General features: G+C 47.5%; 3 protein-coding genes across 17 annotated transcripts; all 3 read left to right on the top strand.

The window, feature by feature from the left end:
- The first annotated feature begins 15,804 nt into the window (after positions 1 to 15,804).
- Positions 15,805 to 46,962, top strand: PEG3 (paternally expressed 3). Of its 13 annotated transcripts, none has more exons than XM_082367868.1 (11): positions 15,807 to 15,997; positions 19,469 to 19,539; positions 29,878 to 29,956; positions 30,566 to 30,628; positions 32,374 to 32,853; positions 33,379 to 33,462; positions 34,145 to 34,273; positions 34,356 to 34,465; positions 38,207 to 38,309; positions 39,029 to 39,121; positions 39,327 to 46,962. In XM_082367868.1, the coding sequence occupies exons 5-11, from the start codon at positions 32,460 to 32,462 to the stop codon at positions 43,736 to 43,738; spliced, it is 5,325 nt and encodes a 1,774-aa protein (XP_082223994.1). In that variant the 5' UTR covers positions 15,807 to 15,997; positions 19,469 to 19,539; positions 29,878 to 29,956; positions 30,566 to 30,628; positions 32,374 to 32,459; the 3' UTR covers positions 43,739 to 46,962. The 13 variants fall into 13 exon arrangements, with proteins under 13 accessions (XP_082223995.1, XP_082223996.1, XP_082223997.1 ...); XM_082367874.1 differs by having other exon boundaries at positions 30,509 to 30,628; XM_082367876.1 differs by lacking the exon at positions 15,807 to 15,997 and adding an exon at positions 16,592 to 16,914.
- A 16,190-nt stretch (positions 46,963 to 63,152) lies between these two features.
- On the top strand, positions 63,153 to 68,909 carry LOC309616944 (uncharacterized protein). Its single transcript, XM_082368358.1, has 4 exons — positions 63,153 to 63,209; positions 65,481 to 65,570; positions 66,204 to 66,295; positions 68,623 to 68,909. Exons 2-4 carry the CDS (start codon positions 65,501 to 65,503, stop codon positions 68,803 to 68,805), a joined length of 345 nt encoding a protein of 114 aa, XP_082224484.1. The 5' UTR covers positions 63,153 to 63,209; positions 65,481 to 65,500; the 3' UTR covers positions 68,806 to 68,909.
- Positions 68,910 to 80,023: 11,114 nt separating this feature from the next.
- On the top strand, positions 80,024 to 140,967 carry LOC309616884 (uncharacterized protein). Of its 3 annotated transcripts, none has more exons than XM_082368216.1 (14): positions 80,024 to 80,431; positions 82,549 to 82,653; positions 85,196 to 85,285; positions 97,006 to 97,097; positions 100,110 to 100,215; positions 102,572 to 102,661; positions 114,962 to 115,053; positions 117,519 to 117,624; positions 119,983 to 120,072; positions 132,374 to 132,465; positions 134,931 to 135,036; positions 137,395 to 137,484; positions 139,453 to 139,544; positions 140,662 to 140,967. In XM_082368216.1, the coding sequence occupies exons 3-14, from the start codon at positions 85,216 to 85,218 to the stop codon at positions 140,842 to 140,844; spliced, it is 1,209 nt and encodes a 402-aa protein (XP_082224342.1). In that variant the 5' UTR covers positions 80,024 to 80,431; positions 82,549 to 82,653; positions 85,196 to 85,215; the 3' UTR covers positions 140,845 to 140,967. The 3 variants fall into 3 exon arrangements, with proteins under 3 accessions (XP_082224342.1, XP_082224341.1, XP_082224340.1); XM_082368215.1 differs by lacking the exon at positions 80,024 to 80,431 and adding an exon at positions 80,509 to 80,772; XM_082368214.1 differs by lacking the exon at positions 80,024 to 80,431 and adding an exon at positions 80,509 to 80,817.
- Positions 140,968 to 142,545: the final 1,578 nt, after the last annotated feature.

Here is a 142,545-nt window from a genome sequence, read left to right as displayed (position 1 = left end):
TTCCTGGGTCCTAGCACGGTCCTCATCCGTGAGCAGGGCTCGACTTAAGAGACCTGCGACTCTAAGACAGTAGTGGCTGGCGGTCATAGTTCTACTGACCGTTCTCTACCGAGGGACTGGGCAACTAGTCCACAGCCATAGGAGAACCCCGGAAACTCCGACGCTCTGGCGTGGGCCCAACAGAAAGGCCGGCCCAGGGCGCAGGCGCAGAGGGCCTCGGGCCCTCGGCACCATCTCGAGCCGCCGTGGGAAGTGATAGGGCCCCGTCCTGGGCGTTCGGGCCTGCGAAGTCGGTGAGCTCGCGTCGTGGGGCCTCTCGGGACGTGGGCTTCCCCTCTTTTGCGGCAACTTTCCTGGCGTCCCCGTCAGGCCTCGTGCTGGACTCAGGCCGTCGGAAATGCGCTCCCCGGTGACCGCACGACCTCGGTTCCGTCAACCCTCTCCGTTCTGCGGGGCTGCTTCTCGGCTGGGCCCAACGAAGACCTCCAGCCTCGCCCCCGGGTCTTTTAAACAGCGAGAAACCGTACACGAGCAGCTGCTGAAGTCCGGGGCCCGCCTCCCTAAGTCTGTTACACCGCAGTATTTTCTCTGAATTTGGGATTTCCAGTGATTACCATTGACTTGAATAAGAGGAAGCTTGTGAGACGCGTAGCACTGAGTCTAGGAAATGGCCTTCGATAAGAATCGGTTGTTACATAATATTGAGCATAGTTTCCTGTGGTATACAGTAGGTCCTTGTTGGTGATCCATTTTAAATACAGTAGTGTGTATATGTTAATCCCAAACTCCGTAACAATTCTTCCCTCTCCACCGTAAATTCGTTCTCTAAGTCGGTGAGTCTGTTTCTGTTTTGTAGATCAGTTTGTATCTTTTTTTTTTTAAGATTCCATTATACATATTTGTCTTTCTCTGACTTACTTCACTCAGTATGACAATCTCTAGGTTCATCCATGTTGCTGCAAATGGCATTTTATTTTTTAATGGCTGAGTAATATTCTGTTGTATATATGTACCACATCTTCTTTATCCATTCCTCTGTTGATGGACACTCAGGTTGCTTCCATGTCCTGGCTATTGTAAGTAGCGCTGCAGTGAACATTGGGGAGCATGTATACTTTCAGGCCATGTTTTTCTCCTGATATATGCCCAGAAGTGGGGTTGTAGGATCATACGGTAGCTCTATTTTTAGTTTTTTAAGGAACCTCCATACGTTCTCCACAGCGGCTGTACCAATTTACATTCCCACCAACAGTGTAAGAGGGCTCCCTTCTCTCCACACCCTCAGATCAATTTGTGGCACATAATTATTTGCTCCCTGGGAGTTGGTAGGAAGTTTATATATACCCCCCCAATGGTATTTTGATAGTTTTGGTACTTTATATTTTCTCAGGAAATTGTGCATTTCCTCAATATTTGCAGATTTATTAGGTTAAAATTAAGTGGTGTCTTGTTAAGAGTGTAGTCTCTGAAGGCAGAAGCCAGGGTTAGAGGCCTGAGCTCTTATCAGCTTTAGTTCCTTGGGCAATGTGCTTAACCTCCTGAGGCTCCAGTTCATCCACAGAATTGGATAACAATGGCACCCTACCTTCCCTGGTTGTTGGAGGATTAAATGGAAATCTTTTATTTAGTACAGCACCTGGAATCGTAGGGATAGTTCTATAACTATCAGCTGTTGTTATTTTCATTATGCAAAGTTCTTTCCAATTAAAACAGCTTAGGGATTGTAAACCTCTGTGAACCAGTTAATTCAAAGGAACTGGGAAGCCCTCCACTGTTTTTTAGGCCTTGGAACACGTTATGGAACAGAGAAATTTGTTCCTTGAAAGTTGGAAGTTTCCAATCCTACTCCAGTCACCCTTTAAAGCCATGCTTTTTCTTCCTTTTGGGGAGTACTTTTTACATACTCCCCCTCCATTTCACTAAGAGTTTTAAATTTAATACTAAAGAATGGGTGTCCGTAAACCTTTTCTGTAAAGGGCCAAACAGTAAATACTTAGGCTTTGTGAGATATGTGGTATTTTTCAGAATTACTTAGCGGAGCCACTGTAGCGTGAAAGCAGCTGTAGACAGTATATAAACACGGATGTGGCTGTGTCCAATAAAACTGTATTTATGGACGTTGAAATTTGGATTTCATATAATTTTCATGTGTCACAAAGTATTATTTTGATTTTTTTCCCATCACTTAACCGCTTTTTAATTCAACTATTTTGTGTGTGGACTGTACAGAAACAGCGGGGCCAGATCTGGCCTGAAGGCTGTAGTCTGCTGGCCCCACAGAATTTCATGACACAGTGACTAGTGGTATGATACGGAGTGAGAAAGACTTGGTTCTGATATGTATTAATTGGTTGTGTTTGGGCAAGTTAACCGGCATTCTAAGCCTCGTGTTCCTCATCTTGCAGACAGGTATTATGCTAACATACCTACCTCCTCAGGTTGTTAAGTTGATACAATACATGTGAAAGGCCTTGCATAATGTTGGGTGTCTAGTGAATCAAATATTAGCTATCTCACATTCGTTTTTGAGAATCAGTCAAATAGAATAAGTGCTAGAGGGTGGAGCTAGATGACTTGGGTTTAAATCCTGGCCATTTATTAGCCATGTGACTTTGGGCTGGTCACCCAACCTCTATGCCTCCCTTAACTCATCCCTAAAATAGGGATTATAATAGTACCTACTTCACACAATTGTCTTGAAGATTAAGTAAGCTAACACTTCATAAACTGCTTAGAAAAATTTCTGGCACATATAAATTTTCAATTAATATTAGCTGTCACTATTTCACAATAAGACATATTTGGGGTTAAAACTCCTGTGCTATGTTGTTAAAATGAAAGACTTTTGTCTCTCTTCCCTGGAGTGGTACAACTTATAAAGCATAGGATTTGTTTCTTGGAAATGAAAAGAAAGTTGCCGGTAAATGGCAAGGGCTTAGAGCACTTTTTAAAGAAAGCACTCCCTTGATATTTGCCAAGTTTTTATTATCTGCCTTTCTCTCAAGAATGATCCATTTCATTATGGCTTTCAAATTTAATAGCCTAGAAATGTATCCAGTGGTAGTGAGAGCTCAGGCGTCTAACAGATTTGGGTTTGATTCCTGACTCTACCAACTACTAGCATGTAACCTGGGACAAGATACTAACCTCCCAATGCTCACTTCTGATCTATGAGACTTGGATAATAATAGTATCTACCTCATAGAGTTGTTACAAAGATTAAACATACTAACGCACATAAAGTGCCTGGTGCCAGGCCTTGCCCATTGTAAAAGTTTAATAAATGATAGCTATTACTTTTACTGTCCTCCAGGGCACTCTTAAAGTAAAATCCATTTGAGATGGAAAACCATTTGCCAGGTTTTTAAATGGGCAGCCTTCTCTCTTACTGTAGGTTTGGAATGCTTAATAATATAGGAATTTTTTTTGTTCTTAGGAGATTGCCCTTGTGAACCTGTTAGCCATCAGTTTATGTCTTCACAAAAAAGGGGGCCATTTTTTGAAGATTTTCACTGTATTTGCATTAGGATTGTGTTGGGAATAGTAGGCATTGTAGACAGAAAGACCTAGGTGTGAATCTTGGCTTTCTCAACCAGTTAGATTACGACCTTGAGTAAATGACATCCTCTCCGAGATGCAGATTTCTCATCCATAAAACAAGTATATTAGTTCTAGTTTCATTAAGATTATTGGGAGAATTTACCCAGATGCATAATTTTAAATAACAATTTTATCTAGGTGTAATTAATTCACATACCATACAATTCACCCTTTTGAAGTGTATAATTCAGTGGTGTTTAATATATTCACAGAGTTGTGCAACCATAACCACAATCAATTTTTAAACATTTTCATTACCCTAAAAAGAAACCCTCACTCTCCATTCCCTTCTGCCCCAGTCCTAGGCAACTATTAATCTACTTTGTCATTGCCTATTCTGGACATTTCACATAAATGGAATCACACAATATTGTGGGCTTTTATTACTGGCTCCTTTCACTTAGCGTAATGTTTTCAAAGTTCATCAGTGCTGTAGCATGTATCAGTACTTCATTCTTTTTTATTGCCAAATTATCTGTTGTATGGATATACTACATTTTATTTATCCATTTATCAAACAATGGGTCCATCAAATGATGGGCATTTGAGTTGTTTCCACTTTTTGGCTCTTATGATAATGCTGCTGTGAACATTCACGTACAAGTTGTTATGTGGACATACGTTTTCATTTCACCCAGAAAAGGAATTTCTGGGTCTTGTGGTAACTGTTTAACCTTTTAAGGAACCGCCAGACTGTTTTCCAGGCAGCACCCGGATCATTTTTAAAGAACTTAACCCAAAGCCTGACATAGAGCAAATGCCTCATACAAGAGAGCTATTTCATTGTAAGAACTTTGTTCTTGAAGGCCACTCCTAATTTAGTTGAATAAACTGGCAAGCCTTCTGTCTTTTTAAATGCTCTGGAACAATCTGTACAGACTAAGAATAATTTGCTCCTTGGGCATCTGAAGGACATTTCCAGTCAAACTGAGATTTCAAGTAATTTCTGCTTCCCTAGAAAGTGATACGTTTCTTTAAGGTTTTTCCAATTTGTTGGCATAAAATTATGTTAGCACAGTGGTTGAAGAGCCTGACTCTGGAGTCGTTTGCTAGGTATGCAGGTTTGAGTGAGACTCCAGGACCTTCAGTTTCCTTACATGTAAAACAGGTCATGAGGTCACGTATCTCAGAGGTATTTTATGAGGAGCTGCAAATACATATAATGCTTGATGCTGTATCTTGCATACAGGAAGTGCTCAGTAAATATTAGTTTTTACTCTCATAGAGCCTGTGGGGTTGAAAATCCCTGTGCTAGGCTATTAAAATGTTCTAGAGAGTCTTAGTACATAGGAATTCTTTGTAAGGTTTTTCCTACTTTTTTTTTTCCTATTCCTTTGCTAGTCGGTTTTGGTAATTTTTATTTTCCTTGGCAGTGTTCATTTTCATTAAAATCTTCATATGCGTTAGTCTAGAACCTTGACTAATATTAATCAAGTTAATATTAATGTGTTTGCTTTAACTTTTAATAGGTAATTTATTTGTGTGGCTCAAAATTCAAAAAGGAGAAAAGGGTATACACTGAAAATTTGCTTCCCATATCCCTTCTCTCAGCCACCAGTTTCCCTCCCTGCAGATAACCAGCATCACTAATTTTGTGAATTATCTTTCCAAAGGTATTTCACGCATATGGAAGCAAATATGTATATATTGCGTTTGCCTTTTTGTTTAACAAATGAAGCATACTGTGTTCAAGGTTCAGCACCTTGGCTTTCACTTAACAATGTATCTTGGAAATCATTCCATAAGATATTTCTCATTCTTTTTTATGGCTATTGAATATATATGTATTCTACATATATGTATATATATGTATAATTTATAAAATATGTATCTCTTATCTCCAGCTCTTTTTCTGCTTTCTGATTCATGTTTTACTTTAATCTCAATGATTGTCTTTTTTCCTGTTCTCCTTAGATTTATATTTGAGGGGCCTTTGGCAAAACGAACCAGAGAAGAGTTCATGTTCTCTCCTGGCCTGATGATCTGCATTGTGGAAGCCAGATCACCTCTCCATAACATTCTAATCACGTTCTGAGGTGTTGACATGTGAGTATGTGTGGAAATCATGCCACTTTTCAGGAGACATGTGTGAGATTTGAGTGCTGGCTGGTCACCCCTGCGGGGAATTCCTGTGGCATGCCAAAGGTTGTGATTGTCAGGGATCTCCAGTCCTTAAATGGCCTACAGGGCTTTGCAAGGTCGGACTTCTTGCTCCATCCTTTGTCTTAAGCCAGTCTGTATTCTAGCTGCATGGTTCTCCATACTCCTCTCTGCCTCCTAACCTTTGTACGTACTGTTAATGAGGCGTGGAATGTCCTTCTTCAGCACCTGGTCCAGATCAGATTCCCTCATTATACATGCTTCTAGCACAGTGTATCTTCATCACATTTACTGCTTGTCACTCATTTGTGTGGCTATTTATAATTGTTTGGTGTCATCCATGAACTATATACCCCATGAAAGCAGCGACTGCATCTCCTTTATCATTTTATCCCTAGTGTCTGGATGTATTTGATAATACCTGTTTATTGAATGGTTGAATAAATGAGTGTCTGCCATTTTGCCAGTTCAGGATTAGAGCTTTCTGGTTGGCAAACCAATGTGAGAAAAAAGTGTGTGAATAACCCTGTATTTTTTAAATAAGTATTTTGATTAGCATGTGATAACTTGACTTCTGAGTGATTTTGCTTCCTGTGAGAGAAGGTGCCTAGTGTCCTCTTGGACAGGGACATGTGAGCAGAATTTTGTGTAGATGAGCCTTCCTGGCATACAGGAACTCTTGTAGTTCTGCACCTTAACCCCATCTGCCAGACTTGACATAGCATTTTTCTTTTCTAACATCAGACTTGTGACAGGGTTCTCCTTTGCCTATCTTTAGTCTTATGTGTAATTAACTGTTCGTTTAATATTTGAATTTAGAAGCAGTTTTTGTGAAATAATTGGTTGCCTTTAATGTGAATGTTTGGTTTTCTGTTATCTTGAAATTCCTTGAGAGGGTTAACAAATAAAAGTAAGTTTACTCTTAAAAAAATTGGTTAGATTTGCATTACTGAGGAACTGTACAAATTTGTATACTAAGATAATTACCTATCCAGCACTGAATGTGTACGCGAGAGTACTAAATACTGAAGAACTGATTTTTTAATTTATTTTGTAAAGTAGCGTTTATCTTAACCTGACTATTCATGCAACAAAGCAGCTCTGTGCGGAAAACTTCCGGAGTTAGAGCTCTAGCAGACCTCTCCCGAATACCCACTCAACATCTTCACTTGCTTGAACATAAGCATTTCAAATATAACATATCCAAAAGAGAGCTCTGGGTTTTCTGCTCTTCCCCTGCCCAAACCTGAGACTCAGAGACTCACTAAATAACACTTGCATCTACCCAGTCACTCAACCAGAAATGTAGGAATCATTTGTGATACTTTTTTCCTTTGCCACACATACGCAAGTTATCAGCAGTTTTTGTCTCTCTTGTGTCTTGTATTTGTTCACTTCTCCTTGTCTCCACTGCCACCGTGCTAGCTCAGAGCACTGCCATCCTGCCTGGACAGCTGCCTCCTGACTGGTCCTCCTGCTTCCTCTCTTTCCTATCTCTAGTCCTCTAGTTTTCCACACAGCTACGTGAATCATCTCTCAGTGGATTATGTCAGACCTTATTTAAAAGTCTTTAATGGCTCCTTATCACATTTAGGATTAAATTCAAGATCTTTATCTTGGCCTACAGTTCCTAAAGAACTGGTTTTTGCATACCTGTAAAACCTCATTTTATGCCCTTCTACCCCATTCTTGCTATCCTCCAGCCATTCTGGTGTCTTTTCCATTTTTTTCCTTTATGGTCTTTGTATATTGCTATTTTATCTGTCTAGAATGTTCTTCCCCTTGCTCTTCCCAGGGCTGGCTCTTTCTCACAATTTAGTTTTAGCTTCTTGTCCTCAGAGAAGCCTTCCCTGACTGCTCTATCTAACCACCATATATCACCCTCCCCCTCCCCACCTCATTTCAGCATCCTGGTTTTTTCTTCAAAGTCCACACCGCAATTTTTAAAGGTGTATTTTGTCAACTTAATGTATGTATCTTCCCAGCTAGACTGAAGCCCAAAGACATATATATCAAATAAATGAATTAGGGCAAGGGCTATTTCAATTTTATTTGCAATGAGCCAAGAACCTGGCCTAGCACTGGTCCTTATATGTAGTAGGTAGTCAAATATTTGTTGAAAGAATGGATGAATAAGCATTCACTGAGAGACTTACATGTATTAAGCTCTGTGCTAATCCATGGGATCATACCACCCAGATAGTAGCCCAATCTATTACAGATTTATTGTAGACCAGAGGTTCTCAAACTTTTTTGTCTCAAGACCCATTTACACTCTTGAAAATGATTGAGGACTCCAAAGAACTTTTGTTTATGTGGATTATACCTATCAATATACATAGTTTTAGAAATTAAAACAATTTAAAATGTATATTAATTAATTTAAATGTAGGTAGTCCATTACATGTTAATAGAAGCAACATTTTTTAAATTAAAAAAAGACATAATTCCCCAAACAAAAGATTACTGAGAAGAGTGGCATTGTTTTACATCTTTGCAAATCTCTTTAACATCTGGCTTAAATGAAAACAGCTAGATTCTCAACTGCTTCAGCATTCACTCTGTCATGATACCACATGTCATATAGCCCCAGGAAAACTCCATTGTACACTTGGGAAAGAAGCGAGAACTACTGCTATAGACAATTTAGAAGATAATATTTTTGATTGAGATGGTGCTGTGAGTTCTGCATTCACACTTCAAACCACCCTCTTTTAAATATAAACTTGTAATGATCTAGATATATCCAACATTTGTATGGATCAAAAACTGAACAGAAAAACAAGGATTTGTAGGGTTAAAGACATGAACCTGCTGGACTTCTGATCTTTAAATAGGCAGAGGTAGTTAACAGTTTGACTGCTGTGGATTAATGAGGTCCAGAAGCACCCTGTGCATATTGAGGTCCCAGGCTCATTGTGTCAAACGGGCTGGGGTGATATTCTCCTGACATGAAATGAGACTGCAAAAAGCCAGTAATAGTTACTCAGGGCTCCAGCTTATATTATGAGCAGTGGCAGGAGATAAAAACATGGCCATGCAGAGTGGACCCAGTCTAAGCTTAAATTTTGCTCAGTGACTAATATTACCCCTTTATCACATGGCACAGAGCCCCCAGTTGATGATATAAGACTTGTCTCACGACTAAGTTTCTCAGGGGCAAAGCAGACACTACCAAAAAAAAAAAAAAAAAAAGGCTAGATATGGAGGGAAGAGATGGGTGGGGTGGGAGGGAGATATCCCATAGGAGAAACACTTAGAAATTAAAATTGCAAAGCACTCAGTTAAACATAGGAAAACTTATAATAAATAAGACAACAAAGTCAGTCAGGATATGAATTCATTCCTGACAAAATGCCATTCTAACAGTTTTAGTTTGACTTTAAGATTCTTGAAAGATAAAGAACAGTATTCATAAAATGTTCATCCATTTGAGAAAGGTGGATATAAAAAAGTACTGATTAAAAATCTTAGACATGAAAAAAAAAATAGCCATTGTAAAACACATCAAGGGAAACAGTACATTGGATGCAGTTAGAAAGAGGAGTTACTCAGAAAACAACCCAGAAAAGAATATGAAAAATAGAGAAGATAAATGGAGGATAGATTAAGAAGGGCCAATATACTCTAATAGGTTGAGAAGAATAGAATGGAATTGGAATGACAGAATATATTGGCCAAGAATTCTCCAGAATGGAAGAAAGACCTTCATTGGTCACACAACTCCTGAGCAGGATAAACAAAAATAAATCCATATGTAACACCTTTTGAAAAGCTACAGAGGGAATAACCAATGTTAGGAACATTTAGATTATAGCACACCTCATCAGCAATGTTAAATGTTGAAGACAATAGAATAATATCTTCAAAATAAGGAGAGAAGATAAGGGTCACTTTAGAATTCCATACCTAGGTAAACCATCATTCAAAAAATATCTTTTAAAGCCATCGTTAGAAATACAAATAGACTGCCTGAAAGGCTTATTTAAGGATTTATTACAATGAGAAAAAAAAGAACCTAGAGGGAAGGAGTAAAATTCAAGAAACAAGAATAAATTATCAAAATATCAATAAATATAATTAATCATTGACTGTAAAAATTGTGCTTTTAGTTGTTTTAAAAATGTATAGCTAAAATTCTAGACAATAACCAGGAAAGTGGGAATAGGAAATTCAATGAATTGCTAAGATAGGCCAGGATCCTTTATTATTTTATACTCTGTTAAAAAATATGTACTTGTATATACATTAGGAATTTAAAGATAGACAATAAAACAACTGAAATATAATTCAAAGCTTGCAAATTAGCAAAGGGAAAAAAGAGAAGTAAAGAAAACTTGATCAACTTAGTAGAAGGCAGGAAAGGAGAAAATAAGAAGCAAAGGAAAAGGCACATTTAACAAGCAAATATATCAGAAATTTTAAATGTGATCGATTAACTCCCCTATTAAAGGCAGACTTCTAGATTAATTTCTTTGATATCTGATTTAGAGGAAATCATGGACTTGTTCCTACCTAAAAACATGGCCTTGAAATATATAAAGCAAAAGCTAAAAGAATTACCAGGAGCAATGGATGAAACCATAGGCATAAAGGGAGATTTTATTATAATTATTTAGAACTGATACATCAAGTAGACAGAAGATTAATAAGAATACTGAAAATGTAAACACAAAGAAAGCTTGCTCCTATGAACATAAATAGAAATTGGTACCTGATAGTTAGAGAATGCTTATTCTTTTCTAATACACTGAATAATTAAAAATTGATTACATCCTAAGATCACAAAGGAAATTTTAACAAATATCCAGTAATAACATATAGGCCATATCATTTGGCTATAATGCAGTTAAGTTAGAAATCTATAATCAAAAGATTTTTAAAGAACTTGAAAACCTAAACATATTCCTTAATGTGACTAAGAGGAGATCTAATTGAAACAATGGAATATAGTACCAAACAACAATGAAATACATGGAATGCAGTTCAAGTGGTACTTGAAGGGAATGTTACAGCCTTAAATGTACCTGTTAAAAATTAAGAAAGGTTAAAGGTAAATGAGTTAAATATGCAACTTAAGTTGCTAGGAAAAGAAACTCAAATAGGTAGAAGGGAGGAAATAATAAAATAACAGAAATTAATTAAATGGAAAAGAAGAAAGAATATGGTCAAAAGACCAAAAGCACTTTAAAAGACATAAAATTGTCAAATCTTTAGTGAAACTGATGATAAAAACAAGAATAGATTAAATGATATTAGTAACAGAAAAGAGGACAAATTATTAATTACCAATGAGGACTAGATTAAAAATCAAAAGAATACTGTGAATAATTATGTGCTAGTAAGTTTAAGTGAGGTGGACAATTTTCTTGGAAAATATAAGTGACTAAAATTGACTCAAGACAAAGCAGAAATATAAGTACAAAGCTAAGGAAACTAAGTCAAAAACATTCCATGCAAAAAGACAACTTTATAGTGAGTTATATTAAACTTTCAAAAATCAGAGAATCTCTATTTTTTATGAACTGTTGTAGAGAATATAAGCAGCAAGGTAATAATCCAAATAATTTTATAAGGCTAGTGTAACCTTGATACCAAAACGAAACAAGTATAATAAAGTAAGAACTTAGGTGCAAAAACAAAAGTAAAATATAACCCAGTAGTATCCTCCTGTATGTGTATATAAATCAGACCCTCATAATCATGATTAAGTAGGGATTAGGAACGCAACATGTTTCAACATCAGAAAATTTACCTTAATTCTCCACATTAACAGATTATATAAAATAAAGTATAATCTTCCCAATAGATAATAAAGTCATTCTATAAAAATTAAACTTATTCATGATAAAATTTTTAGAAAACTAGAACTAAAGGGAATTTCCTTAACCCCCAACAAAGAGGCTCTACAAAAAAGCTTATTGTGAACATTTTTACTTGATACTGAAAGAAAAGTATCCCCTTTCAAGTCTAGAACAAGACTTATTCCATATCACCCCAGAATGCATTATGATAGAAATGAGATATAATTGTCAATAAAAATTAAAAATTGTCATTAATAAACAGTGTTAAACTGTTTATTATTTTATTTATTTAACATTTATTTATTTAACATTTGTTTATTTATTTAACATTTATTTAAATGTTAAATTTTAAAAAATCCAGGAAAGTCTGAGAGAAACTATTAGAACTAACAAGGAGAGGTCAGCAAATTCACTGGATTAAAAAAATCAGCATATAAAAGGCAAGAGCAGATAATTCTTCTCAGAAACTCATAACCCAAGACAAATCATGAGAAAATATTAGACAAACTCAAATTGAGAGATTTCGTACAAAAACCTGACTAGTACTCCTCAAAACTGCTAAAGTTGTGAAAAACAAGGAAATACTGAGGAGCTGTCACAGCCTGGAGTTGTCTAAGGAGACATAACAACTAAATGTAATGTGGCGTTCTAGATGGGATCCTGGACAGAAGGAAGACATTTATGGAAAGTTTGTAGTTTAATTACTAGCTTTGTACTAATGGTAATTTCTTCATTTTGACAACGTACCAAAGTTAGGTAAGATGTTAACATCAGGAGAAATTGGGTAAGGAATGTTGACACTATCTTTGCACCTTTTCTGTAAATAAGTTATTTTTAAAAAGCTATACTACTGTTGTAACCCCAAAATAACCAGTTAGGTAAGTAATAGGAAGAAAGACCTCCTAAAGTCAAATAAGATCTTAAAGGGAAAAAAATTACAATGTACTGTTGATGGCTGTAGATGACATGAATAAATGGGTAGCACAGACCATAGGCAAAGATGGGAGGTCTTGATAAAACGTTTTCGGTTCTCTTTAAATTTCTCTATGGATTTAGTAAAATGTCAGTCGAGGGCTAAGAATAGCCAAAGACACTTTTGAAAAACAAGCTAGGGCAATTGTCCTTCCAGATATCAAGATACTGTAAAGCTCCAATAATTAATATGATGTGTAAATGCATACAGATAAACAGATGGGCCAGTGGGACAGACTGGAGAGTTTAGGAACAGGTCCACTTATACAGAAACATGACATTATGTCAGGAGAAAAATTAGATCCATACCACAGAACATACCTAAAACTAAACCTAAAAACTAAAACTTAAGGCTATTATAATATCTTTATGACTTCAATGTGGAGAGGGATTTCTTAAGGTATAAAAAGCAGAAATCTGAAGGAAAAGATTATTAAATTTTACAGCACAAATATTTAACATTCTTCCATGACAAAAGATATTGACGCCTTTTAACCTTATATGGATTTTAGACTTATATTGAAGTGTGACTGGGGTAGGGAACAGGAGGTAATTCAAGCTGCAACACGATGTCTTATTCTCAGTTAAAGAAGATCACCCTGGATGCTGTCTAGAGAATATTGGAGGGAAGGGTTTGGAATGGAAGCAGGTAGTCAAATGAGTGGGCTAATATCTAGGGGAAATCATGGTAATTAGGACTATGATGCAGAGGAAAAACGGGACAAATTTGGGATGTATCTTGGATGTAGAGTCAGCAGGACTTGCTGACGAATTGGATGTTGATGGTAAGGGAAAGGGGAATCGAGAACAATTGCGAGATTTTTGGCTACTGCAACTGGTGCTGTTTATGGAAACGGGGAAAAGGGAAATTACTATTTGTTTTCAATGTTTTGAGTTGCCTATTAGGCATCCTGGTAGAACAGTCGGCTGTTAAGCAGATAGTTGGATATATGAGACTGGGCTTCTGTGGAGAGTTCCGGGGCAGAGGGAGCTGTTGGCATGCAGGTGCTATTTAAACCATACGGCTAGGTGAGACTGCTACCTAGGGAGTAGACGTTGATGGAGAAGGCTAGTGACTGAGTTCTGAGCCTTGGGAGGTTGAACAAAGCAGAAGCCAGCTAAGAGGACATGGGGGGAAAACCAGGGCAGTATAGTGTCTCTGAAAATAAGATAGTTTTTGTTATCATTGTTTGTTTTAATGAGGATGTTGAGTGTTACTGAAAGATCAAGTGAGATTAAGAACAAGTTTCCTAGCCACATGGAGAACTGCTGAAATTGCCAAGCAGTTTCAGGGGTGTGGAAAGGATGGAAGCCCGTGTGGCATGCCAGGGGGAGAGAATGTGCGGTAAGGCTGTTGAGTCGGTGACAGAAGACCACTCTGTCAAGAGGGCTTTTTTGGTGGGCAGAGGGAGGGAGTGCTGAGAAAAGGGGTAGTAGCTGGAGAAGCTCTGAGAGCATGTGGTATCTGATGGGAATGAACGACCTGGGATCCAGAGAAAAATCTGTGTTGCAGATAGAGGTCTTTGAGAAGGAGAGAGGGGATGGGGTCCCTAGATTGCATTAAAATCACCTCCTAAACCATAACCAGACTTTAGGATCCCCTGAGGAGCTCCAAAACAAACACCTCTCTGGGACCCTGGGCACCTGCAATGTTTGACAGCTCCCCCAGGGGATCCTAATGTGTGGCCAGATTTGAAAACCTCTGACCTAAGGGTAGTACCACATTCACTTCTAGTGGTGCCTCTAGAATTTCTATAGACGCTCCTGGGGAATACTTTTCAAAGGTACAGAGCAAACACAATGTTTTCATTCAGATTTTATGTTTATGTGGCACTGCTGGGTGAGAAGAGGCTGCTGAAGACTTGGGGAGTTTCAAACATCCCCCACCCCAAAAGCCAGTAGTTCTTAATGTACCCAGCAACCACTGATTTATAAATATTTATACTTAATAAGTATAAAATTTTAATTTGGGTATCATGTTCTTTGTGCTTAGGTAACCTGCTTTTTGTAAATAACTGTATCTTATGAATCTTTTCCTTTAAAATTAAAATCTTACATTTTAATTGGCCACATAAAATTGCAGTGTATGGCTTTGCCAGAATACAATTTAATTCTTCCACAGAGTACATTTTTCTAATAAAAAATGATGCTACGTGAATATGCCTGCATATAATCTTTCGTACCTCTTAGCTTAGTTCGTTTCCCTTAGCTCCTGGAGAGTGGAATGGTTGGATCAAAGGGTGCATCAGTGAGCTTTTTGTAATTCATTGATTCTACTACTGGGAAAGAAATGCATATTTCTGGCCAGGAGATTCCAACAGCATGGACTGGAGACGGGAAAAATCCCTCCTCCATCTTCCTTCCCCTCATCCCTTTTCCCTAGAGGTAACCGGCTAACAGTGTCTTGTACGCTTTCCCAGAGGTTTTACCTGCGTGTGTGTTCATCCTTAACGAACAAATGAAAACACTTACCGGGTCGTGTCTACAAACTTCGGCCACTTGAGTGCTTGACTAACTCTGTTGAGTCCTCGGCCCTCGTTCGTCCCGAGCGGCGCTACCTCGTCGTTTCCCGCCGCACACGGGTTTCCTCACGCGTCTGTGTGCCCCGCACGGCCGACGGTCTGGGTGGACCACGGGGGGAACTGACCCAGCCTGTCCCAGGCGGCGGCGCGCGAGGCCGCCTCAGGAGAGCGTCCGCTAAACTGTGCTGGTCCGGGCTCTCGCTTTTACGTTTCTTTGGGAGTCAGGTCGTGAGTTTTGTCCCGTAGGTCTGTCAGCCATTTGTATTTTCCTGTGAATTGCCAGTTTCCTCCCTTTTTGCCCATTTTTCTGGCTTGGTTTGGTCTTTACCGTATTGGTTTCCAAGAGGTCTTCGTTTATTAGGGAGTTAGCCCCGTGTCTTTCATGTGTCCCAGGCGGAAAAGTCTCGTCTCCCACTTTCTCGTTTGTCTTTAACTTCAACATACATATTTTTGTCTGCCGGATTTTCATTTTCTTAGACAAATGTATGGGTTTTTTTTTTTCTTTTTCTTCAGAGGTTTTGCGTTTGGGAGTCGTTAGCGGGCCTTTCTCCGCGTCACCCCCCTTCTTTGTTTGGGGGTCGCACACCCACTCCCCCTCCCCCTTTTCCAGACCCTTCCTCAGGGCCCCTAGCGTTGGCTCCGTTGACGTCAGCCTCCTGCCTTCGCGCCAAGCCGTCGCCACGGCAACCGCGGCCTGATTGGCAGGGCTTGGGGGCGTGGCGAGGGGGCCCAGGGCGCGTAGCGCTGCTGCTGATTTGCCCGCGCCGGGGCCCCGCCTCTGCGGAGAGCCTGACAAGGAGTCGCGGGCCGGGGCTCGGTGCAGACGCCGGGAGCCACGGGAGGACGAGGCCGGAGCGGAAGAGTGGACATGTCCACCGTGGGCTGGTGGCGCCGCCGGGTGCCCGGGGCCGTGTGGGGGCACTAGACTGTGCGCGGGCTGCGCCGTGGCCGACCTGTTGGCCTGGGGCGGGGCGGTGCCTTGAGGTGCGGTGTGGCGAGGTGAGTCCGGCCGCCTCAGCCCGCACCTCCGCATCTGGACGGTGCGCGGGGATGGGACGCCGCAGGTTCGGGACCCTGATCAGCGGGCGGGGGCTGCCGCGCTTGCCGCAGCAGCGCCATTTTGCGCTGCCGGCCGGAGTCTGCGGTGGGGGCTCCCGTGCCACCTTTCCTGGGCGTAGTGGGGGACAGGGATGGCTGGCCGTCCTGGGCAGGGGGCGGGAAGGCCGCGGGCTCCTGTCAGCGCAGTCCGCTGGGGTGGGTGCCGGAGAAGTGGCAGGCTATCCCTAACGAGCGAGGGAAGGCTCAGCGCGCCGCCCCCCCCCCCGCGCCCCGCCCTCCCGTTTCCTCGGCTTGGTCGGGGGGCTGCAGAGGACACCCCATCCTACAGGGTCCCAGATTGGCCAGGTCCCCTCCGGCCGTCCTGCATCCTTGCCGGTCTTTGGGGGCGGGGCTTGCTTGCCGCAGTGGCGGTGGGAGGAGCTGAGGGGCGGGGCCGAGGGCCGTCGTGCTTGCGGGATGTTTTTCTCTGGGCGGTGACAGACTGCGGGCCCGCCCACCCTGGCGTCACGTTTCATTGTCGGATAAGAGTGGCTGCGCAGGCGTTGTTCTGATTGGTTGGTGCGGGCTGGGGTGGGGCCAAGGGCTGTCTTGACTGCAGGTCTCAGAAGAGATCGACTGGTTGAGCCCCGCCTACCTCGGCGCCATCTTTGATGGGGGCGGCTGAGGCTCGCTGCGCATGCGCGGCCGGGTGTCGGCTGGCTGGCCGCAGGGGCGGGACTGAGGGCAGCGGTGCCTCTGTTCTTTGCCGTGATTGAAGGCTGCGGGGGTCAAGCTACCTCACACTTTCTTTGCTGGTCACGGGCCTGGCTGCCGACGCTTGCCGCGGACGCTTGCCGCGACGTGCCACCCTGACTAGCGTAGGTTTTGAGGTCTGACGAGATTGGGCGACGGCTGGTGACTGGGGGGCTGTTTCATCGGCTGGGTCCATGTGGCCCAGAGTTTGCCGACACTGTTGTTGCTGGAGAGCTGTCTGTCCTGAGGGACAGGGCTACGGGCTGTCATTGTGCCCGCTGTTTCTCTTTGGTTGGTTTGGGGGTTGCAGAGCATCACCCCTTCCCCTGTCGTTGCCTTCCTGGAGTGCTTTCACCTTGGGATGTTTCTGGCTGCATCTTTTGGCTGGGGGGGTGGGCTGGAGCGGGGGGTGCCGCGCAGCCGTGTTTCGCAGGTGCCCTGTCAACTGGGCTGAGGGGGTGGGGCCGCGGGCCGTCTTTGAGGACCGACAGCGCTGCAGAGTCCTGCCCACTCTGATCCTGTGCTTGTTGGCCGACAGGTGGCGCCGAGGCTTATTGTGCAGGCGCTGTAATGAATGAGGGCGGAGCTGCAGGGGGCGGGCCGGGGGAGGGGCTGCAGAGCCCTGCCCACTCTAGCGCTGTTTGTTGGCCGTCAGGTGGCACCAAGGCTTACTGCGCAGGCGCCATCTTGAACGACTGTGGGGCTGCAGGGGGCGGGCCGAGGGTGGGCTGCAGAGCCGTGTCCGCTCTAGTGCTGTTTGTTGACTGACAGGTGGCGAGCGAGGCTTACTGTGGAGGCGCCGTCTTGAATGACAGCGGGGCTGTCTGCTGGGGTGGGCCCAAGGGAGGGGCTTTTATGCTTTGTGTGACTAACGGGGGACTGCAGACCATTTCCCATGTAGCGCTGTGTACTTTGGCCTAGGGGTGGTAGCTGAAGCTTACTGTGCAGGCGCCATCTTGAATAACGGTGGTACTACAGGGGCAGCCCGAGGGAGGGGCTGCAGACCCTTGCCCACCTAGTGCTCTGCCTGCCGACAGGTGGTGGCCGAGGCCTACTGCGCAGGCGCCATCTTGACTGACACTGGGCCGGCTACAGGGGGCGGGCCTGAGGCCGGGGCTGCGGAGCCCTGTGTCCTTTGCTTGCTGCGCATGCACCCTGTTGAGTGCCAGTAGGACTGCGGGGCAGGCTGCGTATGGCATCCTGGGAGACGGAACCCACCCCGCCGTCTCTGCTGCACAGGCTCCAGGTGGACCGCTGCTTGCCGCTGCGGCACATCTTGGCGGCCGCGCGACGGCACCGTGTTCCTTGGAGGGCGTGCAGAGCCTTGTCCCTGGAACTGTGGGATGGGTTTTAACTGCGCATGGCCGGGGGTCACATAGGAAAGTGGGAATTTTAATAGATTTGGGGAAGGGGGGGATCTAAGTGAGAAGGCGGAGGAGAGGGTGGCAGGCTGTGAGGGCGGTGGGAGGTGACGTGAAGGAAAAGGCCCCAAGCCCGTAGACAGCCTGGAGAATGCGGAGCGCAGATGGTTATGAGGGAGGCGTGGCGTGAGAAATGATGGGACGGAGGAGGGTCTGGCAGGTGGGACGGGGCTGGGAGGGGTGGCCCCAACGGGGAGGGGCGGGGCGAGAGGGGGCAGCCCTGGATTCCTTGTTTGTGGGCGGGACCTAGTTATATATCCGCTCATGACTGATAGCGTTAACATAAACCAGAGCCATAGTCTTGAAGGTGCGTCCCCTAGGGGCCTCTGATTGATTGAACGTATGCTTTGAGGCACAGTGGGACTTGAAACGTAGTGTTGTCCACGGGGATCATGTTGACAACCTCAACTATTGTGTAAGGTTAAATAATGATACCATTATCTACTGGTAATGTTGATGATAATAGCATTAAGATTGTAATATAAGCTAGTCTTTCATGCTACTTAGGGGTACAGCACAGTAAAATTTCTGGCATTTCATCACTGGCTATCGCATGGCAGAACTGGAGTTTTACTCACCTTTCTAAGGGGTGCCTATATCATTATTCCACAAGGTTTCCATGAAAAATGTCTGTAGATGTACTGTTTTCCAAAATGACGTTAGTTGATCTGTAATTGCCATGAGTTCTGAGATTGAGTTCTCTGAGCCTCTGCTTTTTTGTGTGTGAAATAAGTAGAAAATAATGTTGTGGTGGGAATTAACAGAGATGCTAAAAGTAAGGTGCTAATAAGCACTGTATGAGGCACGTAATTAGCAGTAAATAATACTACCTTCTTAGCCATTTTTTCCCTCCAATTTGTACTTGCAGTGTGTGTCCCTTGCCTTTAGAGGGATGGCCAGTGCAGCATAGCTAATAAGTGGGAGATTGGGGTCTTAAATAGGATTTCTCAATCCCAGGTCTTTACTGTTTTGCTCTGCTTATTAGAGAAGTTTCTAAGACACTCAGAGATTGGCTTGCACACGACTGACATAACCTCACTGGAAAACAGCTATGATTATAGCCAGGGTACAACATACACCCCAGTGAGCAATGCCAAGGGTCCTTCCACCCTGGGAGGAAAAGCTGTTCTTCTTGGTCTCATTTTACCTCTACCACTGTAGGAGGTAAAGATGCAGCTGTGTGGGGTCATTTCCAGCCTGGGAAATTCAGTAATTGGGAAGTAAGTTCAGTGTCTCACATTTTCTTTTCCTTCCCCAGCTTTACCCTCCTCTGAGACGACTTGCAAGAGGAAGAGGGACTAGATCCAAACGCTAGGTGGCGGTGTCCAGGTGAGCTGAATTCCCTCCTCACAGTGCCACACCCATCCTTGGAGTGAGCACATCCTTCCTCAACCTGACACTTTCCTACTGTACACGTGTTCCGTATGGCCACACGAGCACCCTGTGTGCTCTGAGAATGCACAGGCTCTTCTGGTAGATCATGTGTTCACCAAATTCTCCTTGGTCTTCGCAACATTCAGCTACTCCTTCAGGCGTGCCCTTTTTTTCTTATTGGGTGAATAAAGAAACATGAGAAATTCATTGATTCATCTATCAAACATGGCCCCAAGTGGAAAAGGAAGTGTTTTCCTGGAGCTCATAGTCTTTTGGGTAATGAAAGACATTGAAAAAATAATTGTGTGATTCATGCCTTTGAAAGAGAACGTTCACTTCAGGCAGTTAACTAAATCTGGGAGAGGCCATGTAGGGTCTCCCTGAGAAAGCGAGGGACATTAAGGCTGAGCCCTGAAGCGTGGTGGATGGTAGTATGTCATGAGAAGAGCAGTCTTAAGGGAGCTAGGAGTCCAGGATCTAGTCTAGGCTAGAAGCCTAGAACAAAGGAAAGAAAAGAGTGGTGTTTGAGGTGAGAAAAAGGTAAAGTGGGGCTGCACTGTGAAAGACTTTGCAATCCATGGTAGGTAATTGGGCTTGATCTGAAGCACCATGGGAAGCCACGGAGGTACCTAACCATGGCAGCACCATGATAATCAGATTTGTGTTTTAAAAATATCATCTGGTTGCAGGGTTCAGAAGGGGAGGGTAGAAACAGTGGGTCCAGGAAGACCACCTCGGATCTGGGTGAGAGATGGTGGCTTGGGTTAGGGTCACAGAAGAGGGATAAATGAATTGGATGGATCTGAGAGAGGTACTGAAGAAAGGGACTCAGTAGGGCTTGTACTCTTTGTTCACGGTTTGCCGACTGATTCAGACCATACTCAGTGAATCATATCATGGGGGGAAGTGAGCAAAATAGCCAAATATTGCTCATTCCGTCAGCAAGCATTGATACTGTGCCTAATCTGGGACATGATCATGCTGGACTTCGGGTCTCCGAAAGTGAGTGACATAATCCCTGGTCTCAGTGTCTATTGAATGAGAACTCCAATTAAGTGGAGAGTAGGAAAACATGCTTACCAAGATTGGTGGCCATGCTGATGGCATATTACCACCCAGGGAAAGACTAACATGCTGTCCCAATGAGCCCCCGGGGGTGGGTTGGTTTTTTCTGGCCTTGGTGAATGCTCCAGACAGCGGTCCAGTGTCTGGCGCTCAAGTCTTTGGAGACTCAGAGGCCCTACTTCATCTGAGGACTCATGTTACATCAGTAGATCAACGTTAACGAAGCTAAGCCATAATGAATTATTGGTTTATGTCAGAAAATAGTGTGACCAAATACGACGTTCCTGTTTTCTCAATTTTGGTAATAGATTTATGGTGGGAGAGCACTGCCTCCGGAACCCAGATATTCAAAAGTACGCATGACCAGCACATTCTCTCCCTGTAGGCAGACCTACATGGGAAAGGAAGCCATAGTGAGAGCTCACTTGGTGAGTATAGAATCAGAATGAGAGGATGTGGAAAAGCTCTGGGAGCCCTGGCCTGTGAGGTCACCTGGGGATACCATCTGGTTGCAGTGAAGCTCTTGCTAGGGTCACCAGGACACCAGAAGCCCCTTTTCTGCAGCCCCCGCCCTCCCCAGTCTCCATTCACATTAGGTCTGACCAGAGTAGCATGCGCTCTCCTATAGATGGTTAAATGAACCATGCTTTGTGGTCTGCCTTTTCATGCCCTCACCCCTTTAAAAAAAAAAATCTGATCAGCCAGTTACTGATGTAAATATTGGTCGGATATGTCCTACTGGCACAGAAGAGGTTTTATCTCTTTAAAGTAACTCTTTTTCTTGAATCATTTGGGGGCTGACCATAAAACTAAACTCTTAGTTACTGTTTCCTCTTCTTTGAAATTTTTGGGGAAATTCCTCCAGAATGGACAGCAATAAGGAACTTTTGCTGCAGAGTGGTAAGTGCTCAGTTTATATAATGGAGGCAAGCCCAGGGCGGCGTGGCGATTGTCTGCGAGGAGCCACCTGGGAGTCCCGAGGGTGGAGTCACGGCTGGTATGGTAGGGGTAGTGGTGGTTTACTTCATGCTCACATCCCCCTGTGAAATTGTTACCCAAACAGCCTCTGTTGTCCACATGTACCTGTTCATGGTTGACTGGACCAGACTGGACGCATCAGCCTAGAGCAGTGGTTCTCAAAGTACGGCTCCTGGCGTGCTTCCTGGATGGCTGTTTCCTGGGGAGCCACAGACCTCCTAAATACCCACCCCGGAAAGGCTGGTGCATTTCTCCCAGGCACCCCAGGCTTGAGAACCACACCCTAGAAGGCATCGAGCTGTAGTGTGCACTCGTAATGTCGGCGTGGGGGGTGAGCAGAGGCACGGGCTGGCCCAGCTGCCAGTGTTGGGTACCTGAGCCGGGAGGTGAGGCGGGCCCAGGCTGGGACAGCACTTTCCTCCACATGGTGCTGAAGGAGAGAATGTCGGTCTGCAGAAAGAGGCAGGAGAAAGGAGCAAACGAGCAGAGAAGAGACCGCACACCCTGCTGTCCCTGAGAAGCGAAGAAAGTAACTTCCTCAGTTCGTGACTTTAAAGTTCTCAATTCCAGCCCCCTTTAATGAGGTAGGTAGAATGAGAGAGGGGCTGAATCTAGGTGCACCGTGATGAGGCACCAAATTAAGTAAGTAGAAACGGGCTTGGAGAAGAGACCATGAGCTTCTCTCACTCCTGGTGGGATCTGGGGAACCTGAGGTCACACAGGGGGCCACAGAGTTTCTTTACCTCTCCTCACACATCCAGCCACATTTCCAGCCACCACTAGTTCCTCCCAGTTCAGTTGAACACTTGACCCACTGATCCTTCGATTGAGGCCAAAGACCCCCCCCCCCCACTTGTGGCAGGGGTGCCTGATGACTTCCATCTTCGTTTCAGATGAATTAATTGTGAGACCGTGCTTTTGTTTTCTATGCATTTTTATGAAATAGAAGTAAAGGGCTCTAAAATACTCAGAATGGCATGAACACCTCCACACGGACCACAGTGGCAGCACTCGTCCAGCAGGCGGGACCACTGCCCTGTGGTTGGAGGCTAGCTCTTGCCCGAAACTAGCTGCATGCAGTGCTTACGACGCACACGTTTCATGCTTAGACGTCCCGTGTATTTAAGAACAGGTCTTTGGAGGTTGAAGAACAGCTGGAACCCCGTAAGCCCCTCTGCCGGGTGTGGAGGGTGAGACCTTTTTCTGACCAACTGTCCTTGTTTGTCTCCTCTCCTTCCCTCTCCTTGGAGTTGGTGGCCTCCCTTGGCCCCTATGACCAGAGTCAGGCTGGGTCCCTGTGCGTCCCCGTCCTCTGAACGTGGTCAGACCTTTGGCTTTTAAAATCCTGCCCTTGGCTACTACTTGACTCACGCTGGGACTCGTGCTGCAGAGACAGTGTGGAGGGAGATGTGGGAGCTTCAGTAACTAGGGTGTGTGAGAGCCCACCTCCAGGCCCGGACACAAAGCTGATGGGTTTGCCACGTGGCCAGAATTGCGTGTGAACAGTGAGACCGAGAGGACAGCTGGCAGTGAGGTCGGGGTCTAGGTGTGGCGCCCCTGCAGTGGTGCTCTGGCCCAAAGGGTGTGTGGGGAGTGGAGGACTCCACGGGAGCACTGTGAGTGGTCGGAGAGGGGGAGCCACGCAGGGGCGGGGGTGCAGATGCGCGGTGACTGGCGCAGAGAAGAGGACGGACAGACAGCAGCTGAACTTCCAAATTTATATTCAGTTTTTTTTTTCTGATGGTGAACTTAAAATGACATTCTAAGTTGAAATGCAAAATGAAGTATCTTTTATTAATCATTTATTTTTTCGGTTTTCCCCGCTTTACGCATGGTCTTCATACAAGTTTTTATGGAAGTTTTCTTCCAGTTTGGTTTTGTATGTACTTCCATACGTTTAAGTACCTATGTAGTTTTTTGTTTTTTGTGTGTTTTTTTTTACGTAAATGAGATCATGCCCAATTCACTAATACTTCAAACTCAGGCTACCAGAGTGAAGTATGTGGGGTGTTAGGCAGTAATATTTGGTTGTGGGGGAGTGCGTGGCGTGCCATCTGGCGAGCTCATATCACGTGCCCATCACGTTTACAGTCTCCATTATATGCGTGTTTCTGTGTGTGTGAACGTAATACTGTGCAGCTATTTAACAACATCTACAATAACTTCTGTATAAATACATCTCCATCTGCAGCTTTGCTTTCTAAAACTTCATTTTATTCCGTTGTGTGGACTTCCTCATTGTTTTCTGTGTACATATAAATGAGTATATTTGCAGTAAGAATGCCACACATGCTGTATAATTTTATGCCCTTGTATTTTCATTTAATGCTTTAAACATTTTTTACATTGGTCATTTCCATCAAGTGTAAATAAACTGGTATATCCGTAGAATGGAAGACTGTGGCCTTTAGAAAGAATGATATAAATCTATATGTACTGGTTGGAAGGATGTCTATCAAAAATTACTGGGTTTAAAAATACACACAGAACTCCTGGTATGATCTCATTTTGGTAAAAAGATGTTATATGTACAGACTTTAAAAGGTTTAGTATAGGAACAAATGTGATCAATGGATGTGGCTTGCAGTTTCTACGTTGGATAATCTGTAATGTTTGAATGTTGTACTGTCTTGTATGTTTGTAATCAGAAAATAAAGCTACAAAGTTTCTTGGCAACATGACTTAATGTTACATGACATTTTCTTAAAGATTTTATCTGTTTTCATTTCTTCTTGCATGATGAAATTTTGGAGGAATGCTGTCTTTTGAGGGCAATGATTTATTTTTCTGAGAACAAAGTATGTTTGTCATTGGCCTTAGTGGCCTTTGCCTTCTAGAGATGAAATACCGAATTTCTTGGAGGAGAGGCCAGACACCGGCACTGATGTTATTGGTCTTTCCTAATGTCAGACAGAGGCCTGCTCCAACCTTCTTAGAAATCCGTACTCGAATAGCTGGTCAGAAATGGAAGTGTTGGCTGTCTCTTCTTGCCACTTTCCTTAAAATGACCCTTTATCATTTACTCCTAAGGAAGTTCCTAGTTAGTATTTAAACAGTTAATAACTTTTCTTGATTTAAAAGTCTTCCTTTACTATAAACTAAATTCCCACATGTGTATATACTTTCACACGAGTCAGATTCTGGAGTGTATTATGTTCCATCAGTGTATTTGTCAGGGCACCCCCATCCTTGTGTTGGAAAGAATACTTTATGTTCTCATATGTTTGGGTCACTTTACAGACAATCCCCCACCCTTGCTGCACACATACCTTCTTGTTCAGAATTGTCTTGATATTTCTGTACATTTAGTCTTCTGGCGAAACTGGATTCTCAGTTTGTCAAAGCTCCCACATTTTGTTGGATTTTAACTTATACTCAAGGGAGAATTGACAACAATTTTCATGGTCCTGTGCAAAAACATATGTCTTCATTTATTTAGGACCTGCTCTGTGTCCTTCTGTACATTAAAAAAATTTTATTTGGAGTTGCAAATACTTCACTGAATTTATTAATGAGAAGTGGTTTATTTATTTCGCTATTCCTGGAATTTTTTTTCTTGCTGTGTTAACTGACAAGGTTTTGAATTCAAAATAATGCTTTTTCCACATCTATACCTTTCACTTCTTTTTTAATCAGTTGCATTAGCTAGGACTTCCAAAATAGTACTGAATGGTGGGTATGGTGGAGGGCTTCCCTACCTTTAGTGTTTAATGCTTGCTTGCACTTGAGATAAGTCTTTATTGTGTTTGGATGGTCTCCTAGTCTTACTCTTTGCGAGGGACATACAAGGAAAGGTTGAGGTTTGCAGATGCTTTGTAACGTGCAACAGTGCTCGAGGAATCCCCTCCCCCTCTAATCCCTTATATAACAGCCTACCCTATTGGGATATCATCCTTGTATTCCTGGAATAGCCTTTCATGGTCAAGGGCTACTATTTAGACTTTTCTAGATTGGATTTAAATGTTTTTGCATCTAAGTAGAAAAAAACCCAAACACACAGTTTATTGGAACACCCTCTACGTGCCAGTCCTGTGAAGGTAACAATACAGTGATGAGAAAGGCGACGTAGTCCTTGCCTCAGGGACTTTGCGGCCTGGCGTAAGTACAGGTGCTCCCTTTCTCTGTTGGGCTGTGCGTCCCCCAGCACATCTTGATTCTGTGATGGCCTTTCTAGGCCGTCCTTGGACAGGCGTCCCCCCTCAGCCTCAACACTGCCTTTGGTCGTGCCAGGCAAGCCCGTGGATGACTCTTCCCTGATGCTTTCTTCCTCTCGGCCACCCCTGACACATATCTTCTGTCCTCTTCAGTGGTAGGCATGGCTGTTGCCATGGAGGCAGAAGCTGGACTGGGGAAGTGGGGGCGAAGTGGGCAGAGCAGTTATGCTTTCGATTGGCCAGAGTCGCTGTCACAGGAGTTCCCCTGGGTCTTCCCAAGGGTGAGGTGAGTATGGGGCCCTGGCAGGTGCTAACTCAGCACCTGGCCTCACTCCTGGGTGCCCTTTGGGCTGCCAGCGGAGGACAGGGTGAGTCGGGGCTGAGGGCTGGGTCACTCGGCTCCTCCTGAGGGGCCACCTGCAGTCAGGTAACCCTGTAGGAGAACGTTGACCAGTGTTTCCTTTCCCTGCTTTGCCTCTGGTTGCTGTGCAGGGATCTGCCCTGTGTTAGGACCGCCATTGCATAATAGCACGTTCCCAGATGTGCTCCTTGGGTGACGTGATGTCACCTGCCATCACTCCTGCAACATATTTGAGAGTAGATGTACGTACAAGGACTTAGTGGTGGTGGGCAGCTGACTTTGTAGCTTTTTTTTTTTTTTAACTTATATTTTTATCTACTTGACTGTCTTTGTCCTTAAGTGGAGACTTGCTGTTTCAAAAGGAATAGGCATTGTTAATGTTTTTTAGATATATGCCAAAATGATATCCAGAAATAGGATTCACACTTGTACCAGCCGGCTTCCCACCAACACTGATCTTTATTTTGAAATAGTTTCCCATTTGGTAAGCGTAAAAAGTGTTCACTATGATATTTTACATTTCTTTGATTTCTGATGTAGATATTGGCTCTTATCACTAATTTTATGAACTGTGTATTAATGTTCTTTATTTTCATGTTGAGCCACTTACTTTTTTCTCACTGCTTTCTAAGACCTATTAACTGTCATCTATGTTGCAAAATATTTTTCCCCCTCCTTTTCTGGTTTGCTTTTATTTTGATTGGTTTTTATAGTGTGGGAAATGTGTACCGGTTTTATTTTCGCCTCTGTTGCGTAGCAGTCAGTGGTCTCTGCCGTTGAGTCTGCTCGAGCTTTCTGCCTGTCCCTGTTCTTTACTGTTGTAAGCAGTGCTTCTCTGAACACCCTTGTGAACTGTGTCTCTCTGCTCATGGGCACATAGGTCTGTCAGTTCGAGTTCAGAAGTGGAATCGCCAGGATAGGGAATGGCATTGCATTTATGTACTAATAGTTGCTAGAGTTGTGAGGGCTATTTCAGCTTGGAGCTGCAGTTTCCCTAAGTACTTCTTGGGTCTGAGGAGTTTCAAAGTTGATTCTTCGGGGTTTTCTAAATTGCCTATCATATCGTCTGCAAATGGCCAGTTTAGGGTGTGACCTTGGACTCAGACCAGGGTGGGGGTGGGGTGGGGCAGGGTGGTGGGCAGGGAGCGAGGGAGACCCCTCAGCGTTAAGGTGGTCGTGCTGCCAGCACCCACTCAGTGGGCAGCACAGTCTCGAAAGGCCTCCACTAGTGCTTTTGTTTTATTGTTTTGTTTTGTGAATTTATTTTTTTGACTAGGTAATACATGTCATGATAAAAATAAATAAATAAAAACAAAAAACAAAAGGGGAATATACAATGAAAAAGTTAAGTCGCCCTTCTTTCCCTGGCCCCCAGTTCCCTTCCCCAGGGGCAATCACTGTTAATCACTATTAATAGTCTCTTCTGTGTCCTTCCAGAAATCGTCTAAGTAAATGACATCTGTTTTTATAGTTCCTTAGAATGCTATGCACATTGGTGTGTCCCATTTTGCACTTAACTACCTTAGAGGTCGTCTCATACCCATTTATTTACAATTGCCTCATTATTTTAAAAGGTTTCATAATCATAATATAAACATACCATATTTTGTCCATTGTCATAACAGTACTTCAATGAATATATTCTTGCACATATGTCATTAGATATCTCTGGGATAGATTCATAGAAGTAGAATTAATAGGACAGGATATTACATTTTTTAATTTTGATAAGTAACCGATTTGCCCTTTATAAAATTTGCAGGATATGTATATGCCAGTTTTTTCTTCACACGACATATATGTTATCTATCTTTATGATTATTCTGTTCCCAAGGCCCTTTCTTACTCTCAAATGAATTTCCTCTGCCATTGTGGGAAGGAGTAGGTAAGGTCCAACTGTTTTTCAGGTTTTTCTATTAAAAATCTTTTCTTTTTCAACGCCCTTGATGACCAAGGGCTGTTTCGTTGGCCTGGTCAGAAAATCTTGAGCACGTTTAACAAAGATCACATTTGTTGACTCTAGTCCTGAATTTCTTGAGAAAAGGAATAGGTGAATTTTCAGCATAGAAGTTGGCATCTACCTTGTGACAGGATATTTATGGGTGTTCACATGGTCATATTATCAATGAGCAGGAAGTCCTCCATCTCTTTTCTGTGCTCTGAAAGGGTTTTTATAACATGGTAAATACTTCGCTCATGGAAATTTTATGGGAAGTTGCTCCTTTGATCATTTCATCTTTTAAAATTTCTTCCCTAGATTTTCCTCTGCTTCCTGAGTCAGGTTTGCCAAATATTTATATTTTCTTAGCAAAATTGTTGCTTCCTTATCAAACTTTTTAAGCCTACAGTTCTTAAGTATAGTTTTTACCTACTGGTGCTTTATACTTCAAACACATGCCTAGTGGGAAGAAAAATTAATGTGATTAGAGAAGTATGTATACAAAGTCAAAGTTGTCCCTGTTTTCCAATTTTATTGTCAGGTTAGAAGATCCCGTCCCTGCTACAGAATTATAAAAATTAATCTTTTATTTATTTTATTTTGATTTTAGTTTTAGCATTTTCATATATGTTATGACCTTTTTCCGCAAGTGAATGATTGGCTAGATCTCCTATTACCGTTATTATTTATTGAAGTAATCTATATACATTCCTTACTATTTTTTAGTGCCACTTTCATAGAGTTCTACATACTCAGTTGTGTACATACAGTAAACTTATATTACAATTCTTAAGTGAATCCGTCTTTTTGTCTTTTTTGGTGTTTTATTAGGTGGTTAAATTATTGCTTTGGCTTTGGTGGTATAGACAGGAACATCATTTGTTACTTTTATGTCCTCTTTCTGCCTTTAGGCATCATACTAGAAAAGAACTTTCTTAACCCTGAGATTATATTAAGATACTTCTTTTTTGTGTGTGGTTTGTTGGCCTTTTGATGTATGAACTTTCAAAATATCGATCCAAGTGAAATTCTTCCAGGTCAACTTTAGAACCATTGTCAAGTTCCCCAACATTTATATTCTTTGAAATTCCACTAGGTAGTATAGGTTAATTTGGGGGGGTATTTAGAGCTTTCATATGCTAGATCCATGTATCTCCCATGATTATCCTGTGTCTCTCTGGTTATTGCTTTTTCTATTGCTATATCATGTATAAGTTTGTTCCTATGGGTGCTGTCTTCTTCTATTAAATCTTTTGTATTTTTACAATGGAGTTCTTCCCATTTTCTCAAATTGGTTATTGTCGGTACATATTTAGGGAGTCTGGTATAAATGGGTTTCTTACTAAATTATTATTCCTATTATAAGGTCTGTTTCCACTGATTTGCAGTATTTGAGTTGGACGGTCTTACATAACAGAGTGATAATTTTATATCTTTGTTCATGCCTCAGATTTTCTTGTAATTGGCTGAAACTCTGTAGAATGATGTTCGTTAGTCATAGTGTTGAGACTGTTATGTCTGCTTTTGTAAGTGAGTTTGGTCTGCAGTTTGCTAGTGCTCTCTGTGTCTTAGATGTTTTAATTATTCTGGTTTCATAAAGAAAATTTGAAAGCTTTCTGCTTCCTGTCTCTGGTTGGTTTATATGACATGGGAATGGGCCTTTTCTTGAATATGGTATATAAGGCCTCACCCCCAATGCTCTCTCAGTCCACAGCCGTTTGGAGAGTGAATTCTCTGACACTCTTTACATTTCTTCCACGTTTATTTGTCCATGTATTTCTTTAAAATGTCTGCAGGTCCCTGGCATTTTGACTCTGTTCCTGTGGATAAGAACACTTGTTCTGAAGTTCCAGAAAGGATCCTATTCCCAAACAGGTGATTTACATACCCAAGGGTGTCGTGTGGCCTCTGAGAGGTGGGGCTGCTGTCACCTAGGGGACCGGAGTTCTCTCTGGAAGTGGATGCCCCAGAGCAGGCTTGGGCTCCCTGCCCGCCCCTCTGTCCCGCACAGGGCTGCTGGCTTTTGAGGGCCCTGCTCTTGTCACGGCAGTCCCTCTTCGCCAGTTGCTGGGTGAACTCGACTGTGTTCTCTCGTCCCAGCTGTCTCACCAGCTCTCCAGAGCCCGGACGCTTGCCCTTTCTTTCCCCTGCCCAGCAGGGTGTTACCTAGTGTCCTGTCTGTCATCGAGGAGAGCAGGGCAGGCAGGGCGGGAGTGGCAGGGTCTCCAGGGTCTCCGAATGGAGGTGCATCTGTGTGGTTGGTTCTGAAGCTCCAGAGGACGCTGCAGAGAGAGTGGGAGGGCAGTTTCCACGGGGCGGAGCGGAGCCCACCATTGCCTGGAGAGAGTCCCCTGCACTGAATCATGCCCAAATGATGAAGGCTACTTTGAGACTGAATAATTGAAACAACTGTTGTTTTCTCTTTAGACATTAAAAAAAAAAATTTTTTTTAACTTATTGGTTTTTCCTTTTAAAACAAAAAAGAATTTTTGCTGCATGTGGTTTTGTTCTTCTCTGGAAGTAAAGCCAGAAGTACAAAACTGTCAGGTAAGTTAATTCACCCAAACCTAAATTTCCTTCCTGTATTGCCTACTTTCTTGCTCCAGTTGTGGCTGACCACTAATAACAAGGCTACCTAATAGGAACCACATGCAGCTAAAACGGTTCAGGTGAAGGGAAACGTATAGCCTTAGTTGGTCACGTGAGAACAAAAGGAAGATGGAAAATCAGCTTTTATACTTGGTCTAAAAAGTTTTCTTAAGAAGGGAGGGGGCAGATACTAAAATACAGACAAGTAAGGAAATAAATGATACAGAGGATTATCAGAGTAGAAAGCTGGTTCTGTGGAGGCAGGCTAGATACTTGACAAGATTGATCAAAGCAGGAGGGTGTGCAGGGGTGTGAAGAAGCCTGATGGTCGCTTGATCACATTTTCGCCATTGGTGTGAATCCTAGGTGTTCATCACCTGTGTAGGGTTTCTGTGGACTCACGGGTACTTCATTTAACCATCCCCCTCTGTGATAGGCAGCCCTGTAAGAGAGCTCCGCAGATACCTCCCAGCGCTCCCCATGCCTGTTTGTCGGGAATACCGGGAAGGGGCTGGTAGAAGAGTGGGCAGGTGAGGATAAGTGACATGCCAGGGTGTTCTTTTGGAAACAGTGCCGCAGAGCTTAACCCAGAAACTGCACTGTGCGTCTGCAGGCCTGTAATAAGAATGCATGCCTGTGTCTAAAACCAACTTTAAAATGGGTTTGCGTACATTATTTTCAACCTGCTCTATCAGTGTCGATACCTGACTTTTCCAGTGATGGAAAAGTTCGTCTCTCATCCCTTTACCAGAGTTTACAGTGGGGGCATAGGCAAGTGAGCTCAAATATTTAAGAGTAAATGCAGCAAGTGCTTGGAACACTAGTAGAGGAAGTGAGTCTCAGGAAGGCTCCCAGAGGCAGTGGTGTTAGCACGAGCCCAGGGCTGGGCTGTGGGGCAGACACTCCTCAGAAGGGTGGGCACTGCTGCCGCAGGAGTCCTGAGCTTTCCTGCAAACTCAGGCGCTGTCCAGCCACTCTGGCCAATAGAACTTTCCCCCACGAGGGAGATGTTCCGTGTTGTGCCGTAGGGTAGCCACTGGCGCTTGGAATGTAGCTGGTGTGACAGAGGAGCTGAACTTTTAATTTCATTGAATTTTAACTTAACAGCAGCACGGGTTCAGAGAAATTATTAAGAGCACTTGCATTCGCATTACCCAGAGCTGAGCACTTTTAACATTTTTATGTGGTCTTCTACCTTTCACGTGTTGTATGCTGTTTTAACAGCCACGTTAGGGGAAGAAATGCTCAAAAATGGCAGGATTGAGCCCCTCACGACCCCCTTCCCGTTTTTGCTAAGAAAAAATATCGACCTCCCTTTTTAGTAATGGCCAGCACCTGGGGCATCCCCGTGTGCCGTGTGCTGGGTGCTTAGGCCTTTCAGGGGTATTGGCTTCTTAAAGCCTCACAGTTGTAGAAGGGCTGTAGCTCTGTTGGTCCCATTTTGGAGATAAGGGGACAGACTGCAGGACAGGGACCGAGTGGCCGGGGGTCAGAGCCGGTTAGTAGCAGAGCTCACGCCTCACACGGGTGTGCGTGGTGCTTGGAACGCCTGCCTGTGCATGTGTCTGTGTGTTGGGGTTTGGTGCCTCTCTTCTGCCCTTGGCCTGTTCACAAAGCATTGTTGGTGCCCTTGTCGGGCAGCCCCACACTGCTGCCTGGTCCTCGACTTCTGGGACATGTGTATGTCTCCTTACGATCCGCAGGTCCCTGAGTACTGACTGTCCCAGGCTGCCGCGTCTTTCCTGTTGACTCATGTTGGGTTCCTCCAGTGAAAATTTTCCTTAGAGAGATGCTGCCTCCAAAGTACTTGTCTGCCACCAAACCCAAGAGGTCTTGGGCCCCAAATCTGTGTGAGCTAGACAGTGACTTGTCTCAGGAGCCGGATGCCGCCATAGGAGAAGCCGCCACTGACTCTGAATTCTTTCATCAGAGGTTTCGGAACTTCCTCTACGTGGAATTTGTCGGGCCTCGGAAGACCCTGCTCAAACTCCGAAACCTCTGCCTCGATTGGTTGCAGCCGGAGACTCGCACCAAGGAGGAGATTATCGAGCTCTTGGTCCTCGAGCAGTACCTGACCATCCTTCCAGAAAAGATCAAGCCTTGGGTGCGTGCAAAAAAGCCGGACAACTGCGAGAAGCTCGTTACTCTGCTGGAAGATTACAAGGAGATGTACGAACCGGAAGGTGAGCGGAAGAGGAAGGCGGAGCTCCCTGGGGTGCCCCGCACAGCGCCCCTGATGTTCCAGGCCGATCATCCTCTTTGCGGGGGGTGGGGGACTGCCCTGCCATAGGACATAGGTGGCCTCCCGGCCTTGCTGCCCACGACGTGCCAGTTGGACCTCCCTCCCCAGCTGTGACAGCCTAATGAGGGCCGGTGCCCCGTGTCCCCGGGGAGCAGACTCCCTCCTGGTTAGGATGCGAGAGGGAAGGAGACCGTGGGCCTCCGATAGGAAGGGAGCCTGCACACACCGCGACCCGGCCCAGGCTCCCCTCTGTGGAACCGGGGCGGGGGCAGGGGGCACCCCAGCAGGTCGTACTTGCCACTGCCATCGGGAGGGTCACAGCCTCGTTCCTGCCCAGCAGGGGCGGAAGGGAGGGGCGAGAGGGTCTGACCGCTGCAGCAAGGGGCGGGGGCCACCTGGGGGGGGCTACTTAGAGGGGACCGGCGAGCACGGCTGAGACCTTAAGTCATGTGTGGTGCCCTCTCAGACGACAGCAGCAGTGACGCCCACAGCGAAGGCAGCATGAGCCGGAAGGCAGCAGAGTCCCCGCCGCCCCACGCCGCCTGCTGCGGTGAGTAGCCCGGTCGCCGCGCCGTCCAGGCCGCGCAGGACTGCCCTGGGGCAGGGCTGCTGCTCAGAGGTCAGAGGGGGAAGGAACTCAAGTGAGGATGGAAGGAGTCGTTCTTACGTCAAAGCAGACACGTGTGTGGAGTGAAATATAACTGTTTCTCTTAACGATGAGAGAAAACGTTTAAAGCTGTGTGAAATTTGCAGTAGGCTGTTTCAGGTTGTGTCCACAGCCTCCCAGGAGGGGCAGAGTTCATCACCCCTTTGCCTCCAAAGCTGTTTTATTTGTTAAAGGTTCTTCGGTGAACTTTTTGAAGGAGCGTTGCTTTTGGGGCAGGTGGGTGTTTCATTTCTTTGGGGTAAAGTTACGTGCACGTTAAGACTGACCGGGGTAAGCGAGGCGGTGGAGGGCCTGCAGTCCGTTCTTCCGAACGTGGACCTGACCACGTGGGAGCTGGGAGACCAGGAGAGCCTGAAGGGGGAGCCAGCCCCTCAGCTCAGCGTTGGCCCTGACTGAGACCAGGCCCACCTAGGCGAGGCCCCCAGAAACAGTGGTCCGGGGCCCGGGTGTCGGGTTGCACTTGGGACCCCGGTTTGGGATCCGTCTCCTAGCATCCCTTCCAAAGGCGTGTGAGCGCACACGTGTCCGGGCACGTGGTCAGCTCCTGAAATGTCTGCTTCCTCAGGTGGCCGGGACTGGGCCCAGGACTGGGACGGAGACTGGGAGCGAGCCCGGGAGCGGGAGCAGCGCAGGGGCAGAAGCAGGGACCTGGAGTCCCGCGCCCGCTGGCCGTACGCCCGGAGCCCCAGGAGCAGTAGGTCCTCCTCCGACTGCTCCCCCGTGCGCGTGGCGGGTTGACGGTGCCTTGTTCCGGCATGACGCCTCTTGTCTTGCAGGGTTTCAGCAGCGGGATCTTTCCCTTCCTCTGATGGAGAAAGTGGCTTTTGCAAAGGAAAGAGAGCACAAACGTCGGGGCTCTGTGATGGATTACGAGACGAGGTCGCAGGTAGGCTGAGGTCTCCTCTCATTCTGGGAAGACTGTCTTCATTTCATGGCAGAGAGGCCTTTCTTTTCCGAGAGGCTGAGTTATCTGCCCACTAGAATCCTGCCTGGGTTGGGGAGAGCCCCAGCGACTCCCCAGGAGCCTGGCCTGTTCCCAGGGGTGACTGGTGGCTGGGGAACTGCTGCCTGTTTTCTCGTTCATCCACGGGGTCAGAGGAGCGCTTCTCCGCGCAGCGTTGGTGCCATGTGGTGGGCCGGCCGCAGCGGCTGCTCCTCCTGGGCCAGGGAAGCCCATCGACCCGGCAGGGGTTTCTCGTCCTCAGTAGGGAGCCAGGAAGGTTGCACCTCCACGGAGCAGACTAGGGGGGAGAGCAGAGGGCCCCGGGGCCGGGAAGAGCTGGGTCTGGAGCCCGGCCCTGTCACCTGCTAGCTGTGCAGCCTCAGACCATTAGCGAAGCCAAGCCTTGGTTTCCTCGTCTGTGAAGTGGGCGGGCTGTTGTGAGGAATGGGTGAGAGTCACACGTAGGTACAGAGTGCGCAGTGCGATGCCTGGCACGAGGGAGGCGCTGTGGGCATCAATGGCCTTGAGAGAGAGGGTCACGTGTGACATGGCAGCGTGGAGGAGGGGGCGGGGCCCGCGGCCCTGGGCGCGCGGGGGTGACCAGGCGGGGCCCGTCCTGGGAGCCTCCTGTCTCGTAACAGGAGGGTGTTCAGCAAGCATGCGGGGAGTCTCTGTAGAGAGAGGTGCTGTGCCTGACGCTGGCATCCAGCTCGCTCTTAAGGAGGAGCCAGGGTAGCGGACTGTCACAGGGACAGGAGCAGCTGGCCAGGTGCCGCCTGGGGCGGGGGATCCCAGGTGTTCAGGAGAGCCCGGCGCAAGCCCCGAAGCGGCACCAGATGAAAGCCAGAGTGTGTGGAATGCAAGGGCAGAGGTGCAGTCTCTCCCCAGTGCCCCGAGATGCGGTAACGGTGCTCCCTGGGGTGGGGTTTGAAAGGTGGGGTCAGGTGACAGAGGGCTCTGAATTCTACCCGGAAAACCCTTGTCATTTGTCCTGTGTCCTGGAGGCAAGCCAGAGTGCGCAGGTGTGTGAGAAGGAGAGGGATGGCATCCCGTTACTGAAAGCAGAGCTTCTGCGGCAGCAGTACCGACGGGGGAGGGGATGTGGAGGGTGGGCAGGGTCGGAGGTGACCCCGGTGCTCCAGATGTGCCTTATGACCTTGTCCCAGGGAGAGGCCCCTGTGTGTGGGACACACTTAGTTTGTCACTAATTTTGGTTTCTTACTTGGAGAAACCAAATTGACCGAATTTTAGGAATCCAGATAAAAACATTAAATTGTAGAAACTTTGAAGAAGAAACCTTTTTAGTGTGCATTTGCCCCCACGAAGTGATGAACGTCAGTGGTTTCCAGTTAACTGCTCTGTGAGCCTGGGACCAAGCATTCACTCATCTTCAGGGAAAACAGGAACTGCGGGTGTCCTTATTTGGGGGTGTTAAAGTACTCTTATGAAATGAAGGTGATAGCAGATTGGCAGTGAGATTGTCTTATTTTGCTTTTCAAATGCCCGTCCTCGCTACTGGAAAGCGTTGGTCCCCTGTGTGTGGTCCAGAGGTCTGGGAGCCACTGGTTCCTCCTACCTTGGTGTCATAGAAATAACAAACAACGTTCTCATCTTCCTTCAGCATGCATTGTTCGTGTGTGTAGGTCATGTGAGGATGCAGCAGTGTGGGTGCTGTTCTCTGGACAGCATCTGTCACGGGGAGCGTGGCGGCGGCTTGTGCCACCTTAGATCCGTGGTTGATCACAGATGCAAAGAAAACAACTGCTTAGGGCTACCCACTTGAATAGGTCAACTTAATTTAAGTCAAAGCAGCATTTTTCTTTCCTAGCGACAACGTAGTCCAAAATTTAACATATGTTACATTTATGTTACTCAGATTAGGCACACGGAGAGAAAGATATGAAAAATGCCCCTCCCCTTTTGCCATTGCCCTTTGGGGTCTGTTAGCACCAGGGATGGTGTCCTTCTGGCACCCACAGTCCCCCGGGTTCTTGACCTCATCTGCTCTCTGGCAGCCCCCAAGTTAGGAGTTCTGGTTCCCTCCCTCTCCCACCGCAAATACATCTGTGCTCCCAGCGGGCTTTTCCTGCGTTGCAATAATCCAGGGCTGAGGCCTTAGGATGGAGGCACTGTCGCCCCCGAGCACAGCGGGGTGCCCGCTCTGGGGAGCCGCCCTCTGACGGGAGGAGACTGACGGGAGGAGATGGGCTCCCACCAGAAAGGGTGCAGTCTAGCTTTCTGGCCGGTGGTGGGACCAGGCGGTTTTGCAGTGAGTGCTTCCTGATCTTTTGTAGTGTGTTGTCCTAAAAATCCTCAGCCCTGGCCTTGTAAGAGTTTTCATTTTTGAAGTTCTGCTTAGTTTTGGTGGTGGTTTTTTGCTTTCTAATCACTGCACATTGGCAGTTGTATTACAAATGAGGCTTTCCTCTTAAACCCCAGTGCCTGTGCCTGTTTATCTTTTTCAGTAGGCGATGCACCTGATTGATTGTCTTTTTTTTTTTTTTTTTTTTTTTTTGCTGCATTTGCGCATGGCTGTGATATCTGTGCCACTTCCCAGAACTGTAGCAAATTTAATATCAAAATATCTTTACATAATAGTTCAGTAGTGACAACAATTTACATTTCCTTTACACCATTTTTCTCCATGCTTAAACAACAAATCACATCGCAGGACATCCACTCCCACAGTGCTACAGGGCAGGCTGATGCCCTTCTCTCCGTTTCATAGATGAAGGACCTGAGGTTTGGAAAGACGTCTGCTCCCAGGGTTGCTCGGTCGTAAACGGTGCATAAGCTCCTTTGACCCTGGAATCTTCTCTGGCCCCACAGCCTGAGGGCTTCCCACGGCTCCACCTTGCTCCTTGAGTCTGTCTCCAGGCTCCCTGGGACCACGACTCCCCGAAACTAGTGACGTTCTAGTGCGGCAGTGAGAAGAGGTCCTGTGAGGTCCTGTGCGGGAGGCTCTCCCGCGTGATGTGGGGACTCCTAAGATGCTTTGCAGGGGAGTGTGCATCGAAGCAGAGGAGGCAGCTGGGAGAGGAAGGTGCTCCGTGCTTAAGGTCACCCCCGGGTTCTTCGGAACTTGTCCATACCTAGAAGGGCCCACGGAGTAGCCACAGTGTACGGCGGAGGTGGACACAGGACACAGCGGGCCTGGGGATGGAGGCTGGTCACTCTGCTGACCAGGTGTCTGGAAACGCTGTGTGCGGTTGACACTGAGCCTGTTGAAGCTTCCCACCCCACCCCCACCACCCCACCCCCATCCGGGCCGGAGTCCCACCACCACTTAGCACCCCACCCACGGCCTCTGCGGTCTTTGCTCACCGTCCCAGCCCACCCTGAGCTGTCCCCCTGCTAAAGCCGCTTAGCACTGACTCTCTGCACCCCACTTTATTGTTTACTGTTCTCTGATTGTTTCTCTCCAAACAAATGATAAGCTGCACGAGGGCAAGGAATATGTGTCCTCCGTCTTTGGGAGCTTCCTCAGAGTGTAGCACCAAGGTAGGTGCCAAGTAGGTCCCTGGTAGAACCTGACTTGGGTCATTCGGAACCCCGAGTGGTGTGGGCACTTGCTGCACACCGTGTGCGCGCGCGTGTGTGGCTGCCGTGCCGCCAGCGTCGTCCTGTCCTTGTCGCCCACGGGGGTGAGCTCCCCTGAGGAGAGGTGTGCATTTGCTGTTGCAGGATGCAGTGTCGTACCAGGATGTGGTGGCCCTCACTGAGGACCGGAAGCCCCAGAACCCGGTTCAGGACAACATGGAGAACTACCGGAAGCTGCTCTCGCTGGGTGAGCACTGCGCCCCCAGCCCGGCCCCGCAGGCTGCCGCAGGGAGTCGGGGTCCGCAGCGTGTGTGGACTCAGGGGGTCGGAGGCCCTTGAGCGGCTGCCAGCAGAGGCGTAAACGATGAGGCTGTGTTTTACCAATCCTCTGGCTTTGGGGGAAGAGTGTATGGTGTGGGGTCAGGGAGCCCAGGAGACGACTCTTGCCCCCAAGGGTGCTGACCCTGGAAACTTAAATATTTCGAATGGGGTCCCAAGTTCCAGTTTGGATTCCCCTGGAAGACATCTGGCTCAGGTCCTAGTAGGCGGTTGGCTCTGCAGGAGTGTTGTGTGGGCAGTGGAGCCTTGAGGAGCTCCCGTGTTTGGAGAACAAGTGGGGAAAACAGGCACGAGTAGGAGGAGAGCCAGGAAGCCCAGTGAAAGGATGTCAGGACTGAGGAGGTGGTTACGAGAAGGGGAAGACTGAAAAGAACGCACTGAATTTAGAAGGCACTCGGAGGTCTTTGTGCAAACTTCTAGGTGGAGTCAGGAGAATTAACTAAAGTTCAGACCAGCAGAGGCTAAGGAATGAATACTAAGGAAATGAGACTGCAAGTAGAAGACATGATAGGGCTTGAATATGGGCCCCTTCACACTTCGTGGCTGAGAGAAAGACAGACATCATTGATAGTGATGAGTCTTGGTCCCCAACTCGAGTGTGAGATGTTGTGTTCTTCCTCTGGACAGGGGTTCAGCTTGCCGAGGACGACGGCCACTCGCACATGACCCAGGGCCACTCGTCAAGGTCCAAGAGAAGTGCCTACCCGAGCACCAGTCGAGGTGAGCGCGCGAGGCCCTGCGGAGTGGCGCTTGCACCAGTGAGATGGCAGCCGTCCGTACACACTGTTACATGATGATACACAATTGATGCACAGAAATACAAGCATTTTACAGTTTATCTTCACACCACCATCACGGAGGTCCCAGTGTTACTTTGCACAAGTACAGGGACGAGGGAGCACTTACATTTGGGATTTCTTTTCAGGTCTGAAAACTATGCCTGAAACCAAAAAGTCAGCCCATCGGCGGGGGATCTGTGAAGATGAATCTTCCCACGGGGTGATAATGGAAAAGTTCATCAAGGACGTTTCGCGCAACTCCAAATCGGGAAGGGCAAGGGAACCTAGCGATCGGCTGCAGAGGTTCCCCAGGAGGCCAGACAGTGCCTGGAAGGAAGTTCCATTCAACAAGAGGGAGTCGGTGATTCAGGAGAGGGGCCACGAAGGGAATGCCTTTGGGGGGGGAGGCTTTAATCTGAACTCAAACCTTGTTTCCAGAAAGAGAGTTCTTGAGAGAAAAAGGCGCTATCATTTTGACACAGACGGGAAGGGCTCCGCGCACGGTCGGAGAGGTGGTGCAAGGAAGCGGCCCTTTGAGCGCAGCGAGGTGAGGAAGGCCGCGAGTGGGAGCAGCCTTAGCGCGCCGCCCGTCCCCCAGTCGCAGCCCTTCGACTTTGGGGCGACGCCCTATGTGTGTGATGAGTGCGGGAGGTCCTTCAGCGTGATTTCAGGGTTTGTGGAGCATCAGATCACGCACACCAGGGAGAACCTGTACGAGTACGGCGAGTCCTTTCTTCATAGTGTGGCCGTCAGTGAGGTTCAGAAAAGGCAGACCGGAGGGAAACGCTTTGAATGTAAGGAGTGTGGGGAACCCTTCAGTAAGAGCGCCGCCCTGGCCGAGCATCGGAAAGCTCACGCTAGAGATTGCCTTGCGAGGTGTAAGGACGAGGAGTGCGAGGAGCCCTTCATGCCCAGCCCAACCTTCAGTGAGCTCCAGAAGATATACGGGAAAGATAAATTCTACGAGTGCAAGGTGTGCAAGGAGACCTTCCTTCATAGTTCCGCTCTGATTGAGCATCAGAAAACCCATGGCCGAGATGACAAAGATAACGAGCGTGGGGAAGCCTTCAGACCCAGCCCAACACTTAACGACTTTCAGAAGATGTATGGGAAAGAGAAAATGTACGAGTGCAAGGTGTGCGGGGAGACCTTCCATCACAGCGCATCCCTGAAAGAGCACCACAAGGTCCACACCCGAGGAAACCCATTTGAAAACAAGGGCAAAGTGTGTGAGGAAACCTTCATTCCTGGTCAGTCCCTTAAAAGACGCCAGAAAACCTACCCAGCAGAGAAGCCCTACGACTTCAAAGATGGTGGGGATGCCTTTAGGCAAAACTCAGACCTCATCGAGCATCAGAAAATTCATTCTCGGAAGAACCTCTTTGAAGGCCGGGGGTACGAGAAGTCTGTCATTCACAGTGTGTCCTTCCCCGAATCTCAGAAGAGTCACACTATAACAAGGCCACCGGAGGACGAGGAGGACGAGAAGGCATTCACTGTCAGCTCCAATCCTGATGACAGCCGGGAAGCCCTGTCCTGCGAGAGGAACCCCTATGAGAGGCCTTTCATTCACAGCTCAGCCTTCCCTGGGGCTCAGAAAAGTCACAGCAAACCGAGAGTGATCGCAGAGGCGACCGTACAGAGCTCGGGTGCCACCGAACATTGGAAAGTCCACGCTGGGGAGAGTAGCTCTGAAAGAAAGGGGTATGAGAGGTCCGTCATCCACAGCCTAGCCGCTTTCAAGCCTCCCCGTGGTCGTGGTGGAAGTGAGCTCCTTGGCTGTGACGAGCAGCGGGAGTGCTCCGCTTACCGCTCAGACCCTCGTGGCCAGCCGCAGAAGACCCCCGCCCGAGAGAGCCCCTGCGCAGGGGGCAAGAACAACGCCTTCAAGGGCTCTGTTGTCCACAGCGCGCCCCCCACCGTGCCTCAGGACAGTCTCGCTGGGGAGGGCCCCAGTGGATGGAAGAAGGGTGGTGAACCGTGTGTGCCCAAGTCTGATGTGCGCGAGCATCAGAAGGCCCGTGCTAAGAAGAAGAACATCGAGCGCGGGGTTTACGAGACCTCTGTGATCCACGCCCTGCGTTTTGGGGAACCTCAAACGTTTCGCCCGAGAGAGAAGTTTTACAAATGTCCGGAGTGTGGAGAGTCCTTTGTTCATAGCTCCGACCTCACTGAGCATCAGAAGGTTCACGATAGAAAGACGCCCTCTGGAAGTGAAAGCTACATGCGATCTGTCATTCGCAGCTTAGCCTCCGCGGATCCTCAGACCAGTTACGCGGGCCAGTCCGCACAGATGAGTCGCGCTGAAGAGCCAGCTCAGAGCAGTTACGCGGACCAGTCAGTGCAGACAGCTTATGCAGGACCACCAGCTGAGACCAGTTACCCTGAACCACCAGCTCAGACCAGTTACGCTGAACCACCAGCTCAGACCAGTTACCCTGAACCACCAGCTCAGACCAGTTACGCTGAACCACCAGCTCAGACCAGTAACCCTGAAGCACCAGCTCAGACCAGTTATGCTGAAGCACCAGCTCAGACCAGTTGCCCTGAAGCACCAGCTCAGACCAGTTACGCTGAAGCACCAGCTCAGACCAGTTACGCTGAAGCACCAGCTCAGACCAGTTACCCTGAAGCACCAGCTCAGACCAGTTACGCTGAACCACCAGCTCAGACCAGTTACGCTGAAGCACCAGCTCAGACCAGTTACCCTGAAGCACCAGCTCAGACCAGTTACGCTGAACCACCAGCTCAGACCAGTTACGCTGAACCACCAGCTCAGACCAGTTACCCTGAAGCACCAGCTCAGACCAGTTACGCTGAACCACCAGCTCAGACCAGTTACGCTGAACCACCAGCTCAGACCAGTTACCCTGAAGCACCAGCTCAGACCAGTTACGCTGAACCACCAGCTCAGACCAGTTACGCTGAACCACCAGCTCAGACCAGTTACGCTGAGCAGCCAATCCGCAATGAATGTAAGGAGTGTGGGGAGTGTTTTGTCACTGTTGAAGGCCTTGGCATACATCAGAAAATCTATGCCCGAGAGAAATTCCATGGTGGGGAGCTGTTTGGAGACTCTGTGATTCAGGGTGTGGGCCTTGATGGACCTCGACAGGAAGAGCCTCGGCAGGAAGGGCTAGACGAGCCGGATGAGCCTGAAGACACCATCTATGGGTGTAAGGACTGCGGGCTGGGCTTCGTGGATCGCGCAGACCTCAAGGACCACCAGAAGGTTCACGGCAGAGAGTACCTCATCGACAGCCGCGAGTACGCGCATTCTGTGATGCACACCCATTCTGTCAGTGAGTATCAGAAAGATTACATTGGAGAGCAGCTTTATGAGTGCCCGGCATGTGGGGAATCTTTCGTTCATAGCTCATTCCTTTTCGAGCATCAGAAAATCCATGAGCAAGACCAGTTTTACGGCCACAGGAGGTATGATGAGCCCTTTATGCAGCCCTTGGTCATTAGCCCACAGCGGCCTCGGGCCCCACAGAAGAGTCCTCCTGCTGGGACGGCCCTGCAATGCCAAGTGTGCGGACGAGACTTCATCCACGGCTCTGTCCTTAACGAACACATGAGAGTCCACGCTGGAGACGACCTGCTAGAGCAGGGCCAGGGAAGCACAGATGCGGTCAGCCCAGGCTCGGCCCCCACAGACCTTAAGAGAGACCAGGCCAAGGACAAGCACTACGAGTGTAAGACCTGTGGAGAATCCTTCCTCAGCCAGGCAGACCTTCGGGAGCACGTGAGAATTCACGAGAAGGATGAGCCCTATGACTATGGGGCCACCTTTGTCCACACCTCCTTCCTCACTGAGCCCCCCAAGAGGGATTCACCCTTCTATGAGTGCAAGGACTGTGGGAAGTCCTTCATCCACAACACAGTCCTCACGAAGCATCAGAAGCTGCACCTCGAGGAAGAGGAAGCAGCAGCAGCCGCCCAGGAAGTTGAAGCCAACGTCCTCGTTCCGCGGGAAGTTCTGCGGATCCAGGGATCAAACGTGGAGGCCGCAGAGCCAGAGGTGGAGGCCGCCGAGCCAGAGGTGGAGGCCGCCGAGCCCAACGTGGAGGCCGCCGAGCCCAGCGGGGAGGCCGAGGGGCCGGAGGGGGAGGCGGCCGAGCCCAGCGGGGAAGCCGAGCAGCCCAGCGGGGAGGCCGATGAACCGGATGGGGCGGGGATCGAAGACCCAGAGGAAAGAGCCGAAGAGCCAGAGGGAGACGCGGATGAGCCGGATGGGGCGGGGGTCGAGGACCCAGAAGAGGAAGGTGACGACCAGGAGATCCAAGTGGAAGAGCCCTACTACGACTGCAGGGAGTGCGGAGAGACCTTCACCTCCAACTCGGCCTACGGTGAGCACCTGAAAACGCACGCCAGGGTGATAATATTCGAGGCCGGAAGCGTCTACGGGGAGAGCTCCCGCTACACCGAGCACGCCAGCACCAGCAGCAGTGACAGCGGCAGGGCTGATGACAAGTACTTCAAGTGTGACGTCTGTGGGCAGGTCTTCACCGACCGCCTGTCCCTGGCCAGGCACCAGAACACCCACACCGGCTGAGGACTCGGGTGTCAAGGTTGGAAAACCTTCACTAGGACTGGACCCTTACTAAACCACAGAGAATTGGAACCAACCCACGATGATGTCGGAAGGAGGCTTCCCTTGGCATGTACACACCTGACTTTGAACATCAGACAGCTCAGCCTGGAAAGAAACTGAAGGTGGAGACTCCTTCGGACGTAGCTCTTCCCCATCAGACATAGGCGTATGCATGTGGGAAAGCCATAGCGCACATCTTACCTTCCACCCGAGTAATTGCGTTGACGGAAAACTGGAGGGGCTTTCAAGGCTACAGAAGTCGCCTCCATCTGTAAATGACACTCCTGAAACCTATATATAATGAGTGTTTCCTGAGATGTATGTAAAATAGCGAATCATAGCAAACAGTGTTCATATTTGGACTTAATACGGTATCCAGTTACAGTACACTTGCAGCGGTACCTTCCTGACCTGGTACTCTTTGATTTTTTTTCTTTTTTTTTTTGGAGGAGGAAGAGAGCAACAAATTAGAATATATTTGTAAGCATCTTAGATCCTTAGAAAGATTTATTGTGCGTTATTTGAATCCCATCCATATTTTTTTGAGTAATTGACTGTGTTGTTCCTTACTCTTAAATATTCCTGTAAAGGTGTAGGCATGAAAGATAAAATGTCTTTTCCGCTTTGCTGTTTGAAAGGGGAAGTACTTGGAGCTTCCTTTTCAGCCATTTCGTCTACACTAACACTTTGGAACCTAATGCTGTGTAAGCCTTTACGATACGTGGATTGGCCTTTTGTAACCCCAAATTGATTGGTTGCCACCTTGTACTTTGCAGTGGTTCTCATGCAAAAAATAGTTACAAGTTTTGTTATTTGTTCGTAAACCAACTTGATGTCTGTTGGATAGCGAATTCACAAAAGCTGAGGCTTCTCCCTGTGCATCTTGCGTCTTTGCCTTTCAAGAGTGGTTGCAGCCATGCCTAGATCGCGCGCGTGCCTGACGAGGTTGAGAACCGCGGGGGCTCTCATGTAAGTTAGGACAGGGCTGCCGCCTCATCACTCCCTTTGCGCGCTCCCTGCCTTAAGCGACAAGTAGCAACAGGGCTTCGTCCGTGTGTGCCGCTACAACTCAGTTTTTGCACCCTGGGCGCCCAGGGGCGAGTATCCTTAGAGCTTTCTAGCGTGAAACTTAATTCTCGTCTTTACCTGTCTGACCCTCAACCCCGTGTCTAACTTGCATTTTAAAAAAAAAGCTTTCTTTACAGTCAACTCAAGCTTAACATGGACTCAGGTTCCCCAGCAGCCTTAATTTGTTTCGTTGCCATCTGTCCCTTCCTCTTAAAGAGTGGCCCCCTAAATAAGCAGTTGTCACCTATCCTTCAGAGTGTCATGTCTGTCTAGTCGCCTCGGTTTCCCGTGTGATCACAAGTCGACCTCCCAGCTCGAGGTTTCCTGTGTCCTGTTCTGTGGACCACCTGTGCTCCCTTTGCTTCCCTGCCCCTCGCATAATGACTATTAAGAAATCTTTCTGGCTTTGAGTTGGCTGGAAAAAAAAAAAAATTTAAAATTTAAAAAAAATGTTTAAAAGAGGATCTGGTAGATTAAGGGAGCAGAAGATAAGAGCTAGATTATTTGGGCGAGCAAAGTTAAAGTACCTGCTGGGGAAATGTGTCTAAATCTCCCTCTCCTAGGTCCGCACGGTTAGAGCTCGGGGAGAGCGTATCGCAGCTGGAAGGAATTCCAAAGTCGAAGGAGGTTGGTAGGGTGAGAGCAGGAAGCAGAAAGGAGTAAGCCAAAGAAGGGAGTCCTGATACCGTCACCAGACCTAGGAGGATGAGGAAGCAGACGGAAGCAACATCAGGAGCAGGGATGGGAAGGCCAGGATGGGCAGAATGAATGAGCAGGATATCCTGGGCCTCTGAGAAGAAGGGGCCGTTTCGACGGCATGGTGTAGGCGAGGGCCAGCTGCATAAGAAGGCCCGAGGTTGGACACCTGGGAGAGCTGAGGGACAGTGGGGCACGGCCTCAGAGGAGGACCCCTGAGGTGGGGGCCGGCGTCAGCGTGGGTGGGGTGAACCCGCGTTCATCAGTGTTGGCAGTATTAACTGGTAGAACCCTTCAGAAAGCGACTTGCCAAATGTCAGGGTGTCCGTTCTGGCCTTTGGTTAGTAAAACATTAGGAACAACTTAATGCCAAAAATAGGAGGACAATTAAGGGAACTTGTCGGTGGACTCCTAATGCAGCTGTTTAAAGATGATAATCATGGAGAGTTATGTAGCAACATGGAAATATATTTACGGGATACTAAGTGGAAAAAACAGGACACAGAATTATATTTATACTACAGTTATAACTGTTTAAAAATGTATGCTTATAGTCAAAAGCTGTTGTGGTGGTGGTGGTGTAGGCTTATAGTCGAGCATTATTTTCTTAAATTCCTTGAATGTTCTTCATCGTAGTGTTACTAAAAAGTTTATAATCACGTTTCCATTGTGAACATAATTTGAACTCATTATCAGGCACTTGGAAAATACAGAAAAGTGGAGGAAAAAAAAAAATCCATATACCCCCCCATCCAAAGACAGATATACTCCTCACTATATTGTTCATCCTTGTTTCTGTGCACAGGTTTATGATTATAACTGTGTCAAAATGTGTACTCAGAATAACTGTTACCTTTGTGGAAATATGGTTAAACACTTTCATCTTAATGTTTTCAGATGTTCCCTATAGTAGTGTCCTGATAACAAAGTTTATTATGTTTGTTTCCATTACAAGCATAATACGTACCCAGAGGAATAATTGGAAAATACAAAATAAATTAGAAAAGTCGCCCATATCCCCATATCTGTTTTCTCCATCTCATGTCAAATAGATATCCCCATATCTATTTTCTCCATCTCATGTCAGTGCACAAGCTTGTGATCATGACAGTGTTGAGTATGTGTGCATAAAGTCTAAAATGAAAAAAATATGGAAAATAATTAAAAGAGTGTTGTTGTTGTGGGATTATGGTTAAACATTTTGTCTCAAATTCCTTGAATGATCTTTGGTGTTTTGGTACTAAATCTTACGTATGTATTTTTCCATTACATATATAGTACATACTCATGGCAGACTTCGGGGAGATTCAGCAAAGCAAAAGAAAAGAAATTCACCCATATTCCCGACACCCAACAACCATTGCTGTTGACACCTTGACCTGTGCACAGTCTGATGACTGCGGTGTTTGTGATGAGTATGCAGAGGGTCAAAGATGGGAAGAGACACACAAAGCAGTGAGGAAATGGTGTGTGGTCATTGTGGGATTACAGTTAAGTATTTTGTCTCGGTTTCCTGGGACAGGCTTTCTCACTGTTTTGGGAACCTACCTTTATTACGTGTATGTCCATTATAAACACGGTGTGTGTTCATTACAGAGACTTGGAAGTTACAGAAGTGTAGAAGAGAAACTCGCCCATATTATCATCATCCAAAGACTGTGGTTAACATCTTCATATATTTTCTTCATCTTGTTTCTGTGCACAGGTTTTTGGTTTGTTAATATGGTTGTGGTCGTTCTATCTATCTGTAATAGTGTCAACAATAAAAATAAAAGTTAAAAATAAGATACTTCTCAGTCTCTTCTTTTGTCCATTTTGAGTGTTTGGGGTGGTTAAAAATCCAAAAACTTAGCGTCTCCTTAGGCCTTTAGGGTTAGTTTACAAATCTTATTCCAGTTTTAATTATTGCATATTTCAAGAGTTACTTCTAAGGGATCTTTTAGTACTACACGATCGCACATTTTTAACTGCATGAATAAAATTAAAACGTATATTCCAATAGTGTTTTAAACTTGATAATAACCGCAACAAGTATGTTTCAGTTACTTGAGTCTGCGTTTAAAATGTTAATCTCATTTAAATATAATATTCTCTCAAACACAAACAAGAATGACCCCGTAACATAGAAAACATGTTGCTGTTATGGTTTGGAGTCTCTTTAAAGTGTCCGTCCCTCACTCTTCCGTGAGGTTAGATGGTTACCCCTGGTGGTGCCTGACTGACTCAAGGGTGGTCACAGTGTTGGTGATCCTTCTACGGTAAGGGGCACCAGCGTCGGTCAGGGTGCGAGGGTCAATTCTCTTTTAAGACTACGAAAGGAAGTCTAGGAAGGGAAGGAAGTGAGGGTCGTTGGGGTTGCTTGACGGGCACTTAGGGAATTCTTTTCTCCACCCGCACCTCACTTTGCAGGGGTAACTATGCCCCTGCCATGTTTATATCCTGAGGTTTGACCCTTCCCTGGCCTCAGCTGATTGGTGCCCATGGGTTCCCCGTGTCCAGTCAGACTTGGACTGAGGGCCACCTGGGTGGTCACACAGGCTGGGGCTGGGTGTGCTGGTGAACAAGGCCACGTGCCAGAGGGAAGCTTGGTTCCTGGTGCTTCACCCACCCCAGTGCCTTGGGGATCCTGGCTGAACTGCCTACCTTTGGGTTCCCTAAGAACTCCTGCCTCATTACAATAATCCTCCTTGCGCTTGAGCTGGCTTTGTTATTGGTGTAGTGTTCTGCTGTTTTCAGCAGCCCCAAATCCTTTCCCCTTTCTGGGAACCACCGAGTCTTGTGGGAATGCCACAGTGCCCTGCCCCTTCCCTGTTCAAAGGCTGAGCCCTGTGCCAATCAGGCTCTCTGAGCAGAAGTGCACACACAAGTCATCCCAATGGCAGCCCTGACCATACATGAGTTCCTCCTACAGAGATAGCCAAGAGCTGTTCTGGTAACTGTCCTTCCTGAGGCCTGATTGTTTAGTTCTTCCTTTGATTCTCTGAGTACCCATTATCCTTCCAGGCTATTCCTTACTTGCTTTACTTGGCCATAGTTAGTTATTTATAACCCAAAAGAGTCCTAACTGATACAGAAATGGATACAGAGAATGGGTTGGAGATAATAAACCCTGAGGGAAATTGGGATACTTGGAAACATTCAGTATTGGGCCTTGGAATGGGAAACTCAAAGACCAAGGCATGTGGCAGTAAAATATTTAAGTACTGCCCATGGTCGGTCATCTGGAGTCATCTGCTTCCTGGGGTGAAGGGCTTGATAGCAGCTGTCACAGACAAATCCAAAGACTATGAAGGATGTCGTCAGGGAGCTCAGCTCTGTGCTCTGTGGTGACCTAGAGAGGTGGGATTGGGGGGTGGTTAGGGTGGTGGGAGGCTCAAGACAGAGGGGATATATGTATACATATAGCTGATTCACTTTGTTCTACAGCAGAAACTAACAATACTGTAAAGCAATTTTACTCCAATTAAAAAAAAAGAAGACTATGAAGAGTGTCGAGATCAGAGGTACAGGTGGGTTTCTACAAACACCTTTAACCTGCAGGGCTCTGACTTTGGTCAGTTAAACCCATAGCCTTGCCCTATTCCCAATGTGAAAAGGTGGGGCAGCCCTAGGGAAACACGATCCTGGCAATCGGAATGGTGGGTCTAGGAGACTCGGAAACAGTGAGACCACCCTGAAGCTCCAAACCCTTGAAAACACTCCTCACTCACCACTTCCATCCCACACAGAGGAAGTCGAGGGGGCTGCCCGAGGGAGGGGCAGCCGTTGAAATGCTCTCTGATGTTCTTGGCAATGGGAAGAACCTGAGTATTGAAAAGGGGGCCACTTCTCAGAGGAAGCCTGGCTGGTGTAATCAGATCTTGGGGGGGATGGGAGTCCTGACACAGATTCATGGATGTGATGCCCCTGCAAAGGATTTATATAGCAAAATAAGCCAAAGTCTAAGTCCAAAAGAGGCTGACTAGGGCCACCATACTGGAGTCACAACGTCCTTGAGTCTGTTTATAGACAGACAATGTCACTAGAGTCCAGGGACCCTTGAGGAAGGACTCTGTTAAACATAACACCTGTGCCTTACAGAGATAATCCATTTGTTGATAAACAAACCTTCCAAGGACCAGTGGATGTTGCATCTAAACAAACACTCATCCTTGGGGTTGGGAGCATTGCAAGGTGAACAGCAATTAAGATGTGACATGCTGTCTGCAGGCAAGCCAGCTCCTGAGAACTGGGCTCTGCATCTCCTAGTTGTACCTTCCTAATTCTTCACTTGGTTTAACTCACTCCTCCCCTGGGAAGGCACGAGTGAGGATGAAGCCAGGACTGGTACTATGTCCACCCTCCAAACAGCCAGACATCTTGGGGGTAGGTTGACCACACCAAGCCCCTTTCATCGCAGAGAGGGCAATGTTTCATCCTCAATGGAACAGTGATGTGTTCTGGATTTAGATTTTCCTTTCCCTCCCCACCAGCCTCTTCTCAACATCTGTGGGCTTACTGTGTGTTTCATACACCACTTAGGTACCATATGTAGCAGTCATCCATCAGAATGATGCTCAGAACAAGCAACCACAAAACCTCGATGACACACAGTAAATGTTTATTTCTCACACACCTAGGATCAGCTCAGGATCGGTGAGATGGCTCTGCTTACCTTGGCTGGGCTTGTTCACGTGCCTGGGGATTGGCTGGCTGTCAGCTGACGTCGGCTAGTTATAGCTGGGGTTGGGAGACTCAAACAACTCCCATCCTCCTGAGACTAGTGGACCACCTCCTTATGGTGGTGGCAAAATGCAAGAGAACAGGTGAAAATACCCAAGGCCTCTTGAAGCCTAGACTTGGAACTAGTATACTGTCACTTTCACCTCATTCTGTTGGCCAAAGCAAGTCACTTGGGGTGGGGAATATACTCCACCTTTAGGAAAGGAATTAAAGCCACATGACAGAGAGGAGTGAAGAATCGGAGACATTAATGGAACCTCAATACCTTGCTGTTAACCAAGGAATTCTCTTCCCATGATTTATATCCCACACACCTGTATAATCCCTAAAAAACATCCTAGGTATATCCTAAGGAAAACTAAGCCATGGTCTTTGATGAGAGAAACCACCATCTGACTTTGGAAAGCTGTTTTGCCAAATGTGATATATGCCCCAAACCTACTGTCCGTAGTTGGAAGACAAAAGTCCAGGAACAAAGAATTGAAAACAGATGTGTACTTCCTTCCATTGAATCTCATTACCCACTCTCCAAATTCTTGTTTCAGGGAGTCTGTTGATTTAGAACTCTTACTACCCAAGGGAACTTGTACAGCTGGAGACACAGTAGTTCCATATAACTGGAGCTAGACTGTCCCCTAGCCTTCTGGGTTTCCCTCTCCGACCACTAGACAAATAGGCAAAAAGAAGATTATGATGATAACTGAGGTTGGCCCTAATTAACAAGTAGAAATATGGTCGGTCACTGCTTATTTTGATTATCTCCTGTCATGTAACAATTCCAAAACTTAGTGACTTAAAATAACAACCAACAATCATACATTTGCTCACAGTTCTGCAGACTGGATTGGACCCAGCTAGGATCTTCTGCTGTCTTGTCTACGGTCACTCATGCATTATAGTCATATATCTGGAGACTCAACTAGGGCTCCTTGAAGTGTTGGCTTCTCTCTTGCCTCAAGTTGAGAATTGCTAGCTGGTGAAGATCTCTCTAAGTCAAATCCAGCCCATAAAGACTGGGAGAGGTAGCTGCTTGTTCAAATGTACAGAACAAAGCAAACCTACAAGGAACATGAATAATCAAGAAAACACAGCACAATCAAAGTAAGAAAACAAATCTCCAGTAGCCAACATGGTAGAAATGGAAATCTGTGAACTGTCTTACAAAGAATTAAAAATAATCATCTTTAAAAAGCTCAGTGAGTTACCAGAGAACGTGGGTAGACAACCAAATGAAACCAAGGAAATTATATGTGAACATAATGAGAATATCAACAAAGAGAAACAAACGAGCAAAAGAACCAAGTAGAAACACTGGAGCTGAAGAATACAATAACTGAACTGAAAAATTAATTAGTGGGGTTCAAAAGCAGACTTAATCAAGGAGAAGAAAGAATTAGCATACTTAGGGGCAAGTGATTCAAAATTTTCAGTAAACAAAGCTACAGTCATCAAAACAGCATGGTACTGGCACAGAAACAGACACAGAGATCAATGGAACAGAACAGAGAATCCAGAAATAAACCCACACACTATGGTCAATTAAACCATGATAAAGGAGGCAAGAATACACAATGGAGCATCAATAAATGCTGCTGGGAAAACGGGACAGCTACATGTAAAAGAATGAAATTAGAACATTCTCTAACACCATATACAAAAATCAACTCAAAGTGGATTAAAGACCTAAATGTAAAACTGGAAACCATAAAACTCCTAGAAGAAAACATAAGAAGAACACTCTTTGACATAAATCACGGCAATATTTTTTTGGATCTGTCTCCGAAGGCAAAGGAAACAAAAGCAAAAATAAACAAATGAGACCTAATTAAACTTCAAATACTTTGCACAGCAAAGAAAACCATTGACAAAATGAAAAGACAACCTACTGAATGGGAGAAAATATTTGCAAACAATATGACTGATAAGAGGTTAATATCCAATGTATATAAACAGCTCATACAACTCAACATCAAACAAAAACAAAAACAAAAAACAAAGAACCCAATTTAAGAATGGGCAAAATACCTGAATAGACATTTTTCCAAAGAAGACATACATACAAATGGCCAACAGGCACATGAAAAAATCCTTAACGTCACTAATCATCAAAGAAATGCAAATCAAAGCCACAAAGAGATATCACCTCACAATTGTCAAAATGGCTATCATCACAAATGTTGGTGAGGATGTGAAGAAAAGGAAACCCTAGTACACTGTTTGTGGGATTGTAAATTGGTGCAGCCACTATGGAAAACAGTATGGAGACTCCTCAAAAAATCAAAAATAGAACAACCATATGATCCAGCAATTCCACTCCTGGGTATACATCTGGAAAAACACGAAGACTCTAATTCAAAAAGATACATGCACCCCAATGTTCATAGCAGCATTATTTACAATAACCAAGATATGGAAGTGACCTGAGTACCCATCAACGGATGAATGGACAAAGAAGATGTGATATATATATATACAGTGGAATACCACTCAACCATAAAAAAAGAATGAAATTCTGCCATTTGCAACAATGTGGATGAACCTAGAGAGTATTATGTTTAGTGAAATAAGTCAGACAGAAAAAGACAGATACTCTATGTTATCACTTACATGTGGAATCTTAAAAATAAAACAAATGAACGTATATAACAAAAGAAACAGATTCACAGATATAGAGAACAAACTAGTGGTTACCAGTGGGGAGGGGGATGGGGGAGGGGGTGAGATGTGGGTATGGGATTAAGAGATAAAAACTACTATGTATAAAATAAGCAATAAGGATATATTGTACAGCATGGGGAAATATAGCCATTATTTTCTTTTTTTATATATAAATTTATTTATTTATTTATTTATTTATTTATTTATTTTTGGCTGTGTTGGGTCTTCGTTACTGAGTTTGGACTTTCTCTAATTGTGGCGAGTCAGGGCTACTCTTCATTGTGGTGCACGGACTTCTCATTGTGGTGGCTTCTCTAGTTGTGGAGCACGGGCCCTAGGCTATTGGTAGGTATTGTGTGCGCTTCAGTAGTTGTGGCACATGAGCTCATTAGTTGTGGCTCATGGGCTTAGTTGCTCCACAGCATGTGGGATCTTCTGGGACCAGCATTGGAGCCAGTGTCCCCTGCATTAGCAGGCGGATTCTTAACCACTGCACCACCAGGGAAGTCCCAGCCATTATTTTCTAATATCTTTAAGTGGAATATAATCTATAAAAACATTGAATAACTATGTTGTACACCTGAAGCTAATATAATACTGTAAATCAACTATACTTCAGTTTTTAAAAATTATCCAGTCAGAGAAGCAGAAAGAATGAAAAAGAATGAAGAAATCATAAAGGACTTATAGGACTTCATAAAGCAAAGAAATATACACATTATGGGAGTCTCAGAAGGAGAAGAGAGAGAGAGAGAGAGAGAGAGAAGAAAGCCTATTTAAAGAAATAATGGCTGAAAATTTCCCAGTTCTGGCAAAACAAATGAACATCCAGATTCATGGAGTCAAAGAATCCCAAATAGGTTGATTTTTAAAAGTTCTACATCAAGACACAAAATAATCAAATTCTCAAAAGTCAAAGACAAAGAGAATTTTGAAAGCAGCAAGACTGACCACAAACAAGATAGCCCTGGTAAGACTGTCAGCAGCTTTCTTTGCAGAAACTTTGCAGGCCAGGAGATAATGGGATGATATATTCAAAAGTGCTGAAAGAGGAAAACTGCCAACCAAGAATACTATACCTGGCAAAGTTTTCCTTCAGAGATGAAGGAAGATAAAGGTTTTCCCAGACAAACAAGAGCTGAGAGTTCATCACCACTAGACCTACCTTACAAAAAATGCCAAAAAGAGCTCTTCATGCTGAAATGAAAAGACACTAATTAGCAGCATGAAAGCATATGAAAATAAAACTCACTGGTAAAGGTGAGTATATAGTTAAATACAGAATACTCTAATACTGTTATGATGGTGCACAAATAACTTTCAATTCTTGTATAAAAGTTTAAAGACAAAGCATTAAAAATAGCTATAACTACAATAAATTATTAATGGATACACAATATAAAAAGATGTAAATGGTGATATCAATAACAAAGTGTGTGGGGGTGGTGGAGGAAGTGTAAGTATAAAGTTTTTGTGTTCAGTTGAAGTTATCCGTTTAAAATAGATTGTCAAAGCTATAGGATTTCTATGTGAGCCTCAGGATAAACACAAATAAAATTAGTAGATACACAAAATATAAAGAAAAAGGAAATCAAAACAGACCATTCCATAAAATCATCAAATCACAAAGGAAGACAGCAAGAGAAAAACAAAGAAACTACTGAAAAAGTCAAAAAACATTTACCAAAATGACAATAATATGTCCTAATTTATCAATAATTACTTTAAATGTAAATGGATTAAATTCCTCATTCAAAAGACATAGAGTGACTGAATGGGTAGAAAACAAAACAAAACATGATCCAAATACATATTGCCTACAAGAGACTCATTTTAGCTTTAAGGACACATATATGCTGAGAGTGAAGGATTGGAAAATGATATTTCATGTAAATGAAATGGTAACCAAAAGAGAACAGCAGTGGCTATTCCTATATCAGACAAAGTAGACTTTAAGTCAAAAACTGTCACAAGAAAGTCATTATATAATGATAAAGGGGTCAAATCATACAGAGGATATAATAATTATATATGTACCCAACATCAGAGTCCCTAAATACACAAAGCAAATATTAACAGAGCTGAAGGGAGAGATGGGTAGCAATACAATAATAGTAGGGGACTTCAATACCCCATTTTCAATAATGGATAGATCATCCAGATAGAAAATAAACAGCAGATTGGATCAACACTATCCAAATAGGCCTAGAGACATATAGAACATGCCATCCAGCAGTAGCAAAATACACCTTCTTCTCAAGCACACACAAAACATTCTCCAGGATAGATCATATGTTAGGCCACAAAACAGGCTTAACAAATTTAGGAAGATGGAAACCATATCAAGTATCTTTTCCAAACACAATACACAACAATAGAAAAGATCAATGAAACTAAGAGCTTTTTTTTTTTTAAGATTTTTAAAAGCTGACAAACCTTTAGCTAGACTAAGAATAAAGAGAAAACTCAAATAAATAAAATTATAAATAAAATAGGTGACATTACAACTGATACCACAGAAATGCAAAAAACATATGTATCATAAAACCCACCATGGAACAATTATATGCTAGCAAATTGGACAACCTAGAAAAAACAAATACGTTCAGGGGAACATACAACCTTCCAAGACTGAATTACGATGAAACAGAAAACCTGAAATGACCAATAATGAATAAGGAGATCAAATCAATAATAAAAAGCTTCCAACAAAGGAAAGCCCAGAATCAGATGGCTTCACTGGTGAATTCTATGAAACATTTAGCAAGGAATTAACATCAATCTTCAAACTCTCCCAAAAATTATAACTGGAAAGAACACTTCCAAACTCATTTTATAAGGTCAGCATTAACCTAATACCAAAGTCAGACAAGGACACTATAAGAAAACTACAGGCCAATATCCCTGATGAATATAGATACAAAAATTCTCAACAAAACGCTAGCACACTGAATTCAATAGCACATTAAAAGGATCATACAGGGAATTCCCTGACCATCCAGTGGTTGAGACGTGGTATTTTCACTGCTGGGGCCCAGGTTCAGTCCCTGGTCTGGGAGCTGAAATCCTGCAAACCACGTGGCACAGCCAAAAAAAAAAAAAAGGATCATTCACCATGATCAGGTGGGATTTATTCCTAGGTTGCAAGGATAGTTCAATCTCAACATAATAAAGGCCAAATATGACAAGTCAACAATTAACACCATACTCAACAGTGAAAAGCTGAAAGTTTTTGCTTTAAAATCAGGAACAAGACAAGGATTCCCACTTTCACCACTCTATTCAACATCCTACTGGAAGTCCTAGACAGAGCAATCAGGCAAGAAAAAGAAATAAAGGAATCCAAATTGGAAAGAAGTAAAAGTCCTTTTTGCCATGGAAGGTAACATATTCACAAATTCTGGGGATTAGGATATGGACTTCTTTGGGGAGCTATTATTCTACCTAATCACCCCCTTTCCTTAATTTGGAAAGAGGTAAGGGACAGGATGTTGCCTGCTTTGTTTTCTGGAGTGAGAAGGGGAGGAGCTCTCCTTCTGAATGGGTCTCCTAAGGGCAAATATCACCTAGACCAGGGGTGAAGAGCACCCACACTTGAGCCAGGCTGAGTCTTGGTTCATATCCCAGCTTCGTATTTTCTAGCTGCTCCTTACCAGCTCTGTACTTTCATTTCCAGCAAAACAGAAATAATAATAATATCTATCCTGGACCAGCTGCATAATTTGGGGGACCCACTACCAAATTAAAACATGGAATCTCATGTTCAGAAATTATGAAGAATTTCAGACATACACAGCAGAGCATTAAACCTACCTGGGGACACATCTCCAATCACATCCCCCACACCCAGAAAGGGGGTTTTCTGGGCATGGTGGGGGTTAGGGCTGGTGACACAGTGAGCCCAGGTTTTCCTTTCTGTTCACCCTCTCAAACAACCAGGGTCAAGGAGTCCCAGTGGCCTGCAACTACCATCCAATCGACCCCTGAGAGAGGAAACAGGAATCGCTCCCCACCCCTACTCTGGGCAGAGTCCTCCTGGGTGAGTGGCACAGACCTCTCTGGGTCTGAGTGACTCTAGCCTGGACCTGAAGGGTTGCCCACCTCCACTGAGCCTGCCAGATCTGGAGAAGTGGTGGAGGAGCCCTCTCAGACCAAACCCCCAAAAGACTTCCTAGGGTCAAATGTTTTCTGCCCTGGGTTCCAGCCACTGTCCTCCTTGCTATTCTTAGACACATTACTCATGTCGTCATCTCATCTCTTTGCATTGGCTGTTCCCTCTGCCTGGAACACGTCTCCTCCAGATATCAATAAGTCTTGTTTCTTGGGATCCTTCAGAGTTTTGCTCAAATGTCATCTTTGGGGGATACCTTCCTTGGCCACCCTGAAATTTCAGCACTTCTCAAACACACCCCCTGTTTGATTTTTCTCCATAGCACTATTTTCCACTATCTGATTCACCACCTACCCTACTTATTTTTCATTGTCTCTCTTTTCCATTAGGAAGGAAATGCCACAAGGTCAGAGATTTATGTCTATTTGATTCGCTGTTTCCTCAGCGCCTAGACTGGTGCCTAGCATAGTATGTACTCAATAAATGTCAGTTAAATTAGCAGTCAGCTACTTAGGCTCTGGATCTAGATTTCCTGGGATCAGATCCCAGCTTTGCCCACTGGCCAAATGTTGCCTTGGGCACATATTTTATACACCCTGACCTCAGTTTTCTCATTTGTAAAATGAGGTTGTTTTCATGATTCAAATGAGAAATGCATTACCCTGGTTACTCTTCCATAAATGACAGTTATTTTTGCTATTATTACCACAGCTACATCCCCAGATACCCACTGAATTAGTTTCTTTTGTTTGTTTGTTTTTATTTTTTCCAGCTTAATAAAGACAATTGACAAATAAACATTGTATATATTTAAGGTTTACAATATGATGTTTTGATAGCCATATACATTGTGAAATGATTATCACAATCAAGATAAATAATATATCCTTCACCACACATGGTTATCCCCCCTTTTTCTTGGTAAGAGATCTACTCTCTTAGCAAATTTCAAGTATATAATACAGTGTTATTAACTAAAGTCACCAAGCTGTACATTAGCACTCCAGAACTTATTCATCCTGCATAACTAAAACTTTATACCGTTTGGCCAACATCCCTTCATTTTCCACACCTCCCAGACACTGCAACCACTATTCTACTCTCTGTTTCTAAGAGTTTGACTTTCTTAGATTCCACATATAAGTGAGATCATGTAGTATTTATCCCCATATTATTTTCCATAGTAGCTGTATCAATTTGCATTCCCACCAACAGAATAAGAGTTCCTTTTTCTCACATCCTCACCAGCACTAGTTATCTTTTGTCTTTTTGATAATAGCCATCCTAACAGGTATGCAGTGCTGTCTCATTTTTGTTTTGATTTGTATTTACCTGATATGTAATGATGTTGAGCACTGTTTGATATATCTGTTGGCTATTTGTATGTCTTCTTTGGAGAATGTATATTCAGATCCTCTGCTCATTTTTTAATTCGGTTGTTTATTTTTTGCCATTGAGCTGTATGAGTTCCTTATACACTTTTGATATTAACCCCTTATCAGATGTATAGTTTGCAAATATTTTCTCCCATTCCACTCATTCCAAGAGTGAGTTCTCTTCACTCTCCTGATTGTTTCCTTTGCTATACAGCTTTTTAGTTTGATGCAATCCCATTTGTCTACTTTTGCTTTTTTTGCCTGTGCTTTTGGTGTCATATCCAATAAAACAATTGCCAAGACCAATGTCAAGGAGCTTTCCTGATATGTTTTCCTCTAGTAATTTCATGGTTTCAGGTCTAATGTTTAAGTGTTTAATCCATTCTGAATTGGTTTTTGTATATGGTGTGAAATAAAGGTTCAATTTCATTCTTTTGCATTTGGGTATGCAATTATATCCAAAACTGAGTATTCCAGCACAATTAATTGAAGAGAGTATCTATGCCCCATTGTGTGTTCTTAGCACCTTGGTTGAAAATCAGTTGACTGAAGATGCATGCATTTATTTCTGGCTCTGTATCCTGTTCCATTGCTCTATGTCTGTTCTTATTCCAGTACCATACTGGTTTTATTGCTGTAGATTTGTAATGTATTTTTTAAATCAAGAAATGTGATGCTTCCAGCATTGTTTTTCTTGCTCAAGATTGTACGGGCTAGTCAGGTCTTTTGTAGTTCCATCTGAATTTTAGGATTTCTTTTTTCTATTTCTGTTAAAATGCCATGGAATTCTGATAGGGATTGCATTGAATCTGAAGATTGCTTTGGGTAGAATAGACGTGTAAACAATGTTAATTCTTCCAATCCATGAACATCGTATATCTTCCCATTTATTTGTGTCTTTGATTCCTTTCATCAATGTTTTATATTTTTCAGTGTACAGATCTTTCACCTCTTTGGTTAAATTTATTAGTATTTTATTCTTTTTGATGGTATTAGAAAAAGAATTGTTTCATAATTTGTTTTTCAGATAGTTTGCTGTTAGTATATGAAAATGCTATTGATTTTTGGTGTTGATTTTGTATCCTGCAACTTTATTGAATTTGTGTATTAGTTCTGTTTTTTGGTGGAGTCTTTTGTAGGGGTGGAGTCTTTAGGATTTTTGTTTGAATATCATCTACAAACAGAGAAAATTTTACTTCTTCCTTTCTGATTTGAATGCCTTTTATTTCTTTTTCTAGTCTAATTGCTCTGGCTAGTGCTTCTAGTACTTTGTAGAATAGGATTGATGAGAGTGCGCATCCATGTCTTGTTCCTGATCTTAGAGGAAAAGCTTCCAACCTTTCACCATTGGTATGATGTTAGCTGTGGGCTTATCATATATGGCCTGTATTAAGTTGAGGTACATTCCTTCTATAGCCAATTTGTTGGGAATTTTTATTTATCCATCATGAAAGGATGTCGAACTTTGTCCAAGGATTTTTCTGCATCTATTGAGATGATAATGTGGTTTTTATCTTGTCTATTAGTGTCGTATCATTTATTGATTCGCATATGTTAAACCATCCTTGAATCCCAGTACATATCCACCAAAATAATGACTCTTTAAAAAAGCTAGTCCCAATACCACTATTACACTTAAAATAATTTCTTAATATCTCCAAATACCCCATGTTCAAATTTCTCCATCAGAAACGACAATCTATTTTAAAAGTACTACTTTAAATCTATTTTTTAAATTACTCATATAAAATGAGTATAAACTTGTGATCTTGTTGAATGCAGTTTTTTTGTTTTTTGCTTTTCATTGGATGCACATAGCTCTTGGCTGCACAAGGCTGCCGAGGGGTGCTGGAAGTTTTGAGGCAGGGTCTCCAGGGACCTCTATGCTATTTAATACTTTGCCTCCTGGTAAGGGGATGAGGTGCAGAGCGTGAAGCCCCCCTGCCCCCCATGCTCCCTCCATCTGCAGGAACCCAGGGCTGGGATGAAAGGAGTGAGGCATACCACCTCTTGCTCCCACCTCCGCCACTCTGGCGTCCCTGGACCGCCCCCTTCGGTCTCGGGACTACATTTCCCAGAGGTCCTCGAGCGCCACCCAGGCTCGAGCTCCTTAGCAGACACGGAGCGGCTAGCGCGGCGAGGCGCGGTGCCTTCTGGGACAGGTAGTTCGGTGGGCGGCTCTCAGAGCGTTTTGGTCCAGGTTTGAATTCCGCCCACCCGCATTCGGCTCGGAGGGAAGGCAGAGAGTGCGCCGAGCGGTGAGTTTTCGGCAGGAGAGGATGGGAGGTGGCTTGGGAGAGGGACAGTGTGTGTGTGTGTGTGTGTGTGTGTGTGTGTGTGTGTGTGTGTGTGTGTGTTGAGGGGAGGGCTCTGTATCTGCCAGTGGAGGAAGCGGGGGTGGCTCGGCTGCGCGCTAATGGGGGTGACAGCGGGAGGGTCCTCGGCCGCCCCTTCCTGACCTGTTGTGTCTCCGAGGGTGAAGGGTCTGGGCGTGGGTGTGAGTGAGTGACTGGCTCGCCAGCAGGTGACTGTGTCAGGGTGGGAGTGTGGCTCTGCTGGGGTCCGGGGAGTGTGTGGCCTTGTCTGTCCGTCCCAGGGCGGGAGATTTTAATGGGATTCCACACAGCACGAATTCTGACTTTGTGAGGCGTCTGTGTGAGTCTGCGTCTGACTCTGCGGAGTTGTGCCCAAGGGTGTGCATTTTTGTCTGACAGGTGGAGTCGATGGGTACTTAGGTGTGTGTGTGTCTCTGTGCGGGTGTGTGATTGCAGCAGAGTCTGATTGTGTGTCTGAATTTGGGGAGCTCATGTCTTCACTATGTGAGGGGCATGCTAATCTGATGGCGGTGGCAGGCGGTTATTCAGGGGCCTCCAGGACCCTGGAGGGGTCAGTTGGGAGTTAAGGGAGCCAGTTACGAACTTGGCCGGCTGGGGGCATGGATGAATGATTTGGAGGGAATACCTGAAGCAGTTTGGGGGGCGTTGGAGCTGCGGAAAGAGGGTTCTCGGAGGACGCGTATGAAGTTTTGGGAATGAGAAGGGCTTTTGGAAAACGGCTTTTGAGCCAACAGTGGTTATGTGCATAAGTGCCCGGCTGTCGGGGGGCGCTGGGAGCATGACTGGCCCGCACGTGTGAAAGGGGGCAGCTTCTGGGCAGCGGGACCTGGGTCTGTCCTGGGGGTCAGCCAGAGGGAATCATGTGTCTGGAGGGTGATTTTGAGTTTTGAGATGTGGCCGCAGGTGTGTTTGTGTCTTTATGCCCCAGTGTCCAACGTGTTTATCTGAAAACTGTGAGTGTGTCTGTGTGGGTGTGTCTGCGTGGGTTACCTGTGGTTTGAAGTTGTGTGGATCTGAATCTGCACATTTGTAAGTGGGGAGCAAGTGGGTTTTATTGTTTTTAAAAGGCTTGCAAGGCTGAGGGGGTGACTCCGATTTTCCAGGTGTGTGTGTGTCTGTGTCTGTGTGTCTGCATGCCTGTATTTCTGTGGATGGATTTCTGCATATTTGTCTGTCTGATCTGCTAGGAGGTCTCAATGTTTTCAAGCTTACAAGGCTGAAGGAGTGATTCTGAGATTTAATGTGAGCCATTGTGAGTAGGAGCTGGGGGGCGTCCAAAGCGGAGTGATAGGCGGCATCTGAGAGGGGGAGGCCTCTGGGGGGATGGGTCCCCAGGTGAGACTGAGGGTGGACCCTGGGGTGTCAGGCAGAGGTGGTCTGAGTATCCCATAGGGTGCCCTTTGAGTTTTAAGTGTGCAGATGTGTGTGTCCTGCCGTGTGTGTGTGCCTGGTGTGCCCAGTATTTGAAGCTGTGTGTATCTGCACATTTGTGTGTGTGTGTGTGTGCGTGCACATGCCTGAGTGTTACTGAAACTCAGGATGTGTTACTGCCCATTTGTGTGTATTTGAGAATCTACACGTGGGTCTTAGATTGTACAAGCAGGACACTGAGGCCAAAGTGGTGTCTCTGAGATTCTGAAAGTATCCCACTGTGAGCAGGAGTGTGAGTCCTGGGCAGGAGGTCACCTCGTGGGAGGGATTCATTGTGTACCTGATGATCCTGCAGGACCCACCGTGTCCCCCAAACACCCCCAAGGGGTCCCCAGGCCCCAGTGCCTCTGAAGCATGAGCCTCTGTGCCTTTCCTAGGAAGGCCTGGGCTGGGCAGTGGGGGAGGAGCGCTGGGGGAGGGGACGGATTCTGAGGCCCAGTAGGAACCCCTCAGTAACAAGGATAGTGATGCTGGCAGGCTGGGGGGCCTTCGTGGAGGAAGAGGCCCCCTGACCCTCCCCCGTAAAAATACAATTGCAGCCAACACTCTGACGCCTGTGCTGGTGTCGGAGACTGTTTTAACCACCTGACTTGTGTTCGGGGGCGGGGGTGGGGGGTTTGTGCGTGTCGCCGAGCAGCTCAGCCCTGTTCATTCGCACAAGTTTGTCCACCGCCTCCTCGGGCATCTCTGGAGCCAGCGCTGCGCGGGCGCCAAGGACAAGCACTGAGCAAGCCCGCCCGCTCCTGCCCAGCGGCCCAGCCGGAACCGAGGTCGGGAGGTCAGTCCCAAGGCCACAGCTCTGAAGGGTCCCTGTCATCAGGGCGGGGACAGTTTGGGGCCAAGGCGGCGCGGGATCGCGCTGCAGAGTCTCCTCGGGGATGTGCGGGTGCGTTCGCGGCAATGGGGCACAGGAGCTGCTGTCTAGGAGCCCCTGAGACCCGATGGTGCGCGCGGTGGGGCCCCTTGAGGAACCCGCGTCTCCCCTGAGGGCGGTCGGGACGCTCAGGTCCTCGTGAGCCGCGGGGCGACTCCAGGTCCGAGGATTTCTCTGGCCACTGGGAGGAGGGAAGAGTGGAGGGGACAGAGGAGGCTGGGGTGTCAGTAGTAGGGGTGGCGGGGACTCCGTCCAGGACAGGTGGGGGAGGCGCCCGGGTCCTGGTCCTGAGGTTTAGGGGGCAGGAGGGGCCGATGGGGGACTTTGTAGTTGGATGGAGGAGGCCGGGGTATGGGGGGAGGGGATACTTTAGGAGAGGTGTTTTCGGGATCAAGGGGCCAGGTACGGAATTGGCCTAAAAGAACATCCAGAGGGCCATTCGGGGGGCGTGGAGCCCCTCCTGGAGGCTTTGGGGGGGCGCCTGAGGAAGCTTATGAAGATTTACTTAAGAGACGGACACTTGGCAAAGGGCTGTGCAGGCTCCAGTGATTCTGCGCCTGCACTTGCTTGGCTGCGGGTGGGGGCTGGGAGCTTGCCAGGGGCGTGCATCGTAGAGGGGCAGCCTCTGGGGGATGGGCCATGGGTGAGACTGGGGGTCGGCCCTTGGTGCCCGCCAGAGGGGAATTGTGTTGGAGAGGGTGACTTGTATTTTCAGGTTGTGCATCTGCCTTTGTGTGTATCCCAAGCGTGTGTGTGTGTGTGTGTGTGTGTGTGTGTGTGTGTATCTACTGGTGGGTCTCAATTTTTACAAATAGGTCTGTGGACTCAAAGGGTGTCTCAGAGGTATTCAAAGAACATCATGGGGTGCTGGAGTGTGCTTGTGAGTCCCTGATGGGGGATCACCAAGTTCCTGGGGGGTCATCGTGTGTCTGATGGTCCTGCCGGGCCAGCCCTAACTCCCCAGCCACACTTGAACGGGCAGCCAGGCCCTTGTGCCTCAGCTGCTCTGAAGCATGAAGCTCTGTGACCTGCGGATCTTCTTCCATGAGGTTCTGTCTTCCCTGGAAGACCTGGCCCAGAACCAGGGCCTGCACGGATGGGGGAGGGGTGCTGCGGGAGATCAGAGGTCAGAGGCCAGGTTGGAAGGTCCTGGCAGCAGAGACAGTGAGGCAGGGAAGGTGGGGGCGGCAGAGGAGGCGGAGGAAGAGGCCTCCTAACCGCCCTCCCCCCCACCAATAACAAGAGAGTTGGATCCAACACATAAACTGCCTGACTCTGTGTCAGGCTGTGTTCTCAATACCTGACATGTGTTTAACCATATTCAACCCTCATGTTTAATCATTCATTGTCCTTGTTTTTATGGAGGGGAAACCTGACAGCACAAGAGGTTAAATACCCGCTGAATCGGGGCTTGTTAGGTAAAATACAGGATGCATACTTAAATTTGAATTTCAGACAAAGAATTACCTTTCAGTGTAACTATGTCCCAGATATTTCTTGCCTATACTTAAACATAACTTGGTAAAATAAATAAAGGGTGATTTTTTATGTAGACACGTCCCATGCAGTGTTTGGGAGCTACTTATACTAAAAAACGATTTGTGTATCTGAAATTCAAATCTCAGTTTGCTGTGTATTTCTTGTAATCTTGTTGTTGTTAAATCTGGCGAGCTTGATCCTTGAGATCTCTCGGCTAGTGACCGGCAGGCTGGAACCGCTCAGTGCACCCTCCAGACACACTGGCCCAAGTCCCGCCCAGGGTAAAGCTGGGGTGCAGGCGGGGCCCCAGGACCCCACAGCTGAGCCTGCTGCTAGGCACCGTTGCAGCAGTGCTGGCCGCTCCCCGGGGGCTGTGGTGAGGGGTCTGTGGACCGGCCCCCTCGTCTTCACAGCAGTCCTGAGGGGCAGTCACTTGAGCATCCTGTACCAGAAGAGGCCCCCGAGGACAGGGAAGAGAGGTCCTGGTCTGAACCATTTGGTCAAGCTGCAATGTAGCCTTAGGACCGGGCTGAAATACAGCACTGGGAATGCTGGCCATGAGCGCACTTATTTAGTGCCTACTGTATGCCAGACACCACAGGCCCTTTTGATATAAAGTTAACTGAGCTGCACCTTCAGGCCCCAGCACTTTGTGCCATAATATTTCTATTCTTTTCTTAAAGGGACATGAGACCCAGGCATCATTAGCCGTGGTCTTGTCCTTGGCAGGTGCTGTGCCAAATGCTCTCCCCACATCACACACTGGGCCTTGGAAGCCACTCTAGGAGGGAGGCATTGCCAACACTCCCCTTGGATGTTGGGGACCTGGAGACTTGGGGAGGGGATGGAGCTGTCTGAGTCCACCTGACATCTGAGAGCGGTGCTGGGGTTCACACCCGGGCCATCTGGGTCCCCAGGCCAGGCACTGACTGCTCTGGTCTGCTGTCCATAGGGAGCAGCTGTGGTGTCACGATGCTACCTCTCAGCACCATCGAGGGCCAGGAAACGGAGGAGGTGCAGACCAAGCCGCCCGAGAAAGGAGGTGAGACACACATGGGGTGGAAAACTGTGTGCAGGTGGCGGTGGGGAGGGCCTCCAGGGCACGGCTGATGGGGAAGTATTGACGCTGAAGACTGATCCCAACCCCAAATATCTCCCACTGGCTCTTCCTGGGGAGGGAGGGCCCTGAGGGGCACCCAGGATGGAACCTCCCTGACATCCCCTCATGTCAGTGCGTCCTGTCTCTCCCCTGCTCAGAGCCTACAGCGGTGTCTCCTGGGAGCTGAATGAATTGGAGCTTCTTTTTGTGGCCTGGACACCCCTGTTGTCTTACCCCAGCCCCTTCACCCACTGACATTCCCAGTCTGTTCCCTGTGAGGCTTCAGGATGCAATTTAATGCATGTCTGCAGGGACTGCTGTTCAACCTCCCTAACCTTTCTGTGCCTCAGTTTCCTCATCTGTAAAATGAGATGATAATAGTAGTTTTTTCAGGGAGTTATAATGAACAACCAAACAAGCTAATACTTGTAAAATGCTTAAAATCGTGCCTGGCACATAGCAAGTACTCCGCACATATTAGCTCTTGTCAAGGGTTCATGATGAAGATTTTATTGTTAATTGTTTCTCAAGCCTCAGAGGGCAAGATGGCCTCATGCCTCTTTCCTCCTCCCTCAGCCCTGCCTTCTGAGAACCCTGATGATCTGCTGAACAATCCCTCCAAAAAGGAGGGAAGGATGTCAGCCAAACTCCTGCCGATCTGTCCCTTGGTAAGTCTGCTTGTTTCCTCGCTTGACCAGAGTCCCCTGGGTTCTGAGAGGAAAGGCACATCCACCACCCCCTCTGCCCAGCAGAGACCCTTGTACCCTTGAGGATGTAGCCCCAGCTCTGGGGGATGGTTTTCTTGGAGATGCTGCCCTCTTTCCTGCCTTCTTTTCTTTCCTAATTCCTGCCTCTGCTCCAATGTCACCTCCTCCATGAAGCCTCCCTTGCTCACTTTTGCCTCATTTCTCCCTAACCCCTTGCTTTGCTCAATTTCTTCAGCGTTATTATTGCTACCTGAGAGCATACCTGTATCTGTGTGTTCATCATCTGTGTTCCCTACTAGAGCGGTTCTTGGGGAGCAGCAACCTCCTCTGTTGTGCAATGGCATATCCCCCTGCCTAGAACAGATGTAACCAGCGTTAGGCACTGTATACACATGGGCTGATTAAGTGAGGGAATGAATTACGTAAGGGTCTCTCCTGCGTAGGCAGCTGTGGCTTTGTCCACCTGGATACCATTCCTCCTTCTCCTACTAACACCCTTGGTTTTTCTTGGGGGACCACCTGTCTCCATGCCCTTCGGATGGATCTAATCCCATCCTCAGACCAGCTCCAGGTATGCCCCTGACCAATCAGAGCCAGCAATGCCAAGGTTCCTTATGATTGGTTCCAGGCTGGGCAGGTGACTCAACCTTAGCCAATGAGGCGTCTGCTCTATCTCTGGGATTCTTAACAGGCAGGAGCGGCGCTTGGGGCGGCCCTGATGGGGAGCCAGGGGTGCCGCGGGGAGAGGTCAGGGGAGGCACAGGGTCAGGATGCTCTCAGGAACACCCTTCCTATTAGTGCCTGCAGCAGTCCCAGGGAGGACTCTCTAGAAATGTTATTAGAAAAGAATGTAAGAGTCACAGATTTTGCAAAGCAGTACAAAGATCATCCAAATTCACCAATTGTTAATATTTTTTATTTTCATGTTCTCTCTAATATATATATTTATATATACGTTCCGCAGTCTATCACCTTAGATATAGAATATACTCTTACATAAGTGTGGGACTGTTGTAACATTCAGGCTTTTACCCTTATGCACACTTTCATCGAATCTATGTCCATATTCCTGTTTTGTGAGTTAGCTACATACTACCTTTTTTTTTTTCGTTCTTTTCCCCACAGCACAAGGTCCATTCTGGTCCAGGTATTGTGCTTAGTAATGTATCTTTAGTCCTCTTTAATCTGGAAAATCTCCTCAGCTTTTCTTTGCCTATGACAACTTTGAAGACCAGAGTCACTACACCCCATATTGTTTTATTTATTTGTTTGTTTGTTTATTTATTTATTTTTTAACCATTTCCCCGTGAATGAGATTCAGGGTAGCTATGATCTCTGGAATACCACCTAAGTGATGCCCTGTCCTTTTCTAGACATCACATCTAGATGCACACGAGGTCTGTCTGCCATCATTGCTGATGTACTCGGAAGAAATGCTTGTCCGATTTCTCTACTGAATACTTTCTGATTTTGTTTTCTCCATGCAGCTAGCTAATAAGAGATCAGTTGGGACACATTTTTCATGAAGCAAAAATCTTAGAAGTGGAGAGCATTCTGTTTGGCCCATTTTGGGTACTTTGCCCACCACTGAACCAATCATCCGCTGAGGGGATGCAGGACCCTAATTGCCCCAGCCTGGGTCACATGACCATGGGAGCGTATGGGGTAGAAGGTCCTTACCTTTCCCCAAACTCAGAGAACAGAAGTATGGATGAGGAAGTGATTCTCAACCAGAGGCGATTTGTCCCCCTGCAGACACCTTCAATGTCTGGAAACATCTTTAGTTGTCACAGCTGAAGGGGCGATGCTGCTGGTGTACAGCAGGTAGAGGCCAGAGATGCCGCTCGACATCCTGCAATGCACAGCACACGCTGCAAAGGAAGATCCTGCCCCGAAATGTCCTCAGCGTGGATGTTGGGAAACCCACACTAAGGACATTCTGGGGAAGAGCTGTTTTGCAAAGATGAGGGCACTGAGTAGAAGAAAAACCCTCTCACGAAGCAGCAAACATTGCTAAAGATCCTTTTCTTGGATTATCCTGTTCAATCCTCACACCCACCCCCTTTGAGAAAGCACTTATTTATACTTCATTATGCAGAAGTGTAAACTGAGGCCAGGGAAGGTCAGGTCGCTTGCCCCAGGATCCCCAGCTGTTTGTAGCCAAGTTGGAATTCAGCCCCAAGTGGGCTGCCCCTGAGTGCACGTGCTCAGCCCTCACACCTGGGAGAGCGGACGCTAGCCAGGGCACTAACGTTCTCCTCTTTCTTCTGTGTTCTCGTTCCTTTAAGCCAACTGTTTGCTTCGCCTATTACTTGGAAACGGATGACTCTGACTCTGATTCCCAATTTCCTCCTGAACCTTCGAAACCTGGCTCGAACTGCACCTCCCCTTCCAAGCCTGGTGCAGAGTACGAGGAGATCCAGGCGTGGGAATGTCCCCTGTGCTGCCTCAGCATCCTCTGCCTTTCCTAATACCCGAGGACCCTCTGCTTCCCGCTCTAGACCCCGCGCTCCCAAAACATGCTGGGCTACTGTGATGTAAAATTCCAAAATACAGCTGCTTAAATATGCCGAAATTGATTTGTCCTCCATGTTGGTGGTCTGTGTGTTAACCTCTCGGGTCGAAGGTGTAGACACTCCTTGGATTTGGGCAGCCAGGGTCCTTTGACCTTGGTGCTCTGTGCCACGTGGCTGGAGAGGGCTCACCCCCCCACATCCCATCCACATTGTGGCTCAGGGGAAGGGGAGGAGGATGAGGGAAGGGGAAGACACACTTTAGTCCTTCAAAGGGCAACTCCTACAAGATGCCCAGATCACTTTTCCTCAAACCTCATTGGCCAGAGCATAGTCACATGACCACATCTAGCTGCGAGAGATGCTGGGAAGTGTAGTCCTTAGCTAGGCAATCCTGTGCTCACCTAATTGCTTCTATTATTATAGCAAAGGGGAATGGCTATTGTGTCCCTACTGACTGGGTCTGTTAAGTTAATTTATCCTCAGCACGAGACTGTAATGAATACATGAGTGAGTAAGTGTATTCTTCAGTTCTGTATCTCTCTCCCATTGACTAGGATCTCCTCCATTTTTACACAAATATTTAGAATAAGGAATGTTTCGGGACTTCCCTGATTAAAACTCCAAGCTCCCAACATAGATGCAATGGGTTTGACCCCTGGTCAGGGAACTAAGATCCCCCATGCCGCATGGCATGGCCAAAAAAAAAAAAAAGGAATGTTTCTTGAGCACTGACCATGTGGTAAGCACTGAGCTAATTTCTTTACACTTTTTGATTCCCTTAATCCTCACAACCACGTGACAGGTTCTGTTATCTCTCTTTCCAAGACAAGAGAACAGAGGCACAGAGAGTTCATGTCACTTGCTTCAGGTCACACAGATCATAAGTAGCCAAGACAAGATTCAAACCCAGGCAGGCTGGCTCCAGAGTCTATGCCCTTAACCATCATGGTAATAACCTCACACATGTGGACACTGGGACTTTCCCAGATGGTCACACAACTGTGAGTGGAAGAGCATCTTCCAACATTCATACCTTCCAAGATTCATAGCATCCATTCACTTACCTCTTCAGATATTGCATAAATACTTGGAATATGCATGTAACACTTATCTTTAGACACAATAATGCCACTTAACTACAACAACAACAAAATCCACAGAAATTGTCGACTGAAGTGAAAATGTACAATGTGAGGGCTGTGAGTTTCCATTTTGTTTGGGGTTTACTGAGGACTATAGCCCAGGAGACAGCCTCTCAGAGAGCTCTGAGGAACTGATCCAAAAGGTAGGTAGGAAGTCAGGTTCTATGTGATTTTGGAGAACGTGTATGTGCAATGAAGCACACAGCTTGGTAGAAGGGTACTGTTAGTCACAAGGAACACATACGTCACTTATGATTTTAGCGCTTGTCTAAGTATGAGAAGATACAAGAATAGTGGTTTTTAAAATTTTCTCCTGAAAATATCTAACTATCTGAAAGCCTTTCTGCCGGTTTTCCCAGAGCATAGAGTACCTCAGCCTGATCTTCACTCTTAATTACTTTCCGGATGTATTGTTGGTGTCAAATGCAGTGGCTAATGACTTCATTTTTGTAGAAGTGGGTGGTGGGGAAACTTCTTTTGTTGGCAGTGCCCTCCTCTTGGCCATAAATTCAACCAAGGTTTGGGAGGCATTTTATAGCCAATTTCTCCCTCGGCGCTAGTAAGGTTTGTTGCTAGCTCAGGCGAGTATTTAACTGATAGGCCATTCAATGTGTTATTGTTGGACTATGCCCTGTTAATGGTAGCCTTACATGTCTCTGGACCACCTATCTTACTAATCCCTCATGGTCCAGGAAATGATTCCCTCTTGTTGCTTCTTCCCATATCTAGAATTACACTATTACGATCATTGATCTCACGTAGAACTATATATTTGATCAGTTGTTTCAAGTCGCCTAGGCATCATTATATTTATTGGAGGCTCAGTCACACAATTCTTTTTTATTTTTTAAAATATTTATTTATTTATTTTGGCTGCGTCAGGTCTTAGCTGTGGCACATGGGATCTTTGTTGCAGCATGCAGGCTTCTTAGTTGTGGCATGCATGCGGGATCTAGTTCCCCGACGAGGGATCAAACCCGGGCCTCCTGCATTGGAAGCGTGGAGCCTTACCCACTGGACCACCAGGGAAGTCCCAGTCACACAATTCTTAATGCAAGAAATAACAATATTGTAAATAGGCAGAATACAAGCAATATAGCTAGTAGCGTCATAAGTAAGTGTTTAAGACAAGAAATTTCATTAGGTGCAGCCCAGTATATCCCAGGTCGTTTGTCCCTGTCTATTACATACCAATCACTAACTTTAAGAGAAATGATATATTAGCATTGTTCATAAAGCACCCAGCCCAATTCCCTGTAGTCATTAGACTGATTATCCTTAGTATGATTTAATTTTCCTCCACATAAGGGAAACCCTTAAATTTCAATGACCATACCCTGATATTTGCAATATAAATTCATCCTGTAACTGAGGGACAGTCCCTCCTAAAAACCAGAAAGTTATATTCCTTGACTGAAATTTCCCTCATTGCTCTGATTGAGCTTGAGTAACTTTTAAAGATGATTCATTTAACAAATTTATTTTATTAAAGTATAGTTGATTTACAATGTGTTAATTTCTGCTGTACAGCAAAGTGATTCAGTTACACGTATACATACATACTTTTTCATATTCTTTTCCATTATGGTTTATCAGAGGATATTTTTATTTATTTATTTATTTTTGGCTGCGTTGGGTCCTCGTTGCTGCACGCGGGCTTTCTTTACTTGTGGCGAGAGGGAGCTACTCTTCACTGCAGTGCGCGACCTTCTCATTGCAGTGGCTTCTCTTGTTGCGGAGCACGGGCTCTAGGCGTGCGGGCTTCAGTAGTTGAGGCATGTGGGCTTAGTTGCTCCGTGGCATGTGGGATCTTCCCCGACCAGGGCTCGAACCCATGTCCCCTGCACTGGCAGGAGGATTCTTAACCACTACGCCACCAGGGAAGCCCTATCAGAGGATATTGAATATAGTTTCCTGTGCTATACAGTAGGACCTTGTTGTTTATTCATCCTATATATAATAACTTGCATCTTCTAATCCAAAACTCCCAATCCATCCCTCCCCCAACCCCCCACCTTTGGCAACCACAAGTCTGTTCTCTATGTCTGTGAGTCTGTTTCATAGATAAGTTCATTTGTGTCATATTTTAGACTCCACATATAGTGATATCATATGGTATTTGTCTTTCTCTTCTGACTTACTTCACTTACTTTGATAATCTCTAGGTCCACCCATGTTGCTGCAAATGGCATTATGTCGTTCGTTTTCATGGCTGAGTAGTACTCCATTGCATACAAGTACCACATCTTCTTTATCCATTCATCTGTCGATGGACATTTAGATTGTTTCCATGTCTTGGCTATTGTGAATAGTGCTGCTATGAACATTGGGGTGCATGTATCTTTTTGAATTATAGTTTTGTCCAGCTATATGCCCAGGAGTGGGATTGCAGGATCATATGGCAACTCTATTTTTAGTTTTTTGAGGAACCTCCATACTATTCTCCATAGTGGCTGCACCCATTTACATTCCCACCAACAGTGTAGGAGGGTTCCCTTTTCTCCACACCCTCTCCAGCATTTGTTATTTGTAGACTTTTTAATGATGGTCATTCTGACCAGTGAGAGGTGGTACCTCATTGTAGTTTTTATTTGCATTTCTTTACTAATTAGCAATGTTTAGCATCTTTTCATGTGCCTGTTGGCCATCTGTATGAAATATGATTCATTTTTATGGCTATGGTCAGAGAAAGTAGTTTGATTGGCTAAGTGAGGGGGTCCCATCTTGTAATATGAGTAGTGGCCCAAATAAAGCAAAGACACTACAAAAAAGAAAATTACAGACCAATGAATAAAGGTGTAAAAATCCTCAACAAAATATTAGCAAATTGAATATGATAATTTATAAAAAGTATCATACACCAGGATCAAGTGGGTTTTATTCCAGGGATTCGAGGATAGTTCAATATCTGCAAATCAATCAATGTGATACACCACATTAAAAAAAGGAAGTCTAAAGGTCACGTGATCATCTAATAGACACCGAAAAAGCGTTTGGCAAAGTTCAACCTCTGTTCATGATGAAAACTCTGATGAAAGTGGGTATAGAGGGAACATACCTCAACTGATAAAAGGACATTTATGACACACCCACAGGGAACATCATACTAGACGGTGAAAGCTGAAAGCGTTTCCTGTAAAATCAAGAAGAAGACAAGAATGCCCACCCTCATGACTGCTATTTTACATAGTATTGGAAGTCCTAACCACAGCAGTCAGACAAGAGAAGGAAATAAAAGGCATCCAAGTTAGAAGTGAAGAAGTAAAGCTGTCACCATTTGCAGATGATGTGATACTATATACAGAAAACACTAAAGTCTCCACCAAAGCTATTAGAATTACAACAAGGTCCTACTCTATAGCACAGGGAACTATATTCAATATCCTGGGGTAAACCATAATGGAAAAGAATTTTAAAAAGAACATATATATATATATATATATATGTGTGTGTGTGTGTGTGTGTGTGTGTGTATATAACTGAGTCACTTTACTGTACAGCAAAAATTAACACAACATTGTAAATCAACTATACTTCAATAAAAAAATAAATTAAAAAAGCTATTAGAACCAATAAATGGATTCAGTGAAGTTGAAGGTTACAAGATTAATATACAAAAATCTGTTGATTTTTATACAATGGTAATGAACTATCACAAAGAGAAACAAGAAAGCAATCCTGTTTAAAATGGCATTAAAAAGAATAAAATACCTTGGAATAAAATTAACCAAAGAGCTTAAAAACCTATACTCTGAAAACTATAAAACATCGATAAAGGAATTGAAGATGATAAAAAGAAATGGAAAGATACCCCACGTTCATCATTGGAAGTATTAATATTGTTAAATGTCCATACTAAACAAAGCAAACTAGAGATTTAATGCAATCCCTATCAAAATACCAAGGATGTTTTTTCACAGAACTAAAACAAATACTAAAATTCATATGGAACCACGAAAGATCTGAATTGCCAAAGCAAGCTTAAGGGAAGAGAATAGAGCTGGAGTAATAATGCTCACTGACATTAGACTATACTACAAAGCTACAGTAATCAAAACAGCATAATACTGGCACAAAAACATACAAATAGATCAATGGGACAGAATAAAGAGCCCACAAATAAACCGACACACGTATGGTCAATTAATCTATGACCATAAAAGGGCAAGAACATGCAATGGGGAACAGAAAGTCTCTTCAATAATTGGTGGTGGGAAATTTGCACACTACATGTGAAAGAGTAAAATTAGAACATTTTCTTACACCATATACAAAAATAAACTCAAAATGGATTAAGGACCCAAGTGTAAGACCCAAAACCATAAACTTCTGCAAGAGGACAAGGCAGAACACTCTTTGACATAAATCAGAGCAACAGTTTTTTTGGATCAGTCTCCCAAAGCAGAAGAAATAAAAGCAAAAATAAACAAATGGGACCATATTAAACTTAAAAGCTTTTGCACAGCAAAGGAAACCATCAGCAAAATAAGGACACAACCTACTGAATGGGAGAAAATATTTGCGAATGATGTGATGGACAAGGGCTTAATTTCTAAAATATACAAGGAGCTCATACAACTCAATATCAAAAACAAACAAACAACCCAATGAAAAAAAGAGCAAAAGACCTAAATAGACATTTCCCCAAAGAAGACATACAGAAGGCCAACAGGCACACGAAAAGATGCTCAGTATCGCTAATTATTAGAGAAATGTAAGTCAAAACTACAATGAGGTATCACCTCACACCAGTCAGAATGACCATCATCAAAAACTCTATAAATAATAAATGCTTATTATTATAAATAATAATAAGTGTGGAGAAAAGGGAACCCTCCTGTGCTCTTAGTGGGAATGTAAACTGGTGCAGCCACTGTGGAAAACAGTATGGAGGTTCCTTAAAAAACTAAGAATAGAGCTACCATATGATCCTGCAATCCCACTCATGGGGATATATATATATATATATATATATATATATATACAAAAAAAGAAAACACTAATTTGAAAAGATACATGTACCCCAGTGTTCATTGCAGCATTATTTACAATTGCCAAGATATGGAAGTGACCTAAGTGTCCAACCCCACATGAATGGATAAAGATATTATACACATATAACATCTTACACACACACACACACACACACACAATGGAATACTACTCAGTCATAAAAAAGAATGAAATTCTGCCATTTGCAACAACGTGGATAGACCTGGAAGATATTAGCCTTAGTGAAATAAGTCAGACAGAGAAAGACAAATACTCCATACTATTACTTATATGTGGCACCTAAACAATAAAACAAACAAATGAACATAACAAAACAGGAACAGACTCACAGATGTAGAAAATAAACTAGTGTTTACCACTGGGGAGGGGAGGAGGGGCAAGATAAGGGTAGGGGGTTAAGAGATACAAATTACCATATATAAAATAAATAAGCAACAAGGATGTATTGTACAGCACAGGGAAATATAGCCATTACTTTGTAATAACTTTAAATGGAGAATAATCTATAAAAATATCAAATCACTATGTTATTCACCCAAAACTAATATATATCAACTATACTTCAATAAGAAAAAAAATAATGGGCTCAACAGAAGTATAACTTCTTTCTTCTAGAATAAATTTCTTAAGGGCTATCCAATTAGAGTCTTGCAGAGGAGAAATCCACCAAGATAACCCAGTAGTACTGGACGTAGGTAACTGACCATAAACCCAACAACTGGAATAATCTTTAAACTCTGCATAGGATTGTGCTAATGATAGCAAAACATTTCATTCACATGCAAAAGTCCTCACAATCAAAAAACAGTATAAATAATCATACGGGTCAGGTCTGGCATCTTGGGTTAACTGTCTACTTCTGATGCCATCTTCTTTTTGTCCTGGTCTGAATATAACTTCTCCTGTGTTTGAGCATCGTTGTGAGATGAGATTGAGGTCAGCAGTCCTCTCCATAGACGAGTCCTATTCCACCTGCGATATCTACAGATTTGGGTGGTTTCCTCTCTTCTCAAGGTCTCCAACGTGTCTTGAGATTCCTCCGCCCACCAGGAGGTATCCTTCCTTATTGACCTGGTAGTGTTGCTGGGAACTCTGAAGCAAGGTGCCAGGTTATTTTTCCAAGGGGCTTTATGGCTCCATGAAGTTCACCTTGGTTCTTTAAAGCTGTCTAGTCATATCTGATTCTGTGTATATTCTTAAATATGACACGCCAGTCAAAGCAATGGTAATAAAACGAGTGTTTCCATTTATGTCCTGTTATAAGGAGAATAGATTCTTATTGAACTTATGCAAATAACTATGTTGTCATAAAAATAAGAACACTAAGAGTTTCCAAATTCTGGAAGGATCAGGTAGAGAGAAAATATAAATGTTTCAATTCTGCTTACAAAGGTGTAATTTACCAAATTGCTGTCATAATTAGTTGAAAGTGAAATGCTTCCTTATGGCTAGAAAACAAAGATGAAAAGCCAGTGATATTTCAGACAAAAAGCCATAAAAATTAAAAACATATTCATCCCGTCACTGAGTCCTGTGGAACTAATCCTTGTTGATCTTAATCTTGTGTTAACAATTGATGAAGTCATCAGGTTTTCCATTTGAATTCTTTAATTTCTTACCCAGTTCAGTGGTATGATTCGAAAGTTATCAGAAATCTGTATCTGTCAAAAAGACATTTCAATGTAAACAAATTAAACATAAAGTTCAAAACAGTTTCTCAGCCCCGCCAGGCACATGTCAGTGGCCAAATGTGGCCAGAGGCTTCTGTACTGGACACTGCAGATACAGAACATTGCCATGGTCACAGAACGGTCTGTCTCAGGACTGCTTTAGATCTCTTACATTATCAGAATTATTACACACCGTAGCCCCCAGAAAGTGAGGATGTGGGCTTGGTGCTGTGAGAGACTGAAGAAGCACAGCCAGAGCATCCTGTCAATGGCTCTTGGAGACCCTTGGCTCCATGCACGTTCCTCTGGGCAGTTTGAGTCTCAGGGTGGCCAGTGCCCTGCCCGCAGGACAACCCCTCTGCCTGGGGCAGATTAACCAGTCGGTTACTGATAATGTTGGATAAATGCTAACATTTCCTGGGCACTTTCCACCTGTCAGGTATGGTGCTGAGCACTTTACATAGATGATCTCATTTACCCTTCACCAAAGTTCTATGAAATAGGAACTAATATGATCCCCAATTTGTAGGAGAGAAGAACAAGGCTCATGAGAGCTTTTTTAAAAAGATTATTATTTCAGTTTTTGAACATAAATCAAGATTCTATGGCTATTTTTTATATTACACTTTTCCAACTTCATGGGATTCAAATTTTCACAAACTATATCTTTAAAAAATAAAGTATAGCTGTTTTCATTTCTGCTCAAACTGCCCCTTTTCCAGGAGCAGCTTGGCTTTATCTACTGCAGGAGCTGGCACAGAAAATTCTCTTGGTCAAGGGTGGCCAGACTCTGGCCATCCAGCCCACAGCCTGTTGTATAAAGAAGGGCTCGCTGGCACAGCCATGTCCATTCCTTGGTTACAGTCTGGGCTGCTTTCATGCAAAGTCTTTTAGCTGCGACAGAGACTTATTGGTTCAGGAAGGCTAAAATATTTGCTATGAGACCTTTGACAGAAAAAGGTAACTGACTGCTGCTTCTGAATAGCTTCAGGATACATAAATAAGATTGAGCCAAAGGGTGTGCTAGGGATTGGATGTGGAGACCAAGGAGTGGTGGGCGTCCTTTTATTTTCCTTTTGGCCACACTATGCAGCATGCAGGGTCGAATCCATGCCCCCTGCATTGGGAGCGCAGAGGCTTAACCACTGGACCACCAGGGAAGTCCTTGTTGGGGGGCGTCTTGAATGACTTCATGAATTCTGGCTTGAGCCACTGGAGGTGCTGGGTTCCAAGTTGAGGATGACTTGGGAGGGACAGAAGTAGGATGATAAGGGTTCATTTAATTTTGGACGTGTTAAGTTGAATTATAGCCAAATAAGCCTTAGCAAGCGCAGGGAGTGTGCATTTAATCTACAAATATTTAATTGACCTTCGTGTCTGTCTGGTTTTTCAAATTACCTTAATATTCACCCATTCCCTATTGTCCAGGAATCTGCCACTGCCCAGTGCGTTCTGATCTGCAGGTCAAGCTTGAAACTTGATAGTCAATTAAGTTATTCATTCATTTATTACAAACTCTTTTACTGACACCATAAATAAAGTCAAAATTTGAATAAGAAATGGATCAAAAGTACATTCAGTACACATTACAGAGGAAAGATCAATATCCTTAATATGTAAAGAACACTTACAAATAGATAAGAAAAAGACCAATGACCCAATCAAAAATTGGTGAGGTATATGAAAAGATAATTCATAGTAAAGAAATGAAACTGCTTCTAACCATGTTTTCACCCAGCAGTTGGTAAAGATTAAAAAATGTGTTCAAAAAAATAATAATAAAAAATGTGTTCGTATACTGACTTGGCCTCTCCAAATGCCTTGTTAGTTGGGTTCTCATCTGGCACTCTTTGCGTAGAGCACTTTGGCAATAGCTGTCCCCAAATTTGAAATGCACATATGCTCTGATGCAATTCTTTCAGTTCTAAAACCTGTCCTGAGAAGCTTCCAATTGTGTGCAATGACACATTTTCAAGGAAGGTCATTCCAGTAATGTTAGTAGTAAGAAAAAAACAGAAGCCACCCAACTATCCAGTATTAGGAGACTTGGTTAAACAAATCATGGTCAAGTCATTCAGGGGAATAGTCTACCACCATCAGAAAGAATGAGGCAGGGCTTCCCTGGTGGCGCAGTGGTTGAGAGTCTGCCTACCGATGCAGGGGACACAGGTTCGAGCCCTGGTCTGGGAGGATCCCACATGCCGCGGAGCAACTGGACCCGTGAGCCACAATTACTGAGCCTGCGCGTCTGGAGCCTGTGCTCCACAACAAGAGAGGCCGCGATAGTGAGAGGCCCGCGCACCGCGATGAGGAGTGGCCCCCGCTTGCCACAACTAGAGAAAGCCCTCGTGTGGAAACGAAGACCCAACACAGCCATAAATAAATAAAAATAAATTTTAAAAAAGTGATTTGGGGTGCTCAATAATTTAAAAAAAAAAAAAAGAATGAGGCAGTTCTGTATGGACTGATATGGCAAGATTTCCAAAATATATTCGTTAGCTAAAAAAAGAAAACAAAAGCAAGAGTGTGTATAGTAGGATGTCGTTTATGTAAAAAAAGAAACAGGTGGCTAGTGGCAGATGAAATATATTTGTTTATATACACACATGCATATACATGTATAATTAAACCTATAAATTAACATATAATTAAGCATACAAATAAATGAATAAATATTTATCTCTGAAAGCATAGATAAGAAATCCATTAATGCCAGTGGGGATTAGTCTAAGGAGGGAACACGGTGGGGAGAGCTGGAGGGGAAGGAGACATACTCTTTTCATATATTTTATCCTGTTGGAAGTTTTCACCACCCTTGCAGAAACCAAAGTTCCCCTACATCCATTTCCCCTTTCTTCCAGGACATTAGAACCCTGAATCTCAGCTGGGATATTGCTACCTGAACGAAGGACAGCATTTCTCACCTATTGTGCTGGTATTCTGTTTGATTAAGGCCTGGCCAGTGAGGCATAAGGGTAAGGACCATCCTTACCAGACAGCCCAGGTGGGCTGTGTTTCTGCACCTGTGTGCCCATCCGCAAGTGGGTCTCAATTGTTACCAGCAGGCTTGGGAGGCTGAGGCGATATCTCGGGGGTTTTGAAGGTATGCCATTGTGAGTAGCAGTGAGTGTGTGGGCGTCTGGGAGAGGGGTCACCGCTTGCCTGGGGGTCACTGTGCTTCTGATGGTTCTGCAGGACCAGCCCCCAGCCCCCAGTAACCGCTTCCCCCGGCCCAAGCATCCAGGCCCTTGCGTCTCTGCTGCTCAGAAGCATAACTTGCGGCTCTTCCCTGTCAACCCGCACCTCCCTTCTCCTGGAAGACCTGGTCCAGGACAGAGGGCTAGACTCGTGGGGGAGGGGCGCTGGGGGGAGGACGGCTATCTGAGGCCCAATTGGAAAGCCCAGCAACAGAGACAGTGATGGAGGGAAGCTTGGGTCAGAGAGGAGGTGCAGGACCGGGATTTCCAGTCCTTAAACCCTGACAACATTATACTTTGTTTCAGGCACTGTTTCAGTCACTGGACCTGAGTATCTATGTGGACAGGAGAGGGGCGGTGGTCGTGAGCGGCTCCTTTCGCGCCTTTGTCCTGCGCGGTCCCCGGGCACGTTTTCTGGACCTCCTGCAGGATGCCAGGGACCAGCACTGAGCTAGCCCGCCCCGCCCCTGCCCCCCGGGAAGCCCGCGCCAAGTCACAACCCGGCAGGGGAGGGCAGTCCCGCCGCCGCAGCCCTGAAGGGTCTGCGCCATCAGTGCGAGTGCGCAGTAGGGGGCGGGGGGCGGCGGGCGGCGGGATGGCGCTGCGGGGTCTCCGCGGGGAGGGCGGGGGCGCCCAGCCAGGATGCGCGGGTGCGTTCTGGGCAATGGGGCGCAGGAGCTGCTGCCTAGGAGCCCCTGAGACCGGATGGTGTGCGCGCTGTGGAGCCCCTTGAGGAACCCGCGTCTCCCCTGAGGGCGGCCAGAGAGTCCTCAGACCCTTCTGAGCCTCGGGGCGACTCCTGGTCCGAGGATTTCTCGGGCCACTGAGAGGAGAGAAGACTGGAGGGGACCGAGGAAGACTGGGCTGTCCGGGTCAGGGGATGGCTGGGTCTCCTTCCAGGTCAGGTGGAGGAGGAACGGGGTCCCGGTCCCGAGATTTTAGGAGGTAGGAGGGTCAGATCTGGGGACTTCGTAGTTTGATGGAGGAGGCGGCAGGTATGGGGGTGGGACACTGGAGAGATCAGTTGGGGATCGGGGGCTAGTTACCGAATTGACCGAATAGAACGTAGGAAAATGACTTGGGTGGGGGGAGTCCAGAGGGCATTTGGGGAGTGGGGAGGGTCGTGAAGCCCCTCCGGAGGCTTTTGGGGGAGCCAGAGGAAGCTTGTGAGAGGGGCGCTTGGAAAAGGGTTTTCGAGCCTCCAGCGATTTTGCGCGCCCGTGCCTGCCTGAGGGTGGTGGCCGGGAGCTTGCCGGGGGCGTGCATCTTGGAGGGGCAGCCTCTGGGGTATGGGCCCTGGGTGAGACCTAGGCTCGGTCCTGGGTGTCAGCCAGAGGGGATCATGTGTCTGGAGGGTGATTTTGAGTTTTCAGATGTGTCTGCAGATGTGTTTGTGTCTTTATGCCCTGCTTTCCAAAGTATTTGTTTGAAAATATGTGTTTCCACAAGTTAGTGTGTGTGTGTGTGTGTGTGTGTGTGTGTGTCTGTATGTCTATGTCTGCCTGGGGTGTCTGCTGTCTCGAGCTCTGTGAATCTGAATCTGCACGTTTGTGTGTGTGGATCTGTGCACAGTGGGTCGTATTGTTTCTAAAAGGCCTGCAAGCTGAGGGGGTGTCTCTGATTTTCTAGGAATGTCTGTGACTGCAGTGTGGGTGTGTGTCTGCAGTGTGTGTGTGTGTGTGTGTGTGTCTGTGTGTGTGCACGACTGGGTGTTGCTGAGCTTTCGGATGGATTTCTGCATATTTGTCTGATCTGCTGGTAGGTCTCAATGTTTTCAAGCTTACAAGGCTGAAGGAGTGATTCTGAGGTTTAATGTGAGCCATTATGAGTAGGAGCTGGGGGGCGTCCAAAGCGGAGTGATAGGGGGCATCTGAGAGGGGGAGGCCTCTGGAGGATGGGTCCCCAGGTGAGACTGAGGGTGGACCCTGGGGTGTCAGGCAGAGGTGGTATGAATATCCCATAGGGTGCCCTTTGAGTTTTAAGTGTGCAGATGTGTGTGTCCTGCCGTGTGTGTGTGCCTGGTGTGCCCAGTATTTGAAGCTGTGTGTATCTGCACATTTGTGTGTGTGTGTGTGCGTGCACATGCCTGAGTGTTACTGAACCTCAGGATGTGTTACTGCCCATTTGCGTGTATTTGAGGATCTACAAGTGGGTCTTAGATTGTACAAGCAGGACACTGAGGCCAAAGTGGTGTCTCTGAGATTCTGAAAGTATCCCACTGTGAGTAAGTAGGAGTGTGAGTCCTGGGCAGGAGGTCACCTCGTGGGAGGGATTCATTGTGTACCTGATGATCCTGCAGAACCCACCGTGTCCCCCAAACACCCCCAAGGGGTCCCCAGGCCCCAGTGCCTCTGAAGCATGAGCCTCTGTGCCTTTCCTAGGAAGGCCTGGGCTGGGCAGTGGGGGAGGAGCGCTGGGGGAGGGGACGGATTCTGAGGCCCAGCAGGAACCCCTCAGTAACAAGGATAGTGATGCTGGCAGGCTGGGGGGCCTTCGTGGAGGAAGAGGCCCCCTGACCCTCCCCCCTAAAAATACAATTGCAGCCAACACTCTGACGCCTGTGCTGGTGTCGGAGACTGTTTTAACCACCTGACTTGTGTTCGGGGGCGGGGGTGGGGGGTTTGTGCGTGTCGCTGAGCAACTCGGCCCCGTTCATTCACGTGAGTTTGTCCACAGATTCCCCGGGCATCTCCGGAGCCAGCCCTGCTCGGGCGCCAAGGACAAGCACTGAGCAAGCCCTCCCGCTCCTGCCAAGGGGCGCAGATAGACCCGGGTCCGGAGGTCAGTCCCACGGCCGCAGCTCTGAAGGGTCGGCGCCATCAGGGCGGGGGGCGCAGCGAGGGGCGGGGTGCGGTGGCGGTGGGCGGCGAGATGGCGCTGCGGGGTCTCCGCGGGGAGGGCGGGGCACCAGGCCAGGATGTGCGGGTGCGTTCAGGGAAATGGGGCGCAGGAGCTGCTTTCTAGGAGCCCCTGAGGCCCAATGGTGCCCACGGTGGGGCCCCTTCAGGAACCGGCGTCTCCCCTGAGGGCAACCCGAGTCCTCACCCCCTTTGAGCCTCGGGGGAAGTCAGGGTCCTATGATTTCTCTGGCCACTAGCTGGAGGGGACAGAGGAGGCTGGGGTGTCAGTAGTAGGGGTGGCGGGGACTCCGTCCAGGACAGGTGGAGGAGGCGCCCGGGTCCTGGTCCTGAGGTGTTAGGAGGCAGGAGGGGCGGACGGGGGACTTCGCAGTTGGTTGGAGGAGGTGGGAGGTATGGGGGGGGGGTGCTGTAAGGACACTGGAAAAGTCGGGGGGGTCAGGGGGGCCAGGTACAGAATTGGCCGAAGAGAACATAGGAAAATTATCTGGGGGGAATCCAGAGGGGAGTTTTGGGGACAACTTGGGGCAGGGAGCATTGTGGAGGCGTTTGGGGGTCCGCTGAGGACACATATGATGATTCGTTGATGAATAAGGTGATTGCAGAAGGATTTTTGAGCTTCCAGTGATTCTGGGGGCTCATGTCTGGCTGCAGGTGTGGGCTGGGAGCGTCCTGGTGGCTTAGAGGGGCATCTGCGTGAGAGTAGCGTGGGCCCAGGGTGTCAGCCAGAGGGGAATTGTGTTGGAGAGGGTGACTTGTATTTTCAGGTTGTGCATCTGCCGTTGTGTGTGTCCCAAGCATGTGTGTGTGTATGTGTGTATCTACTGGTGGGTCTCAATTTTTACAAATAGGTCTGTGGGCTCAAAGGGTGTCTCAGAGGTTTTCAAAGAACATCACGGGGTGTTGGAGTGTGCTTGTGAGTCCCTGATGGGGGATCACGAAGTTCCTGGGGGGGTCATCGTGTGTCTGATGGTCCTGCCGGGCCAGCCCTAACTCCCCAGCCACACTTGAACGGGCAGCCAGGCCCTTGTGCCTCAGCTGCTCTGAAGCATGAAGCTCTGTGACATGGGGATCTTCTTCCATGAGGTTCTGTCTTCCCTGGAAGACCTGGCCCAGAACCAGGGCCTGCACGGGTGGAGGAGGGGCGCTGCGGGAGATCAGAGGTCAGAGGCCAGGTTGGAAGGTCCTGGCAGCAGGGACAGTGAGGCAGGGAAGGTGGGGGCGGCAGAGGAGGTGGAGGAAGAGGCCTCCTAACCGCCCGCCCCCCCACCAATAACAAGAGAGTTGGATCCAACACATAAACTGCCTGACTCTGTGTCAGGCTGTGTTCTCAATACCTGACATGTGCTTAATCATATTCAACCCTCATGTTTAATCATTCATTGTCCTTATTTTTACGGAGGGGAAACCTGACAGCACAAGAGGTTAAATACCCGCTGAATCGGGGCTTGTTAGGTAAAATACAGAGCGCATACTTAAATTTGAATTTCAGACAAAGAATTACCTTTCAGTGTAACTATGTCCCAGATATTTCTTGCCTATACTTAAACATAACTTGGCAAAATAAATAAAGGGTGATTTTTTATGTAGACACGTCCCATGCAGTGTTTGGGAGCTACTTATACTAAAAAATGATTTGTGTATCTGAAATTCAAATCTCAGTTTGCTGTGTATTTCTTGTAATCTTGTTGTTGTTAAATCTGGCGAGCTTGATCCTTGAGATCTCTCGGCTAGTGACCGGCAGGCTGGAACCGCTCAGTGCACCCTCCAGACACACTGGCCTAAGTCCCGCCCAGGGTAAAGCTGGGGTGCAGGCGGGGCCCCAGGACCCCACAGCTGAGCCTGCTGCTAGGCACCGTTGCAGCAGTGCTGGCCGCTCCCCGGGGGCTGTGGTGAGGGGTCTGTGGACCGGCCCCCTCGTCTTCACAGCAGTCCTGAGGGGCAATCACTTGAGCATCCTGTACCAGAAGAAGCCCCCGAGGACAGGGAAGAGAGGTCCTGGTCTGAACCATTTGGTCAAGCTGCAATGTAGCCTTAGGACCGGGCTGAAATACAGCACTGGGAATGCTGGCCATGAGCGCACTTATTTAGTGCCTGCTGTATATGCCAGACTCCAGAGGCCCTTTTGATACTCAGTTAACTGACATTCACCTCCAGGGTCCCAGCACTTCGTGTCATAATTTTTCTATTCTTAAAGGGGCATAAACCCCACAACCATGATCCCTGCCCTTGCCCTTGCCAGGTGCCATGCCAAATGCTCTCCCCAAATCACACACTGGGCCTTGGAAGCCACTCTAGGAGGCAGGCATTGCCAACACTCCCCTTGGATGTTGGGGACCTGGAGACTTGGGGAGGGGATGGAGCTGCCTGAGTCCATCCGACACCTGAGAGCGGTGCTGGGGTTCACACCCGGGCCATCTGGGTCCCCAGCCCAGGCACTGACTGCTCTGGTCTCCTGTCCATAGGGAGCAGCTGTGGTGTCACGATGCTACCTCTGAGCACCATCGAGGGCCAGGAAACGGAGGAGGTGCAGACCAAGCCGCCCGAGAAAGGAGGTGAGACACACATGGGGTGGAAAACTGTGTGCAGGTGGCAGTGGGGAGGGCCTCCAGGGCACGGCTGATGAGGAAGGGTTGACCCTGAAGCCTGATCCCAGCCCCAAATATCTCCCACTGGCTCCTCTTGGGGAGGGAGGGCCCTGAACTACCCCCAGTAGTTCTATCTTACATGATGATAGTACAACATCGAAACTAGCCCATGGATATTGGTACAATCCAAGTGTGTTTTTCCATGTATTTTTTCACATGTGTAGTGGCCTGTAACAATCATACAGGAGACAGAAAATGCCTGACTATTTCCTGCAGAGGCATCCCCACAGGCAGCTGTATATCAGCTGTCCCTTCCTCCTGGACACGGGCTCCCCAGGCTGCCACTATCTCCAGAGCCCCCTGTTGTCTTACCCCAGCCCCTTCACTCACTGACATGCCCTCTCTGTTCCCTGTGGGCCTTCGGGATGCAATTTAATGCATGTCTGCAGGCACTGCTGTGCAACCTCCAGCAAGTGTCCTAACCTCTCTGTGCCTTCGTTTCCTCTCTAATGTTGGATTAATATAGTACCCACCTCAGAGACTTATTATGAAGAACCAAATAAGATAATCCGTGTAAAATACTTAAAAGCATGCTTCACACATAGCGAGTACGCCACACTTATTAGCTCTTGTCAATGGTTTCACGACGAAGATCTTATTATTACTGCATTTCTCAAGCCACAGAGGGCAAGATGGCCTCATGAGTCTTTCCTCCTCCCTCAGCCCTGCCTTCTGAGAACCCTGGTGAGGCGCCAAGGAAGCCCCCCAGAAAGAATGCAAGAGTGTCAGCCAGACGGGTGCCGATCTGTCCCATGGTAAGCCTGCTTGTTTCCTCCCTTTGACCAGAGGCCCTTGGGTCTGAGCTCAGGCACATCTGCCACCCTCTCTGCCCAGCAGAGACCCTTGGATGGCTCGGTGCCCCTTGTACCCTTGAGGATGTAGCCCCAGCTCTGGGGGATGGTTTTCTTGGAGATGCTGCCCTCTTTCCTGCCTTCTTTTCTTTCCTAATTCCTGCCTCTGCTCCAATGTCACCTCCTCCATGAAGCCTCCCTTGCTCACTTTTGCCTCATTTCTCTCTAACCCCTTGCTTTGCTCAATTTCTTCAGCATTATTATTGCTACCTGAGAGCGTACCTGTATCTGTGTGTTCATCATCTGTGTTCCCTACTAAAGTGGTTCTTGGGGGCAGGAACCTCCTCTGTTGTTCAGTGGCATATCCCCCTGCCTAGAACAGATGTAACCAGCCTTAGGCACTGTATACACATGGGCTGATTAAGTGAGGGAATGAATTACGTAAGGGTCCCTCCTGCATAGGCAGCTGTGGCTTTGTCCACCTGGATACCATTCCTCCTTCTCCTACTAACACCCTTGGTTTTCCTTGGGGGACCACCTGTCTCCATGCCCTTCGGATGGATCTGATCCCATCCTCAGACCAGCTCCAGGTATGCCCCTGACCAATCAGAGCCAGCAATGCCAAGGTTCCCCGTGATGGGTTCCGGGCAGGCCACGTGACTCAACCTTAGCCAATGAGGCAGCTGCTCTGTCTCTGGGATTCTTATCAGGCAGGAGCGGAGCTTGGAGCGGCCCTGATGGGGAACCAGGGGGGCCCCGGGGAGAGGTCAGGGGAGGCACAGGGTCAGGATGCTTGCAAGAACACGTTTCCTATTAGTGCCTGCAGCAGTCCCAGGGAGGACTCTCTAGAAATGTTATTAGAAAAGAATGTAAGAGTCACAGATTTTGCAAAGCAGTACAAAGATCATCCAAATTCACCAATTTTTAGCACTTTTTCTATTTTCTATTTTCGCGCATTCAACCCTGATACACACTTTCATCTTATCCCTGTGCATATTCCAGTTTTGATAATTTGCTACATGCTGTCTGCTTGGTGTTCTTCTTCCTCCTACACAAGGTCTGGTCTAGGGCCAGGTATTGTGCTTAGTAATGTATCTTTACTACTCTTTAAGCTAGAAAATCTCCTCAGCCTTTCTTTGCCTCTTATGACACTGAAGATTTTGAAGTCCAGAGTCACACCCAGCTCCATATTCATGGTTTATTTGGTTTATTTTTTACCATTTCCCCATGAAAGAGATTCAGGGTAGCTATGATCTCTGGAATACCACCTAAGTGATGCCGCATCATTCTCATGACATCACATCTAGATGCACCCTAGGTCTGTCTGCCATCACTGGTGATATGAATTTTGATCCATTCAGCCAAGATGCTTGTCCCATTTCTCCACTGAATAATTTCTGATTTTCTTATTTCTCCAGGTAACTAACTAATAAGAAATCATTGGAGAGACACTTGTAGATGAATCAAATAACCTAGAAGAAGAGACCATTCTGATTGGTCCTTTCGGGTCCTGTGCTCACCACTGAACCAAGCATCAGCTGAGGAGATGCAGGACCCCAATTGCCCCAGCCTGGGTCACATGCCCATGGGAGTGTGAGGGGTAGAAGGTCCCTACCTTTCGCCAACCCCGAGAACAGAAGTATGGGATGCAGCAGTGATTCTCAACCAGAGGCAATGTGTTCCCCAGGGGACACCTTCAGTGTCTGGAAACATTTTTGTTTGTCACAATTTGAAGGGGTGATGCTGATGGCATCTAGTGGGTAGAGACCAGGGATACTGCTCAACATCCTGCAATGTCCAGGACGTCCCCCCCCCCGACCCCTGCAAGAAGGATCTGGACCCATAGCGTCACTAGTATGGAGGGTAGGTAACCCGGAAATAGGGGAAAGGACGATTCTGCACAGGTGAGGACACTGAGTGGAGGGAAAGCCTTCCTGTGCACCCGAAGCCTCCCAGCTGGGAATGCCAGCCTGGTGAAGCTGAGAGCCCAGACTCCAGAGTCTCAGTGCTGGGTTCAAATCAGGCCTCAGCCACTACCAGCTGTGGGACCCGGGACCAGTTCCTGAACTTCTCTGAGCCTCAGTTTCCTCATCTGTGAAATAGGGCAGTAGGAACACCCCCCTCACAGGGTTACTACGAGGATTAAGTGAGTTCACATTTGTGCTGTCCGTACAACAGTGCCTGGGATATAAGTATCTGTCACATAAATGATGGGAGATTTCTGTCCCCTGAGGAGGTTATATACTCACTTCTAATCCTGACTGCCTCATATCCCCCACCTCTATGTCTGATCATAAAGAGTGAGAAAACTTACTGGTCCCTCCCCACCTCCGTTACCTCATCTGTAGGATGGAGAAATAAGAACAAAAGCCACCTCATGAGGATTAAATGGGACCTGACATGTCATTCATGCAGCAGAGTAAATACTCAATAACCACTGGGTAGAAATAATAGTCCTCTCAGAAATTACTGCAGCTACATACTGCCAGCACCGTGGGAGATGCTTTATATTGAAAGGAAGTGTTTAATTTTTTTAGCAAAGCAGATGGTTTTAAGAAAGCAGCAAAGCAAACGTTGTCACAGCTAACGGGTTTCCAGCTCTCAGTAAGTGGCAAACATTGTTAAATTTAAAGATCCTTTTCTAGGATTACCTTGTTCATACCTCACACTCCCCTATGAGAGAGCAGTTATTTATATTCCATTATACAGAAATGTAAACTGAGTCCAGGGAAGGTCAGGTCGCTTGCCCCAGGATCCCCGGCTGTACGTGGCCAAGTAGGAATTCAACCCCAGGTGGGCTGCCCCTGAGTGCACGTGCTCAGCCCCCAAACTAAAGGTGACTGGACACTACCTAGGCACTAACATTCTCTTCCTTCGTCTCTGTTCTCTGTCCTTCCAGCCAAGTGTTTGCTTCACCTTTTACATGGAATCGAATGACTCTGACTTTGAATCCCAATCTTCTCCTGAAACTTCGAAACCTGGCTCAAAGTGCACCTCCCCTTCGAAGCCTCGTGCAAAGTATCAGGAGATCCAGGCGTGGGAATGTCCCCTGTGCTGCCTCAGCATTCTCTACCTTTCCTAATACCTGAGGTCCCTCTGCTTCCCGCCCTAGACCCCGTGCTCCCAAAACACACTTCCTGGGCTACTCTGGTGTAAAACTCCAAAATACAGCTGCTTAAATATGCCAAAGTTGATTTCTCTCTGTTGGTGATCGTGTGTAAACTTCCAGGGGGAAGTGTTACAAACTGGTGGATTTGGGCAGCCAGGGTCCTTTGACTTTGGTGCTCTGTGCCACCTGGCTGGAGAAGGCTCACCCCCCCACACCCAGGCCACATTCTGGCTCAGGGGAAGGGGGAAGGGGAGAGGGAAGGGGAAGACACTCTTTAGTCCTTCAAAGGGCAACTCCTACAAGATGCCCAGATCACTTTTCCTCAAACCTCATTGGCCAGAGCATAGTCACATGACCACATCTAGCTGCAAGAGATGCTGGGAAGTGCAGTCCTTAGCTGGGCAATCCTGTGCTCACCTAATAGCTTCTAGTATTATAGCAAAGGGGAATGGCTATTGTGTCCCCACTGACCAGGTCTGTTATGTTAATTTAGCCCCAGAATCAGGCTGTAATGAGTACATGAGTGAATACATGTATTCTTCAATTCTGTATCTCTCTCCCATTGACTAGGATCTCCTCCATTTTTACACAAATATTTAGAATGATGAACATTTCTTGAGCACTGACCATGTGGTAAGCACTGAGCTAGTGTCTTTACACATTTTGGTCCACTTAATTTTCACAGCCATATGGCTGGTTCTGTTATTATCCATCTTTCCAAGATAAGAGAACAGAGGCACAGAGAGTTCATGTCATTTGCTTCAGGTCACACAGATCATAAGTAGCCAAGCCAAGATTCAAACCCAGACAGGCTGGCTCCAGAGTCTATGCCCTTAACCATCATGGTAATAACCTCACACATGTGGACACTGGGACTTTCCCAGATGGTCACACAACTGTGAGTGGAAGAGCATCTTCCAACATTCATACCTTCCAAGATTCATAGCATCCATTCACTTACCTCTTCAGATATTGCGTAAATACTTGGAATATGCATGTAACACTTATCTTTAGACACAGTAATGCCACTTAACTACAACAACAACAAAATCCACAGAAATTGTCGATTGAAGTAAAAATGCACAATGTGAGAGCTGTGAGTTTCAGTATTTGGGGACTTACTAAGGACTATAGCCCAGGAGAGAGCCTCTCAGGGAGCTCTGAGGAACTGCTCCAAACGGTAGGTAGGAGGTCAGTTTCTGTGTGATTTTGGAGAAGGGGTCCTTGCAGTCAAGCACACACCTCAGCACAAGGTTCCTGTTGGTCATGAAGAACAGATGTCTCAGTCAATGATTTTAGTGCTTCTCTAAGTATGGGAAGATGCAAGAATCTTGGTTCATAGTAATTTTTTTTCTGAAAATACCTAATTATCTGAGGGCCATTTCTGCCACTTTCCCCAGAGCATAGAGTGCCTCACCCGGGTCTTAACCCTGACTTCCTTTCAGGGTGAACTGTAGGTGGTACAGAATGGTGGGCAACATCCTTTAGTTGGCAAACTTCAGGAGCAACAGCCACAAGGGGTCGTGGAGGTGGCTCTGCTGAGGTTTCTGGGCTCCTCCAGATGCCTGGTGGACGCTGGTCTTCAGCTCACCTAGGCTGGCTTCTCTTGGGGCACTGGGGAGACCTGGCCCTACTCCAAGTATCTTTCATCCTCCAGCAGGCTTGCTTGGTCATGTTCATCCTCATGGCAGGGGTAAAGACACAAGAGAGAAACAAATGCCAGTTTCATAAGCACTTTTCAAGCTTCTGGTTAAATCACATTTTACCAGCATTCCTTTGGCCAAAGCAAGTTCCATGGCCAAGTACACAGATTCAGAAGAAGAGGGCACTGCACACTTAGGACTAAGGGTATGAACATGGGGGAGGGTGGAAAACTGGGGCCATGTTTGCAACCTAACACAAGGCAGGATTGTGATCATATCCGCAACATGCGTCGACTCTCACCTGTCAGAACACAAGAGGATTCACCAGCCAGGCACCTGGGAGGGAAGCCAGGAATGTGGGAGAGCCTCCACCTGCCAGGTGGCCCTTCTCAAGAGTCAGAAAAGTCTCTGGGAGGATATGTTATCAGTGTGAGGGATGAGGAAAGACTTCCTGTGTAAGTCAAGTGTTCAGAGACATCAGAGCATGCTTCCCAGATAGAAAGCCTACAGGTGTCCTGAGTGTGGGAAAGCTTTCACCGAAGGCCCAACTGTTAATAATCACGGGAAATTCCACACTGCAGGGAAGCCGTGTGCATGCACCAAAGGTGGGGTCCTTCGGGCAGGTCTCCTCCCTGACGCCCCACCAGAAAATTCATGTTGGAAAAGACTGTAAACTCTTCCAGTGTGAAAGGGCCTTTAGCTGGAATGCACGCAAAATCCCCCAGTGCAGGTAAAATGAGGGAACCTATGTGAGTGGAGATTTCCTTCAGTTCTGCTCAGAAGTTTTCTGGTAGACCAGACGTTCTCATTTGGGGTGATACTCCACTGCCCCTCCTGAACCTTCTCCACAATGTAGGGATATTATGGTTGGTCCAACTTGGTGGTGCTACTAGGCTCTAATGGGCAGGGGCCAAGGATCCTCTACACCTCCTCCAATGCACAGGCACACCCCCTGCACAAGGAATGTTCTGGCCCCAAATGTCAATAGCGATACTATGGGAAACTGCATTTGAGAAGGAATTCAGTTTAATTTTCTTGCCCCCAGCAAAGTAACCATGAACTTCATATGGCTACTTCAACATAAAGGAGTCAAACATAAATAAAATTCAGAACAGAGTTTCTCAGCTGCTCCAGGCAAGTTTCAGTGGCCACATGTGGCCAGGGGCTACCATACTGGATACTGCAGATACAGAACATTTCCATGGGCACAGAAGGGTCTGTCTTAGGACTGCTTTAGATCTCGTAGGCTATCAGAATTATCACAAAGTGTATCCCCCAGGAAGTGAGGATGTGGGCTTGGTGCTGTGAGAGACTGAAGAAGCACAGCCAGATGGAACATCTTATCAATGGCTCTTGGAGACTCTTGGCTCCATGCACGGTCCTCTGGGCAGTTTGAGTCTCAGGGTGGCCAGTGCCCTGCCCGCAGGACAACCCCTCTGCCTGGGGCAGATTAACCAGTCGGTTACTGATAATGTAGATAAATGCTAACATTTCCTGGGCACTTTCCACCTGTCAGGTATGGAGCTGAGCACTTTACATAGATGATCTCACTTACTCTTCACCAGAGTCCTAGGAAATAGGAACTAATATGATCCTCATTTTATAGGAGATAAAAGCGAGGCTCTCATGAGCTTTTTCAAAGCACTATCATTTAAAATTTTCTACCAAATTCAAGACTATGTGCCTATTTGTATACTATGCTCTTTCAATCCACAGGATTCAATATTTTTTCAATATTATTTTCATAAAATATTTCTTTTCTTTAAAGACATGCCCGTTCAGTTTTCTGCCCAAACTGCTCTTTTGCCAGAGAGCAGCTTGGCTTTATCTACTCCAGGGTCTGGTACAGAAAATTCTCTAGGTCAGGGGTGGGCAGACTCTGGTCATCCAGCCCACAGCCTGTTGTGTAAATAAGGGCTCGTTGCCACAAGTACACCCATTCCTTACCTAACGTCTGGGCTGCTTTCATGCAAAGCAGAGTAGCTGCTACACAGACCCGATGGCCCAGAATTCTAAAGTATTTGCCATGACATCCTTGACAAGAAAGGTGACTGACCTTGCTTCGAATAGATGCCAAACTGAAATCAATACGGGTGAAGGTGTGAGAATGGTTAGAAAAAGGAGGGAAAATCGTGAACTATTGCAACTGTGATGCACCGTGTAAAAGATATTTTGTGTCTGAGTCCAGGGCACATGCTACATACATGTGTTCCTCCGTGTGTGGCGTGTGTTTGCTCATATTCGAAGAACAAGTTTAGAAATACTACGTACTCTTATTACCTGCACAAGTAATTCTCAACCACTGAAAACCTGCCCAGGGCGACCTCCTAAATTGCTTTCCCTAACGAACGAGGCGAAGAGGCCCCCGACCCTCCCCACTAACAACGGAATCGCAGCGAACACTCTGACGCCTGTGCTGGTGTCAGAGACAGTTTTAACCACCTGACTTGTGTTTGCGGGCGGGGGTTGGGGGGTGTGCGTGTCGCCGAGCAGCTCAGCCCTGTTCATTCGCGCGAGTTTGTCCACCGCGTCCCCGGGCATCTCCGGAGCCAGCGCTGCGCGGGCGCCAAGGACAAGCACTGAGCAAGCCCGCCCGCTCCTGCCCAGCGGCGCCGCCGGAACCCGGGTCCGGAGGTCAGTCCCGCGGCCGCAGCTCCGAAGGGTCTGCGCCATGGGGCGGGGGCGCAGCGCGGGCGGGGGGCGGCGGGACGGCGCTGCGGGGTCTCCGCGGGGAGAGCGGCGCGCCCAGGGAGGACGCGCGGGTGAATTCTGGGGAGTGGGGCGCAGGAGCTGCTGCCTAGGAGCCCCTGAGACCCGACGGTGCGCGCGGTGGGGCCCCTTGAGGAGCCCGCGTCTCCCCTGAGGGCGGTCGGGACGCTCAGGTCCTCGTGAGCCGCGGGGCGACTCCAGGTCCGAGGATTTCTCTGGCCACTGGGAGGAGGGAAGAGTGGAGGGGACAGAGGAGGCTGGGGTGTCAGTAGTAGGGGTGGCGGGGACTCCGTCCAGGACAGGTGGGGGAGGCGCCCGGGTCCTGGTCCTGAGGTTTAGGGGGCAGGAGGGGCGGACGCGGGACTTTGTAGTTGGATGGAGGAGGCGGGCGGAACAGGTTTGCTCTGCACACCGGAGAGGCCGCTCGGGTATCAGGGGGTCAGGTAGCGAACCGGCCAAGCAGAGAATCGGAAAATGAGACTGCAGGGGGTCCAGAGGGTAGTTTGAGGGATGAGGAGCGGGGGGAGCCCCTCCGGTTGTGTTGGGGGGTTCGCTGAGACGCATAAGAGGTTTGCAGATGAGAAGGGCCTTTGGAAAACAGCTTTTGAGCCGCCAGCGCTTCTGTGCGCCTGCGTGCTGCGGGTGGGGGCAGGGAGCCTGTTTGGGGCGCGCATCTTTGAGGGGCGGCCTCGGGGGGGGTGGGCCCTGGGTGAAACTGGGGGTGGGCCCTGGGTGTCAGCCAGAGGGAAACTGTGTTGGAGAGGGTGACGTGTATTTTCAGCTTCTGCGTCTGCAGTTGTGTGTGCCCCGAGTGTGTGTGTGTGTGTGTGTGTGTGTGTGTGTGTGCATGTCCAGGACTGCCTGTGAGGAGGGCATTCAGTACTGACAAGCACGCCTGCCCACGGGGGAGGCGGGGGTCTCTGAGTTTCCCTGGAGTATGTCTGCAGATGTGTTTGTGTCATTATGCCCTGGTTTCCACAGTGTTCATCTGAAAATGTGTGTCTCTTACAATTGTGTGTGTGTCTATCTGACCGAGTGTTCCCGCCCTTTGACGCACCTTGTATTTGCACGATTATGTGTGAGAGTCTGTGATGGGTCTTATTCTTTAAAAAGGCTTAGAGGGAGAGGTTTGACTCTAAGTTACCAGACAGTGTGTTCTGAGTGTGGCTGTGTATTTAATCATATTTAATCCTCAGGTTTAGTATTTATAGTCCTCATTTTCATGAGGGGAAAGCTGACAGCACAAGAGGTTAAATAACCCCTGAATCAGGGATTGCAGGTAAAATACAGGACACCTGCTTAAATTTGAATTTCAGATAAATAATGAATTACCTTTTAGTATAAGTATGTCCTGAATATTTCATGCGACTTACCTATACTTAAACATAGTTTATCAAAATAAATAAAAAATGATTTTTATGTAGACATGACCCATGCAGTGTTTGAACATACTTATGGTAAAAAATGATTTGTCTATCTCAAATTCAAATCTCAGTTTGCTGTGTATTTCTTGTAATCTTGTTGTTGTTAAATCTGGCGAGCTTGATCCTTGAGATCTCTCGGCTAGTGACCGGCAGGCTGGAACCGCTCAGTGCGCCCTCCAGACACACTGGCCCAAGTCCCGCCCAGGGTAAAGCTGGGGTGCAGGCGGGGCCCCAGGACCCCACAGCTGAGCCTGCTGCTAGGCACCGTTGCAGCAGTGCTGGCCGCTCCCCGGGGGCTGTGGTGAGGGGTCTGTGGACCGGCCCCCTCGTCTTCACAGCAGTCCTGAGAGTCAGTCTTAAGACTTAAGACTTAAGCATCTTGTACCAGAATGGGGCCCCTGAGGCCAGGGAAGCAAGGTCCTGGTCTGAACCATTTGGTCCAGCTGCCTTGTAGCCTTAGGACAGGGCTGAAATATCGCACTAGGAATGATGGCCATGAGGTGCACCTACTGAGTGTCTGCTGTATGCCAGACACCAGAGGCCCTTTTGATACTCAGTTAACTGACATTCACCTTCAGGGTCCCAGCTTTTTGTGGCATAATATTTCTTCAGTTTTACTTATCTACAAAACAGAAACAGATTCACAGACTTAGAGAACGAACTTATGGTTACCAGTGGGGAAGGGATAGTTGGTGGGTTTGGAATTGACATGTACACACTGCCATATTTAAAATGGATAACCAACAAAGACCTACTGTATAGCACAGGGAACTCCGCTCAATGTTGTGTGGCAGCCTGGATGGGAGGGGAGCTTGGGGGAGAATGGATACATGTATATGTATGGCTGAGTCCCTTTGCCGTGCACCTGAAACTATCGCATTGTTAATCAGCTATACTCCAATATAAAATAAAAAGTTTTTTTAAAAAAGGTAATATTTCTTCATTGTTTAAATGGTCATAAACCCCAGACCCATGACCCCTGCCCTTGCCCTTGCCAGGTGCCATGGCACTCGCTCTCCCCAAATCACGCACTGGGCCTTGGAAGCCACTCTAGGAGGCAGGCATTGCCAACACTCCCCTTGGATGTTGGGGGCCTGGAGACTTGGGGAGGAGATAGAGCTGTCTGAGTCCATCCGACACCTGAGAGCAGTGCTGGGGTTCACACCCGGGCCATCTGGGTCCCCAGCCCAGGCACTGACTGCTCTGGTCTCCTGTCCATAGGGAGCACCTGTGGTGTCACGATGCTACCTCTCAGCACCATCGAGGGCCAGGAAACGGAGGAGGTGCAGACCAAGCCGCCGGAGAAAGGAGGTGAGACACACATGGGGTGGAAAACTGGGCAGTTGGGAGTGGGGAGGGTCTCCAGGGTAAGGCTAATGGGGAAGTATTGACCCTGAAGACTGATCCCAACCCCAAGTATCTCCCACTGGCTCTTCCTGGGAAGGGAGTGCCCTGAAGGGCTCCCAGGATGGAACCCCGAGACATCACCTCATGTCAGTAGGTCCTGTCACTGCCCTGCTCAGACCCGTCAGAGATCTCCTGAGAGCTGAATGAATTTGGGCTCCTTTTTGTGGCCTGGACACCCCTGTTGTCTTCCCCCAGCCCCTTCACTCACTGACATTCCCAGTCTGTTCCCTGTGGGTCTTCAGGATGCAATTTAAGGCATGTCTGCAGGTGCTGCTGTGCAACCTCCAGCAAGTGTCCTAACCTCTCTGTGCCTTGGTTTCCTCATCTCTAAAGTGGGATGATGAGAGTAGCCATTTCAGAGAGTTATTATGAAGAACCAAGAAAGATAATACGTGTAAAATACTTAAATGCATGCCTGGCACAAAGCAAGTACTCCACATATATTAGCTCTTGTCAGTGGTTCCATGATGAAGATTTTATTATTATTGAGTTTCTCAAGCCTCAGAGGGCAAGATGGCCTCATGCCTCTTTCCTCCTCCCTCAGCCCTGCTTTCAGAGAACCCTGATGATCCACCAAAGAAGCCCATCAGAATGAAGGGAACAATGTTATTCAGAGTCCTGCCGTTCTGTCCTGTGGTAAGTCTGCTTGTTTCCTCCCTTTGGCCAGAGGCCCCTGGGTTCTGAGAAGTCAGGTACATCCACCACCATCTCTGCCCAGCAGAGACCCTTGGGTGACTGGGTGCCCCTTTGTCCATCTTTCATCCCGGATGTGGCCCCATCTTGTGGGGGATAGTTTTCCTTGAAGATGCTGCCCTCTTTCCTGCCTTCTTTTCTTTCCTACTTCCTGCCTCTGCTCCAATGTCACCTCCTCCATGAAGCTTCCCTTGCTCGCTTTTTCTCCATTTCTCTCCAACCCCCTTGCCTTGCTGAAGTTTTTCCAGAGTAATTATTGCTACCTGAGAGCGTACCTGTATCTGTGTGTTCATCATCTGTCTCCCCTACTAGAGTAGTTCTTGGGGGCAGGAAACTCCTCTGTTCTTCAATGACATACCCCTGTGTGTAGAACAGATGTAACCAGCGGTAAGCACTGTATACACATGAGCTGATTAAATGGAGGAATGAATTAGGGAACGGTCCCTGCTGAGGCAGGCAGCTGTGGCTTTGTCCACCTGGATACCATTCCTCCTTCTCCTACTAACACCCTTGGTTTTTCTTGGGGGACCACCTGTCTCCATGCCCTTCGGATGGATCTGATCCCATCCTCAGACCAGCTCCAGGTATGCCCCTGACCAATCAGAGGCAGCAATGCCAAGGTTCCCTATGATTGGTTCCAGGCTGGGCAGGTGACTCAACCTTAGCCACTGAGGCATCTGCTCTGTCTCTGGGATTCTTAACAGGTGGGAGGGGAGTTTTTGGAGCGGCCCTGATGGGGAACCAGGGGGGCCCCGGGGAGAGGTCAGGGGAGGCACAGGGTCAGGATGCTCTCAAGAACGCCTTTCCTATTAGAGCCTGCAGCAGTCCCAGGGAGGACTCTCTAGAAATCTTATTAGAAAAAAAATTTAAGAGTCACAGATTTTACAAAGCAGTACAAAGATCATCCAAATTCACCAGTTGTTAACACTTTTTCTATTTGCATGTTTTCTCATATATATATAATATACATTATATATAATATACATATGTATTCCTCAGTATGCATGGCCTTAGAAATAGAATATTCTCTTTGGTAAGTGTGAGACTGCTGTAACCTTTGGGCTTTTAACTCTTACATGCACTTTCATCTAATCTAATGTCCATATTCCTGGTTTGTTAGTTGAATACCTAATGTCTTTTTGACGTTCTTTTTCCTCTTAACACAAGGTCTCCTCTAGGTTTCTTAGTAATGTCTTTAGTCTCTTTAAGCTGGAAAATCCCCTCAGCCCTTCTTTGCCTCTTATAACACTGACGATTTTGAAGACCAGAGTCACACCCTGCCCCCATATTGATGGCTTTTTACTTTGTTGTTTCTGTTGTTGTTTTGACCCTTTCCCCCTAATGAGATTCAGGGTAAGCTATGATGTCTTCAATACCACCTAAGTGATGCCCTGTCCTTCTCAGGACATCACATCTAGATGCACATGAGGTTTTGCATGTGAGAAGGAATTCAGGTATAATTTTCTTGCTCTGCAACACAGTAATCACTAACTAACTGCATGAGGCTACTTCAATGTAAATGAATCAATCTTAAAAAAAATTCAAAACACGGTTTCTCAGCCGCTCAGGGCAGGTTTAAGTGGCCAGATGTGGCCAGTGCCTACCTCACTGGACAGTGCAGATACAGAATATTTCCATGGTCACAGAAGGGTCTGTCTCAGGACTGGGTTAGATCTCTTAAGTTATCAGAATTATCACAGAGCATAGCCCCCAGAAAGTGAGGTTGTGGGCTTGGTGCTGTGAGACACTGAAGAAGCACAGCCAGATGGAGCATCTTGTCAATGGCTCTTGGAGACTCTTGGCTCCATGCACGGTCCTCTGGGCAGTTTGAGTCTCAGGGTGGCCAGTGCCCTGCCCGCAGGACAACCCCTCTGCCTGGGGCAGATTAACCAGTCGGTTACTGATAATGTTGGATAAATGCTAACATTTCCTGGGCACTTTGCACCTGTCAGGTATGGAGCTGAACACTTTATATAGATGATCTCGTGTAACCTTCACCAGAGTCCAAGAAATAGGAACTAATATGATCCCCAATGTATAGGAGAGAAACCCAAGGCTCATGAGAGCTTTTATAAGGTTGTTATTTCAAATTTTGTACATAATCAAGACTCAATGGCTATTTTTATATTACACTCTTTTGACTCTCAGGATCCATATCTTCATAAAGTATTTCTTTTTTAAAAGAAAAACAACAAAGTGTATCTGTTCACATTTCTGCCCAAACTGCCCTTTTGCCAGAGAGCAGCTTGGCTTCCTCTACTGCAGGAGCTGGCACAGAAGATTCTCTAGGTCAGGAGTGGGCAGACTCTGGCCATGCAGCCCACAGCCTGTAGTGTAAATAAGGGCTCATTAGCACAGCCACGTCCATCCTTAGGTAGAGTCTGGGCTGCTTTCCTGCAAAGTCCAGTAGCTGTGACACAGACCTGATGGTGCACAAAGGCTAAACTATTCGCTGTGACATCCTTGACAACAAAGGTGACTGATCTTGCTTTGAATAGATGCCAGACTGAAATCAATACGGGTGAAAGTGTGAGAATGTTTAGAAAAAGGAGGGAAACTCTTGAACTACTGTGAGTGTGATACAGTATATAAAAGATATTTTGTGTTTGGGTCCAGTGTACATGCTACATACATGTCTTTCTAGGTGTGTGCGGCATATATTTCCTCATATTCAAATAAGACGTTTAGAAACAGTACTTACCCTTATTACCTGCATAACTGATTCTCATTCTGTTAAAACCTGCCCATGGCGACCTCCTAAACTGGTTCCTCTAACGAATGAGGCCCCCGACCGTCCCCCCTAAAACTAAAATTACAGCCAACACTCAGATACCTGTGCTGGTGTCAGAGACTGTTTTAACCACCTGACTTGTGTTTGGGGCCGGGGATGGCGGGGGGTGCTTTGCGTGACGCTTAGCGACTCAGCTCTGTTCATTCCTGCGAGTTTGTCCACAGATTCCCTGGACATCTTCGGAGCCAGCGCTGCGCGGGCGCCAAGGACAAGCACTGAGCAAGCCCGCCCGCTCCTGCCCAGCGGCGCAGCCGGAACCCGGGTCCGGAGGTCAGTCCCGCGGCCGCAGCTCCGAAGGGTCTGCGCCATGGGGCGGGGGGCGCAGCGCGGGCGGGGGGCGGCGGGACGGCGCTGCGGGGTCTCCGCGGGGAGGACGGCGCGCCCAGGGAGGACGCGCGGGTGAATTCTGGGGAGTGGGGCGCAGGAGCTGCTGCCTAGGAGCCCCTGAGACCCGACGGTGCGCGCGGTGGGGCCCCTTGAGGAGCCCGCGTCTCCCCTGAGGGCGGTCGGGACGCTCAGGTCCTCGTGAGCCGCGGGGCGACTCCAGGTCCGAGGATTTCTCTGGCCACTGGGAGGAGGGAAGAGTGGAGGGGACAGAGGAGGCTGGGGTGTCAGTAGTAGGGGTGGCGGGGACTCCGTCCAGGACAGGTGGGGGAGGCGCCCGGGTCCTGGTCCTGAGGTTTAGGGGGCAGGAGGGGCGGACGGGGGACTCTGTAGTTGGATGGAGGAGGCGGGAGGTATGGGAGTTGGTCTGCACACCTGAGAGGCCAGTTAGGTGTCAGGGGTTCGGTTATCTCACTGGCCGAATAAAAACATAGGAACATGACTTTGGGGGGAGTCCATAGAGCATGCCTTTTAGGGGTGAGGAGGAGCGGGGAGCCCCTCCGGAAAGGTTTGGGGGTTCACTAAGAACGAATAAGAAGATTTGCAGATGAGAAGGGCGCTTGGAGAACAGCTTTTGAGCCTCCAGCGCCTCTGTGCGCCTGCGTGCTGCGGGTCGGGGCAGGAAACCTGTTTGGGGCGCGCATCTTTGAGGGGCAGCCTCGGGGGGTTGGGCCCTGATTGTCAGCCAGAGGGAAATTGTGTGGGAGGGTGATGTGTAATTTCAGCTGGTGCATCTGCAGTTTTGTGTCTCCCGTGTGTGTGTGTGTGTGTGTGTGTGTGTGTGTGCATGTGCAGGATTGCCTGTGAATGGGGCGTTCAGTACTGACGAGCAGGTCTGCCTGCTTGAGTAGTGAGGGTCTCAGATTTCCCTGGATGTGTCTGCAGATGTCGGTGTGTCGTTATGCCCTGGTTTCCTCAGTGTTCATCTGAAAATGTGCGTTTCTGTGTGTGTGTACCTGGCCGGCTGGTCCCACTATATGATGCCCCTTATATTTGCACGATTATGGGTGACAGTCTGTGATGGTTCTTAAGCATCTTAAAAAGGCTTCGAAGAAGAGGTTTGACTCTAAATTACCAGATAGTGTGTCCTGAGTGTGTGTGTGTGTATTTAATCATATTTAATCCTCATGTTTAATCATTTATTTTCCTCATTTTCATGGACGGGAAAGCTGACAGCACACGAGGTTAAAAAACCCCTGAATCGGGGCTTGCCAGGTAAAATACAGGATGCTTACTTCAATTTGAATTTAAGACAAATAATGAATTACCTTTTAGTATAAGTATGTTCCAAATATTTCATGGGACTTGCCTATACTTAAACATAATTTAGAAAACTAAGTAAAAAATGACTTTTTATGTAGACATGCCCCAGGCAGTGTTCGGATATGCTTATACTAAAAAATGATTTGTGTATCTGAAATTCAAATCTCAGTTTGCTGTGTATTTGTTGTAAAGTCGTTTTGTTAAATCTGGCAAAGCTAATCCTTGAAATCTCTTGACTAGTGACTGGCAGCCTGGAACCCCCCACAGCCCACCCCTTCCAGACACACTGGCCCAAGTCCCGCCCAGGGTAAAGCTGGGGTGCAGGCGGGGCCCCAGGACCCCACAGCTGAGCCTGCTGCTAGGCACCGTTGCAGCAGTGCTGGCCGCTCCCCGGGGGCTGTGGTGAGGGGTCTGTGGACCGGCCCCCTCGTCTTCACAGCAGTCCTGAGGGGCAATCACTTAAGCATCCTGTACCAGAATGGGTCCCAAGGCCAGGGAAGTGAGGTCCTGGTCTGAACCACTTGGTCAAGCTGCAATGTAGCCTTAGGACAGCCCTGAAATACAGCACTGGGAATGCTAACCATGAGCGCACTTATTTAGTGCCTGCTGTATATGCCAGACACCACAGGCCCTTTTGATATCCAGTTAACTGTTATTCACCTTCAGGGTCCCAGCTTTTTGTGTCAAGATATTTCTTCTTTTTCTTAAAGGGGCATAAACACCAGACCCATGATCCCTGCCCTTGCCCTTGCCAGGTGCCATGCCAAATGCTCTCCCCACATCACGCACTGGGCCTTGGAAGCCACTCTAGGAGGGAGACATTGCCAACACTTCCCCTTGGATGTTGGGGACCTGGAGACTTGGGGAGGAGATAGAACTGTCTGACTCCATCCGACACCTGAGAGCAGTGCTGGGGTTCACACCCGGGCCATCTGGGTCCCCAGCCCAGACAGTAACTGCTCTGGTCTCCTGTTCATAGGGAGCACCTGTGGTGTCACAATGCTACCTCTCAGCACCATCGAGGGCCAGGAAACGGAGGAGGTGCAGACCAAGCCGCCCGAGAAAGGAGGTGAGACACACATGGGGTGGAAAACTGTGTGCAGGTGGCAGTGGGGAGGGTCTGCAGGGCACGGCTGATGAGGAAGGGTTGACCCTGAAGCCTGATCCCAGCCCCAAATATCTCCCACTGGCTCTTCCTGGGAAGGGAGGGCCCTGAGGGGCACCCAGGATGGAACATCCCCGACATCCCCTCATGTCAGTGGGTCCTGTCTCTCCCCTGCTCAGAGCCTGCAGGGGTGTCTCCTGGGTCTCCTGGGAGCTGGAATCAATCTAGGCTCCTCTCTGTGATCTGGTCACCTGCCTGGACTGGCCCTGCATCCAGTTGCCAGGTCTAGGGGCTACCAGGTCATTTGTTTGGGATATGATGGAGGCCTGACCCAAGGATTTAGCTGAGGGGATGGGCAGGACTGGGGTAGGTTGTGGAGCCTGCTGGTGGCTTGGCCTCATGAGTGAGGGATGCTGGGTCTGTTGTCACGTTTCCTTTCTGAAACATCTTACTTTGCAATAATTTTATATTCACAAGAAGTTGCCGTAATAGTACATAGAAGTTCCATGGACACTTCATCCCATTTCCCCCAGTATTTTTATTTTATATGATGATAGTACAGCATCAAAACTAGCCCATGGATATTGGCACAATCCATGTGTGTTTTTACTTGTATTTCATCACATCTATAGCTGTGTGTAACCATCATACAAAACAAGATACAGGCCACTTTTTTAGCTACCTACTCCCTTACCAGAGGTGGCTACTTTCCAGCTTCTTGTCCAATCTTCCAGAATGTTCTATGCTCACGCATACAGACAAGGATGTGTATGTACCTGTTACTATGTATTTATGTCTGATGTACTGTGTGTACTGTATACGCCACTGCCAGTTCCCATTTTGTCTTGTTTCATTTAATTCTGATCTGGCACTTAGTATCTTCCAGTCACCATCCCAATGCTTTCCAAGCACCCAATCACTCGTGCTTCACAACTCTGTGAGGTTAAGGACAGTGATTGCCCCATTTTGCAGATGGGAAATCTGAGGGGTGACAAGGATGAATGATTAGCTCATGCTGGGATTTGAAGCGTCTGGCCTCGGGGTCTTTGACCTTAAGCCCTGTGTCCCCTGTCCATCTTGGGGACTCTTCCCCACAAGATGACAAGTTTGTGTTCCAGCTGCCTGGCATTCCATGGTCTATCTGTCCTGTACTGTAGTTTATTTAACCTGGTTCCTGCAGGTGGCCGTTCGGGTTATTCCCAGTCTTTGAGGAAAACAATAAATGCAAGTAGAAATAAGCTTATAGTTGGGTCATATTGCACACAGGGGAGTATATCCAGGACAATATGTCTAAAAGGGGGAATGGCTGCATCAGAGGAGGATGTGCATTTGTAATTTGGTGACTTTGACTGAATGGTCCTCCATAGAGAGGCGGATTTCCATCCCCAGCAGGAGTGTAGGAGTTTCTAAGAAAATATCTGGATTTGTTGGTAGCTTTGAAATATCAGGAGATTTCACTCTAAATCAGGACATCTGTCTTCTGTGGGGAAACTAGACAACTTTCTGGAGAGGCATCCCCACAGGCAGCAGCATATCAGCTATCCCTTCCTCCTGGACACGGGCTCCCCAGGCTGCCACCATCTCCAGAGCCCCCTGTTGTCTTACCCCAGCCCCTTCACTCACTGACATTCCCTCTCTGTTCCCTGTGGGCCTTCGGGATGCAATTTAATGCATGTCTGCAGGCACTGCTGTGCAACCTCCAGCAAGTGTCCTAACCTCTCTGTGCCTTCGTTTCCTCTCTAATGTTGGATTAATATAGTACCCATCTCAGAGAGTTATTATGAACAATCAATTAAGCTATGATGTGTAAAATACGTAAAAGAGTGCCTGACACATAGCAAGTACTTAACATATGTTAGTTCTTGTCAATGATTTTATGATGAAGATCTTATTATTATTGAGTTTCTCAAGCCTCAGAGGGCAAAATGGCCTCATGACTCTTTCCTCCTCTCTCAGCCCTGCTTTCTGAGAACCCTGATGAGCCACGAAAGAAGTCCACTGGAATGAAGGGAAGACTGTCATTCAGAGTCCTGCCGATCTGTCCCATGGTAAGCCTTCCTGTTTCCTCCCTCCAACCAGAAGCCCCTGGATTCTGAGAGCTCAGGCACATCTGCCAGCCTCTCTGCCCAGCAGAGACGCTTGGGTGGCTGGGTGCCCCTGTTCCCCCAAGGATGTGGCCCCATCCTCTGGGGGATGGTTTTCCTTGAGGATGCTGCCCTCTTTCCTGCCTCCTTCTCTTTCCTAATCCCTGCCTCTGCTCCAATGTCACCTCCTCCATGAAGCCTCCCTTGGACACTTCCTCCCCGTCTGGATCTAACCCCCTGCCTTGCTGAATTTTTTTCAGAGTAATTATTGCTACCTGAGAGCATACCTTCTATCTGTGTGTTCATCATCTGTCTTCCCTACTAGAGTAGTTCTGGGGGGGGGGCGGGGGCAGGAACCTGCTCTGTTGTTCAATGACATATCCCTGTGCATAGAACAGATGTGACCAGCGGTAGGCACTGTACGCAGGTGGGCTGATTAAATGGAGGAATGAATTAGGGAACGGTCCCTGCTGAGGCAGGCAGCTGTGGCTTTGTCCACCTGGATACCATTCCTCCTCCTTCTGCTAACACCCTTGATTTTTCTTGAGGGACCGCCTGTCTCTATGCATCTTGGATGGATTTGATCCCATCCTCAGACCGGCTCCAGGTATGCCCCTGACCAATCAGAGCCGGCAATGCCAAGGTTCCCCATGATTGGTTCCCAGCTGGGCACGTTGACTCAACCTTGGCCAATAAGGCATGTGCTCTGTCTCTGGGATTCTTAACAGGCAGGAGCGGAGCTTGGAGCGGCCCTGATGGGGAACCAGGGGTGCCACGGGGAGAGGTCAGGGGAGGCACAGGGTCAGGATGCTCGCAAGAACGCCTTTCCTATTAGAGCCTGCAGCAGTGCCAGGGAGGACTCTTTAAAAAATCTTCTTATTAGAAAAGAATATGACAATCAAAGATTTAAAAAAAAACAGTACAAAGATCATCCAAATTCACCGATTGTTATCATGTTTTCTATTTTCATGTTTTCTCATATTATATATATTCATATATATTCCTATAGGAATATATATATATAAAACTCTTCTCCCCTGTGTATCACCTTAGAAATAGAATATTCTCTTATCCAACTGTTGGCATGTTTTCACCTCTGGGCTTTTAACCCTGATACACACTTTTGTCACATCTGCTGTCCATATTCCAGGTTTGTTAATTTACTACATACTGTCTGCTTGGTGTTCTTTTTCCTCCTACGCAAGGTCCTGTGTAAGGACAGGTATAGTGCTTAGTAATGTATCTTTAGCCTCTTTAAGCTGGAAAATCCCCTCCGTCTTTCTTTGCCTCTTATGACACTGATGAGTCTGAAGGTCAAAGTCACACCTCGTACAATGTTGATTGCTTTTTTGGTTCTGTTTCGTTTCATTTCTTTGCTTGTTTGTTTTTTACTCTGTCCCCCTAATGACATTCAGGATAAGCTATGATCTCTGGAATATCACCTAAGTGATGCCCTGTCCTTCTCAGGACATCACATCTAGATGCACCCTAGGTCTGTCTGCCATCGTTGGTGATACGAATTTTGATCCACTCAGCTGAGATGCTTGTCCCTTTTCTCCACTGAATACTTTCTGATTTTTGTTTTCCCCATGCAACTAACTAATGAGATATCAGTGGGGAGACACTGTAGATGAACCAAATAATCTAGAAACAGAGAGCATTCTGATTGGTTCATTTCGGGTCCTGTGCTCACCAATGAACCAATCATCAGCTTAGGAGATGAGAACCCTAAAACTCTCAACCTGGGCCACATGCCCATGGGCGGTAGAAGTTCCCTACCTGTCCCCAACCACAAGAACAGAAGTATGGGGTGAAGCAGCTATTCTCAACCACAGGCAGTTTATCCCCCATGGGACACCTTCAGTGTCTGGAAAATTTTTCTTTGTCACAGCTAAAGGGATGGCGCTGCTGGCACCTGGTGGGTAGAGGCCAGAGAAGATGCTTAACATCCTGCAATGTACAGGATGCCCCCCTTCCCCGAAAGAATGATCTGACCCCAAAATGTCACTAGTGTGACACTAACGTTCTCTTCTTTCTTCTCTGTTCTCTGTCCTTCCAGCCAAGTGTTTGCTTCACCTATTACTTGGAACCGGATGACTCTGACTCTGATTCCCAGTTTCCTCCTGAACCTTCGAAACCTGACCCAAATTGCACCTTTGTGCCTCTGCCTGTGTTAGAGTTTCGTGAAATCAAGGTGTGTGAATGTCCCCTGTGCTGTCTCAGCTTTGTCACTGCTTCCTAATACCTGAGCTCCCTCTGCTTCCTGCTCTTGACTCAGCACCCTGGAATCATGCATGCTGGGCTACTGTGATGTAAAATCCCGAAATACAGCTGCTTAAATAAACCGAACTTGATGTCTCTCTCATAGCTGTGGTCTGTGTGTAAAACCCCACCGGTCGAGTTGGGCAGCCAAGGTCCTTTGACCTTGGTGCTCTGTGCCACGTGGCTGGAGAGTGCTCACCCCCCACATCCCGTCCACATTGTGGCTCAGGGGAAGGGGAGGAGGATGAGGGAAGGGGAAGACACACTTTAGTCCTTCAAAGGGCAACTCCTACAAGATGCCCAGATCACTTTTCCTTAAACCTCATTGGCCAGAACATAGTCACATGACCACATCTAGCTGCAAGAGATGCTGGAAAGTGTAGTCCTGTGCTCACCTAATAGCTTCTATTATTACAGCAGAGGAGAATGGATATTGTGTCCACCACTGACCAGGTCTGTTATGTTAATTTAGCCCCAGCACCAGGCTGTGATGAATACATGAGTGAATAAATGTATTCTTCAATTCTGTATCTCTCTCCCATTGACTAGGATTGCCTCCATTTTTACACAAATATTTAGAATGATGAACCTTCGAGCACTGACCATGTGGTAGGCACTGAGCTAATGTCTTTACACATTTTGATCCACTTAATTCTCACAACCATATGGCTGGTTCTGTTATTATCCATCTTTCCAAGATAAGAGAACAGAGGCACAGAGAGTTCATGTCACTTTCTTCAGGTCACACAGATCATAAGTAGCCAAGCCAAGATTCAAACCCAGGCAGGCTGGCTCCAGAGTCTATGCCCTTAACCATCATGGTAATAACCTCACACATGTGGACACTGGGACTTTCCCAGATGGTCACACAAGTGTGAGTGGAAGAGCATCTTCCAACATTCATACCTTCCAAGATTCATAGCATCCATTCACTTACCTCTTCAGATATTGCATAAATACTTGGGATATGCATGTAGCACTTATGTTTAGACACAGTAATGCCACTTAACTACAACAACAACAAAATCCACAGAAATTGTCGATTGAAGTAAAAATGCACAATGTGAGAGCTGTGAGTTTCAGTTTATTTGGGGACTTACTGAGGACTATAGCCCAGGAAGCAGCCTCTCAGAGAGCTCTGAGGAACTGCTCCAAAAGGTAGGTAGGAGGTCAGTTTCTGTGTGATTTTGGAGAAGGGGTCCTTGCAGTCAAGTACACACCTCATTACACGGCTACTGTTGGTTGGGACGAACGGACATATCAGTTAATGTGTTTAGTGCTTTTCTAAGTATGGGAGAATCAAAGAATCTTGGGTTATATTATTTTCTCCTGAACATATCTAATGTCTGAGGTGTAACCAAACCCAGGTTTGGCCACTTGCCGCTCATAAGCTAATAATTAAAGAGGCAAGTGTCAATAGAAAGGAAAGGTGCTTTAATCAGGAAAGCCGACAATCTGGGGAGATGGTGGACTCATGTCCAGGGACCAACTCCAAAGATTCTGTTCAGCCTTGACAGTTTTAAAAGGAAAAAATGGAGGAATCTCAGTGAATCATCGAGGCAGGAGGCTGGGTTCTGCATCATTCTCCATTGCATGCAGAACTGGCTGAGTCTCTCTTCAGATGTTATCTTGCCCACGTGATCTGCCTGCAGGATTGCTTAGGGGCACTATTGGGGGTAGAGAGCTAGTCATACTTCTTTTCATCTAGGAAAAGAATCGACAGGTTAGACAAGGCATGATGTGCATTCAGGAGAGCATAAGTCAGGAGTTGGTTTCAATTGCTTAGTGATCTCATTCCTATAATTAGGTTCTTTTAAGGTTAGAGGGGAACAGAAATGGACAAACAGGAAAGGGCCAAAAAAGCTGCATTCAGAGGGACCTTTCTGCCACTCAGAGTGCCTCACCCGGGTCTTAACCCTGAATTCCTTTCAGGGTGAACTGTAGGTGGTACGGAATGGTGGGCAACATCCTTTAGTTGGCAAACTTCAGGAGCAACAGCCACAAGGGGTCGTGGAGGTGGCTCTGCTGAGGTTTCTGGGCTCCTCCAGATGCCTGGTGGACGCTGGTCCTCAGCTCACCTAGGCTGGCTTCTCTTGGGGCACTGGGGAGACCTGGCCCTACTCCAGGTATCTTTCATCCTCCAGCAGGCTTGCCTGGGCATGTTAATCTTCATGGCGGTGGTAGAGGCACAAGAGAGAAACAAATACCAGTTTCACAAATACTTTTCAAGCTTCTGCTTGAATCACATTTTGCCAGCATCCCTTTGGCCAAAGCAATTCCATGGCCAAGTGCAAATTCAGAAGAGGAGGGCACTACACACTTAGGGGGCAACAGGTTTGGACATGGGGGAGGGTAAAAAACTGGGGCCATGTTTGCAACCTAACACAAGGCAGGATTGTGATCATATCCGCAAGTTGCATCAACTCCCACCTGTCAGAACACAAGAGGATTCACCAGCCAGGCACCTGGGAAGGAAGCCAGGAATGTGGGAGAGCCTCCACCTGCCAGGTGGCCCTTCTCAAGAGTCAGAAAAGTCTCTGGGAGGATATGTTATCAGTGTGAGGGATGAGGAAAGACTTCCTGTGTGAGTCAAGTGTTCAGAGACATCAGAGCATGCTTCCCAGATAGAAACCCTACAGGTGTCCTGAGTGTGGGAAAGCTTTCACTGAAGGCTCGACTCTTAATAATCACGGGAAATTCCACACCGCAGGGAAGCCGTGTGCATGCACCAAAGGTGGGGTCCTTCGGGCAGGTCTCCTCCCTGACGCACCACCAGAAAATTCATGTTGGAAAAGACTGTAAACTCTCCCGGTGTGAAAAGACCTTTAGCTGGAATGCACGCACAACCCCCAGTGCAGGTAAAATGAGGGAACCTATGTGGGTGGAGATTTCCTTCACTTCTCCTCAGAAGTTTTCTGGTAGACCAGACGTTCTCATTTGGGGTGATACTCCACCGCCCCCTCCTGGAATTTCCCTGCAAGTTTGGGGATATTTCTGGTTGTCCAAAATTGGTGTTGCTACTAGGTTGTAATCGATAGAGACCAAGGATCCTCTAAACATGGTGCAATACACCAGGAAACCCCCTGCACAGAGAATGTTCCGGCCCCAAATGTCAATGTCAATAGTATCATTACAGAGAATTGCATTTGAGAAGGAATTCAGGTTTAATTTTCTTGCTCTCCAACACAGTAATCACTAACTAGCTGCATGAGGCTACTTCAGTGTAAACGAATCAATCTTGTATAACATTCAAAACAGAGTTTCTCGGCTGCTCCACGAACGCTTCCGTGGCCAAACCTGGCCAGTGGCTACTGCACTGGACAGTGCAGATGCAGAAAATTTCCAAAGTCATAGAATGGTCTGTCTCAGGACTGCTTTAAATCTCGTAGGCTATCAGAATTATCACAAAGTGTAGCCCCCAGAAAGTGAGGATGTGGGCTTGGTGCTGTGAGAGACTGAAGAAGCACAGCCAGATGGAACATCTTATCAATGGCTCTTGGAGACTCCTGGCTCCATGCACGGTCTTCTGGGCAGTTTGAGTCTCAGCGTGGCCAGTGCCCTGCCCGCAGGACAACCCCTCTGCCTGGGGCAGATTAACCAGTCGGTTACTGATAATGTAGATAAATGCTAACATTTCCTGGGCACTTTCCACCTGTCAGGTATGGTGCTGAGCATAGAAGATCTTATGTAACCTACACCAGAGTCCTATGAAATAGGAACTAATATGATCCCCAATTTGTAGGAGAGAAACCCGAGGCTTATGAGAGGTGTTTTTAAAGGTTGTTATTTCAAATTTTGCACATATATCAAGAATCTATTCTTATTTTTATATTACACTCTTTCAATCCACAGGATTCAAATTTTCATAAAATATTTCTTTTTTTTTTAAAGTATATATGTTCGCATTTCTGTCCAAACAACACTTTTTACAGGAACTTCTTGGCTTTATCTACTCCAGGGTCTGGCACAAAAAAATTCTCTAGGTCAGGGATGGGCAGACTCTGGTCATCCAGCCCACAGCCTGTTGTGTAAATAAGGGCTCATTGCCACAAGTACACCCATTCTTTACCTAACGTCTGGGCTGCTTTCATGCAAAGCAGAGTAGCTGCTACACAGACCCGATGGCCCAGAATTCTAAAGTATTTGCCATGACATCCTTGACAAGAAAGGTGACTGACCTTGCTTCGAATAGATGCCAAACTGAAATCAATACGGGTGAAGGTGTGAGAATGGTTAGAAAAAGGAGGGAAAATCGTGAACTATTGCAACTGTGATGCACCGTGTAAAAGATATTTTGTGTCTGAGTCCAGGGCACATGCTACATACATGTGTTCCTCCGTGTGTGGCGTGTGTTTGCTCATATTCGAAGAACAAGTTTAGAAATACTACGTACTCTTATTACCTGCACAAGTAATTCTCAACCACTGAAAACCTGCCCAGGGCGACCTCCTAAATTGCTTTCCCTAACGAACGAGGCGAAGAGGCCCCCGACCCTCCCCACTAACAACGGAATCGCAGCGAACACTCTGACGCCTGTGCTGGTGTCAGAGACAGTTTTAACCACCTGACTTGTGTTTGCGGGCGGGGGTTGGGGGGTGTGCGTGTCGCCGAGCAGCTCAGCCCTGTTCATTCGCGCGAGTTTGTCCACCGCGTCCCCGGGCATCTCCGGAGCCAGCGCTGCGCGGGCGCCAAGGACAAGCACTGAGCAAGCCCGCCCGCTCCTGCCCAGCGGCGCCGCCGGAACCCGGGTCCGGAGGTCAGTCCCGCGGCCGCAGCTCCGAAGGGTCTGCGCCATGGGGCGGGGGCGCAGCGCGGGCGGGGGGCGGCGGGACGGCGCTGCGGGGTCTCCGCGGGGAGAGCGGCGCGCCCAGGGAGGACGCGCGGGTGAATTCTGGGGAGTGGGGCGCAGGAGCTGCTGTCTAGGAGCCCCTGAGACCCGACGGTGCGCGCGGTGGGGCCCCTTGAGGAGCCCGCGTCTCCCCTGAGGGCGGTCGGGACGCTCAGGTCCTCGTGAGCCGCAGGGCGACTCCAGGTCCGAGGATTTCTCTGGCCACTGGGAGGAGGGAAGAGTGGAGGGGACAGAGGAGGCTGGGGTGTCAGTAGTAGGGGTGGCGGGGACTCCGTCCAGGACAGGTGGGGGAGGCGCCCGGGTCCTGGTCCTGAGGTTTAGGGGGCAGGAGGGGCGGACGGGGGACTTTGTAGTTGGATGGAGGAGGCGGGCGGAACAGGTTTGCTCTGCACACCAGAGAGGCCGCTCGGGTATCGGGGGGTCAGGTAGCGAACCGGCCAAGCAGAGAATCGGAAAATGAGACTGCAGGGGGTCCAGAGGGTAGTTTGAGGGATGAGGAGCGGGGGGAGCCCCTCCGGTTGTGTTGGGGGGTTCGCTGAGACGCATAAGAGGTTTGCAGATGAGAAGGGCCTTTGGAAAACAGCTTTTGAGCCTCCAGCGCTTCTGTGCGCCTGCGTGCTGCGGGTGGGGGCAGGGAGCCTGTTTGGGGCGCGCATCTTTGAGGGGCAGCCTCGGGGGGGTGGGCCCTGGGTGAAACTGGGGGTGGGCCCTGGGTGTCAGCCAGAGGGAAACTGTGTTGGAGAGGGTGACGTGTATTTTCAGTTTCTGCGTCTGCAGTTGTGTGTGCCCCGAGTGTGTGTGTGTGTGTGTGCGTGTGCATGTCCAGGACTGCCTGTGAGGAGGGCATTCAGTACTGACAAGCACGCCTGCCCACGGAGGAGGCGGGGGTCTCTGAGTTGCCCTGGAGCGTGTCTGCAGGTGTGCTTGCGTGGTCATGCCCTGGTTTCCCCAGCGCTCATCTGAAAATGTGTGTCTCTAACAATTGTGTGTGTGTTTATCAGGCCAGGTGTTCCCGCTCTTTGACGCACCTTGTATTTGCACGATTATGTGTGAGGGTCTGTGATGGGTCTCATGCTTCTTAAAAAGGCTTAGAGGGAGAGGTGTTGACTCTAAGTTACCAGATAATATGTTCTGAGTATGTGTGCATATTTAATCATATTTAATCGTCATGTTTAATCATTTATAGTCTTCATTTTCATGGAGGGGAAAACTGACAGCACAAGAGGTTAAATAACCCCAGAATCGGGGCTTGCCAGGTAAAATACAGGATGGTTTCTTAAATTTGAACTTTAGACAAATAATGAATTACCTTTGGGTATAAGCATGTCCCAAATATTTCATGGGACTTGCCTATACTTAAACATAATTTAGAAAACTAAATAAAAAATGATTTTTATGTAGACATGACCCATGCAGTGTTTGAACATACTTATACTAAAAAATGTTTTGTGTATCTGAAATTCAAATCTCAGTTTGCTGTGTATTTCTTGTAATCTTGTTGTTGTTAAATCTGGCGAGCTTGATCCTTGAGATCTCTCGGCCAGTGACCGGCAGGCTGGAACCGCTCAGTGCACCCTCCAGACACACTGGCCCAAGTCCCGCCCAGGGTAAAGCTGGGGTGCAGGCGGGGCCCCAGGACCCCACAGCTGAGCCTGCTGCTAGGCACCGTTGCAGCAGTGCTGGCCGCTCCCCGGGGGCTGTGGTGAGGGGTCTGTGGACCGGCCCCCTCGTCTTCACAGCAGTCCTGAGAGTCAGTCACTTAAGCATCCTGTACCAGAAGAGGCCCCTGAGGACAGGGAAGAGAGGTCCTGGTCTGAACCATTTGGTCAAGCTGCAGTGTAGCCTTAGGACCGGGCTGAAATACAGCACTGGGAATGCTGGCCATGAGTGTGCTTATTTAGTGCCTACTGTATGCCAGACACCAGAGGCCCAGTGCCTGCTGTATATGCCAGACACCAGAGGCCCAGTGCCTGCTGTATATGCCAGACACCAGAGGCCCTTTTGATATCCAGTTAACTGACATTCACCTTCAGGGTCCCCGCACTTCGTGTCATAATATTTCTTGTTTTTCTTAAAGGGGCATAAACACCAGACCCATGACCCCTGCCCTTGCCCTTGCCAGGTGCCATGCCAAATGCTCTCCCCAGATCACGCACTGGGCCTTGGAAGAACACTAGAGGGAGGCATTGCCAACACTCCCCTTGGATGTTGGGGATCTCAAGACTTGGGGAGCCATCTGAGTCCCTCCGACACCTGAGAGCAGTGCTGGGGTTCACACCCGGGCCATCTGGGTCCCCAGCCCAGGCACTGACTGCTCTGGTCTCCTGTCCATAGGGAGCACCTGTGGTGTCACGATGCTACCTCTCAGCACCATCGAGGGCCAGGAAACGGAGGAGGTGCAGACCAAGCCGCCGGAGAAAGGAGGTGAGACACACATGGGGTGGAAAACTGTGGGCAGGTGGGAGTGGGGAGGGTCTCCAGGGTAAGGCTAATGGGGAAGTATTGACCCTGAAGACTGACTGATCCCAACCCCAAGTATCTCCCACTGGCTCTTCCTGGGGAGGGGGTGCCTTGAAGGAAACCCAGGATGGAACTCCCTGACATCACCTGATGTCAGTGCATCCTGTCACTGCCCTGCTCAGAGGCTGCAGGGATCTCCTGGGAGCTGAATGAATTTGGGCTCCTTTTTGTGGCCTGGACACCCCTGTTGTCTTACCCCAGCCCCTTCACCTACTGGCATTCCCTGTCTGTTCCCTGTGGACCTTTGGCTGCAATTTAATGCATGTCCGCAGGCACTGCTGTGCAACCTCCAGCAAGTGTCCTAACTTCTCTGTGCTTTGGTTTCCTCATCTCTAAAGTGGGATGATGAGAGTAGCCATCTCAGAGAGATATTATGAACAACCAAATAAGCTATGATGTGTAAAATATTTAAATGCGTGCCTGGCACAAGGAAACTACTCCACACATATTAGCTCTTGCCAATGGTTTCATAATGAAGATTTTATTATTATTGAGTTTCTCAAGCCTCAGAGGGCAAGATGGCCTCATGCCTCTTTCCTCCTCCCTCAGTCCTGCTTTCTGAGAACCCTGATGATCCACCAAAGAAGCCCATCAGAATGAAGGGAACAATGTTATTCAGAGTCCTGCCGTTCTGTCCTGTGGTAAGCCTGTTTGTTTCCTCCCTTTGACCAGACTCCTGAGTTCTGAGAGATCAGGAACTTCCTTCGCCCAGCAGAGACCCTTGGGTGGCTCGGTGCCCCTTGTCCCTCCCTCATGCCAGATGTGGACCCATCCTGTGGGGGACAGTTTTCCTTGAAGATGCTGCCTGCTTTCCTGCCTTCTTTTCTTTCCTAATTCCTGCCTCTGCTCCAATGTCACCTCCTCCATGAAGCCTCTCTTGCTCACTTTTGCCTCATTTCTCCCTAACCCCTTGCTTTGCTCAATTTCTTCAGCGTTATTATTGCTACCTGAGAGCATACCTGTATCTGTGTGTTCATCATCTGTGTTCCCTACTAGAGCGGTTCTTGGGGAGCAGCAACCTCCTCTGTTGTTCAATGGCCTAGAACAGATGTATCCAGCCTTAGGCACTGTATACACATGGGCTGATTAAGTGAGGGAATGAATTACGTAAAGGTCCCTCCTGCGTAGGCAGCTGTGGCTTTGTCCACCTGGACACCATTCCTCCTTCTCCTACTAACACCCTTTATTTTTCTTGGGGGACCACCTGTCTCCATGCCCTTCAGATGGATCTGATCCCATCCTCAGACCAGCTCCAGGTATGCCCCTGACCAATCAGAGCCAGCAATGCCAAGGTTCCCCGTGATTGTTCCAGGCTGGGCACGTGACTCAACCTTGGCCAATGAGGCGGCTGCTCTGTCTCTGGGATTCTTAACAGGTGGGAGGGGCGTTTGGAGCGGCCCAGATGGGGAACCAGGGGTGCCGCGGGGAGAGGTCAGGGGAGGCACAGGGTCAGGATGCTCTCAAGAACACGTTTCCTATTAGTGCCTGCAGCAGTCCAAGGGAGGACTCTCTAGAAATGTTATTACAAAAGAATGTAAGAGTCACAGATTTTGCAAAGCAGTACAAAGATCATCCAAATTCACCAATTGTTAATATTTTTCTGTTGGTATGTTTTCTCTTGTAAATATAATATGTATATTATATGTATATAATATGTATGTTATATATATATGTATATATTCCTCAGTGTGTATCACCTTAGAAATAGAATATTCTCTTATATAGTGTGGTTTTGAAGACCAGAGTCACATCCTGCCTCATACTAATGTTTTTTGTCGTTGTTCTATGTGGTTGTTTTTTACCTTTTCCCCCAATGAGATTCAGGGTAAGCTATGATCTCTTCAATACCACCTAAGTGATGCCCTGTCCTTCTCAGGACATCACATCTAGATGCACATGAGGTTTTGCATGTGAGAAGGAATTCAGGTATAATTTTCTTGCTCTGCAACACAGTAATCACTAACTAACTGCCTGAGGCTACTTCAATGTAAATGAATCAATCTTAAAAAAAATTCAAAACACGGTTTCTCAGCCACTCAGGGCAGGTTTCAGTGGCCAAATGTGACCAGTGGCTACCGTACTGGACACTGCAGATACAGAACATTGCCATGGTCACAGAAGGTTCTGTCTCAGGACTGGGTTAGATATCTTATATTATCAGAATTATCACACAGTGTAGCCACCAGAAAGTGAGGATATGGGCTTGGTGAGAGCTTTTTTATTTTAAGGTTGTTATTTCAAATTTTGTACATAATCAAGACTCAATGGCTATTTTTATATTACACTCTTTTGATTCTCAGGATCTATATCTTCATAAAGTATTTCTTTTTTAAAAGAAAAACAACAAAGTGTATCTATTCACATTTCTGCCCAAACTGCTCTTTTGCCAGAGAGCAGCTTGGCTTCCTCTACTGCAGGAGCTGGCACAGAAAATTCTCTGGGTCAGGAGTGGGCAGACTCTGGCCATGCAGCCCACAGCCTGTAGTGTGAATAAGGGCTCATTAGCACAGCCACGTCCATCCTTAGGTAGAGTCTGGGCTGCTTTCCTGCAAAGTCCAGTAGCTGTGACACAGACCTGATGGTGCACAAAGGCTAAACTATTCGCCATGACATCCTTGACAACAAAGGTGACTGATCTTGCTTTGAATAGATGCCAGACTGAAATCAATATGGGTGAAAGTGTGAGAATAGTTAGAAGAAGGAGGGAAACAAACTGCTGTGACTGTGATGCAGTGTAAAAGATATTTTGTGTTTGGGTCCAGCACACATGCTACATACATGTGTGTCTATGTGTGTGGCGTGCGTTTCTTCATATTTCAGTAAGAAGTTTAAGAAACACTACTTACCCTTATTACCTGAACAACTGATTCTCTTCCACCTAAAACGTGCCATTGGCGACCTTTTATATCGGTTTCTCTAACCAATGAGGATGAGGAGGCCCCTGACCTCCCCCAATAATGAAACTGAAGGGAACACTCTGAAACCTGTGCTGGTGTCAGAGACTGTTTTAACCACGTGACTTGTGTTTGGGGCCGGGGATGGCGGGGGGTGCTTTGCGTGACGCTTAGCGACTCAGCTCTGTTCATTCCTGCGAGTTTGTCCACAGATTCCCTGGACATCTTCGGAGCCAGCGCTGCGCGGGCGCCAAGGACAAGCACTGAGCAAGCCCGCCCGCTCCTGCCCAGCGGCGCCGCCGGAACCCGGGTCCGGAGGTCAGTCCCGCGGCCGCAGCTCCGAAGGGTCTGCGCCATGGGGCGGGGGCGCAGCGCGGGGCGGGGGGCGGCGGGACGGCGCTGCGGGGTCTCCGCGGGGAGAGCGGCGCGCCCAGGGAGGACGCGCGGGTGAATTCTGGGGAGTGGGGCGCAGGAGCTGCTGCCTAGGAGCCCCTGAGACCCGACGGTGCGCGCGGTGGGGCCCCTTGAGGAGCCCGCGTCTCCCCTGAGGGCGGTCGGGACGCTCAGGTCCTCGTGAGCCGCGGGGCGACTCCAGGTCCGAGGATTTCTCTGGCCACTGGGAGGAGGGAAGAGTGGAGGGGACAGAGGAGGCTGGGGTGTCAGTAGTAGGGGTGGCGGGGACTCCGTCCAGGACAGGTGGGGGAGGCGCCCGGGTCCTGGTCCTGAGGTTTAGGGGGTAGGAGGGGCGTACGGGGGACTTTGTAGTTGGATGGAGGAGGCGGGCGGAACAGGTTTGCTCTGCACACCACAGAGGTCAGTTGGGTATCAGGGGGTCAGGTAACGAATTCGCTTAATGGAACATAGGAAAATGATTTGGGGGAGAGTCCAGAGGGTAGTTTGGGCGGTCGGGAGGGGCGGGGAGTCCCTCCAGATGGGTTGGGGGTTCACTAAGGACGCATAAGCAGGTTAGCAAATGAAAAGGGCGCTTGGAAAACAGGTTTTGAGTCTCCAGCGCTTCTGTGCGCCTGCGTGCTGCGGGTGGGGGCCGGGGGTGGGCTGGGCGCGCTTATCGTAGAGCGGCGGCCTCTGCGGATGGGCCCTGGGGGAGAATGAGCTTGGGCCCCGGGTGTAGGCAGAGGGAAATTATGTTGGAGAGGGTGATGTGTGATTTCAGCCTGTGGGTCTGCGTTTGTGGGTGGCCGGAGGGTGTGTGTGTGTGTGTGTGTGTGTGTGTGTGTGCGCGCGCGCACGTATGTCCAGGACTTTGTGTGAGGAGGGCATTCAGTACTAACTAACAGGCCTGCCCGCCTGAGTGGCGGGGGTCTCAGAGTTTCCCTGGAGTGTGTCTGCAGGTGTGCTTGTGTCGTCATGCCCTGGTTTCCTCAGTGTTCATCTGAAAATGTGTGTTTCCAACAATTGTGTGTGTGTCTGTCTGGCTGGGTGTTCCCACAAATTGATGCATCTTGTATTTGCATGATTACGAGTGAGAGTCTGTGATTGCATCTTACGATTCTTAAAAAGGTTTACAGGAAGAGATGTTGACTCTAATTTTCTAGATAGTGTGTTGTCAGTGTGTATGTATGTGTGTGTGTTCATTAATCCTCATGTTTAATAATTAAGTTTACTCATTTTTCTGGAGAGGAAAGCTGACAGCCCAAGAGGTTAAAGAACCTCTGAAATGGGGCTTGCCAGGTAAAATACAGGATGCTTACTTAAATTTGAATTTCAGACAAATAATGAATTACCTTTGGGTATAATTATGTCCCAAATATTTCATGACACTTGGGTATTCTTAAACATAACTTCGTATGTTAAATAAATGATTTTTATGTAGACATTTACCATGAGGTGTTTGGGACCTATCATGCTAAAATATGATTTGCCTGTCTCAAATTCAAATCTCAGTTTGCTGTGTATTTGTTGTAATATTGTTGTTAAATCTGGCGAGCTTGATCCTTGAGATCTCTCGGCTAGTGACCGGCAGGTTGGAATACCCCCAGTGCACCCTCCAGACACACTGGCCCAAGCCCTGCCCAGGGTAAAGCTGGGGTGCAGGCGGGGCCCCAGGACCCCACAGCTGAGCCTGCTGCTAGGCCCCGTTGCAGCAGTGCTGGCCGCTCCCCGGGGGCTGTGGTGAGGGGTCTGTGGACCGGCCCCCTCGTCTTCACAGCAGTCCTGAGAGGCAATCACTTAAGCATCCTGTACCAGAAGAAGCCCCCGAGGTCAGGGAAATGATGTCCTGGTCTGAATCACTTGGTTAAGCTGCCAAGTTAATCACTTACAGCCTTAGGACAGCCCTGAAATACAGCACTGGGAATGCTGACCATGAGGTGCACTTATTGAGTGCCTGCTGTATGCCAGACTCCAGAGGCCCTTTTGATACCCAGTTGACTGACCTTCACCTATGATTCCCAGCACTCTGTGTCATAATATTTCTTCTTTTCCTTAAAGGGGCACCATGGCAGTCGCTCTCCCCAAATCACACACTGGGCCTTGGAAGCAGCTCTAGGAGGCAGGCATTGCCAACACTCCCCTTGGATGTTGGGGACCTGGAGACTTGGGGAGGGGATGGAGCTGCCTGAGTCCATCCGACACCTGAGAGCAGTGCTGGGGTTCACACCCGGGCCATCTGGGTCCCCAGCCCAGGCACTGACTGCTCTGGTCTGCTGTCCATAGGGAGCAGCTGTGGTGTCACGATGCTACCTCTCAGCACCATCGAGGGCCAGGAAACGGAGGAGGTGCAGACCAAGCCGCCCGAGAAAGGAGGTGAGACACACATGGGGTGGAAATCTGTGTGCAGGTGGCAGTGGGGAGGGTCTCCAGGGTAGGGCTGATGAGGAAAGGTTGACCCTGAAGACTGATCCCAACCCCAAATATCTCCTAGTTGCTCTTCCTGGGAAGGGAGGGCCCTGAGCGGCACCCAAGATGGAACCTCCCTGACATCCCCTCATGTCAGTGGGTCCTGTCTCTCCCCTGCTCAGAGTCTTCAGGGGTGTCTCTTGGGAGCTGGAATTAATCTGGGCTCCATTTTGTGGCCCAGATACCTGCCTGGACTGGCCCTGCATCCAGTTGCCAAGTCAGGAACTGCAGGGTCATTCAGGTGGAAGATGAAGGAGGCCTGACCCAAGGAGTTGGCAGAGAGGGTTGGCAGGAGTGGGGTGATTCCTGTGAAGCCTGTGGATCCTGCGGGTAGCTTGGACACATGAGTGAGGGTTGTTGGTTTTGTTGTGATGCTTCCTTTCTGAAACATCTTACTTTGCAATAATTTTATATTCACAAGAAGTTGCCGTAATAGTACATAGAAGTTCCATGGACACTTCATCCCATTTCCCCCAGTATTTTTATTTTATATGATGATAGTACAGCATCAAAACTAGCCCATGGATATTGGCACAATCCATGTGTGTTTTTACTTGTATTTCATCACATCTATAGCTGTGTGTAACCATCATACAAAACAAGATACAGGCCACTTTTTTAGCTACCTACTCCCTTACCAGAGGTGGCTACTTTCCAGCTTCTTGTCCAATCTTCCAGAATGTTCTATGCTCACGCATACAGACAAGGATGTGTATGTACCTGTTACTATGTATTTATGTCTGATGTACTGTGTGTACTGTATACGCCACTGCCAGTTCCCATTTTGTCTTGTTTCATTTAATTCTGATCTGGCACTTAGTATCTTCCAGTCACCGTCCCAATGCTTTCCAAGCACCCAATCACTCGTGCTTCACAACTCTGTGAGGTTAAGGACAGTGATTGCCCCATTTTGCAGATGGGAAATCTGAGGGGTGACAAGGATGAATGATTAGCTCATGCTGGGATTTGAAGCGTCTGGCCTCGGGGTCTTTGACCTTAAGCCCTGTGTCCCCTGTCCATCTTGGGGACTCTTCCCCACAAGATGACAAGTTTGTGTTCCAGCTGCCTGGCATTCCATGGTCTATCTGTCCTGTACTGTAGTTTATTTAACCTGGTTCCTGCAGGTGGCCGTTCGGGTTATTCCCAGTCTTTGAGGAAAACAATAAATGCAAGTAGAAATAAGCTTATAGTTGGGTCATATTGCACACAGGGGAGTATATCCAGGACAATATGTCTAAAAGGGGGAATGGCTGCATCAGAGGAGGATGTGCATTTGTAATTTGGTGACTTTGACTGAATGGTCCTCCATAGAGAGGCGGATTTCCATCCCCAGCAGGAGTGTAGGAGTTTCTAAGAAAATATCTGGATTTGTTGGTAGCTTTGAAATATCAGGAGATTTCACTCTAAATCAGGACATCTGTCTTCTGTGGGGAAACTAGACAACTTTCTGGAGAGGCATCCCCACAGGCAGCAGCATATCAGCTATCCCTTCCTCCTGGACACGGGCTCCCCAGGCTGCCACCATCTCCAGAGCCCCCTGTTGTCTTACCCCAGCCCCTTCACTCACTGACATTCCCTCTCTGTTCCCTGTGGGCCTTCGGGATGCAATTTAATGCATGTCTGCAGGCACTGCTGTGCAACCTCCAGCAAGTGTCCTAACCTCTCTGTGCCTTCGTTTCCTCTCTAATGTTGGATTAATATAGTACCCATCTCAGAGAGTTATTATGAACAATCAATTAAGCTATGATGTGTAAAATACGTAAAAGAGTGCCTGACACATAGCAAGTACTTAACATATGTTAGTTCTTGTCAATGATTTTATGATGAAGATCTTATTATTATTGAGTTTCTCAAGCCTCAGAGGGCAAAATGGCCTCATGACTCTTTCCTCCTCTCTCAGCCCTGCTTTCTGAGAACCCTGATGAGCCACGAAAGAAGTCCACTGGAATGAAGGGAAGACTGTCATTCAGAGTCCTGCCGATCTGTCCCATGGTAAGCCTTCCTGTTTCCTCCCTCCAACAAGAAGCCCCTGGATTCTGAGAGCTCAGGCACATCTGCCAGCCTCTCTGCCCAGCAGAGACGCTTGGGTGGCTGGGTGCCCCTGTTCCCCCAAGGATGTGACCCCATCCTCTGGGGGATGGTTTTCCTTGAGGATGCTGCCCTCTTTCCTGCCTCCTTCTCTTTCCTAATCCCTGCCTCTGCTCCAATGTCACCTCCTCCATGAAGCCTCCCTTGGACACTTCCTCCCCGTCTGGATCTAACCCCCTGCCTTGCTGAATTTTTTTCAGAGTAATTATTGCTACCTGAGAGCATACCTTCTATCTGTGTGTTCATCATCTGTCTTCCCTACTAGAGTAGTTCTGGGGGGGGGGCGGGGGCAGGAACCTGCTCTGTTGTTCAATGACATATCCCTGTGCATAGAACAGATGTGACCAGCGGTAGGCACTGTACGCAGGTGGGCTGATTAAATGGAGGAATGAATTAGGGAACGGTCCCTGCTGAGGCAGGCAGCTGTGGCTTTGTCCACCTGGATACCATTCCTCCTCCTTCTGCTAACACCCTTGATTTTTCTTGAGGGACCGCCTGTCTCTATGCATCTTGGATGGATTTGATCCCATCCTCAGACCGGCTCCAGGTACGCCCCTGACCAATCAGAGCCGGCAATGCCAAGGTTCCCCATGATTGGTTCCCGGCTGGGCACGTTGACTCAACCTTGGCCAATAAGGCATGTGCTCTGTCTCTGGGATTCTTAACAGGCAGGAGCGGAGCTTGGAGCGGCCCTGATGGGGAACCAGGGGTGCCACGGGGAGAGGTCAGGGGAAGCACAGGGTCAGGATGCTCGCAAGAACGCCTTTCCTATTAGAGCCTGCAGCAGTGCCAGGGAGGACTCTTTAAAAAATCTTCTTATTAGGAAAGAATATGACAATCAAAGATTTAAAAAAAAAACAGTACAAAGATCATCCAAATTCACCGATTGTTATCATGTTTTCTATTTTCATGTTTTCTCATATTATATATATTCATATATATTCCTATAGGAATATATATATATAAAACTCTTCTCCCCTGTGTATCACCTTAGAAATAGAATATTCTCTTATCCAACTGTTGGCATGTTTTCACCTCTGGGCTTTTAACCCTGATACACACTTTTGTCACATCTGCTGTCCATATTCCAGGTTTGTTAATTTACTACATACTGTCTGCTTGGTGTTCTTTTTCCTCCTACGCAAGGTCCTGTGTAAGGACAGGTATAGTGCTTAGTAATGTATCTTTAGCCTCTTTAAGCTGGAAAATCCCCTCCGTCTTTCTTTGCCTCTTATGACACTGATGAGTCTGAAGGTCAAAGTCACACCTCGTACAATGTTGATTGCTTTTTTGGTTCTGTTTCGTTTCATTTCTTTGCTTGTTTGTTTTTTACTCTGTCCCCCTAATGACATTCAGGATAAGCTATGATCTCTGGAATATCACCTAAGTGATGCCCTGTCCTTCTCAGGACATCACATCTAGATGCACCCTAGGTCTGTCTGCCATCGTTGGTGATACGAATTTTGATCCACTCAGCTGAGATGCTTGTCCCTTTTCTCCACTGAATACTTTCTGATTTTTGTTTTCCCCATGCAACTAACTAATGAGATATCAGTGGGGAGACACTGTAGATGAACCAAATAATCTAGAAACAGAGAGCATTCTGATTGGTTCATTTCGGGTCCTGTGCTCACCAATGAACCAATCATCAGCTTAGGAGATGAGAACCCTAAAACTCTCAACCTGGGCCACATGCCCATGGGCGGTAGAAGTTCCCTACCTGTCCCCAACCACAAGAACAGAAGTATGGGGTGAAGCAGCTATTCTCAACCACAGGCAGTTTATCCCCCATGGGACACCTTCAGTGTCTGGAAAATTTTTCTTTGTCACAGCTAAAGGGATGGCGCTGCTGGCACCTGGTGGGTAGAGGCCAGAGAAGATGCTTAACATCCTGCAATGTACAGGATGCCCCCCTTCCCCGAAAGAATGATCTGACCCCAAAATGTCACTAGTGTGACACTAACGTTCTCTTCTTTCTTCTCTGTTCTCTGTCCTTCCAGCCAAGTGTTTGCTTCACCTATTACTTGGAACCGGATGACTCTGACTCTGATTCCCAGTTTCCTCCTGAACCTTCGAAACCTGACCCAAATTGCACCTTTGTGCCTCTGCCTGTGTTAGAGTTTCGTGAAATCAAGGTGTGTGAATGTCCCCTGTGCTGTCTCAGCTTTGTCACTGCTTCCAATACCTGAGCTCCCTCTGCTTCCTGCTCTTGACTCAGCACCCTGGAATCATGCATGCTGGGCTACTGTGATGTAAAATCCCGAAATACAGCTGCTTAAATAAACCGAACTTGATGTCTCTCTCATAGCTGTGGTCTGTGTGTAAAACCCCACCGGTCGAGTTGGGCAGCCAAGGTCCTTTGACCTTGGTGCTCTGTGCCACGTGGCTGGAGAGTGCTCACCCCCCACATCCCGTCCACATTGTGGCTCAGGGGAAGGGGAGGAGGATGAGGGAAGGGGAAGACACACTTTAGTCCTTCAAAGGGCAACTCCTACAAGATGCCCAGATCACTTTTCCTTAAACCTCATTGGCCAGAACATAGTCACATGACCACATCTAGCTGCAAGAGATGCTGGAAAGTGTAGTCCTGTGCTCACCTAATAGCTTCTATTATTACAGCAGAGGAGAATGGATATTGTGTCCACCACTGACCAGGTCTGTTATGTTAATTTAGCCCCAGCACCAGGCTGTGATGAATACATGAGTGAATAAATGTATTCTTCAATTCTGTATCTCTCTCCCATTGACTAGGATTGCCTCCATTTTTACACAAATATTTAGAATGATGAACCTTCGAGCACTGACCATGTGGTAGGCACTGAGCTAATGTCTTTACACATTTTGATCCACTTAATTCTCACAACCATATGGCTGGTTCTGTTATTATCCATCTTTCCAAGATAAGAGAACAGAGGCACAGAGAGTTCATGTCACTTGCTTCAGGTCACACAGATCATAAGTAGCCAAGCCAAGATTCAAACCCAGGCAGGCTGGCTCCAGAGTCTATGCCCTTAACCATCATGGTAATAACCTCACACATGTGGACACTGGGACTTTCCCAGATGGTCACACAAGTGTGAGTGGAAGAGCATCTTCCAACATTCATACCTTCCAAGATTCATAGCATCCATTCACTTACCTCTTCAGATATTGCATAAATACTTGGGATATGCATGTAGCACTTATGTTTAGACACAGTAATGCCACTTAACTACAACAACAACAAAATCCACAGAAATTGTCGATTGAAGTAAAAATGCAAAATGTGAGAGCTGTGAGTTTCAGTTTATTTGGGGACTTACTGAGGACTATAGCCCAGGAAGCAGCCTCTCAGAGAGCTCTGAGGAACTGCTCCAAAAGGTAGGTAGGAGGTCAGTTTCTGTGTGATTTTGGAGAAGGGGTCCTTGCAGTCAAGTACACACCTCATTACACGGCTACTGTTGGTTGGGACGAACGGACATATCAGTTAATGTGTTTAGTGCTTTTCTAAGTATGGGAGAATCAAAGAATCTTGGGTTATATTATTTTCTCCTGAACATATCTAATGTCTGAGGTGTAACCAAACCCAGGTTTGGCCACTTGCCGCTCATAAGCTAATAATTAAAGAGGCAAGTGTCAATAGAAAGGAAAGGTGCTTTAATCAGGAAAGCCGACAATCTGGGGAGATGGTGGACTCATGTCCAGGGACCAACTCCAAAGATTCTGTTCAGCCTTGACAGTTTTAAAAGGAAAAAATGGAGGAATCTCAGTGAATCATCGAGGCAGGAGGCTGGGTTCTGCATCATTCTCCATTGCATGCAGAACTGGCTGAGTCTCTCTTCAGATGTTATCTTGCCCACGTGATCTGCCTGCAGGATTGCTTAGGGGCACTATTGGGGGTAGAGAGCTAGTCATACTTCTTTTCATCTAGGAAAAGAATCGACAGGTTAGACAAGGCATGATGTGCATTCAGGAGAGCATAAGTCAGGAGTTGGTTTCAATTGCTTAGTGATCTCATTCCTATAATTAGGTTCTTTTAAGGTTAGAGGGGAACAGAAATGGACAAACAGGAAAGGGCCAAAAAAGCTGCATTCAGAGGGACCTTTCTGCCACTCAGAGTGCCTCACCCGGGTCTTAACCCTGAATTCCTTTCAGGGTGAACTGTAGGTGGTACGGAATGGTGGGCAACATCCTTTAGTTGGCAAACTTCAGGAGCAACAGCCACAAGGGGTCGTGGAGGTGGCTCTGCTGAGGTTTCTGGGCTCCTCCAGATGCCTGGTGGACGCTGGTCCTCAGCTCACCTAGGCTGGCTTCTCTTGGGGCACTGGGGAGACCTGGCCCTACTCCAGGTATCTTTCATCCTCCAGCAGGCTTGCCTGGGCATGTTAATCTTCATGGCGGTGGTAGAGGCACAAGAGAGAAACAAATACCAGTTTCACAAATACTTTTCAAGCTTCTGCTTGAATCACATTTTGCCAGCATCCCTTTGGCCAAAGCAATTCCATGGCCAAGTGCAAATTCAGAAGAGGAGGGCACTACACACTTAGGGGGCAACAGGTTTGGACATGGGGGAGGGTAAAAAACTGGGGCCATGTTTGCAACCTAACACAAGGCAGGATTGTGATCATATCCGCAAGTTGCATCAACTCCCACCTGTCAGAACACAAGAGGATTCACCAGCCAGGCACCTGGGAAGGAAGCCAGGAATGTGGGAGAGCCTCCACCTGCCAGGTGGCCCTTCTCAAGAGTCAGAAAAGTCTCTGGGAGGATATGTTATCAGTGTGAGGGATGAGGAAAGACTTCCTGTGTGAGTCAAGTGTTCAGAGACATCAGAGCATGCTTCCCAGATAGAAACCCTACAGGTGTCCTGAGTGTGGGAAAGCTTTCACTGAAGGCTCGACTCTTAATAATCACGGGAAATTCCACACCGCAGGGAAGCCGTGTGCATGCACCAAAGGTGGGGTCCTTCGGGCAGGTCTCCTCCCTGACGCACCACCAGAAAATTCATGTTGGAAAAGACTGTAAACTCTCCCGGTGTGAAAAGACCTTTAGCTGGAATGCACGCACAACCCCCAGTGCAGGTAAAATGAGGGAACCTATGTGGGTGGAGATTTCCTTCACTTCTCCTCAGAAGTTTTCTGGTAGACCAGACGTTCTCATTTGGGGTGATACTCCACCGCCCCCTCCTGGAATTTCCCTGCAAGTTTGGGGATATTTCTGGTTGTCCAAAATTGGTGTTGCTACTAGGTTGTAATCGATAGAGACCAAGGATCCTCTAAACATGGTGCAATACACCAGGAAACCCCCTGCACAGAGAATGTTCCGGCCCCAAATGTCAATGTCAATAGTATCATTACAGAGAATTGCATTTGAGAAGGAATTCAGGTTTAATTTTCTTGCTCTCCAACACAGTAATCACTAACTAGCTGCATGAGGCTACTTCAGTGTAAACGAATCAATCTTGTATAACATTCAAAACAGAGTTTCTCGGCTGCTCCACGAACGCTTCCGTGGCCAAACCTGGCCAGTGGCTACTGCACTGGACAGTGCAGATGCAGAAAATTTCCAAAGTCATAGAATGGTCTGTCTCAGGACTGCTTTAAATCTCGTAGGCTATCAGAATTATCACAAAGTGTAGCCCCCAGAAAGTGAGGATGTGGGCTTGGTGCTGTGAGAGACTGAAGAAGCACAGCCAGATGGAACATCTTATCAATGGCTCTTGGAGACTCCTGGCTCCATGCACGGTCTTCTGGGCAGTTTGAGTCTCAGCGTGGCCAGTGCCCTGCCCGCAGGACAACCCCTCTGCCTGGGGCAGATTAACCAGTCGGTTACTGATAATGTAGATAAATGCTAACATTTCCTGGGCACTTTCCACCTGTCAGGTATGGTGCTGAGCATAGAAGATCTTATGTAACCTACACCAGAGTCCTATGAAATAGGAACTAATATGATCCCCAATTTGTAGGAGAGAAACCCGAGGCTTATGAGAGGTGTTTTTAAAGGTTGTTATTTCAAATTTTGCACATATATCAAGAATCTATTCTTATTTTTATATTACACTCTTTCAATCCACAGGATTCAAATTTTCATAAAATATTTCTTTTTTTTTTAAAGTATATATGTTCGCATTTCTGTCCAAACAACACTTTTTACAGGAACTTCTTGGCTTTATCTACTCCAGGGTCTGGCACAAAAAAATTCTCTAGGTCAGGGATGGGCAGACTCTGGTCATCCAGCCCACAGCCTGTTGTGTAAATAAGGGCTCATTGCCACAAGTACACCCATTCTTTACCTAACGTCTGGGCTGCTTTCATGCAAAGCAGAGTAGCTGCTACACAGACCCGATGGCCCAGAATTCTAAAGTATTTGCCATGACATCCTTGACAAGAAAGGTGACTGACCTTGCTTCGAATAGATGCCAAACTGAAATCAATACGGGTGAAGGTGTGAGAATGGTTAGAAAAAGGAGGGAAAATCGTGAACTATTGCAACTGTGATGCACCGTGTAAAAGATATTTTGTGTCTGAGTCCAGGGCACATGCTACATACATGTGTTCCTCCGTGTGTGGCGTGTGTTTGCTCATATTCGAAGAACAAGTTTAGAAATACTACGTACTCTTATTACCTGCACAAGTAATTCTCAACCACTGAAAACCTGCCCAGGGCGACCTCCTAAATTGCTTTCCCTAACGAACGAGGCGAAGAGGCCCCCGACCCTCCCCACTAACAACGGAATCGCAGCGAACACTCTGACGCCTGTGCTGGTGTCAGAGACAGTTTTAACCACCTGACTTGTGTTTGCGGGCGGGGGTTGGGGGGTGTGCGTGTCGCCGAGCAGCTCAGCCCTGTTCATTCGCGCGAGTTTGTCCACCGCGTCCCCGGGCATCTCCGGAGCCAGCGCTGCGCGGGCGCCAAGGACAAGCACTGAGCAAGCCCGCCCGCTCCTGCCCAGCGGCGCCGCCGGAACCCGGGTCCGGAGGTCAGTCCCGCGGCCGCAGCTCCGAAGGGTCTGCGCCATGGGGCGGGGGCGCAGCGCGGGCGGGGGGCGGCGGGACGGCGCTGCGGGGTCTCCGCGGGGAGAGCGGCGCGCCCAGGGAGGACGCGCGGGTGAATTCTGGGGAGTGGGGCGCAGGAGCTGCTGTCTAGGAGCCCCTGAGACCCGACGGTGCGCGCGGTGGGGCCCCTTGAGGAGCCCGCGTCTCCCCTGAGGGCGGTCGGGACGCTCAGGTCCTCGTGAGCCGCAGGGCGACTCCAGGTCCGAGGATTTCTCTGGCCACTGGGAGGAGGGAAGAGTGGAGGGGACAGAGGAGGCTGGGGTGTCAGTAGTAGGGGTGGCGGGGACTCCGTCCAGGACAGGTGGGGGAGGCGCCCGGGTCCTGGTCCTGAGGTTTAGGGGGCAGGAGGGGCGGACGGGGGACTTTGTAGTTGGATGGAGGAGGCGGGCGGAACAGGTTTGCTCTGCACACCAGAGAGGCCGCTCGGGTATCGGGGGGTCAGGTAGCGAACCGGCCAAGCAGAGAATCGGAAAATGAGACTGCAGGGGGTCCAGAGGGTAGTTTGAGGGATGAGGAGCGGGGGGAGCCCCTCCGGTTGTGTTGGGGGGTTCGCTGAGACGCATAAGAGGTTTGCAGATGAGAAGGGCCTTTGGAAAACAGCTTTTGAGCCTCCAGCGCTTCTGTGCGCCTGCGTGCTGCGGGTGGGGGCAGGGAGCCTGTTTGGGGCGCGCATCTTTGAGGGGCAGCCTCGGGGGGGTGGGCCCTGGGTGAAACTGGGGGTGGGCCCTGGGTGTCAGCCAGAGGGAAACTGTGTTGGAGAGGGTGACGTGTATTTTCAGTTTCTGCGTCTGCAGTTGTGTGTGCCCCGAGTGTGTGTGTGTGTGTGTGCGTGTGCATGTCCAGGACTGCCTGTGAGGAGGGCATTCAGTACTGACAAGCACGCCTGCCCACGGAGGAGGCGGGGGTCTCTGAGTTGCCCTGGAGCGTGTCTGCAGGTGTGCTTGCGTGGTCATGCCCTGGTTTCCCCAGCGCTCATCTGAAAATGTGTGTCTCTAACAATTGTGTGTGTGTTTATCAGGCCAGGTGTTCCCGCTCTTTGACGCACCTTGTATTTGCACGATTATGTGTGAGGGTCTGTGATGGGTCTCATGCTTCTTAAAAAGGCTTAGAGGGAGAGGTGTTGACTCTAAGTTACCAGATAATATGTTCTGAGTATGTGTGCATATTTAATCATATTTAATCGTCATGTTTAATCATTTATAGTCTTCATTTTCATGGAGGGGAAAACTGACAGCACAAGAGGTTAAATAACCCCAGAATCGGGGCTTGCCAGGTAAAATACAGGATGGTTTCTTAAATTTGAACTTTAGACAAATAATGAATTACCTTTGGGTATAAGCATGTCCCAAATATTTCATGGGACTTGCCTATACTTAAACATAATTTAGAAAACTAAATAAAAAATGATTTTTATGTAGACATGACCCATGCAGTGTTTGAACATACTTATACTAAAAAATGTTTTGTGTATCTGAAATTCAAATCTCAGTTTGCTGTGTATTTCTTGTAATCTTGTTGTTGTTAAATCTGGCGAGCTTGATCCTTGAGATCTCTCGGCCAGTGACCGGCAGGCTGGAACCGCTCAGTGCACCCTCCAGACACACTGGCCCAAGTCCCGCCCAGGGTAAAGCTGGGGTGCAGGCGGGGCCCCAGGACCCCACAGCTGAGCCTGCTGCTAGGCACCGTTGCAGCAGTGCTGGCCGCTCCCCGGGGGCTGTGGTGAGGGGTCTGTGGACCGGCCCCCTCGTCTTCACAGCAGTCCTGAGAGTCAGTCACTTAAGCATCCTGTACCAGAAGAGGCCCCTGAGGACAGGGAAGAGAGGTCCTGGTCTGAACCATTTGGTCAAGCTGCAGTGTAGCCTTAGGACCGGGCTGAAATACAGCACTGGGAATGCTGGCCATGAGTGTGCTTATTTAGTGCCTACTGTATGCCAGACACCAGAGGCCCAGTGCCTGCTGTATATGCCAGACACCAGAGGCCCAGTGCCTGCTGTATATGCCAGACACCAGAGGCCCTTTTGATATCCAGTTAACTGACATTCACCTTCAGGGTCCCCGCACTTCGTGTCATAATATTTCTTGTTTTTCTTAAAGGGGCATAAACACCAGACCCATGACCCCTGCCCTTGCCCTTGCCAGGTGCCATGCCAAATGCTCTCCCCAGATCACGCACTGGGCCTTGGAAGAACACTAGAGGGAGGCATTGCCAACACTCCCCTTGGATGTTGGGGATCTCAAGACTTGGGGAGCCATCTGAGTCCCTCCGACACCTGAGAGCAGTGCTGGGGTTCACACCCGGGCCATCTGGGTCCCCAGCCCAGGCACTGACTGCTCTGGTCTCCTGTCCATAGGGAGCACCTGTGGTGTCACGATGCTACCTCTCAGCACCATCGAGGGCCAGGAAACGGAGGAGGTGCAGACCAAGCCGCCGGAGAAAGGAGGTGAGACACACATGGGGTGGAAAACTGTGGGCAGGTGGGAGTGGGGAGGGTCTCCAGGGTAAGGCTAATGGGGAAGTATTGACCCTGAAGACTGACTGATCCCAACCCCAAGTATCTCCCACTGGCTCTTCCTGGGGAGGGGGTGCCTTGAAGGAAACCCAGGATGGAACTCCCTGACATCACCTGATGTCAGTGCATCCTGTCACTGCCCTGCTCAGAGGCTGCAGGGATCTCCTGGGAGCTGAATGAATTTGGGCTCCTTTTTGTGGCCTGGACACCCCTGTTGTCTTACCCCAGCCCCTTCACCTACTGGCATTCCCTGTCTGTTCCCTGTGGACCTTTGGCTGCAATTTAATGCATGTCCGCAGGCACTGCTGTGCAACCTCCAGCAAGTGTCCTAACTTCTCTGTGCTTTGGTTTCCTCATCTCTAAAGTGGGATGATGAGAGTAGCCATCTCAGAGAGATATTATGAACAACCAAATAAGCTATGATGTGTAAAATATTTAAATGCGTGCCTGGCACAAGGAAACTACTCCACACATATTAGCTCTTGCCAATGGTTTCATAATGAAGATTTTATTATTATTGAGTTTCTCAAGCCTCAGAGGGCAAGATGGCCTCATGCCTCTTTCCTCCTCCCTCAGTCCTGCTTTCTGAGAACCCTGATGATCCACCAAAGAAGCCCATCAGAATGAAGGGAACAATGTTATTCAGAGTCCTGCCGTTCTGTCCTGTGGTAAGCCTGTTTGTTTCCTCCCTTTGACCAGACTCCTGAGTTCTGAGAGATCAGGAACTTCCTTCGCCCAGCAGAGACCCTTGGGTGGCTCGGTGCCCCTTGTCCCTCCCTCATGCCAGATGTGGACCCATCCTGTGGGGGACAGTTTTCCTTGAAGATGCTGCCTGCTTTCCTGCCTTCTTTTCTTTCCTAATTCCTGCCTCTGCTCCAATGTCACCTCCTCCATGAAGCCTCTCTTGCTCACTTTTGCCTCATTTCTCCCTAACCCCTTGCTTTGCTCAATTTCTTCAGCGTTATTATTGCTACCTGAGAGCATACCTGTATCTGTGTGTTCATCATCTGTGTTCCCTACTAGAGCGGTTCTTGGGGAGCAGCAACCTCCTCTGTTGTTCAATGGCCTAGAACAGATGTATCCAGCCTTAGGCACTGTATACACATGGGCTGATTAAGTGAGGGAATGAATTACGTAAAGGTCCCTCCTGCGTAGGCAGCTGTGGCTTTGTCCACCTGGACACCATTCCTCCTTCTCCTACTAACACCCTTTATTTTTCTTGGGGGACCACCTGTCTCCATGCCCTTCAGATGGATCTGATCCCATCCTCAGACCAGCTCCAGGTATGCCCCTGACCAATCAGAGCCAGCAATGCCAAGGTTCCCCGTGATTGTTCCAGGCTGGGCACGTGACTCAACCTTGGCCAATGAGGCGGCTGCTCTGTCTCTGGGATTCTTAACAGGTGGGAGGGGCGTTTGGAGCGGCCCAGATGGGGAACCAGGGGTGCCGCGGGGAGAGGTCAGGGGAGGCACAGGGTCAGGATGCTCTCAAGAACACGTTTCCTATTAGTGCCTGCAGCAGTCCAAGGGAGGACTCTCTAGAAATGTTATTACAAAAGAATGTAAGAGTCACAGATTTTGCAAAGCAGTACAAAGATCATCCAAATTCACCAATTGTTAATATTTTTCTGTTGGTATGTTTTCTCTTGTAAATATAATATGTATATTATATGTATATAATATGTATGTTATATATATATGTATATATTCCTCAGTGTGTATCACCTTAGAAATAGAATATTCTCTTATATAGTGTGGTTTTGAAGACCAGAGTCACATCCTGCCTCATACTAATGTTTTTTGTCGTTGTTCTATGTGGTTGTTTTTTACCTTTTCCCCCAATGAGATTCAGGGTAAGCTATGATCTCTTCAATACCACCTAAGTGATGCCCTGTCCTTCTCAGGACATCACATCTAGATGCACATGAGGTTTTGCATGTGAGAAGGAATTCAGGTATAATTTTCTTGCTCTGCAACACAGTAATCACTAACTAACTGCCTGAGGCTACTTCAATGTAAATGAATCAATCTTAAAAAAAATTCAAAACACGGTTTCTCAGCCACTCAGGGCAGGTTTCAGTGGCCAAATGTGACCAGTGGCTACCGTACTGGACACTGCAGATACAGAACATTGCCATGGTCACAGAAGGTTCTGTCTCAGGACTGGGTTAGATATCTTATATTATCAGAATTATCACACAGTGTAGCCACCAGAAAGTGAGGATATGGGCTTGGTGAGAGCTTTTTTATTTTAAGGTTGTTATTTCAAATTTTGTACATAATCAAGACTCAATGGCTATTTTTATATTACACTCTTTTGATTCTCAGGATCTATATCTTCATAAAGTATTTCTTTTTTAAAAGAAAAACAACAAAGTGTATCTATTCACATTTCTGCCCAAACTGCTCTTTTGCCAGAGAGCAGCTTGGCTTCCTCTACTGCAGGAGCTGGCACAGAAAATTCTCTGGGTCAGGAGTGGGCAGACTCTGGCCATGCAGCCCACAGCCTGTAGTGTGAATAAGGGCTCATTAGCACAGCCACGTCCATCCTTAGGTAGAGTCTGGGCTGCTTTCCTGCAAAGTCCAGTAGCTGTGACACAGACCTGATGGTGCACAAAGGCTAAACTATTCGCCATGACATCCTTGACAACAAAGGTGACTGATCTTGCTTTGAATAGATGCCAGACTGAAATCAATATGGGTGAAAGTGTGAGAATAGTTAGAAGAAGGAGGGAAACAAACTGCTGTGACTGTGATGCAGTGTAAAAGATATTTTGTGTTTGGGTCCAGCACACATGCTACATACATGTGTGTCTATGTGTGTGGCGTGCGTTTCTTCATATTTCAGTAAGAAGTTTAAGAAACACTACTTACCCTTATTACCTGAACAACTGATTCTCTTCCACCTAAAACGTGCCATTGGCGACCTTTTATATCGGTTTCTCTAACCAATGAGGATGAGGAGGCCCCTGACCTCCCCCAATAATGAAACTGAAGGGAACACTCTGAAACCTGTGCTGGTGTCAGAGACTGTTTTAACCACGTGACTTGTGTTTGGGGCCGGGGATGGCGGGGGGTGCTTTGCGTGACGCTTAGCGACTCAGCTCTGTTCATTCCTGCGAGTTTGTCCACAGATTCCCTGGACATCTTCGGAGCCAGCGCTGCGCGGGCGCCAAGGACAAGCACTGAGCAAGCCCGCCCGCTCCTGCCCAGCGGCGCCGCCGGAACCCGGGTCCGGAGGTCAGTCCCGCGGCCGCAGCTCCGAAGGGTCTGCGCCATGGGGCGGGGGCGCAGCGCGGGGCGGGGGGCGGCGGGACGGCGCTGCGGGGTCTCCGCGGGGAGAGCGGCGCGCCCAGGGAGGACGCGCGGGTGAATTCTGGGGAGTGGGGCGCAGGAGCTGCTGCCTAGGAGCCCCTGAGACCCGACGGTGCGCGCGGTGGGGCCCCTTGAGGAGCCCGCGTCTCCCCTGAGGGCGGTCGGGACGCTCAGGTCCTCGTGAGCCGCGGGGCGACTCCAGGTCCGAGGATTTCTCTGGCCACTGGGAGGAGGGAAGAGTGGAGGGGACAGAGGAGGCTGGGGTGTCAGTAGTAGGGGTGGCGGGGACTCCGTCCAGGACAGGTGGGGGAGGCGCCCGGGTCCTGGTCCTGAGGTTTAGGGGGTAGGAGGGGCGTACGGGGGACTTTGTAGTTGGATGGAGGAGGCGGGCGGAACAGGTTTGCTCTGCACACCACAGAGGTCAGTTGGGTATCAGGGGGTCAGGTAACGAATTCGCTTAATGGAACATAGGAAAATGATTTGGGGGAGAGTCCAGAGGGTAGTTTGGGCGGTCGGGAGGGGCGGGGAGTCCCTCCAGATGGGTTGGGGGTTCACTAAGGACGCATAAGCAGGTTAGCAAATGAAAAGGGCGCTTGGAAAACAGGTTTTGAGTCTCCAGCGCTTCTGTGCGCCTGCGTGCTGCGGGTGGGGGCCGGGGGTGGGCTGGGCGCGCTTATCGTAGAGCGGCGGCCTCTGCGGATGGGCCCTGGGGGAGAATGAGCTTGGGCCCCGGGTGTAGGCAGAGGGAAATTATGTTGGAGAGGGTGATGTGTGATTTCAGCCTGTGGGTCTGCGTTTGTGGGTGGCCGGAGGGTGTGTGTGTGTGTGTGTGTGTGTGTGTGTGTGCGCGCGCGCACGTATGTCCAGGACTTTGTGTGAGGAGGGCATTCAGTACTAACTAACAGGCCTGCCCGCCTGAGTGGCGGGGGTCTCAGAGTTTCCCTGGAGTGTGTCTGCAGGTGTGCTTGTGTCGTCATGCCCTGGTTTCCTCAGTGTTCATCTGAAAATGTGTGTTTCCAACAATTGTGTGTGTGTCTGTCTGGCTGGGTGTTCCCACAAATTGATGCATCTTGTATTTGCATGATTACGAGTGAGAGTCTGTGATTGCATCTTACGATTCTTAAAAAGGTTTACAGGAAGAGATGTTGACTCTAATTTTCTAGATAGTGTGTTGTCAGTGTGTATGTATGTGTGTGTGTTCATTAATCCTCATGTTTAATAATTAAGTTTACTCATTTTTCTGGAGAGGAAAGCTGACAGCCCAAGAGGTTAAAGAACCTCTGAAATGGGGCTTGCCAGGTAAAATACAGGATGCTTACTTAAATTTGAATTTCAGACAAATAATGAATTACCTTTGGGTATAATTATGTCCCAAATATTTCATGACACTTGGGTATTCTTAAACATAACTTCGTATGTTAAATAAATGATTTTTATGTAGACATTTACCATGAGGTGTTTGGGACCTATCATGCTAAAATATGATTTGCCTGTCTCAAATTCAAATCTCAGTTTGCTGTGTATTTGTTGTAATATTGTTGTTAAATCTGGCGAGCTTGATCCTTGAGATCTCTCGGCTAGTGACCGGCAGGTTGGAATACCCCCAGTGCACCCTCCAGACACACTGGCCCAAGCCCTGCCCAGGGTAAAGCTGGGGTGCAGGCGGGGCCCCAGGACCCCACAGCTGAGCCTGCTGCTAGGCCCCGTTGCAGCAGTGCTGGCCGCTCCCCGGGGGCTGTGGTGAGGGGTCTGTGGACCGGCCCCCTCGTCTTCACAGCAGTCCTGAGAGGCAATCACTTAAGCATCCTGTACCAGAAGAAGCCCCCGAGGTCAGGGAAATGATGTCCTGGTCTGAATCACTTGGTTAAGCTGCCAAGTTAATCACTTACAGCCTTAGGACAGCCCTGAAATACAGCACTGGGAATGCTGACCATGAGGTGCACTTATTGAGTGCCTGCTGTATGCCAGACTCCAGAGGCCCTTTTGATACCCAGTTGACTGACCTTCACCTATGATTCCCAGCACTCTGTGTCATAATATTTCTTCTTTTCCTTAAAGGGGCACCATGGCAGTCGCTCTCCCCAAATCACACACTGGGCCTTGGAAGCAGCTCTAGGAGGCAGGCATTGCCAACACTCCCCTTGGATGTTGGGGACCTGGAGACTTGGGGAGGGGATGGAGCTGCCTGAGTCCATCCGACACCTGAGAGCAGTGCTGGGGTTCACACCCGGGCCATCTGGGTCCCCAGCCCAGGCACTGACTGCTCTGGTCTGCTGTCCATAGGGAGCAGCTGTGGTGTCACGATGCTACCTCTCAGCACCATCGAGGGCCAGGAAACGGAGGAGGTGCAGACCAAGCCGCCCGAGAAAGGAGGTGAGACACACATGGGGTGGAAATCTGTGTGCAGGTGGCAGTGGGGAGGGTCTCCAGGGTAGGGCTGATGAGGAAAGGTTGACCCTGAAGACTGATCCCAACCCCAAATATCTCCTAGTTGCTCTTCCTGGGAAGGGAGGGCCCTGAGCGGCACCCAAGATGGAACCTCCCTGACATCCCCTCATGTCAGTGGGTCCTGTCTCTCCCCTGCTCAGAGTCTTCAGGGGTGTCTCTTGGGAGCTGGAATTAATCTGGGCTCCATTTTGTGGCCCAGATACCTGCCTGGACTGGCCCTGCATCCAGTTGCCAAGTCAGGAACTGCAGGGTCATTCAGGTGGAAGATGAAGGAGGCCTGACCCAAGGAGTTGGCAGAGAGGGTTGGCAGGAGTGGGGTGATTCCTGTGAAGCCTGTGGATCCTGCGGGTAGCTTGGACACATGAGTGAGGGTTGTTGGTTTTGTTGTGATGCTTCCTTTCTGAAACATCTTACTTTGCAATAATTTTATATTCACAAGAAGTTGCCGTAATAGTACATAGAAGTTCCATGGACACTTCATCCCATTTCCCCCAGTATTTTTATTTTATATGATGATAGTACAGCATCAAAACTAGCCCATGGATATTGGCACAATCCATGTGTGTTTTTACTTGTATTTCATCACATCTATAGCTGTGTGTAACCATCATACAAAACAAGATACAGGCCACTTTTTTAGCTACCTACTCCCTTACCAGAGGTGGCTACTTTCCAGCTTCTTGTCCAATCTTCCAGAATGTTCTATGCTCACGCATACAGACAAGGATGTGTATGTACCTGTTACTATGTATTTATGTCTGATGTACTGTGTGTACTGTATATGCCACTGCCAGTTCCCATTTTGTCTTGTTTCATTTAATTCTGATCTGGCACTTAGTATCTTCCAGTCACCGTCCCAATGCTTTCCAAGCACCCAATCACTCGTGCTTCACAACTCTGTGAGGGAAGGACAGTGATTACCCCATTTTGCAGATGGGAAATCTGAGGGGTGACAAGGATGGATGATTAGCCCATGCTGGGACTTGAAGCGTCTGACCTCGGGGTCTTTGACCTTAAGCCCTATGTCCCTTGTCCATCTTGGGGAACCTTCTCCACAACATGCCCAGTTTGTGTTCCAGCTGCCTGACATTCCATGGTCTGTCTGTCCTGTGTTCTAGTTTATTTAACCTGGTTCATACAGGTGGCCATTTGGGTTATTCCCGATCTTTGAGGATGACAATATATGCAAGTAGAGGTAGGATTATAGTTGGGCCATATGGCACACAGAGGAGTATAACCATGATAATGTGTTTAAAAATTGAAATGGATGCATCAAAGGGGTGTATTTTGTAATTTTGACAGGTTGACTGAATGGTCCTCCATAGAGAGACCGATTTCTGTTCCCAGCAGGACTGTAGGAGTTTCTAAGAAAATATCTGGATTTGTTGGTAGCTTTGAAATATCAGGAGATTTCACTCTAAATCAAGACATCTGTCTTCTATGGGGAAACTAGGCAACTTTCTGGAGAGGCAGCCCCACAGACAGCTGCATATCAGCTGTCCCTTCCTCCTGGACATGGGCTCCCCAGGCTGCCACCATCTCCAGAGCCCCCTGTTGTCTTACCCCAGCCCCTTCACTTGCTGACATGCCCTCTCTGTTTCCTGTGGGCCTTCGGGATGCAATTTAATGCATGTCTGCAGGCTCTGTGTGAAACCTCCAGCAAGTGTCCTAACCTTTGTGCCTTGGTTTCCTCATCTCTAAAGTGGGATGATGATAGCAGCCATCTCAATTTAGCTATGATGTGTAAAATACTTAAATGCGTACCTGGCACATAGCAAGTACTCAACACATGTTAGTTCTTGTCAATGGTTCCATGATGAAGATCTTATTATTATTGAGTTTCTCAAGCCTCAGAGGGCAAGATGGCCTCATGCCTCTTTCCTCCTCTCTCAGCCCTGCTTCCTGAGAACCCTGGTGAGCCGCGGAAGAAGTCCACTGGAATGAAGGGAAGACTGTCATTCAAAGTCCTGCCATTCTGTCCCATGGTAAGCCTGCTTGTTTCCTCCCTTTGACCAGAGGCTCCTGGGTTCTGAGAGGTCAGGTACTTCCACCACCCTCTCTGCCCAGCAGAGACCCTTGGGTGGCTGGGTGCCCCTTGTCCCCCCGAGGATGTGGCCCCAACCTGTGAGGGATGGTTTTCCTTGAAGATACTGCCCTCTTTCCTGCTTCCTTCTCTTTCCTAATTCCTGCCTCTGCTCCAATGTCACCTCCTCCATGAAGCCTCCCTTGCTCACTTTTGCCCCAACCCCCTGCCTTGCTGAATATTTGTCAGATAATTATTGCTACCCGAGAGCATACCTTGTATTTGCTTGTTCATTCTGAAGGGGTAGGAACATGTTCTGTTGTTCAATGACATATCCCCCCTGGCTAGAACAGATGTAACCAGCGGTAGGCACTGTACACATGTGGGCTGATTAAATGAAGGAATGAATTAGGGAACGGTCCCTGCTGAGGCAGGCAGCTGTGGCTTTGTCCACCTGGATACCATTCCTCGTTCTTTTGCTAAAACACTTGATTTTGGGGGGGACCACCTGTCTCCATGCCCTTTGGATGGATCTGATCCCATCCGCAGACCAGCTCCAGGTATGCCCCTGACCAATCAGAGCCGGCAATGCCAGGGTTCCCTGTGATTGGTTCCGGGCTGGGCACGTGACTCAACCTTAGCCAATGAGGAGTCTGCTCCGTCTCTGGGATTCTTAACAGGTGGGAGGGGAGTTTGGAGCGGCCCTGATGGGGAACCAGGGGTGCTGCGGGGAGAGGTCAGGGGAGGCACAGGGTCAGGATGATCGCAAGAACACCTTTCCTGTTAGTGCCTGCAGCAGTCCCGGGGAGGACTTTTGAAGAGGTTTTCTTATTAGGAAATGTGAGAATCAAAGACTTTATAAAAACACTACAAAGGTCATCCAAATCCACCGATTGTTAACACATTTTCTATTTGCATTTTTTCTCTAATATGAATATATATAATATATGATGTTGATGGTGCTCAACATCCTGCAATGTACAGGATGCCCCCTTCCCCGAAAGAATGATCTGACCCCAAAATGTCACTAGTGTGACACTAACGTTCTCTTCTTTCTTCTCTGTTCTCTTTCCTTCCAGCCAAGTGTTTGCTTCACCTATTACTTGGAACCGGATGACTCTGACTCTGATTCCCAATTTCCTCCTGAACCTTCGAAACCTGACCCAAATTGCACCTTTGTGCCTCTGCCTGTGTTAGAGTTTCGTGAAATCAAGGTGTGTGAATGTCCCCTGTGCTGTCTCAGCTTTGTCACTGCTTCCTAATACCTGAGCTCCCTCTGCTTCCTGCTCTTAACTCAGCACCCTGGAATCATGCATGCTGGGCTACTGTGATGTAAAATCCCGAAATACAGCTGCTTAAATAAACCGAACTTGATGTCTCTCTCATGATTGTGGTCTGTGTGTAAAACTCCCAGGGTTGGGGTGTTGCATCCCCGTGGAGTTGGGCAGCCAAGGTCCTTTGACCTTGGTGCTCTGTGCCACGTGGCTGGAGAGGGCTTACCCCCCACATCCCGTCCACATTGTGGCTCAGGGGAAGGGGAGGAGGATGAGGGAAGGGGAAGACACACTTTAGGGCTTCAAAGGGCAACTCCTACAAGATGCCCAGATCACTTTTCCTTAAACCTCATTGGCCAGAACATAGTCACATGACCACATCTAGCTGCAAGAGATGCTGGGAAGTGCAGTCCTGTGCTCACCTAATAGCTTCTATTATTACAGCAGAGGAGAATGGATAATATGTCCACCACTGACCAGGTCTGTTATGTTAATTTAGCCCTGGCATCAGGCTGTGATGAATACACGAGTGAATAAATGTACTCTTCAATTCTGTATCTCCCTCCCATTGACTGGGATCGCCTCCATTTTTACACAAATATTTAGAATGATGAACCTTCGAGCACTGACCATGTGGTAGGCACTGAGCTAATGTCTTTACACATTTTGATCCACTTAATTCTCACAACCATATGGCTGGTTCTGTTATTATCCATCTTTCCAAGATAAGAGAACAGAGGCACAGAGAGTTCATGTCACTTGCTTCAGGTCACACAGATTATAAGTAGCCAAGCCAAGATTCAAACCCAAAGAGGCTGGCTCCAGAGTCTATGCCAACAACCACAAAGTCGAAGTTGTCGACTGAAGTAAAAATGCACAACATGAGAGGGGTGGATTTCAATTTTATTTGGGGACTTACTGAGGATTAGAACCAGGAGATAGCCTCTCAGAGAGCTCTGAGGAACTGTTCCAAACGGTAGGTAGGAGGTCAGTTTCTGTGTGATTTTGGAGAAGGGGTCCATGCAATCAAGCACACACCTCAGCACAAGGTTCCTGTTGGTCATGAAGAACAGACATCTCAGTCAATGATTTTAGTGCTTTTCTAAGTATGGGAAGATGCAAGAATCTTGGTTCATAATATTTTCTCCTGAAAATATCTAACTATCTGAGGGCCATTTCCGCCCCTTTTCCCAGAGCATAGAATGCCTCACCCGGATCTTCACTCTGAATTCCTTTCAGGGTGAACTGTAGGTAGGACTGGAGAGTGGGGAGCATCCTTTAGTTGGTAAATTTTAGAAGCAACAGCCACAGGGGTCGTGGAGGTGGCTCTGCTGAGGTTTCTGGGCTCCTCCAGATGCCTGGTGGGTGCTGGTCCTCAGCTCACCTAGGCTGGCTTCTCTTGGGGGACTGGGGAGACCTGGCCCTGCTCTAGGTATCTTTCATCCTCCAGCAGGCTTGCCTAGGCATGTTCGTCCCCACGCAGTGTTCAGGGCACAAGAGAGAAACCAATAACAGTTTCTCAAGCACTTTTCAAACTTCTCCTTAAGTCACATTTTGCCAGGATCCTATTGGCCAAAGCAATTTTCATGGCCAAGCACAGATTCAGAACAGGAGGGCACTGCACACTTAAATGTCAAATGGTATGGACATGGGGCAGGGTGGAAAACTCTGGCCATTTTTGCAATCTAC

This window comes from Balaenoptera borealis (assembly GCF_965194805.1).
Source record: "Balaenoptera borealis genome assembly, chromosome: 19".
NCBI lineage: Eukaryota > Metazoa > Chordata > Mammalia > Artiodactyla > Balaenopteridae > Balaenoptera > Balaenoptera borealis.
Note: the sequence above shows the minus strand (reverse complement) of the source record. Positions and strands in the feature narration are given on the sequence as shown.

What these genes read in the sequence shown, in the direction of transcription:
- PEG3 (XM_082367877.1), top strand. Translation starts at nt 32,460, where the DNA reads ATGCTGCCTCCAAAGTACTTGTCTGCCACCAAACCCAAGAGGTCTTGG. An exon ending in ATTACGAGACGAGGTCGCAG is followed by an intron (nt 34,466 to 38,206) that starts GTAGGCTGAGGT and finishes TTGCTGTTGCAG; the next exon opens with GATGCAGTGTCGTACCAGGA. An exon ending in CTACCCGAGCACCAGTCGAG is followed by an intron (nt 39,122 to 39,326) that starts GTGAGCGCGCGA and finishes ATTTCTTTTCAG; the next exon opens with GTCTGAAAACTATGCCTGAA.
- LOC309616944 (XM_082368358.1), top strand. Translation starts at nt 65,501, where the DNA reads ATGCTACCTCTCAGCACCATCGAGGGCCAGGAAACGGAGGAGGTGCAG. An exon ending in CAAGCCGCCCGAGAAAGGAG is followed by an intron (nt 65,571 to 66,203) that starts GTGAGACACACA and finishes CTCCTCCCTCAG; the next exon opens with CCCTGCCTTCTGAGAACCCT. An exon ending in TCCTGCCGATCTGTCCCTTG is followed by an intron (nt 66,296 to 68,622) that starts GTAAGTCTGCTT and finishes CGTTCCTTTAAG; the next exon opens with CCAACTGTTTGCTTCGCCTA.
- LOC309616884 (XM_082368216.1), top strand. Translation starts at nt 85,216, where the DNA reads ATGCTACCTCTGAGCACCATCGAGGGCCAGGAAACGGAGGAGGTGCAG. An exon ending in CAAGCCGCCCGAGAAAGGAG is followed by an intron (nt 102,662 to 114,961) that starts GTGAGACACACA and finishes CTCCTCCCTCAG; the next exon opens with TCCTGCTTTCTGAGAACCCT. An exon ending in GCCGGAACCCGGGTCCGGAG is followed by an intron (nt 117,625 to 119,982) that starts GTCAGTCCCGCG and finishes TGCTGTCCATAG; the next exon opens with GGAGCAGCTGTGGTGTCACG.